This window comes from Ipomoea nil, unplaced genomic scaffold (assembly GCF_001879475.1).
Source record: "Ipomoea nil cultivar Tokyo-kokei standard unplaced genomic scaffold, Asagao_1.1 scaffold0465, whole genome shotgun sequence".
Classification (NCBI taxonomy): domain Eukaryota; kingdom Viridiplantae; phylum Streptophyta; class Magnoliopsida; order Solanales; family Convolvulaceae; genus Ipomoea; species Ipomoea nil.
Genome location: NW_017616893.1, coordinates 2,032,604 through 2,175,281, shown reverse-complemented (window position 1 = coordinate 2,175,281; position 142,678 = coordinate 2,032,604). Strand labels below are relative to the sequence as shown.

The window sequence follows — 142,678 nt, the reverse complement described above, 5'->3', positions numbered from 1 at the left end:
ATCAGTAGGTGGAGGCTCCATCTGTTCAGTATTTTGTTCTGGTGAATCAGAACCAAGCTGTGGGAGTTCTATATGAATATCTGGTGACAAGTCATGAGGAATTTGTGGAGGTGCATCATAGGCTGTGTCACCAGGACTAGTATTAACATCATGAATTCCTCTACTTGGGGAAGTGTCTGTAGGAATGACTTGTGTTGAATCCAAGGCAGTAGCATCAACTTCAACTGAGATGGGAATAAGAGGTAGAGTGGGATTGAATAATTCTGATGTAGTATTCTGTAGATTCCCTTGTTTAAAGGGATAGGTCTGCTCATAGAACCTAATATCCCTAGAGATAAAGGTAACTTTGTTAGCAATATCATACAGTAAATAACCCTTTACATTGGCAGCAAATCCCAGGAAAACACATTTCTTAGCTCTTGATTCCATTTTGTTTCTGCCTTGTGCAATTGTGGCAGCAAAGCATAAACAACCAAAAGGTCTGAGCTGACCATAGTCTATGTCTGTGCCAAATAAAACTTGGTAGGGAGTGGATCCATCTAGAACATCAGTAGGTAGCCTGTTGATCAGGTAAGAAGAGTGTAAAACACAATGACCCCAGAATTTGTCAGGCAGTCCAGATTGGAATTTTAGAGCCCTTGCCATGTTCAAAATATGCTGATGTTTCCTCTCTGCCACCCCATTCTGTTGGGTGTGTATGCACAAGATTTCTGATGTAGAATTCCCTTCTCACCAAAAAAATCATTCATCATAAATTCACCACCATTATCTGTTCTAACAACCTTGATCTTGGCTAGGAACTGAGTGCAAACCATATTATAAAAATTCTGGAAAATAGGTTTCACTTCTGATTTGTGCCTCATTAGATGTAACCAGGTAAACCTGCTATGATCATCTACCATAATCAAGAAGTAATGTTCCCCTTTGAGGGATGCAACAGTAAAGGGGCCCCAAACATCCATATGCAATAAATCAAAACATGCCTTAGCTCTATTAACACTGACATGAAATGTGGATTTCTTGTGTCTTGCAAAGTGACAAACATCACAAACAAAATTATGACATTTCAGAGAAGAGGCAAGTTTTATTCCTTTCAACATTTGTATCTTATTAATAGGAAAATGGCCTAATCTGTCATGCCACAGCTGTAAAGAGAAACTGTTACATGATCTAGAAACTTCATCTGAACTACCACTCTTCTTCTTGACAGGGGGGTTGTTTATCAGATATAGCCCATTTCTTTCTTTAGCAAAACCATCCAATATCCCAAGAGGTCCCTGAAGTTTACAAGAGTCAAGCTTTCATAATGATTTCATAACCTGACTGCCTTATCAATTTTGTTGCAGATATAATGTTGAAATTGAAGGATGGTATGTACAAAACATTTTGCAACAATATGTTCATGTCTAGCCTGACTTGTCCTATGTGTGAGACACTCATCATTTCCCCATTAGGCAACTTAACAGAAACTTCATGAATGACATGGCATGTCTCAAAAAAATCCAAAGAACATGTAATGTGATATGTGGCACCAGAATCAAGAATCCATACACTTGATGAAAATAAGGCATTGTTAATATGGAGATTAGAGATGAACCTGCCTTCAGTAGAGTTTTTGAAATCTGGCTTAAGACCATTTTTACTGACAGTCACAGCTGCACTAGTTGATGCTTGATTCCCTTGGTTCTGATTCTGTAATAGAGACAACAATTTTTGAAATTGTTCGGATGTGAGACCTGCATCACCAACCTGATTCACAAGGGAATTAGGAGCTTGTTGTGAGTCCTGAGTTTGTCTAGTTTTAGACTTATATCATGGGATCCAGCCAGGGGGAAAACCATGTTTCTTGTAGCATTTGTCAATGGTGTGACCAAGTCTCCCACAGAAAGTACACTTAGGCACACTCTTTCCTGATCCATTCCCATTTCCACTACCATTATTGTATTTTTTCTTACTGTTTAGGGCTGAGACTGCCACTAGAGGCTATTCTTCTTCATACTGATCTTGACTGTTTTGCAGAACATTTGCTTGAACTGTATCATTGTTCCTTTGATTGAAAGAGTTTTTAATTTTCCTTTCCATTTTTAAAGCCATACTCAACATTTTCTCAATGGCAGGAATAGGTTCCATAACAAGAATTGCAGATTTAATACTCTCATACTCTTCACTTAGGCCTTCCAAAAACCTAATGATTTGATCCTCATCTTTTTCCTTTTGGATTTTGCTTACTAGGGAGCAGGTACACTTAGGAACACATTCACAAGCAGGAATTGGTCTCATAGCATTCATTTGCATCCATAAACCATTGCTTTTAGTAAAATACTCGTTGATTGAGAGATTACCTTGTGAGCATCGATAGATCTCATTTTGCAGTTCAGCAATCCTGTGTGAATCTATCTGAGAATATCTCTTCTTCAGAGTGTTCCACACATCTGATGCAGTTTCAAGGTACAAGACTCCTTCTGCAATCGTGGAGCTAAGAGACTTGAGGATCCACGAGCAAACAATGTTGTTGCACCTCCTCCAAACAGAGAATCTCCGATCAGTTTCCTCAGGCCTAGTGATGGATCCATCAACAAATCCATATTTGTTCTTCACCTCGAGAGCAATTTTCATTGATCGACTCCATGACGCATAGTTTACTTCGGACAGAGGCGGAAAGACAAGAATCAAATTAGGATTCTCCGTGATATGGAGATACCAAGGATCGTCGAATTCCTGTGCATGATCGACGTTCATCGGAATCTGACTCGAAGAAGCTTCGGCTCCGGCTTGTTCTGTCGAGCCTCCGTCGTTGTTGTTCTGATTTTCTAACATCACCACCGCTATGTAGCTGCGGTGCTCTGATACCATGATGAATTATCTCAGGTCATGTATGAGAATCAACCATATTGTTGAGCAAAGTATACTAGAGTCTAAGCAGAGAAGAAAGGGAATTGATTAACATTGAAAAAGGAAGCTCAACATGAGCTTATATACAGAGATAAGAAAGAAGCAGTTATAACTGCCAAAAGCGTCTACTAAAGACGTCTACCAAACGCACGTCTACCAAACGCGTCTATCAAAGGTGTCTACCAAAGACGTCTACCAAAGGCGTCTACCAAAGACGTCTACCAAACACGTCTTCTTGTCTCCATTCTGTTGCTGCGCTGCACCATTGCACTATGTACTTCATCATTCTCCTGAACACAAATTTATTATTATTGTTATGATTAGAACACATTTTGCATCTCAAAAAAAAAAAAAAAAATTCAGAGCTAACGTGTAAAAATAACTGTGGACAGAACTTACGTCATATCAGAATGTAATGTCACCCAGAATACAAATTATGGGAGCGGAGGGATTTGTAACAAAACAAATTCCATTAGTTTTAATTTATACATCACATAATTATGCATGAGCAAAATAATTTAATGCCACCTAGAAACCCTTGCTAAGCCATAACATAGAACACAAATTATGGGATTTGTAAGAAAACAAACTCAGTTTTAATTATATATATATATATATATATATATATATATATATATATATATATATATATATATATATATTCATATGGGCAATGAGAACTGATCTAATCTCATAAACATAAACACATATGATAAGCTTAGAACACAAAATTATGGGATTTGAAACCAAATTAGGGCAGTTTGATATATCATAACAGTGAAGAATGTTAAGAAAAATTAAAGAATTTAATGACATACTTGTAAGAAAATGAGCCAGTTATTAGCTCCCTCCCCTTGGCCTTGTTCAAAATAATATGCCGACGGAGTACCATCTAGGCATATTACATACAAAACAGAAGAATATTAATTCACAAATTAATTAAAGACCATATAACCTAGCTAGCTAGCTACCTGCTCCTTTCTCGGTGGCATTTTGAACCCATGAGATAGGAACATTATTAGTTTGAGCCTGAAGAGGAGTGAGGATGAGGCCAAGCAGTAAAATTGTTGCAGCTATTGTTGCCATCTGATCTGATGGATCTATACATTACATTAGAGAAAAGTTGAGATATCGAAATCTAAGTTTGATGAAGATAAAATGGAATACTTTAATTTGCAATATATCTATGGATCTAACCGAAAAAATGTTATTATTAAACTCTTAACTCTAATGTTTCAATTATATTGCTCTAATAAGGACATATGTGGCTGACATATTCCATATGTGGTTTTGTTCTAGTTTAGCTCTTGTAAAATAGATGTATGTGGTAGACTAGTTGTTATAATTAACTCCTTGCTACCTTTTCACCACTCTATATTATTTATAGCTCCTTGAGTTTGTATCAATAAATCATTTGGTTCATCAACTCTACATGGTATCAAGAGCCTAAATCTCCTACTACGAAAGAATTTTTTTTTTCTTCACCATGATATATGGATATTCATCATCTATCCATAGTGGACATCAAAATAATTATCTACATCTTTTTTTTCAACCATTTGAAATCTCATCTTTAAGAATATCTTCAAGTTATAGGGTTATATTCCTTGCAAACCCGAATAAACATACAATATTGACTAACAAGAATATGTTTATAACTCATATTTATAATCATGTGATTATTTCTTTTCTTTTTTTTTTTTCACTTTTGCGTTTGTGAGCTTTATATATATATATATATATATATATATATATATATATATATAAATTCAAATGATTTTAATAAAAGTTTTTATTATCACAAAAAGAAAAAGAAAAAAGTAAATTTATATTTCTTTTTAAAAAGTATAAGGAGAAAAAAATAGGGATGTGATAGGTGCATGCATGTTGCTCCACCATATAAATATTGCTTAGTTTTTGTACTCTTTTCACTTCCCTAGAGGTGGCTTAATTGGGATTATTTGAACCAACACTCAAAATTTAAATTGAATTTTAAATTTCAGGTAAATTTTTTTGATTTTTTTAATTTTAATTTATCTGAATATAAATTTGATTTAAATATTTGGTGTTAAAATTCCATACATGTCCAACCTGAAATCTAAACTAGCCCCAAATTATATATATATATATATATATTGACTATAAAATATATTTCATAATTAATATTGCATTAATTTTTAAAACCCTCTTAGTTAATTATTAGTATTTTGTTTATTTTTAGTTCAATAGCATACTGGGGAAAAAATAAAATTAGTAAAAAAAATAAAATAAAAATGATAAAAATAAAATTTTGAGTATACTTAACTAATCCAAAATAATTTCACCCGAACCTAATATATCTGAAATAAATTTAGTGGGATATCGGGTGTCAAAACATCAATCAAAATTTGTAAATAATATCAAAAATAAAATTTGAGTATTACCCAAATCCAATAAATGTAAGCCCCTGCACCTATCCCTCCATTACCCCTCCATTGTTTGAAAGAGAGAGAGGCGTTTTTCATTAAGTTCCAAGGCAACTAGGCAAGTACTGCTTTAATTTTAAAAATTTGTGGCAAATTGAAGCCTGAAGAACCCTCAATAAATTGTAAATTGTGAATTTCCTCTAAATTTTATTTTGCCCTTAATAAATTACACAATTCGTTCCATAAACAATGAATTAAACAGCTGCAAAAAAGTAGTGTTCCATAAACGATGAATTAATTCTTCACAATTTTTTATTTCAACCTGACAAATCAATGAATCGTTGAATCAAAAAATTACTTAACTTTGTACCCGGGCTTAGTGTAATGGTTTATCACGTAACTTATGTCATTACTCAAGACAGAAACATGAATGAAAAAAACACTTAGGATGATGGAAGGTGTGAATTAGATCTCTTATGTTCAAAATTAGGGTATGATCGATGGGTTGATTGTGCGACTCGCGATTTAACTATGCAGAGACTTTAGGGATTGGGTCCTCTAAGTAATGAAGACTTGCATTAAAACTATTAACGACTTCTTTATCCTACAAATTGAATGCTTCAATGCATTATTTAGATGTGCAATCTAAAGAAGAATGAATGTGACATCAAGTGCATTAAAGCCTATCAAATACTATTTCCATTATTTCTATGTTGAACACAAACTCTTCTATCTACCACTCTATAGCTTCCAGATAATTATGTATAAGGACATTAATTTTTTCAATTTTATTATTTTCCTTTTTTTTTGGAAAGAGATATGATTTTCAATGGATATTAACAGCTATTTGTAGTTTAAAAAATCATCAAATAATTTTAAATTTACGATAGAGATATAAAATAAAAGTAAAATATAATAATAATAATAATAATAATAATAATAATAATAATAATAATAATAATATCATTTTATTTTCAAATACATTAAAGGAGCATTTGGTTCAAGGTATATTATATTTTTTAGTACTACTGACTCTGGTTCAATGTATATATAAAATAATTAATATGAGTATGGTTATTTTATATAATTTTTTTAAAAGTTACGTGATGTGATAACTCTTGATTATTACAGATAAAAATTACTTACTCGGTGTGCACGCTTGATTAATGACTATGAATTTTTTCTCATCACAAAAATAAAATAAAATGTTCGATCTGTAAGTATCTAACGATCATGGGATTCACATCATTGATGTTCATCAACTTAAAGTAAATTAGTTTTAGACCATATGAACTGGTTGGTTTATTTATTGAAAATTTGTTACAAATGAGACACTTTCCCTCAAATTGCTTAGATAGACTTGTTCTATATTTAACATCTTTGATTTTTTTTTTAATTTTTAATAATCGAATTTAATTGTCAAGTAGTTTGTAGCTCAATGACACATTCGTGTGACTTTCCTAAATAGGAAGTCATAGATTCGAACTCCAATGAGAACATTGACTTTTTGTGCTTTAAATCCTTTAATCTAGAGTTAGTAGTACTAAAAAAAAAAAAAAAAAAAAATTACTCTTAATCTTGGACCTTAATCCATGTGGAGTGTTTATGCATTTATCTGTAGTATTTACCCACCCCTTTGAATATAGCATTGTTGGTCTCCTGCATTAAATCATTTCCCATAATCGATTATATTGTGTATATATATTTAATGTGTTAATTTACCAGACTATATCATGAATCTCATGATGAGTATTTACAAGTTCATTCATGCTTTTCAACTTAATTAACTTTTTTATTTTTTAATAACTAGTCGATTGAATATGGATAAAAAAGTAACATTTCAAATTATGAACTATAATGAATGATTTATCTGTTAAATTTTATTGTAATAAATTTAAAAAAAAAAAAAGTTATTTAACTTGTCTAGTATTTTACAATAGACCACAAAACAAAGTAATTAATATTGAATATGGATGAAAAGCACTCAACATAAAAGAAAGAGAGAAATGACTAAGATTAATTGTTGAAAGCTACTAGAATAATTAGTTTTACATCATATGAGTTGTTTGGTATATTTATTGAAAATTTATTATAAATGGGATGTTTTTTCTCAAATTATACTTTTATTGGAAGCAAAGGGAATGCGTGTCTGAACTTGATGTATGTCAGTCTAATATGAAAAGCAAAGGGAATGGGAATGATAGCTTCCAGTTCCAGATAATGATTATTTATAAGAGCATTAATGTGACCTCAACTCCCCTCATCTCATCTCAGCTCTCTCAATATTTTTCAAGACTTGTATATCGTATATAATATTAACCAAATTTTCATCCTAATACAAACTCAAAGTCTTAGAGCATCCTTATCAGTGGAGATATTAGAGGGGAGAATGTAAGAGTGATTAGGAAAGAGAATGTGGGAGGGGAGGGAAAAAAAAAAAAAAAAAAAAAAAAACCAAAATTGACTTTTTAAAATGAAAAAAAAAATTAAAAAAAATATGTCAGGCGCGCCTGACGCGCAGCCGGGCGACTGCACGCGCACAGCAAGTAGTATTTCTTTTATTTTTTTCTTGGTTTTCTCATTCTCCCCATTCCTTGCAAATGAATTCTTTTTTAATTATTCCCTCCCCACATTAGCTTTGCTCTTTGTTTGGGAAGAATGCATTCTGAAAAAGCTCCAAAAAAGATATTATAGTGGATGCTCTTATCTATTTACTTTAGAATTGCACTGAATGCCAGAGGTGCTAGTACTGATTAACACCTTAAGATTTCTTTAAAATGATAATACTACCAATTATATATTGATCTTGCTAAATTTATTACTCCCTCCGTCCCATTTTATATGTTTGGTTCGGTTAACGAGTTTAGACTGAAGTTATTTTTAATTCAATTTTTCATAATATTAGATTTAGTAATAATATACAAAATTTATATATATAGAAACTACACTAAAAGTACTATTAAACACAAAAAAATAAATTTAAAAATAATAAAGAAAATAAATAAAGAACAATGAGTTAGTTTGACCAATAAATAGTAAGTAAGACAGATAAAATGGGACTGATGGAATATAAAGGAAAATCACATAACATTTGCCCAAATTAAATGATTGATAAAGATCATGCCTTCGAGTTGGATTGGAACTTATAATTCATTGATTGCCATAGGTTTACCAATTTGTTATGGTTTTGAAACAGATCAAAGTACATGCATATATCATATCTCTCAATCTTTCTAAATCTATACTACACACTACACATGTTTCTCTTTACACCTTACAGAGCAATCTTTCTTTTTTCCTCTCTTCCAATTAATACATACATACGTTATGGATTATTTTATTTCTATTTTATTTTTATTTTTATTTCTATTAATGCCTTCACAGTTAGTCTTTCTAAATTTCATTTTATATGAAATTTGATGTTTCCAATTAGCATTTCTGTGGTTTCATGGTTAGGACGGAGTACCCACATCTTCTAATCTTCAACAATATAATTTTGGTGGCATATATACAATCATGAAATATAATATGGTTGGAAGAATGAAATATAATATGGGCAAGCAGAATTATGTAAAAAGGAAACTAAATATGAGAGTATGGAGAGGGATAAAACGGGGGAGGGGGTGCATGACATTATGCAAAAATATGATAGGATGGAGAGTGAGATAAAAAATAGCATTAATGCTTCGATTATTTATTTAGATATATATGCAATTTATACAAGATTGACTATACTGTGTCATTAAGTGCGTTAAAATTTAATATACCACAAAACTATGTAATTAATATTCAATATGAATGGAAGAAACTCAACATAAAAGAAAGAAAGAAAAAAATGACTAGGATTTACCAATTTATGATTTTGAAATAGAGCACATGCCATATCTTTCAATAATCTTTCTAAAACTATGCTACACACCACACATGTTTTCCTTTACCTTCTTTTTTCCTTGCCTTCCAATTAATTCATACACTCAAACATACTTTATGATTTATTTTATTTTCTAGTAATGTCTTCACTGTTAATGCTTTCGAAATTTCAAATAAAAAATATTATTATTAAACTCTTAACTCTAATGTTTCGATCAATTATATTGCTCTTCATTATGATATGGATATTCATCACCCGGATATATCAAAGTAATTATCTACATCTTTTTTTCGACCATTTGAATATGCTTAGAATTCATATTTATAATCGTTTGATTATTTTTTTTTAATTTTTTTTTCACTTTTGCATTTGTGATCTTTATATATAATATCAGGGCCGTCCCTGGGCATGACTGCCCAGGGCATTTGCACAGGGCCCCCAAAATTTGGGGGCCCCAATTAGAGAACATATATATACATATACTATACAGTAGGCAGCGCATTGCCTGCTGTATAATATGTGTATATATTAATTTTATTTTCTTTTTTAACAATTGGCCCCCAAATTTGGGGGCCAATTGTTAATATATATATATATATATATATATATATATATATATATATAATATATTATATGAGTTATATATATTGGTCATGTTTGGTAAGATAGTTAGCTTATCTATTAATTTTGACTTATTTGATTATTTTTAACTATTTGACATAGTTAAAAAATTAATAAGTGTTTAGTTAATCAGTTGTTTGTAACTCTAAAAAGCTAAAATTCAAAAAGATGCTCAAAATAATTTTTTCAATTAGCTTTTCGAGAAAATGAATTATACCAAACAGTTATCAACTAATAGCTAATTTACCAAACATTTTTTTTACAATCAACTAATGTTATCAATTAGTCATACCTTTTAACCCAATCAGCTATCATCTAACATCTAGTTACCAAATAGGGCCACAATTTTTTTTACAATTGGGCCCCAAATTTGGGGGCATAATTGTAAAAAAAAAAAATTATATACTTATATACATATATTTTATGAGGATTGTCAACCCGGTTACCATTCCAAATGGATGTTCATAGGTTTGAACCCCGGTGGTGGGGGCTTAGATTATTTGATTTTCTAGAAGTGGTCTGAGTGAAGGTCGTCAGCCTGTAGTATACTGTATACAAGTTCTGAATTTCGAAGACTGAAGTTCTTCATTAGGTAGTTTAATCAGAGTCTGGAGGGGTGGTTCAAGGTGTACAAAAAAAAAAAAGACTCTTGGATGTAAATTGTAGAGCATTTTATACTTGTAGTGGTAGTCACAGTCTTAACATGACTTTGTGTGCATGATATTGCAAATAGTTGTGGTAAAACAAGGGATTCCTTTAGAGTTGTGCAACGTATTTATACAATTGAACAACTATTATTTATATATATGAAATACTTGAAAAGGAGCCCAAATTACGATGTCGTACAGGACCTCCATTTTTATTGGAACGACCCTATATATATATATATATATATATATATATATATATATATATATATATATATATATATATATAAGTGCATGGGCTATCTGCTAGGCCGGGTTCAACTTTTAGCTAAGCTTTCATTCGGTGGTACACCTATATACTAGGCAAATTATGCTCTGGACCCGTGTCCACAATGAATTGTGGACACGGGCCCAAAACGACGTCGTTTTTCAAAAAAAACGCGTCATTTAGTTAAAAATAATAATAATAATAAAAATAAAAAATCGCGCAAATTTTGCCGTTAACGGCGTTATTTTTTTTTTTTGGATTATGAATGTACAGTTATGCCGTTATGAATGTACAGTTATGCAATTATGAAATTATGAACACAGAGCTCTAACATTATGAACTTACAATTATGAACATATATAGTGATAAAATTATGATCATGGAGCTTTAAAATTGTGAATATAGAGCTTCGAAGATTATGAATGTACAGTTATGGAGTTATGAATGTACAGTTATAGAGTTATGAATCTACAGATATGGAGTTATGAATCTACAGTTATGAGATTATGAATCTACAGTATGGAATTATGAATGTACAGTTATTGATCGAATTATGAACAAAGAGCTCTAACATTATGAACTTACAATTATGAACATATAGTGATAAAATTATGAACATAGAGCTCTAAAATTGTGAACATAAAGCTTCGAAAATTATGAATGTACAATTATGGAGTTATGAATGTACAGTTATGGAGTTATGTTATGGAGTTATGAATGTACAGTTATAGAGTTATGAATGTACAGTTATAGAGTTATGAATGTACAGTTATGGAGTTATGAATGTACAGTTATTAACATATAGTAATAAAATTATGAACATATACTCCTAAAACGAAGTAGTCTGAAATTTAAAAAAAAAAAAAAAAAAAAAAAAAAAAAAAAAAGACTTGTTACCCGTGTCCAGCAAGCATGCTGGACACGGGTACAACGCATAACGATTGTATATACTATACCTTGTTTTGTCTTATTAGGAGAGAGGAGATATATATATAGGTTGCTAATATAATGCAATATTCCACATTTAATTATATATGTTTAGCAACTCCGCTGCTTCATCACTTAAAGTGATCCAGAGACATAAATGCACCACCTCCATCTCTTCATATTAACTATAGTATAGCTATAAACTCTGTTTCACTACCAAATATCTCATTACTAATTCTCAAATCAATAACTCACACACATACACACACACACATAAAATTCAAAAGATCTTAATAAAAGTTTTTAATTATATATTTTTATACATTAATTTTATTTTCACAAAAAGAAAAAGGTACATTTATAAAACTAAAAAGATCTTAATAAAAGTTTTTAATTATATATTTTTATACATTAATTTTATTTCACAAAAGGAAAAAGAAAAAAATAAATTTATATTTAAAAAAATATATAAGGAGAAAAAAATTAGGGATTTGATGGGTGCATGTTGCTCCATGATATAAATATTGCTTAGTTTTAGTCCTCTTTTCACTTACCTAGAGGTGGGTGTAATTGGAATTATTTGAACTAACACCTAAAATTTGAATTGAATTTTAAATTTCACAAAAGGAAAAAGAAAAAAATAAATTTATATTTAAAAAAATATATAAGGAGAAAAAAATTAGGGATTTGATGGGTGCATGTTGCTCCATGATATAAATATTGCTTAGTTTTAGTCCTCTTTTCACTTACCTAGAGGTGGGTGTAATTGGAATTATTTGAACTAACACCTAAAATTTGAATTGAATTTTAAATTTCAGGTAAACCCAAGTGATATTTTTAATTATAATTTATCTGAATATAAATTCAATTTGAATATTGAATATTGAATGTTAAAATTTCATACATACCCGACTTGAAATCCAAACTAACCCCAAATTTTATTATAAATATAAATATAAAAATATATATTGTTAAATATATTTCATAATTATAATTGTATTAATTTTTAAAACTCTATTAGTTACTCCGTAATTATTACGGAGTAGTATTTTGTTTATTTTTAGTTTCATAGCATTCTGGGAACAAAAAATAAAAACACCAATAATAAAATTATTAAAAAACAAAAAAAAATTAATAAAAATAAATTTTTAGGTATACCTAACTAACTCGAAATAATTTCACTCGAATCAAATATATCCAAATTAAATTTAAATGGGATATTGGATACTGTTAAAAAGATCACCCAAAATTTTCAAATATCAAAAATAAAATTCAAGTATTACCCAAATCCAACCTGTGTCAACCCCTGCAGCTATCCCTCCATTACCCCTCCATTAATTGTTTGAATGGGTGAGAGAGGTGGTTTTCATTAAGTTACAAGGCAAGTATTGCTTTTAAGAATTTGTGGCAAAATAAATTATTGATTTAGTCCTTTTTTCACTTTTTTTTTTAATACTATTCTATTATAATGTAGTATATCTATTCATAACTACTTTCTCAATCTACTAAAGCACAAAGAGTCAATATCGCCTCCACTGAAGCTCGAACCCACAACCTCTCATATGAAAAACAACTTAGTGCCACTAGATCACAAGGTCATTAACCCTCCATTTTTAAATTTATTTTGGCAATACCAATATAAGGATTTTGTTTTTCTTTTTTGGCTCAGCTTTTTGGTCCATACTCTAATTAATAGAAAGGGTTTCTCCTTTTTGTAAAGGTGAAAACAAAGAGTTATTTTTCTTCCAAAAATACAATTTGAAGTGGTAATAGTTGATGTGAAGTTCAATATATTAGATAATATAGTTGTACAAATGAAGGTAACTTAAAGTGCATTAATTAAACCCTACACAAAAAAAAAAAAAAAAAAAAAAAAAAAAAAAAAAAAAGTGCATTAATTAAAATATCTCAATTATATTACTCTTCCATAGGTCATCATTAACAGAATCCGGCCTCTTAGCACATCTGCCTAGGTCAATTCTAAGATCTAAATTTGTATAATACTATTAGCGGGTAACTAGATCAACTTGGAAAGGAAGACAAATCAGTATGCAAGAAATGCTTTAGTTGAACCTAACATCACTACTTTTTACAATTATGGTAAGTTATAATAAACATTTACAAAAATAAAAGAAGAAATTAATGCACAAATACTTATAGAAATAATCAAAATATTAGTAAGAGTGAATCAAAGATATTTCACATAAGCTACCAAGACTCCTAAAGACATACCAATGAGATTAAAATGATTGCAATAACTTCTGAGAAATAAGAATAGTTGGCAGGCAAACCAGTGAAACCACTAACAATGGCTAGAGATTAAGTGTTGAGAAACATATCAATAAGAAAAGTTACTTACAGATTTTCATAGATTAACTAATAAAGGGAGAAGGGAGAAGAAGGGAGGAGGGAAGAAGAAGGAATAGCTGAAATGATGATTGCCCTCATAATTAAATAATTACAAATAGTATATTTTTTCGGTCAAATTTCACCAGCGATTTAGCTGGGAGGACCAAATGTGTTAACAATTGCATAGTTACGAGACTAAATTGTTAGTTTTTAAAGTCAAGTACTAAAATTAACACACCCGATATAGTTATAGGACCAAAAGTGTAATTTATTAATTATAATATCAATTGTTGTGCATCGATAACTTCTGATTTGATTATTCGTTTTGCCAGGCCATGATTCATATATATGGATAGTTATGCTGCATGGTGCATACGGATGCCAAAACGACGTCGCTTTATTAAAAAACGCGCGTCTCCCTTTTAAAAAAAATTCAGGTTCGATTCCCAGCAACAATATTATATTGTTCAGAATTTTAGTTCATAGATTATGGAATTATAGTTCATTGATTATGGAATTATAGTTCATCGATTATGGAATTGTAGTTCATCGATTCTGAAATTTTAGTTTATAGATTATGGAATTTTAGTTCATTCATTCTGGAATTTTTAGTTCATAGATTAAATTATGGAATTATAGTTCATCGATTATGGAATTATAGTTCATCGATTATGGGATTATAGTTCATCGATTATGGAATTTTAGTTCATATGTTGTTGCTGGGAATCGAACCTGATTTTTTTTTGGGAGAAGTGTCAAATAGACCCATGTACTATTGTCAAGTGCTCAATTCCCACCATGAACTAAATTAAACGCTAATTAACCACACTTACCTACTAAATTTGTTCAATTAGTTTTTTTTTGCAGGTAATTGACTTGTTTTTGCAGGTTACCAATTTAGTTATTAAAAAAATAATTGAAAAAATAATTAAAAAAAAATACAGCCACAGCTGTCTTTGAAATGACAGCCACCGGCTGTCCGGCGAGGACAGCCGGTGGCTATATTCTTTTTTATTTTTATTTTTTTATTTTATTTTATTTATTTATTTTAATAATTAAATAGGTAGCCTGTTATTAACCTGTAAAAAAAGCTAATTGAACAAATTTAACTCGTAGATGGACCTATTTGACACTTAATTTAGTTCGTGGTGGAAATTGAGCACTTCGCAGTAGTAGATGGGCTTATTTGACACTTGTGTCTTTTTTTTTTAAGGGGAGACGCGCGTTTTATTAAAACGACATCGTTTTTGCATCCTTATACACCATGCATGGTGCATACGGATGCACAGCATAATTTGCCCATATATATTACTTTGATCATGGGTGCACCTTGCAAGGTGGACTTGGGTCCATGGCATAGGCCCAATGTAATGGGCCAAAGTCCTATCTATTTGCCTGGCGAATCGGGGGAGTGGGCGCGGCCCTGTGCACATGCCTTTTTTTATTTTACTCTCTTTTTACATTTCAAAAGATAAGATTAAGATGTGCAATAAATGTTGATTTATTTCTAATTCTTAATTGTATTTCTTTTATTTGTGACTTTGTGAAATTTTTTTGTTTTTTTGGGGTACATTTTTCATATTAATTGTGAGATTTATAATATTGATTGTGTTGTGATTTATATTAAAATTTAAAATTTATTCGTAATTGAATACTTTACTATTTATATTCATATAACTAGTAAATTACTTGTGCAATGCACGGCTAAACTTCTTTATTATTTGTGAGTTCTATATAATGCGTTATGAGTGGTAGTAATTATTTAAATTGATTAATTCATTGCTTTGTGATTCAGTTATGAAAAAATAATTTTTTTTTTTTATGAATTATCTAGTCTATAGTCTAGAAGTTTCTATTATGCAATATTGTATTGAAATTAATTTTAAAAAATTGAATGTGAATACAGTAATTAAAAGTAAAAGTAGGAGGTTGTTTAGGTGAAGAACGGGTTACCTAAGAGAGAACTAAGAACCACTCACAGTTGTTCACGTGTCCAGATTTAACGGATCAAGATCAGAAACACTGATTTAAAAAAAAAATGCGGTGACATTTTTATAAATAATTGAATATTGAAGTACAAGCAAATTGTGTTAAATGTGTAAGTAACAATTTCATATAGTGCACCTAAGTGCAAGTAAAATGTATTAAAAGTATAACAAATAATATACACTAAACATCAATGTTAAGTGCACCTAACGTTATCATTAGTTGTACCAAACGTTTCATTGAGTGCACCAATGTGAAAGACATTATCATTATGTGTCAATGTTAACAAGGTAAATTACTTGCAATATTTAGTGAAAATGATTGCATTTGTAAGCGATTTTACTTGTATTTCTTACTTGCAAACTTGCACTAGTTATTTGCCCTTTTAACACATTATTTTACTTGCACCAAAGTTTGAATTATTTACAAAAATGCCACCACGTCGTTTTTTTAAATTACATCTGATTCGTTAAATTCGGATACGTGGACGGCTGCGATTGGTTCTTAGTTCTTTCCTAGACACCCGTTCTCACCTGAGCGCACCCCAGTAAAAATGTTTATAAATATCGTATTCATAAAGATGATGAGTAATTTATAATGTGTTTTCTTTCTAATTATTTTATCCAATTAATTATTTTTTATTTTTTATAATAAATATTTTTTGTTACGTTTTGAAATGTTTTAAATTTTTATTTTTTTTTCTGACTCCACCCTGAGGGGTGTGGGGGCGCAAATTATGCTGTGGACTCGAGTCCAAAACGACGTTGTTTTCAGGGAAAACGCGGCATTTCAGTTTAAAAAAAAAAAAAATTAATTTTGTCTCGCCGTTAACGGCGTTATTCGTTTGTGGCATTATGAATGTACAGTTATGGAATTATGAATGTACAGTTATGGAATTATGAACGTAAGTTATGGAATTATGAACACAGAGCCCTGACATTATGAACTTACAATTATGAACATATAGTGATAAAATTATGAACATAGAGCTCTAAAATTGTGAACATAGAGCTTCGAAAATTATGAATGTACAGTTATGAAATTATGAATGTACAGTTAGGGAATTATGAATGTATAACTATAGAATTATGAATGTACAGTTATGGAAGTATGAATGTATAGTTATGGAATTATGAACACAGAGCTCTGACATTATGAACTTACCATTATGAACATATAGTGATAAAATTATGAATATATTCCTATAACGAAGCGGTATGAAATTTTTTTAAAAAAAAAACATGAAAGATAACGATGCCACTAATAGCACCGTTACTCGTGTCCACAATGCATGCTGGACACGGGTTCATAGCATAACGATTGGTGTGGGGGAGGGGGTTGTTTCAAATCAAGTTGCGTTTAGCATAAGCACACTTTTAGAAATCCATTACCCACTCCCAACCTTTCCTGGACACATTTTTAGAAATCATGCTCAACTTGTATGTTTTTATTTATGATACTTTAACATGCAAATATATTTTTTAAATTTTTTTATTGAATTATTGGTGAAAAAATTCAAGCATTGATGTCTTTTGACAATAATGTTTAAATCTTTAAATTTTTAGGATTTAACAGTAAACATTTATTATGTTTTGTGATAATTATATCCGATTCTATTAAATTACCAAATTTGGAGGATTTGAATATAATTGTTATACATAATTTTATAGGAGATTAATTGTCACAAAACTCAACAATTTGGTATTAAATTGTCAAAGTTAAAAAGTTTGAATATAATTGTCACAGTATAAAAATTTGAGATTTTTTTTTTTTGACCAATAAGCTAATTAAGTCTCTCTAAAAAAATATTATAAGTAAAAATTCGGTATACCTAAATATCAACTAAAAATGACTGGATAGGGTATCATAGAGATGGTGTTGATATGTTTCATCTTAGGGATGAAGTACAAATAAGCCACTGTACTATTTGGGAAAAAGCAATTAAGTCATCGAACTCAAATAACCCCCCAAATAAGCCATTGAACCCGGAAAAAAAGAGCAATTATCATTTTTAACATGTTAACTCCAGGTTTTTGCTGATTGGATTGCCAAATGTTTATTTTATTTACCGTTTTTTTTAATTATTATAATCCACCTACATAGTAAAATATTTTAAAGTAATTATAATCAAAGTAGTTTTGTTTTGTCTAGATCTAATTTATTTATTTATTATTATTTTTTAAACAAAAGATCCAGTGAAAAAATAATAATAATAAATAAATCAAATCTCGACAAGACAAAACTATTTTGATTATAATTACTTTAAAATATAATACTATCCAAGTGGATAATATTATTAAAAATAATAATAATAAACGTAAATAAAATAAACATTTGGCAATCCAATTAGCAAAAACCTGGAGTTAACCTGTAAAAAATGTTAATTGCTCTTTTTTTTTTTCAGGGTTCAATGGCTTATTTGCTCTTTTTTTCCGGGTTCAATAGCTTATTTGAGGGTTATTTGAGTTCGATGGCTTAATTGCTGTTTTTCAAATAGTTTAGTGGTTTATTTGTACTTTATCCCTTCATCTTAATTAGTGGTCTAGGGTTTGGACCTTAGCTTGAGAGTGCATGTAACTATCAATAATCGAGGTCTTATAGTAAGTTCAAATTTCAAATTCATTCTTACCCGCACCAATATCATTCATCTTGAATAAAATGTTAATACTTAAAGGCCATGTTTGGTTCGCTGAAAAATGTTTTTCGTGAATTTGAGAAAATTGGTTTCTCCTTTATTTGGTTCATGGAAAACATTTTCCTCAAGAATGAGGAAAACATTTTCCATGGCCCCCTTAGTATTTTGTTTTTCATGGAAAACAAGTAGGATAATTATGCCATCACCAACTTTTATTAATTACCATGCATTATTATTGTTGTTGTTATTGTGTAGGGGTATAATTCTCATTATACTCCTTTACAATTTCAAACTCAACCAAACAATGAAATCAATATTTTCAGTAATTTATTTTCTAATCCCAACCAAACATATAATTAATCTTCCCTGTAATTTCTTTTCTATGAAATTTCAATTCAATTTCCCCTCAAATATTTTACATAAAGGGAAGGGTATAAAATTTGATTTACGAGAAAGCTCGCATCCGCAATCCAAAGGTGTACTTTGGGTGAATGCCACCTTATGACCATAGTCAATAAAAGATCATAAAGAGGTCATCCAACATAGGTTGTCCATAACTAATCGTTCAAATTAAAATGGCGACCAATAAATAAAACAACTCCCACAGCACGATGAATCAAATTTAGAACCTTGTGAAATACGAAACTGACTATCCCACCAACTCGATCATTTTGGGTTGTCTCAAAAAAGAACATAAACTTGACCATCAAAGAAACGGGAACAAACTCACAGCAAAAACTGACTAATAATAAAATTTTAACATTATATTTCACTTTGAATAATATATTGTAATCTAAAGAATTTGAAAGAGGCAAAAAGAGTGAAAACGTATGTGGGCAGATTGGATGGGAATGAATTGCCTATCCATACCTAATATTTCATAGATAGATATATGCATATATAAATGAAAAGGTATACCAGCTTGCTGTCTCTATATAATAATATAATAAATAATAAATTTGATAAAGGAAAAAAGGAGGATAAGGTGATGATGCATTCTTTAACTTTAGGCAACATTTGTTGGCTTCTTCTACGGATTTCGATTCCTAAATATGTCTATTTCTATCTACTTTATACCAAGTACTGTACTCAATCAAGACACAAAAGTGCATCTTCAATGGATTAAGTCCTTTTCCTGTAAACATTTAAAAAAAAAAAAGATTTTTAATCCTTTTATTATATTTAATTGGAATAAGGTTCAAATTGGCCACTGAACGTAACCTGAAAATGCAATTAGGCCACTGAACGAACAAAAAGTGCAATTAGGCCACTGAACACTCCAAAAACGTGCAATTAGGCCACTGAACTCTTCAAACGTATGCAATTTCACCGGATAACATGTTACCTGCTTACGTGGCAGCTGAGTTGGCATTTTTAATAATTTTTAAATAATTTTTAATAATTAATTTTAATAATAAATTTTATAAAAAAATTGAAAAAAAAATAAAAAATAAAATAAAGTCATTTAAAAAAAAAATTTAATAAAAATTTATTATTAAAATTTATTAAAAATGATTTAGAATTTATTAAAAATTCCAACTCAGCTGCCACGTAAGCAGATAACCTGCTAAAATTGAGGGTAACCTGCTATCAGGTAAAATTGCACATTTTTGGAGTGTTCAGTGGCCTAATTGCACTTTGTTTTCGTTCAGTGGCCTAATTGCATTTTTAGGTTACGTTCAGTGGCCAATTTGAACCTTATTCCTATTTAATTTACTAGACAAATAAATTAAATTCTTTTGTTATATATTCATTAAAAAATGTGATATTGCTACATTTAGGTTTGGTTCATTAGTTTACATATCAGGAATGAGAATAAAATCATAGTTAATTGGTATTTCTTATGTAATAAAGTAATAAACGAGACAATTAAAATGTGATGGATGAATTATTTAAGAGTTAATATCATCTGGGGTCCTCCAAGTATAATGGTATTGTCACGTTTAGTTTTAAACTTTTAAATTGACCATCCGTGATCCAAGTTAACCACCAATGGTCTTTAAACTATCAAATTCTAACCACCCATTGTCCTCGAAAGTTGAAGAACCATGTGTGGTAAATTTAGACTAGAGATGTAGCAATTTGAAAGTCGAAGGACTATAAGTTATCATTTTAATAATTTAAGACTAAACGTAGCAAAATCACTATCCTCGTAAGATTCTATATGAGATTAACTCAATTAAGTAATTAATTAATGATCAAAGGCAATATTACATCTTAGTAAAATCCGTAGATCCGCAACGCTTATATGGATATTCTTTTTTGTTATTCCATTCCTTTCACATTCTTCTATTTTCTTTTTAATTAAAAACACATTCTTTAATGGAAAAAAAAAAATTTGCATCACTGTTATCTAAATTCCTGAAAGTGACTATTTTTTTTTAATACTACTAACTCTATTACACTGTAGTATCTGTTCATAACCACTTTTTCAACCAAATGAAGTACAAAGAGTCAATATTACCTCCACTGGAACTCAAACCACAACTTCTCATATAAGAGAGCAATTTGGTACCATTGGATCACAAGGTCTTTGACCTGAAAGGGACTATTGATTCATTATAATAGAAGGAACTATTTTTAAATTTGTCAAGTAAAATGGGAAAATTATATTTATTTATCGGTATTTTTCAATATAAAATGGGGTATCAATGTATCATCTTCCATTTCTTGTTGTATCCACCTCTTAGATAAAAATAAAATTCATTTCTTTTTCCTAAATTGAGTGTTTTTTAATAGAAATTTATTTTAGAAAAATAATATATTTTTCTTTCTTAGATTTATCTCTGTCAATAAAACTTTACTTATGAATTGACTAATCCACCCTGACTCAAAAGATGAATGGAACATGATTTGTATGATGTCATACACTTTAAAACAAGAAACAACTCAATTTAGATACATTTAACAAATTTACCTAAGAAATTTTTCTTCTAAAAACGTTGTACGATACTTTATGTGTATAGAAAAATCACACTTTTAATCAGTCAATCATTCTTGCATTAGAATCCAGTCTATCTCCTTAATTCAAATGTTAAGCAATTTGTAAATTTAATCCTTCGACTAACTAAGAATAAATTGGAAGTTATAAATACACTCATAAAACTTTATATACATGCAAATGAAACTTAATGTTCTACTTAGTTGAGGGACTAAATTTAGAAATTATAATGAATTCAATTTATTGTAAACAAAAGTTTTACAAACAAAATTATTGAAAGAGAAAACTGCAATTTTAATATCTTAATTATATACAACTAATTATTTTAGTTTGTTTTCCCTTCAAAAAAAAAAATATATTTTAGTTCATGTCTTCAATTTAAAGTTGCAAAATACACTCTTAAATTTACAAAAAAAGTTATAATTTTAGTCCTAGAAGTAAATTGTTTGTCAACTTCCATTAGTGTTTGAATTATTTATGTTTTTTTTTTTAAAAAAGTTGATTGGGGAGGTTTAAAATAATTTCTCTCCAAAAGGTTAAATCTCCAGTATTAAGAGTTCCACACACCTGGCCCGACAGAGCATTTGGGAGGATGTAAACAACGGTGATTCAATGACTCAAAAAACAGGGTCAAATGCCCATACGCACAGGGGATCTACCCGCTTTGGGTATAATCCCCACACTGCCACTATCGAAGTTCTAACATTGGTCTCTTCTCCCATATACTGTTTACTGAACCAGTAAACTAAGCTCGTGCGGACATATTTAAATAATTTCATATGCGTCTTCTTTATTTCATTTCGTTGCAACCCTATTGTCATTTACTCATTTATATATATGAGAGAAGCACTAAACCACCCAATTTGAGCATATAATTAAAGAAACCTAAACCACCCAATTTGAGTATATAATTAAAGAAACCTAATACATAACCACATTGCTGAAATTATATTAAGAGTTCTTAATGTAAGCAAATAAATTCACACTTAATACATATATTCCGTATTCATATAGGACACACAATTTACTTTATTGTGTGGTAAGTAATCTTGAGTGAATTCCATTTTGGTCCTACTGTTATAGGGATTTTTTCAATTTTAGTCCACCATAATTATTTTTGCCATATTGCGTCTACTATTATTAAAAGTGTTCTAATTTTAGTCCATTTTTAGATTTTTCGTGGACTAAAATTGGAACACTTTTAATAATAGTGGACACAATGTGGCAAAAATAATTATGGTGGACTAAAATTGGAATGACCCCTATAACACTAGGATCAAAAATGAAATTCACTCGTAATAATATGTTATTTTCACCTTGTGTGTTCTAAAACATATCTACGTAAGTTTGAGTGTGTGACTAAAATGTGAGCGTAAAAATTGAGAGCCTATATAGTATTTTCTTTGAGTAAATGCCAACTGGGTCCTTCGAATTTAGTGGCACAGCCACATTTATTACTAAACATTCCATTTAACCACATGTGGTCCTTCAATTTTCAAGTTAATCACCTATGGTCATTCAACTTTCAAATTTTAAGCAGTTGTGGCCCTTTCGTTAATTTAAGTAAGACAAAGTTTAGGATCATGACTAGTTAAAATTTGACAGTTGAAAGATCATGAGTAGTTAACTTGAAAATTGAAGGACTACATGTGATTTAATTGAAAGTTTATGATTAAATATGACGATATCGCTATACTATACTTGTAGGATCTTATATCACATTAATTTTATTTTCCTTGATCCTATTAAAGCACAACTTTAATTTTATGTTACATTGTTACAATGCAAATTAATGTCCACAATGCCAAGGAACTCTACTTCAACGGTAAGGAATTAAGGATGGATTAGTTCTAATATCAATGCAAGGAATTAATTCCTATATACGAAGATGCCATGGAATTTCACAAATCCAAGTAAAATGTATTGCGAATTATTAACTCTCGGTATTTGAGTCTACTTATGATTCTTAATCTTAGTCTCCCTAAGTCTCCTAATCCTAGTCTCCCTAAGTCTCTTCTTGTATATATACATAGGTCTTATACTCTTGTCATTCAATACTGTTAATACAATTTATTATAGTTCTCATCTGGTATCAGCTAGTTATGGTTTCTATCCAATGGCCGACGGATCTGTCAATTCCTCTGAACGGACCGTTTCTGATGCCCTCTCTCATCGGTTACTTCAACCGTAACCACCCTCTCCACGGCTCATCACTTCATCAGCGTTAAATTGACTCATCGGAACTTCTTATTTTGGAGGGCTCAAGTTGTTCCTTTTCTCAACAGACATGATCTAATGGGTTTCATCGACGGAACCAATCTTTGCCCGCCGGCCATGATCTCGTCCGGCGAAGAGGAAGCGCTGCCTCTGCCGAATCCTGCTTATCATCCATGGGTTCGTCAGGATCAGGCACTTCTCTCTATGCTCATGTCATCGTTGTCTGATGAAGTTATGTCCTTGGCTATCGGGTATCACACCAGCCGTGCAGTGTGGACTGCCGTTACCTTCGCACTTGCCTTTTCGTCTCGGTCTCGCTCGTTGAACCTTCTCGGGCAACTTCAGACGTTGCAACAAGGTGATGCTTCTGTCACTGATTATCGGTCTGGCACAGGTTCTCATTGAGGATCTAACTCTCGCCGGCCGTCACCTTCCGCTTGAAGAACAAAACCTTTACGTATTTTGGGGTTCGCAGCCTGAATTTCGGGGTCTTGTATCTTCTCTCAATGTCCGAGGAACACCGGTGACCCTTCATGAACTCTCGGACCTCCTCAGTGCCTAGGAGTTCGTCGTCGGCAGTGGCGGACCGTCGCCGACAGCTTTTTTCGTCCAGAAATTCGGGCAGTCTCGTGGCGGTAGTGGCGGTCGACGGCCGTCACGGGAATGGCGGTGGTCATGGTCGTGGTGGTAGGAATGGCAATCACCAACTGAAGTGTCAACTTTGTGGAAACTTCAGGCACACGGCACATACGTGTTACAAACGGTATGAAAAGGATCCACAAGCTAATATGGTTTATCAGGGAGCTCCTTCAGATTCTTCACCAGACTCTCATACTTGGTTCCCAGACAGGGTGGAACGAATCATGCGACTCCGGATATAGCGACACTCTCTATCTCGGACGAATATAATGGTAATATCACACTCCGTGTCGGTGATGGTACATGACATCAACACCAAGGAGATTCTTCTTCGGGGCAATAGTTTTGGTGGGTTATACCCACTACCAGTTCCTAGTTCGTCACCTTCCGCGTTTCTTTCAGCTTGTGCGTCTCCCAATCCTAGCTAGGGCCGTGGCTAGTTGTTGAAATTCCAGCCCCATGTCTTGGTTGTTCTGTTCCTGCATATTTTCGCCCAAGCCATCAAGGGTGGAAAAACGCGATTGATCCCCAAGACCTTCGAACGCCGGGGCATTATTGGTTGCTACTTGGCTTCCTGCTCCCGCCCCACGAACACCTGGTTGAACGTTGTTCTTGGTTCGACCTCTTCTTTCTTTCCGAGTAACGAGCATCCAAGCCCTAAACCTCTCCTGCGACCTTTGCTTCTCCACCGGTGAGATTGCTGCCGCAGAGGTTTCTTCGTTCTGCCCATAAGTGGCCACTCCTTCAACTCCTTCCTTGCCACATTGCTCTTGATGGTGGCCATATATGCCACACTTGAAGCAAATCAGATTTATCCCTTCATACTCAATGGGCCAATCCATGAAATGCAGGACAAATTTAGACAATAATGGTTTAGTGATATCAATTTCAACACAGACTCTCGCGAACTTTCCTATGGATGCCAAACTGGTCGTTGTATCGATCTTTACCGGCCGACCTATTGTTTTCCCTATCTTCTTGAGGAATTCCTCGTCGAAATACTCTATTGGTAGCTCCAGAAACCGAACCCATACTAGCAGCTTCTTGGTCTTGTTCTTGGAAGGGATGAAATTGGGCTCCCATTCTTTAACCACCAGATAGTGTCCTAAGATCATCCAAGGTCCCCCAAACTTGGCCAATTCGTAGCCCGCTAGCGACTCAAACTTCGCTATGTAGTAATCGTGGGCTAGGGCGATTAATTCGAAGGTAGACTCCGACTTCCACATGCGCTGAAGCCTTTGCAGGAGATATGAATAGCCGGCTGTCCTTCTAAGTACCCTAATAATGAGGGATCGACGTCATGGGCGTCTCAACCTTTCCTTATCCTCTTTAGTAACCTGTATCACCGGAAATATAGACGATGTTCTTTCTTCCTCCATTGCGTCATCATCAGAGACCACTTCTTTGTCCGGAAGACCTCCTACTTCTCTGCGTGTCCAAGCTTGATTTGGGGTCGCGTATGGGGTTCTCCATTGTTGCAAATCTGGGGTGGAGGCCCTTGCTGCAACTGGCGTTTCTTGAGAATTCTCCCCTGCATGCATCGGCATGGATGATTCGATTGCTTCGCGACCTCGTTTCGCTTTCTTGGTGCTTCTTTCCAACAAATCCTGGTCCTCTGGAGACCGATGGGTCGCCGTCGGTGAGGACACGACCGAGAGTGATTTCGCTTCCGTCTCCATAAGTTGAGCAGGTCATTGAAATCTTTGACATTATTACTCAAAGATTCGACCCCGTCTCACGGGTCTGACAAAAGGTTTTGCCTATATTTTAACCAAATTAGCTCAATCTAGTTTAAATAATAACCAAGCAAATGGCAAGCCAACTCGCCATTGACTCCACTAGGAGGGGGAGAGAGAAAACTGGGCTTAAAATGAAATTCAGAAAATGTCTTTGTGGTAAAAATCTCATAACACAATTTATGCAAAAATAAATCATTTTTTCTTTGACCATAATAAGTATTTTTTGTCTACTCCATTTTTTCTTGACACCCTAACACGAAAAATTCAAAAAATGACTTTTGCTAGGGAAGACACATTTTGCATAAAACCGAAGTATCTTTCACTCAAAATGGGTCTATCTATGGGGTAAAAATATGGATATAAGCACACTTATCACAAATCTTAATATTTATCTCTTTATGTGCCAATATGTGAATAGTTTTGTTTGTATTTGATTAGCAAGTATGGAGTAGATCTCATTTTTTAACTAGTGATAGGATCAATGAGGAGACAAGCATTAAGGGCAACAACAATAGTGGTTTCCGAAGTTGTAATTCTGATGTGGGGTAGAGAGTGAGATGATAGAGTGTGTTTTGAGTTCTGGTTTGATAAGCGATTTGCGTATGGTGCTGCTTACACTATTGTTAGGGAAGCCGTTTCTATGAGAGGTTGCGTGGAGTGATTTGATAATTCTTCTCCTTTTCTTGTGGATTGTCTTTCTACCGATTTAATGAATTAATTTTTTCTCTTCAAAAAAAGAAACTTTATATAAGTTAGGTAAGTGACTTAATATACATTACATTTTATTTTAAAAATATTATTAAAAAGATTAAGAAGAAAAAAACAACTTTAATTATTCCGGATTTATAAAATTAATTTCCGTTTCATTAACTAATAATTAATAATCATTTACACTCCAAAAATTCATCGTTCAGACAGCCCTGAACTTCCATTTTTCATTGCTCCCTTAAAAATCTCTCTCTCTCTGATTGGAATTCTGCAACTTCTCTCATTCTCTTTCACTCTCACAAATTAGGGTTTCCATTTGAGCTTTATTCTTTTCCGTACAGAGCTCAAATCCGAAGCGAGCTTGCTGCTTTCTCGCGATGCGACAAGGAAGAAGCTGAGGTCAGTTTCTGCTAACATTTCCGTACTGTGTGAAATTAAAAAAAATTGAAATCTGTGCTTTAGCTGTTAACTGTATTTTGCTTGCTAGATCTGTGGTAAAGGAACTGTTTATTTGATGTACTGAGATTGAGGTTATTTTCTTTGGTGAAGAGTAACAGATCAGCAGGATCGGCTAGTAATTGTTTTCTCCGGGATACCGGGTAGTCGACCTAGCAAAATGGAGGAAGAAATTATATATGTTTAGTTATGGGTTTTATAAAATTCCAGGGAAGGTGTATCTTTCTTCACTGCATCAAGTTCTGCTTAACTTTGAGTTATTGGAATTTGTTTGGTTTCTGGTAGTGAGAGATGATTAGATGATGGTTGTAGTTGTTGAAATGGTAAAGGCAGGAATGGGGCTGAAATTGATCGGTGTCTGTTTTGGGGGGTGGGGTGGTGGGTTTATATTTGATATCCGTATTGAGAGATCCAATTCAGTAGTGGCAGTTGACAATTGATATTACAGAGCAAGTTTCTTTAAGTAATGATATTGGATTATTTTGAATCCCAGAGGGAGATGGGATTTGAAGTTTGAACCCAAGACAAATACCTTTGAAACTGGCTTGGTTACCCACATAACTGAGCGCCAAATGCCGTTATGGCTATGAGTTGGCTTCCAAAGGGTCACCTTTTGGTTGCCACATTATCTGTATTCCTTTTTTAAGGCCAAACATTAGGAATGTGAAGGGAGGTTTGATCTTTACATTAATATGGCCAAATCTATTACCTTAGTTACCTGGAAATTGGTTAATTCCTGATATTTTCCTTAATCAACTGAAAATATAGGTGGGCTGTTACAGTTGTTTAAAATGTATGATGCTCTGGTTCTATAATTCCTGATATGCTCTGGTTCTCAAGACCTTTGCTGTAAATCCATCACATACTCTACACAATGCCAGAGATCCCATTTTTTAACTCTTAGTTGATAAACAAGCTAAGGTGATATTCTATGCAAATATTTTGTTTGGCAATTGATTGTAACATTTTTGGACTTGTTTGTTTGTTTTGGTTTTTTCAGATTTCATTAATATTTTTTGTGTGGCATTTATGTTTGTATGTTGAGTGAATATGTTTTAACAATTGTTTGATTTTTTATTTTTATATCCCCAGAAAATATGCCTTCATGGTGGCCAAAGTCATTAAAGGATGCAAAGAAGAAAGAAAATAAAGAAAGTTTCATTGGTACATTGCATAGAAAATTAAAAAACCCATCTGATAGTAAGTCTGCTATTAAGCCTGGGGGATCTCGAAGGCATGGTAATGACTCAGTTTCAGAGAAGGGTTCTCTATCCCGAGCTGAATCAAGATCATCATCACCTTCCAAACATGTATCAAGGTGTCAAAGCTTTGGAGAAAGGCCTTTGGCCCAACCACTCCCACTTCCAGACCTGCACTCAGCAAGGGTAGTCCGAACAGACTCTGGAATCATTTCAACAAAGCTAAGAGAAGGGAAGGGTTCTAAGCCATACCTCTATTTGCCTATACCTAGGCCTCGATGTATCATGCCCAGGTTGGATCCCACAGATGTTGATGGAGAATTAGTAGTAGCATCAATTTCAAGTGAATGCTCTGTAGAGAGTGATGATCTGACTGACTCACGTCAACGTAGTCCTCTGGCATCTGATTATGAAATTGGAGGCAAAAATGCGTTGCGCAGCCCATCCAGGTGAGCAAATGCAGAAAACCGTTGGAAGGAACTATTGTGTTCTTTCTTTCTTCTCCTTCTTTTAAAGGTTTTTCCTTTTGTGTGTGTTTGGGAGAGGATGGGGGTAGGGATGTGGAATGGGGATGAAACTAAAACAATTATTTTCTGTTCATTCATTTGTTTTCAATCTGGCTGTGAATCAATCATTTACTGTGATTGGTGTTCTGCTATGGAGTACTATCTTACTTTCATCTTTTATTTCTGCCTGTTTGCCCAAGTGGCCAAAAATTCCTCTTTGATTGACATGATACTTATTTTTCCTGCAATAAAGTGTGATTCCTAAGGACCAGTCTCCTGTTGGACAAATAAGCAGAAGAGAGGCAACAGGATTGATTAATCTTTCCTCCAGCAGATGTATCAACTCTTCATCTCCTAAAAGGGGACCTCTAAATAGCCTTGTGCCCAATCTACAGGTCCCTTGTCATGGTGCTTTTCGCAGTGCTCCAGATAGCTCAGTGTCAAGTCCCTCTAGAAGTCCAATGAGTGGTATTGGAAATGAGCAAGTTCCTGGTTCAATGTTATGGGCAGGAAGACCTTCTCCTGATATTCCTCTTCTTGGATCAGGCCAATGTTCAAGCCCTGGCTCAGGTCAAAATTCTGGGCATAATTCAATGGGAGGTGATATGCTAGGACAATTATTTTTGCAACCTAGTAGAGGAAGCCCTGAGTATTCTCCAAACCCTAGTCCCAGAATGAGAAGTCCTGGACCTAGCTCCAGAGTTCAAAGTGGTGCAGTCACACCAATCCATCCCAGGGCTGGAGGTGGAGACTCTGAATCCCAGACTTGCTGGCCTGATGATGGGAAACAACAAAGTCATCCCTTGCCCCTTCCTCCTGTTAGAATGTCAAATTCATTACCATTTTCCCATTCAAATTCAACTGCTGCATCTCCCTCAGTGGCCAGAAGTCCAGGGAAAGCAGAGAATCTGACAAGTCCTGGCTCACGCTGGAAAAAGGGAAAGTTACTTGGTAGAGGCACGTTTGGACATGTATATGTTGGTTTTAACAGGTATATGTGACCTACAATCTGTGCTTGCTTTTTGCTCTTCATTGTTTCTTAAGATGGACATACCTATTCATCTGTTAGGGGAATTCGGTATTCTAACTCACATAGAGAGCTTGTATATATGTAAATAGATTTTGTTTAATGTCTGTCCACAATTAAGGTACTTGATCAAATAGGAGTTGTCCTTTATATAACATGGATATAAGAGGTGAATGCTTAGAATTTCAGATTCCATTTACTAAACATTTATAATTCCAGCCTCTTATATTTTCCCCTTCGCTTGACTCCGTGTGTTGGTTCAGTGATAGTGGTGAAATGTGTGCAATGAAGGAAGTTACGTTATTTTCTGATGATGCAAAATCGAAGGAAAGTGCTAAGCAGTTAGCCCAAGTAAGTTTATCATCCAACAATTTATGCAGTTGGATTCTAATGTGTAACAAGTTCTTACCACTGATAATTCTTACAGGAGATTGCATTATTGAGCAGGTTAAGGCATCCAAACATTGTTCAATATTATGGGTCTGAAATGGTTAGTGTTGTACCTGCAAATTTCATAATTAATCCCTTCTGAGTCGTATGTAAATTCAAAGAGTTCTAGTTATGGAGATGAAATACAGAATGCCATTATATCACAGAGTTGTTGAAATAATCTAAGACAGTGGTTCTATTACAGAGTATTTTTATACAGGTTTAAACATGCTAGTTGTATTGATGATGATACTTGTGGAAATGATGCTTTGTTTGTTCATTTACTGAAAAGTTTTCATGGATCAGGGTGGTGATATGTTGTATATATACTTGGAATATGTATCTGGTGGTTCTATCTATAAGCTTTTACAAGAATATGGGGCATTTGGAGAAACAGCTATCCGTAGTTACACTCAACAAATACTATCTGGGCTTGCGTATTTACATGCTAAACAGACTGTGCACAGGTAGTCCTTATATGTGCGGTTGGATCAATCTACTGAAATATCACTTTCTTAGAAGCATTTGAACAAACACTGATTAGTGCTCATACCCATTTAAAAATGTTTGGCAGGGATATCAAAGGAGCAAATATTCTTGTGGATCCAAATGGACGCATTAAGTTGGCAGACTTTGGCATGGCAAAGCATGTAAGTAAAGTAGTAGATGAATACACTCTGCTAGCTTAGATGATTTAATAAATTAGAATACTTCAATTTATGGGCTTGAATCAGGAATATCAATTAGGTAAAGCTGGTCTTTGCATTATGCAATTGCCTTTCCTAATTTCAACACTAAATTAAAGTATTAAACCTTAACCTCAAGCTAGTTTTGTTGGTTACATGGACTTATTCTTCGACTCAGTTCTATATAAAAATTAAGTCGATGTTAACCCCCTTCCACTAGCTTCTCTGTTTTTTCACATGTACCCATGTTTTGGTCCACATTTCTCTTGCTATATCCTAATAGCCTGATACTACCATGCTTCCTCTTAATTTGACCTACTTTGAACATGTGCAAATGTTATGGTCTAAGTCATGGGCAGAATAAGCAATAGGAAGAAGTGGAAGAAGTGTTTTGCCACATTTCAAGGTTGGGTTTGCTTGAGATCCCAAAACTCCCTTAGTCCCCTTTTGGATTCTGCTCCCCATTAATCCAATTATTTCACCCTTTTTATAATAGGGAAAATACAAGACTCCAATAACTAATAATCACTTTAAGACTAGATAACAAATTAAGACAAAGTCTTCTAATCGAATCAAATAACTGGAACACCTAAAAGACTACGACAACCAACTATTAAGTAATTCTAATTTAACTAAACCATTTATTAAATAATTGATAAAAATATTGTTGCGTTCCTGCATCATATCCATGTCCCCAGTCCGCATCAGTACACCATCTCTTAGATTGCCTTCAGTTGGTTGACTTCTACCTTTACCGACTTTAATTTATGATTTATTTCTTTAAGAAGAATAGAACCAAGGTAACAAAAGTGTGTGCATTCTGGCATTGTGAGTTAACATTTGTTGCATGAAAACTGATATGTGCCTTCAGCCTTGCTAAGAATCTGTCATATCTTTTGGTCATGAATACTGATTGCTAGTTTCATATCGCAAATTTGATTGTAAAACCTTTTGTTTTTTCCCCTAAATTCTGAATGTGCAGATTACAGGGCAGTCCTGTCCATTATCATTCAAGGGTAGTCCTTATTGGATGGCACCAGAGGTCAGGAACTTGAGTATATTGCTGTTAAAAATTTGTTTGTGCTTTCAATCATTGATGCTGAAAGTTTTCATTGTCATTGCTCAGGTCATTAAGAATTCAAACGGACGCAACCTTGCTGTTGATATATGGAGTCTTGGATGTACAGTCTTAGAAATGGCTACATCAAAACCGCCTTGGAGCCAGTATGAAGGGGTTAGTAATTCTGCATTTGAAGTGGTCAATATTAAATGTTTCTTCGCTTGTCTTCTATAGCAAAGTTTTATATCAAAGATTGACTATACTTTGAGGTATGTGTTAAAGCTACATGTTTGATATTTTGGATTTCCTTAACCTGTGTTATGTTCTGGCTTAAAGGTTGCTGCCATGTTCAAGATTGGGAATAGTAAAGAACTACCTATTATTCCGGAGCACCTGTCTGATGAGGGGAAGGATTTTATCAGGCAATGTTTGCAGCGTGAACCACGGTCTCGTCCTACTGCTGCTCAGCTATTGGATCATCCTTTTGTAAAAAATGCTGTGCCTCCAGAAAAACCTGTTATTTCTTCAACGCAATCTGATCCAACTGGTGCTGGCATGGATGGCATGAAATCTCTGGTAATGTATCTTAATAATTTTCCTCTTGTTCTCCATTTCTGAAATTGTAAACATTAAATGCCTTTTATGACCTGTATTGTGGAATCTCATTCATACCAAATGATTTGGTATGCCTGCTAATCTATGTGTCCTTTGCTTACTTTGAATTTTCAATGGTTGTCATTCATGAATTATATCTCAGGGCATTGGGCATGCGAGGAATACACCTTGCTTTGAACCAGAAAGACTCGCAATCCATTCATCCAGATTTTCAAAGTCTAGTATCTATGGCAGGTACCTTTCATGTTTTCATACACGTGTGCTGGTGGCAAGGAACTTTAGAACTTTGTATAGCAGTGACCTTAGCTTGTTATCTGACTCTCTTATTTTGTTGTCCAGCGAAATCCATGTTCCAAGGAACATATCATGCCCTGTCTCTCCGATTGGGAGCCCTCTTTTACATCCAAGGTCACCTCAACACCTAAATGGAAGGATGTCCCCATCACCAATATCAAGTCCTCTTGCTGCATCAGGCTCATCCACACCACTCTCCGGAGGGAATGGTGCAATCCCATTTCATCACTTCAATCAATCAATTTACTTACAAGAGGGCATTGCCAATCTCTCACAGGGTCTGTATATTAATGCCCCCTCCTATTGGGAACCCGATGCTTCCCGGGGGATGCAATCCGGAGCTCATGCTTTGTGGGATGTGCAACCCACTGAAAACGATGCTCTTGCAAAGCAGTTTGGAAGGCCCACCAGCGGAGAGTTTAACAATGGTCAGTCAGTCTTGGCCAATCGAGTCGCTCAGCAACTCCTAAGGGATCATGTCAAGTTGATCCCCCCACTAGATCTAAATCCTTGCCATCCCTTGGCTGGCCGAACCGGTGGAACATGACGCCAGTTTTATTCAAACACAGCATTAGGGAAACATGCCAATCTCACTGTTGAAGGGGTAAACTTCACAAGTTAATGATAGTGAGTGAAGGAAGCTGGTTTTGTGTTAAGGGGGTCAATCAATGGGAGTACTGTTCAATAACTGACCTGTTTGAGGATTTCTTTTTCTTTTCTTATCACTTTCATTGGGTAATGGTATACCTTACGAGATAGCCGGCTGCAATGAAAATGAACTGCCATTGATGTGCCACCCTTTCAAAGACGAGCTTGCTTCCTGCCACCTTCTCTGATTGAGCATATCTGGATTCTGCACATGAGCAGCTAGCTTGTATAAAGCTAAAGCTGGTGTAAAAGATTGAATTTGATACTTAACTGACCCAAGGCAGGCATTTATGAAGGATTCACTTGTTTGGTAAGGCAGCTAGCTTCAAGGATTCAATGTATAGCTGATTCATCAGTGACAGTTGTTGCATCAAACTTGTATATTTATGATGGGGCAAAGGTAGAGAAGAGTTAGCCTGAGTTTTGAGTAGTAGGTGTAGGACTTTTGTTTTGCTCTCATCCATCTTTTTTTTTTTTTTTTTTTTTTTTTTTTTTTTTTTTTTTTGGCTCCATGGGGATATATTCAGTATTCAGTTGAGGGGCTGTACAGAAAATATTCAGGATTATGCTGATCAAGCAATCAAGATTATAGTTATTGTCTATTGACTTTTTAAAAAAAATTTATTTTTGGGTGATGAGGACAATTCATAGCCACTATTTGATAGTGTGCAATGGGTAATTCTCAGGCAAAAGACCACAACGAGATAAATTAGCTTAAGTTATTCATAATTGACATTGTTTGCTTAATTGACATTTCAAAGTGTGCTATTTTGTTTTGTTTTTGGTTGTAAAGAACATTGTTGAATGAAATTTTGCATGAAAGTGAAGTAAATCAGTGATGGTAGCTATTAGGATCAAACGTTTATCACTATACCAAAAATTATAGTTAGTAACAAATGCACAACTTTATTTTTTTATGTAACCACAATTCAACAGACACATGCTAGACTTGACCGCCCTTCAAAGGGCTCCGCTCAACAGTAGCGTAGGGGGGTGTAGGTGGCAATCCCCCCTCCTTGACCACTAATCAAATCGCCATTAGCTAAGAACTTGAAAGGTTACAAAACATGTTTAATGCTATTTGGCATTTGTCACAAACTAAATAATAACACATGCCCATCCATGCAGAACAATAAAATAAAATTTCACTTCACCAAATCCATGCTGAAATCCCAGAGTCTCTTGGCCAAATCTTTATCCATAGCCTGGGGGGTCGGCGTGGCAATATTATTGTCACTGAAATATTCCCCACTTACCCCTTTGACTTGTGGGTGCAATGCTACATAGCAGGTTGTAGATGCTCCCTTCAAGACAACACGAAAAAAAAAAACCCAGACATTTATTGTTGCAATTTCTACATTTGTTTGATCTGCCTATACTAGATGTATCCAAACACAAATGCGTGGTTTAGAATGAAAAAGAACTTACCTGTTGAACATTCTTTAGCACAAATTTGCCTACCGTACTAACAAAACCTGCATCATGTGGAAGGAGACACATTAGATGAATGTCTTTTTTGAACTTTGCACTATCTTCTGTGGTCGGGATGAGGGGGGCTCTATAGACCGCAGTACCGCACAAGTATTCAAATGAAACTAGTGAAAGGCACTATAGATCGTAGCGAAAATGCAACTTTATTTCCTTATATACCGCCACATTTTCGAGAAGCAGGTGCTGGACTTGGCCCTTCACCTGTCTCCGCCCAACAATCCCCTAGCCACCAATTTGCTGGACTTGGCCCTTCACCGGCCTCTGCCCAACAAGTAGAAATATAAAAGCACAAGATTGAACTTTTGAACTACCTTCAACAATGCCCATATGACGGAAAAGATTGGTTGTGATTGTACCAGGATGAAGTGCATTTACAGTTATGTTTGCCCCATCTTGCTGTTGAAAGAAACAAAAAATATATATATTTATAAAATTCAGAGTCCAGCCAAGTTGGCTAAGCTAAAGTCAAAATCACAAGTTGACAGTAATTTCTAAAATTCAGAAATTTCAAATACTAAGGTTAAGAAGGAAAAAACAAAAACGCAAGCCAAAAGGGAAGATTCAGTGCTTCATTTCCACTCGCTATATCCCCGGAGTAGTTTATGCAATCTAATCAGAGATTGCTAATTAAATATTGGAATGGAATGGGATTATATAATAGTTTCTTTATGGTTAATATTCAGAATTTGATAGTTTCTGCAATGTTAGATGCACATGAAAGCTGAGGTTCGGTTTAGATGCAACAGGATACTCTAAATGTTTCTTAGACGGTTAAAAAAAAAAACCTTTTGAGATTTTGAATCTTAATACCTTTAAGCGTTTTGTTAGCTCCTTTGCATGCAGTATGTTAGCAAGCTTTGATTGACCATAAGCCCCTAAGCTGCTGTAACTGTATATAGGGATCACAAATATATAAAGAAAATAAATTTCTCGACCTCTCCAAGTAATACAATATTGCAACATAAAGCAACAAAGTCAGAATTGAAGCATGTGTTCCATCTCAACAAAAAGCCTAAGCTAATAGTCGTGTGCGGGCTAGTTACAGGTTCCAAGCAACACGTGGACCATATTCCTTTGATATGAGGTTGACTCTGATACCAAATTAAAGCATGTGCTCCATCTCAACTAAAAGCTTAAGTTTTTTTTTGAGAACTTAAGTTGATAGTTGGATTGCACATTTATGTTTATATATTATATATATGCTCAACAGTCAGCACTCAACAATGTTATAAGCAAATCAAAATGCAAGCAACGGTCTATTACTACTACTTCCAAAAACGCTTGATCTAAACGGAACAAAAAATGAATTTTAAGTTACCTTTCACTATCATTAATCTTATCAAAGCGAATTCCCTCTTTATAAGCAAATCGATGAGCTTCTGATGATACATTCACAATCCTTCCCTCTTTTTTCGATTTACGGGCTGTTTCTTTCATAGTGTCTAACAAGAGATTTGTCAAAAGAAAATGACCTGCAAAATGAAGAGAAAATTGATCACAGCGACTGTTATGCAGGCCCCAATGTTCATCCTTCATCTATGTTCATACCTAAATGATTTGTGGCAAACTGCAGTTCTATCTTGTCTTTAGTGAGCATGTATGGAGTAGCCATCACTCCTGCATTATTTCTTACAACGAATAGGATAAAGTTAGTCCAAAATTCTAAACAACGTTTCGGAAAACACATTATTGAATCAACATAATTGGTAAACAACATAGTTCTCCCATCATCTTTACTTACATTAAAAGGTTCAATGAACGACCCGATGATTTAAATTCGGACGCAAATTTCTTGACGGATGCAAGTGAGCTGAGATCTAACTCCAGAGTATCGATTTTGGCTGGAGGGACTTCCTTAACAATAGCCTCTTTCGCATCTTTCCCAGCACCCATATTCCTAACAGCCATCACAACGTGCACCCCACGCAGTGCAAGAACACGGGCGGTTTCATATCCAATCCCACTTGATGCTCCTGCATTTGTATTGACTATGAGCAAACTCATCCTAGAACCATTCTTCGCAAAGTTTAACCCCAACATTTCAAATTTCAAAAGCAGCTCCTATGGTAAATCTTATTCAATCAGAGTACTAATTTCATACATCAAAAACTAGAGAGAGAGAGAGAGAGAGAGAGAGAGAGAGAGGTGACCAGTAACAATAGCAGTGAGAGCAGAGGCGTCGATCCCTGCGGTGACCTCCTCAGCAGTGGAAGCGTAGGAGAATCCAGATGGGCCGTTTCTTCTGAAGAACCACATTCTTATCTTATTATGTAAAATGTAATGCTAGAGCTTGTTCATATGTAAATTAGAATGTGTTTTGTATCCTAAATCCCAATCCTATCAAAAAGCTGATGTGATGGAACGTGTTTACTTCTTGTTCATATATTCCTTCACTCTATTTTCACACGCAACTCTATACATCAATTTCAATTAATTTTGTTCAATCCCATTTCTTTAAACAAAAATAGATACTGAGGATTATTTAGCGAAAATGTTTAAATACACCTTTAAACTAAGTGAAAATGTAATTAAGTCATGAACTTTTAAAAATGTGCTTGAACTAGTCAAAATTAGCAAAACAAATCGTATTTACCGATAAAGTATTCGATGCTGACCACTATTAACAACCGTTGAACATTGAAATTAAAAAAAAAAAAAACAAAATTCATCAGCGACAGAGAAGGTGACTGGCACCTTCTCCAACTGGACCCCGGTCGGTACCGTGGGAGGGTACTATGATATCACTACACTAAAAGATAAACTTTGTAAGCTGAATGGTTGTGCCATTCAAAATTTTTATCAAATTAAATTTTGCTATACTGAAAAATTTAAACTTAAAGTACTTTTTACCTGTTTTACTGAGGAACTTCAAACTTTTACCGTGTGACCAACTAAGCTACTTATGCGAACAGATAGGATAGAGACAATGCGCATTCGGGGATTTTTAAACCACGGTCAGTACCGTGGGAGGCAACTACGATACCACTACACTAAATGCGCCTCTTTTTTTGAAAGATAAACTTTGTAAGCTGAATGGTTGTGCCATTCAAAATTTTTATCAAATTAAATTTGCTATCCTGAAAAACTTAAACTTAAAATTAAAGTACTTTTTAAGGAACTTCAAACTTGATATCAAACAATCGAAATATTTTTTATCAAAAAAAATTTAAATTTAATTTAATCTAACCAAACTTACCACGTTGATGATAACTTACAAATCTCTTCCTAAGCTACTCATGCAAACAGATAAGATAGAGATAATGCACATTTGGGGAATTAAACCCCGATCAGTATCGTGGGAGTGTACTATGATACCACTACACTAAATGCGCTTCATTTCTTGAAAGATAAACTTTGTAAGCTGAGTGGTTGTGTTATTCAAAATTTTTATCAAATTAAATTTGCTAAACTGAAAAACTTAAACTTAAGGTTAAAGTACTTCATACTGTTTTACTGTGGAACTTCAAACTTCATATCAAACAACCGAAATATTTTTTTTATCAAAAAAAATTAAATTTGAGTTAATCAAACAAAACTTACCACGTTGATGATAACTTACAAATCTCCTCTCTTTCTATTAGGAAATCAAATTTTTTTTTAAAATATATCTTGAAAAGATATCTCTTTATTGAGGAAATCAATCTTACCATGTGACCAACTTAAAGTACTTTTTAAGGAACTTTAAACTTGATATCAAACAATCGTAATATTTTTTTGTGAAAAAAATTTTAATATAATTTTTTATCAAAAAAATTTAAATTTGAGTTAATCTAACCAAACTTACCACGTTGATAATAACTTACAAATCTCTTCCTAACCTACTGATGCGAACAGATAAGATAAAGACAATGCGCATTCGGGGAATTAAATCCCGGTCAGTACCGTGGGAGGGGTACTATGATACCACTACACTAAATGCGCTTCTTTTCTTGAAAGATAAACTTTGTAAGCTGAATGGTTGTGCCATTCCCAATTTTTATCAAATTAAATTTGCTATACTGAAAAACTTAAACTTAAGGTTAAAGTACTTTTTAAGGAACTTCAAACTTGATATCAAACAATCAAAATATTTTTTTATCAAAAAATTTAAATATATTTTTTTTATCAAAAAAAATTTAAATTTGAGTTAATCTAACCACGTCGATGATGATGAGGATATGATATTTCTGAATAATCAACAATGAGTTTGTACAAGAGTATATCTAGTAGTGAATAGTGAACCTATTACAAGACGAATACTAATAATAATAGATAATGAATACTAATGATAATAGAGTCCTAATACTCCCCCTCAAGCATAAGGTGGACTAGCAACAACATTGAGCTTGCCACACAGAGTAGAGAAACGCGGACTAGGGAGAGCTTTAGTGAACACATCAGCCAGCTGATCCTTTGTGGAAATGAAGCTAACCTGCAACTCCTTCTTCGCCACTTTGTCACGAACAAAGTGGTAATCAATTTCCACATGCTTCGTACGAGCATGGAACACCGGGTTGGAACAGAGATAAGTCACACCCAGATTATCACACCAGAGAGTGGGAGGAGCAGCCAACGACATCCCAAGCTCGTGCAACAGAGAAACCAACCAAGTGACCTCCGCAGACACATCAGCCAGTGCCTTGTATTCAGCCTCTGTAGACGAACGAGCAACCGTACGTTGCTTCTGACAAGACCAGGAAATCAGATTGCCACCAAGAAAAACCGCAAAACCACTAGTAGACTTCCTGTCAGCTGGATCACCAGCCCAGTCCGAATCCGAAAAGGCATGAACCGCAACAGAGGAAGATGGACGAATAAAAAGACCAAAGTGCAGAGTTCCTTTAACGTACCGTAGAACACGCTTGAGCATAACGCAATGCTCAGTAGTCGGAGAGTGCATATGCTGACAGACCCGATTCACGGTAAAAGAGAGATCCGGGCGAGTGACAGTAAGATACTGTAGAGCCCCAGCAAGACTGCGATACTGCGTGGGATCCGCATAGGGAACCACAGAATCAGAAGCGGGTCGGGACACAGGAACCAGAGTAGCCAACGGTTTACAGTCCACCATACCTGCATGGCTCAAAATATCCCGCATGTATCGCTGTTGAGAAAGGAACAAACCACCATCCTGGGAGACCGTCTCAATGCCAAGAAAGAAAGACGGAGCACCCATGTCACGAATCTTAAACTCCGAGTCTAAGTCAGTAAGAAGCCGAGTAACACGCGAAGCATCAGACCCCATAACAAGGATATCATCAACATATACAAGCACATATAAAGAGACAGAGTCACGAGTATAGATGAATAAAGAAACATCAGTCTTGGAAGGTGAAAAACCAACCGACACCAAGAAGGCATGCAACCTATTGAACCACTCTCGAGGAGCCTGCTTAAGACCATAGAGTGACCTCTGTAACAAACAAACATCATCCGACCGTGACTGGTCTTCATAACCGGGCGGCTGTCGCATGTAAACTGTCTCTGCAAGATTACCATTGAGGAAGGCGTTGTGAACATCCAACTGCCAAATGACCCAACCGCGAGAGACGGCTAAGGAGAGAATAAGCCGCACGGTGGTGGGTTTGACGACAGGACTGAAAGTCTCAAAACAATCCTGCCCCGTGACTTGATTGAAACCCTTAGCGACCAGCCGAGCCTTGTGCCGCTCAATCGTGCCACCGGCCTTGCGCTTCGTTTTGAACACCCATTTGCACCCCACAACATTCATGCCAGGTGTACGACTAACCAGACGCCAAGTGTGATTCTGGAGCAAGGCATAAAACTCAAGATCCATGGCCTCACGCCACTCCGGATACCGAACTGCCTGAGAATAACAAGTCGGCTCAGGGACAGACATAAGAGCCACATGCTGCATCGGTCCCCGAGAATGGGTTGCCATAACATGAGACCGAGGCTGAACGGGCTTCGCCGTACGGCGGCCTCGTTTGGGCGCAGGAGGAACACCCGAGACCGCCCCAATCGGAGCCACGGCAGTCACGGTTCGTGAATCGGAACCAGCGACAGCAGCCCCGGAATCCGCATCTAACTCCGGATGGGGATCCGGTCCAGTGGGACAAACACCAGAGCCAACACCAACCCGAACGGTACCAACACCCCACGGCTCAACCGGGCGAGAGCTAGAGACCTGAGAAGGCACAGAAGAAGCAAACGGATATACGGTCTCATCAAACCGCACATGACGGCAAATGAATACCTTGTTAGTAGCAGGATAAAAACAACGATAGCCACGAAACGAAGACGGATAACCAAGAAACACACACGGGGATGACCGATACTGCAGCTTGTTACGATTGTATGGGCGCAACAGAGGATAACAGAGACAGCCAAACACACGCAAGAAGGAATAAGAAGGACTAGAATGATGCAAATGATAATGAGGACTGACATTGTCTCGAACTCGAGTTGGCATTTTATTGATGAGATAGACCGCAGTATCAAAGGCATAATCCCAATATCGCTGTGGAACCGAAGCCTGAGCCAAGAGAGCCAGACGCGTTTCCACAATGTGACGATGCCGACGCTCAACTCTACCATTCTGCTCATGGGTATAGGAACAAGATTGCCTATGATTGATACCCAAAGAGACAAAAGTACGGTGCAACCGTTTATACTCTCCCCCTAAATCAGATTGTATAGAGACAATCTTACGACCATATGAACGCTCAACTAGTGACCGAAACTGATCGAAGATAGCATACACATCAGTTTTTAAACGCATAGGATAAAACCATACATAGCGTGTGTAGTCATCAACAAACAAAACAAAGTAACGAAAACCATTGACAGAAAGAAAAGACACTGGGCCCCAAATATCAGTATAAACAAGCTCTAAAACATGCGACGTAGTAGTATTGACACGAGGCAAGGGAAACCGAGATGATTTCCCAAGCATACAAGCACGACACGACACCGAACTATTACTAAAACTAGAATCAATAGAACACGAATTCAAAATCTGCCGCAAGACACGAGGATGAGGGTGACCCAACCGACCATGCCAAACTTCAGAGGGGACACGAGAGGCCACTAACGCAGCGGGACTTGAACGAGAAACAAGCCAAGAATAGAGACCCCCCGAAGCCTGCCCTCTATATAGAACTTCCCTGGGTGAACGATCCTTCACAAAAAACAATCAGGGTGAAATTCAAAAAAGACATTATTATCACGGGCAAACCGTTGTACAGATAATAAAGACGCAGAAAGCCCAGGAACATAAAGAACGTCAGACAACCGAAACAGTGTTTAGAAGAGGCTACCGAAGAAGAACCAGTACCAACAATAGGTAAACACTTACCGTCACCAACACGAAGATGATCCGGACCGTTATAGGAGACTGCCGAGGACATCAAAGACGGATCCGGGGTGGCATGTTTTGACGCACCAGTGTCGGGAAACCATTGCTGAGTGCTAACCGAAGCCGTATCGTCCACGGGATACGCAACATGCGCTCTCGGCCCCGGAGCTCCATCGTACCGGCGATAGCACGAAGTGGCCGAATGGCCTTCGCCGGAGCAGATCTGACACTGGACATCCCCGACACCACCTCGACCACGGCCACGCCCTTTGCCACGACCACTGTAACACCGCTTTGTCTTTTGGTGTGTTAATTGCATCGTTCCATTTTTGTGTATGAAACTCAAGTTTAAGTTTCTTGGTGAGGTTGAGTTTGAGTTTCAGGAAGGCGAAAAGGTAAATTTGACTAACTTATTAAGAGATGAACAATTACAAAGTATTTATATGCTTGGGACTAAGATGTGTTATTATGATAGGTGTTACTGAAAGTCTCACCTACGAAGGGAGTAATGAGATTCGGAAAGAAGGGGAAGCTAAGTCCTAGATTTATTGGACCATATGAAATTTTGGAAAAGGATTGGGAAGGTAGCTTATCGATTGGCTTTACCAACGGAGTTGGATAAAGTAACGACCTTATTGCTAATGAGTGGTTATTATTAGTATTCTTGGAAACACGACTTATCTAAGCCATTATAAACGTATTTTTCGACTAGGTACACGATGTATTTCACGTATCGCAATTGAAGAAGTACAGGCATGATAACTCTCATGTAATTCGTCCAGAGGTAAGGAATTAAAAGGTTGTCTTGAGACCCTTGAATGGGTGATGGTGATACTAATAACACCATTGTTATGATTATAAGGTTGTGGAGATGGACGAGTCGCTAACTTACGAGGAAAAACCAGTAAAGATTCTTGATACCAAAACAAGGGAAACCCGAGGGAAAGTTGTGAAACTTGTAAAGGTCTTGTGGTCTAACCACTTGACAGAAGAAGCCACTTGGGAAGTAGAGGATGATATGAGAAATCGTTACCCGACGTTGTTCAATCAAGGTACTCGTCTAAGACGCAGAAAGCCCAGGAACATAAAGAACGTCAGACAACCGAAACAGTGTTTAGAAGAGGCTACCGAAGAAGAACCAGTACCAACAATAGGTAAACACTTACCGTCACCAACACGAAGATGATCCGGACCGTTATAGGAGACTGCCGAGGACATCAAAGACGGATCTGGGGTGGCATGTTTTGACGCACCAGTGTCGGGAAACCATTGCTGAGTGCTAACCGAAGCCGTATCGTCCACGGGATACGCAACATGCGGTCTCGGCCCCGGAGCTTCGTACCGGCGATAGCACGAAGTGGCCGAATGGCCCTCGCCGGAGCAGATCTGACACTGGACAGCCCCGGCACCACCTCGACCACGGCCACGCCCTTTGCCACGACCACGGTCGCGGTTGCCACCTCCACGCTGCTGCCCGCCCGAACGGCCTCCACCGCACTGAGCCGCCATGGCGACCGGAGCAGCAGCAACATCACCAGCATCATCGGAACATATAAAAGCCTGCGAAACAAGAAAATCGGATAGCTCGGGCAGAGACACCGTAGCACCCCTTGTTAGCGACGCCACCAAAGGACGATATTCGGACCGCAAGCCCCGGAATATATACATATTCTGATCCTCTATTCTAATTTGAATGGTTTTGCCATTCACAATTTTTATCATATTAAATTTGCAATATTGAAATACTTAAACTTAAGGTTAAAGTACTTTTTAAGGAACTTCAATCTTGATATCAAACAATCGAAATATTTTTTTATCAAAAAAATCTAAATTTGAGTTAATCTAACCAAACTTACCACGTTGATGTTAACTTTAAATCTCTTCCTAAGCTATTGATGCGAACAGATAAGATAGGGACAATGCACATTCGAGGAATTGAACCCCAATCAGTACCGTAGGAAGGTACTATGATACCACTACACTAAATGCGCTTCTTTTCTTGAAAGATAAACTTTGTAAGCTAAATGGTTGTGCCAATCACAATATTTTTGAAATTAAATTTTGCTATACTGAAAAACTTAGACTTAAGGGTGTGTTTGGAAACCTGGAAAATGAGTTCTGGAAATCATTTTCCAAGTTTCCAGTGTTTGGATGTGCCTGGAAAATCAAGTCAACGGAAATCATTTTCCGTTGACTTTGGAAAATAGGCTTGTTTTGGAGGAAAATGACTTCCCCTTTTTTTGGGGGGAAGTCATTTTCCAACTTTTACACCAACATCACACCACCACCAACATCATCAACACCATACCACCATCACCACCACTATTGCCGCCGCCGCCACCACCACTATACCCCCGCCACCATCACACCACCACCACAACCACCACCAACACCGCAACCACTACCACCACCACCACCACCACCATACCGCCGCCACCATCGCCGCCACCACCACCACCACATACCACCGCCACCACACCACCACCACACCACCACCTTCACACCACCGCCGCCACCGCCGCCACCGCCACCACCACCACCACCACCGCAACCACCGTCGCCGCCACCACTACCACCATACCACCACCGCCGCCATCACCACCATACCACCGCAACCACCGCCACTATACCACCGCAACCACCGTCGCCGCCACCACCACCACCACCACCATACGTCCATACCACTACAACCATATATTATTAGTTTTTTTTTTTTTTTTTTGAAAAACTTAGCTATTTTTTATTATATTTAAAATTAATATTATATTATTATATATTATTATACATGTTGTAATATTCTAAATAAAATAATTAAAATGTTTAATTATACAATTCTACTCATTTTCCAGAAAATGAACCAAACACAGAAAAACAGTTTTCTATAATGCAACCAAACACTGGAAAGGAAAATGTTTTTCGGAAAATGACTCATTTTCCAGAAAACGTTTTCCAAAAGTCATTTTCCTGCTTTTCAAACGGACCCTAAGTTTAAAGTAATTTTTAAAGTTTTACTGAGGAACTTCAAACAAGATATCAAACAACTAAAAAATATATATTTTTTTTTATCAATTTTACACCGTGACCAACTAAGCTACTCATGCAAACAGATATGATAAAGACAACGCGCATTCGGGGAATTGAACCTCGATCTGTACCGTGGGAGGGTACTATGATACCACTACACTAAATGCACTTCTTTTTTTGAAAGATAAACTTTGTAAGCTGAATGATTGTGTAGTTCACAATATTTATCAAATAAAATTAGCTATATTGAAAAACTTAAACTTAAGGATAAACAACTTTTTAAGGAACTTCAAACTTGATATCAAACAATCGAAATATTCTTTTATCAAAAAATTTAAATTTGAGTTAATCTAACCATGCGAACATATAAGATAAAGACAATGCACATTCGGGGATTTGAACCCCGATCAATACTGTAGGAGGGTACTATGATACCACTACACTAAATGCGCTTCTTTTCTTAAAAGATAAACTTTGTAATCTGAATGGTTTTGTCATTCACAGTTTTTATCAAATTAAATTTGCTATACTGAAAAACTTAAACTTAAGGTTAAAGTACTTTTTACTGTTTTACTGAGGAATTTCAAACTTGATGTCAAACAACTGAAATATTTTTTTTTATAAAAAAAAATTAAATTTGAGTTAATCTAACAAAACTTACCACATTGATGATAACTTAGAAATCTCTTTCTATTATGAAATCAAATTATTTTTAAAATATATCTTGAAAAGATCTCTCTCTATTGAGGAAATCAATCTTACTTTGTGACCAACTAAGCTACTCATGCGAACAGATATGATAGAGAGAATGCGCATTCAGGGATTTAAACCCCGGCCAGTACCATAGGAGGGTACTATGATACTACTACACTAAATGCGCTTCTTTTCTTGAAAGATAAACTTTGTAAGCTTAATGGTTGTGCCAATCACAATATTTTAGAAATTAAATTTTGCTATACTGAAAAACTTAGACTTAAGTTTAAAGTACTTTTTATAGTTTTACTGAGGAACTTCAAACAAGATATCAAACAACCAATTTTTTTTATTTATTTATTTATTTTTTTTTATCAATTTTACCCCGTGACCAACTAAGCTACTCATGCGAACAGATAAGATAGAGACAATGCACATTCGGTGAAATGAACCCCGGTCAGTACCGTGGGAGGGTACTATAATACCACTACACTAAATACGCTTCTTTTCTTGAAAGATAAACTTTGTAATCTGAATGGTTTTGCCATTCACAATTTTTATCAAATTAAATTTGCTATATTGAAAAACTTAAACTTCGGGTTGCTACATTAAGACCATAGAGCGACCTCTGTAATAAGCACACATCATCCGGCCGTGACGGGTCCTCATAGCCAGGCGGCTGTCGCATGTAGACTGTCTCGGCAAGAGTACCATTAAGAAAGGCGTTGTGAACATCCAACTGCCGAATTACCCAACCGCGAGAGACGGCCAAGGAGAGGAGAAGCCGCACGGTTGTGGGTTTTACAACGGGACTGAAAGTCTTAAAAAAATCCTGTCCTGCGACTTGATTGAACCCCTTAGCCACCAACCGAGCCTTGTGCCGCTCAATTGTGCCATCAGCCTTGCGCTTAGTCCTGAACACCCATTTGCACCCCACAACATTCATGCCAGGCGTGCGACTAACCAGACGCCAAGTGTGATTCTGAAGCAAGGTATTAAACTCAAGATCCATGGCCTCACGCCATTCCGGATACCGAACTGCCTGAGAATAACAAGTCGGCTCAGAGACAGTCATTAGTGCCACATGTTGCGCCGGTCCCAAAGAACGAGTTGCCATAACATGAGACCGAGGCGGAACCGGTTTCACCGTGCGGCGACCTCGCTTGGACGCCTTAGGGGCACCCGGGACTGCCACATCCGGAGCCACGGCAGTCTCGGTGCGGGAATCAGAAGCAGCACCAGCAGCCCCGGAATCCGTGTCCATGTCCGGACGAGGATCCGGCCCAGCAGGGCAAACACCGGAGCTCGCGCCAACCTGAACGGCGCCAACACCCCACGGCTCAACCGGGCGAGAGCGAGAGACCTGAGAAGGTACAGAAGAAGCAAACGGAAAAACGGTTTCATCAAACCGCACATGGCGGCAAATGAATACCTTGTTAGTAGCAAGATCAAAACAACGATAGCCACGAAACGAAGGCGGATAACCAAGAAACACACACGGAGAAGACCGATACTGTAACTTGTTACGATTATACGGGTGCAACAGAGGATAACAGAGACAGCCAAACACGCACAAGAAAGAATACGAAGGACTAGAGCGATGCAAACGATAATGAGGACTATCATTATCCAAAACGCGAGTTGGCATCTTATTAATGAGATAGACCGCAGTCTCAAAGGCATAATCCCAATATCGTTGTGGAACCGAAGCCTGGGCCAAGAGGGCCAAACCCGTTTCCACAACGTGACGATGCCGACGCTCAACTCTACCATTCTGCTCATGGGTATAGGCACAAGATTGCCTATGATTAATACCCAAAGAGACAAAAGTACGGTGCAACCGTTTATACTCTCCCCCTAAATCGGATTGAATAGAGACAATCTTACGACCATATGAACGCTCAACTAGTGACCGAAACTGCTCGAAGATAGCATACACATCAGTTTTCAAACGCATAGGATAAAACCATACATAGCGTGTGTAGTCATCAACAAACAAAACAAAATAACGAAAGCCATTGACAGAAAGAAAAGGCGCTGGGCCCCAAATATCAGTATATATAAGCTCTAAAACATGCGACGTAGTAGTATTGACACGAGGCATGGGAAACATACAAGCACGACACAACTCCGAACTATCACTAAAACTAGACTGAATAGAACACGAATTTAATATCTGCCGCAAGACACGCGGATGAGGGTGACCCAACCGACCATGCCACACCTCAGAGGAGACACGAGAGGCCACAAACGCAGCGGGACTTGAACGAGAGACAGGCCAAGAATAGAGACCTCCCGAAGCCGGTCCTCTATACAAAACTTCCCTGGTTGAACGATCATTCACAAAGAAACAATCAGGGTGAAACTCAAAAAAGACATTATTATCACGAGCAAACCGTTGCACAGACAACAAAGATGCAGAAAGCCCAGGAACATAAAGAACATCAGACAACCGAAACAGTGTTTTAGAAGCGGCTACCGAAGATGAACCAGTACTAACAATAGGTAAACACTTACCGTCACCAACCCGAAGATGATCCGGACCATTATAGGAGACCGCCGAGGACATTAAAGATGGATCCGGAGTGGCACGACCTTATCTTGACGAAGCCATGCACTCCGAGCGGCGGACGACAAGGCCGACGAGGTCACGGCGGCAGCATCCCCCTCGGCAGGCGGTACAGTAAGGGCAGTAAACGGAGGGCACACGGACGTTCCATCGACAAAACCCAACAACCCTTGGCCATCCAGGAACGAAAGAAGCTGAGTACGCCAGAATAAAAAATTGCGGGATGTCAACTTGATGGAAACGAAGTGATGAGCCGAAGAAAACGACACCCCGGACTGCAGGGGTGCCACAAGCGCGGCCTCAAAAACAGTCCGTTCAGAACTTCCAACAGAACCGCCATCAGAACCGAGGTGCGCCATAGAGAGAGAAAAAAAAACCTGCTGATACCAGTTGAGGATATAATATTTCTGAATGATCAAATAATAAGTCTGTACAGGAATATATATAGTAGCGAATAGTAAACCTAATACAAGACGAATACTAGTAACAATAGATAACAAATACTAATGATAATAGAGTCCTAATATAAACAAACTTACCACGTTGATGATAACTTAGAAATCTGTTTCTATTATGAAATCAAATTATTTTTAAAATATATCTTGAAAAGATCTCTCTCTATTGAGGAAATCAATTTTACCCTGTGACCAACTAAGCTACTCATGCGAACAGAAATGATAGAGAGAATGCGCATTCGGGGATTTAAACCCCGGTCAGTACCATAGGAGGGTACTATGATACTACTACACTAAATGCGCTTCTTTTGTTGAAAGATAAACTTTGTAAGCTGAATGGTTGTGCCAATCACAATATTTTTGATATTAAATTTTGCTATACTGAAAAACTTAGACTTAAGTTTAATGTACTTTTTAAAGTTTTACTGAGGAACTTTAAACAAGATATCATACAACCCTTTTTTTTTTATTATCAATTTTAATGTATTTTTTTTTATACATTTTACCCCGTGACCAACTAAGCTACTCATGCGAATAGATAAGATGAATGGTTGTGTCATTCACAATTTTTATCAAATTAAATTAGCTATATTGAAAAACTTAAACTTAAGGTTAAAGTACTTTTTAAGGAACTTCAAACTTGATATCAAACAATCGAAATATTTTTTTATCAAAAAATTTAAGTTTGAGTTAATCTAATCAAGTTGATGATAACTAACAAATCTCTTCCTAAGCTACTCAGGCGGACAGATAAGATAGAGACAATGCGCATTCGGGGAATTAAATCCCGGTCAGTACCGTGGGAGGGTACTATGATACCACTACACTAAATGCTCTTCATTTCTTGAAAGATAAATTTTGTAAGCTGAATGGTTGTGTCATTCACAATTTTTATCAAATTAAATTAGCTATATTGAAAAACTTAAACTTAAGGTTAAAGTACTTTTTAAGGAACTTCAAACTTGATATCAAACAATCAAAATATTTTTTTATCAAAAAATTTAAGTTTGAGTTAATCTAACCAAACTTACCATGTTGATTATAACTAACAAATCTCTTCCTAAGCTACTCATGCGAACAGATAAGATTGAGACAATGCGCATTCGAGGAATTGAACCCCGGTCAGTACCGTGGGAGGGTACTATGACATCACTACACTAAATGCACTTCTTTTCTTGAAAGATAAACTTTGTAATCTGAATGGTTTTGTCATTCACAGTTTTTATCAAATTAAATTTGCTATACTGAAAAACTTAAACTTAAGGTTAAAGTACTTTTTACTGTTTTACTGAGGAACTTCAAACTTGATGTCAAACAACTGAAATATTTTTTTTATCAAAAAAATTTAAATTTGAGTTAATCTAAACAAACTTACCACGTTGATGATAACTTAGAAATCTGTTTCTATTATGAAATCAAATTATTTTTAAAATATATCTTGAAAAGATCTCTCTCTATTGAGCAAATCAATCTTACCCTGTGACCAACTAAGCTACTCATGCGAACAGATATGATAGAGAGAATGCGCATTCGGGGATTTAAACCCCGGTCAGTACCATAGGAGGGTACTATGATACTACTACACTAAATGCGCTTCTTTTGTTGAAAGATAAACTTTGTAAGCTGAATGGTTGTGCCAATCACAATATTTTTGATATTAAATTTTGCTATACTGAAAAACTTAGACTTAAGTTTAATGTACTTTTTAAAGTTTTACTGAGGAACTTCAAACAAGATATCAAACAACCCCCTTTTTTTTTATTATCAATTTTAATGTACTTTTTTTTTTTTTTTTTTTTTTTTTTTTTTTTTTTTTTCTTTTTTATACATTTTACCCCGTGACCAACTAAGCTACTCATGCGAATAGATAATCTGAATGGTTGTGTCATTCACAATTTTTATCAAATTAAATTAGCTATATTGAAAAACTTAAACTTAAGGTTAAAGTACTTTTTAAGGAACTTCAAACTTGATATCAAACAATCGAAATATTTTTTTATCAAAAAATTTAAGTTTGAGTTAATCTAACCAAGTTGATGATAACTAACAAATCTCTTCCTAAGCTACTCATGCGGACAGAAAAGATAGAGACAATACGCATTCGAGGAATTGAACCCCAATCAGTACCGTGGGAGGGTATTATGATACCACTACACTAAATGCAATTCTTTTCTTGAAAGATAAATTTTGTAAGCTGAATGGTTGTGTCATTCACAATTTTTATCAAATTAAATTAGCTATATTGAAAAACTTAAACTTAAAGGTTAAAGTACTTTTTAAGGAACTTCAAACTTGATATCAAACAATCGAAATATTTTTTTATCAAAAAATTTAAGTTTGAGTTAATCTAACCAAACTTTAAAAGTAGATGATAACTAACAAATCTCTTCCAAAGCTACTCATGCGAACAGATAAGATAGATACAATGTGCATTCGGGGAATTTTACCCCGGTCAGTACCGTGGGAGGGTACTATGATACCACTACACTAAATGCGCTTCTTTTCTTGAAAGATAAACTTTGTAAGCTGAATGGTTGTGTCATTCACAATTCTTATCAAATTAAATTTGCTATATTGAAAAACTTAAACCTAAGGTTAAAGTACTTTTTAAGGAACTTCAAACTTGAAATCAAACATTCGAAATATTTTTTTATCAAAATAATTTAAATTTGAGTTAATCTAACTAAATCTCTTGCTAAGCTACTCATGCGAACAGATAATATAGAGACAATGCGCATTCGGGGAATTTAACCCCGATCAGTACCGTGGGAGGGTACTATGATACCACTACACTAAATGCGCTTCTTTACTTAAAAGATAAACTTTCAAATTTGAATGGTTTTGCCATTCACAATTTTTATCATATTAAATTTGCAATAATGAAAAACTTAAACTTAAAAATTTGAATTTGAGTTAATCTAAACAAACTTACCACGTTGATGTTAACTTACGAATCTCTTCTTAAGCTACTCATGCAAACAGATAAGATAGAGACAATGCACATTCGAGGAATTGAACACCGATCAGTACCGTGGGAGGGTACTATGATACCACTACACAAAATGCGCTTCTTTACTTAAAAGATAAACTTTCTAATTTGAATGGTTTTCCCATTCACAATTTTTATCATATTAAATTTGCAATATTGAAAAACTTAAACTTAAGGTTAAAGTACTTTTTATGGAACCTCAAACTTGATATCAAACAATCGAAATATTTTTTTATCAAAAAAATTTAAATTTGAGTTACTCTAACTCATTTACTTACCACGTTGATGTTAACTTACAAATCTCTTCCTAAGCTACTCATGCGAACAGATAAGATAGAGACAATGCACATTCGTGGAATTGAACCCTGATCAGTACCGTGGGATGGTACTATGATACCACTACACTAAATGCGCTTCTTTTCTTTAAAGATAAAATTTGTAAGCTGAATGGTTGTGCCAATCACAATATTTTTGAAATTAAATTTTGGTATACTGAAAAACTTAGACTTAAGTTTAAAGTAATTTTAAAAGTTTTAATGAGGAACTTCAAACAAGATATCAAACAACCAAAATATTTTTTTTTTAATCTATTTTACCCCATGACCAACTAAGCTACTAATACGAACAGATAAGATAGAGACAATGCGCATTCGGGGAATTGAACTTCGGTCAGTACCGTGGGAGGGTACTATGATACCACTACACTAAATGCGCTTCTTTACTTAAAAGATAAACTTTGTAACCTGAATGGTTTTGCCATTCACAATTTTTATCAAATTATATTTGCTATATTGAAAAACTTAAACTTAAGGTTAAAGTACTTTTTTAAGGAACTTCAAACTTGATATCAAACAATCGAAATATTTTTTTATCAAAAAAATTTAAATTTGAGTTAATATAACCAAACGTACCAAGTTGATGATAACTAACAAATCTTTTTCTAAGCTACTCGTGCGAACAGATAAGATAGAGACAATGCGCATTCGGGGAATTAAACCCCGGTCAGTACCGTGGGAGGGTACTATGATACCACTACACTAAATGCACTTCTTTACTTGAAAGATAAACTTTGTAATCTGAATGGTTTTGTCATTTACAGTTTTTATCAAATTAAATTTGCTATACTGAAAAATTTAAACTTAAGGTTAAAGTACTTTTTACTGAGGAACTTCAAACTTGATGTCAAACAACTGAAATATTTTTTTTTATCAAAAAAAATTAAATTTGAGTTAATCTAAACAAACTTACCACGTTGATGATAACTTAGAAATCTCTTTCTATTCTGAAATCAAATTATTTTTAAAATATATCTTGAAAAGATCTCTCTCTATTGAGGAAATCAATCTTACCCTGTGACCGACTAAGCTACTCATGCGAACCGATATGATAGAGAGAATGCGCATTCGGAGATTTAAACCCCGGTCAGTACCATAGGAGGGTACTATGATACTACTACACTAAATGCGGTTCTTTTCTTGAAAGATAAACTTTGTAAGCTGAATGGTTGTGCAAATCACAATATTTTTGATATTAAATTTTGCTATACTGAAAAACTTAGACTTAAGGTTAAAGTACTTTTTAAAGTTTTACTGAGGAACTCCAAACAAGATATCAAACAATTTTTTTTTCTTTTTTATCAATTTTACCCCGTGACCAACTAAGCTACTCATGCAAACAGATAAGATAGAGACAATGCGCATTCGAGGAATTGAACCCCGGTCAGTACCGTGGTAGGGTACTATGATACCACTACACTAAATGCGCTTATTTACTTTAAAGATAAACTTTCTAATTTGAATGGTTTTGCCATTCACAATTTTTATCATATTAAATTTGCAATATTGAAGAACTTAAAACTTAAGGTTAAAGTACTTTTTAAGGAACCTCAAACTTGATATCAAACAATCGAAATATTTTTTTATCAAAAAAATTCATGCGAACAGATAAGATAGAGACAATGCACATTTGAGGAATTGAACCCCGATCAATACCGTGGGAAGGTACTATGATACCACTACACTAAATGAACTTCATTTCTTGAAAGATAAACTTTGTAAGCTGAATGGTTGTGCCAATCACAATATTTTTGAAATTAAATTTTGCTATACTGAAAAACTTAGACTTAAGTTTAAAGTAATTTTTAAAGTTTTACTGAGGAACTTCAAACAAGATATCAAACAACCAAAATATTTTTTTTTTTATCTATTTTACCCCATGACCAACTAAGCCACTAATGCGAACAGATAAGATAGAGACAATGCGCATTCGAGGAATTGAACCCCAATCAGTACCATGGGAGGGTACTATGATACCACTACACTAAATGCGCTTCTTTTCTTGAAAGATAAACTTTGTAATTTGAATGGTTTTGCCATTCACAATTTTTATCAAATTAAATTTGCTATATTGAAAAACTTAAACTTAAGGTTAAAGTACTTTTTTAAGAAACTTCAAACTTGATATCCAACAATCGAAATATTTTTTTATCAAAAAAATTTAAATTTGAGCTAATCTAACCAAACGTACCAAGTTGATGATAACTAACAAATCTCTTCCTAAGCTACTCATGCGAACAGATATTATAGTGACAATGCGCATTCAGGGAATTAAACCCCGGTCAGTACCGTGGGATGGTACTATTATACCACTACACTAAATGCGCTTCTTTACTTAAAAGATAAACTTTCTAATCTGAATGGTTTTGCCATTCACAAATTTTATCAAATTAAATTTCCAATATTGAAAAACTTAAACTTAAGGTTAAAGTACTTTTTAAGGAACATCAAACTTGATATCAAACAATCGAAATATTTTTTTATCAAAAAATTTAGGTTTGAGTTAATCTAACCAAACTTACCAAGTTGATTATAACTAACAAATCTCTTCCTAAGCTACTCCTGCAAATAGATAAGATTGAGACAATGCGCATTCGAGGAATTGAACCCCGGTCAGTACCGTGGGAGGGTACTATGACATCACTACACTAAATGCACTTCTTTTCTTGAAAGATAAACTTTGTAATCTGAATGGTTTTGTCATTCACAGATTTTATCAAATTAAATTTGCTATACTGAAAAACTTAAACTTAAGGTTAAAGTACTTTTTACTGAGGAACTTCAAACTTGATGTTAAACAACTGAAATATTTTTTGAAATCATATTATTTTTAAAATATCTCTCTCTATTGAGGAAATCAATCTTATCCTGTGACCAACTAAGCTATTCATGCGAACAGATATAATAGAGACAATGCGCATTCGGAGAATTGAACCCCGGTCAGTATCGTGGGAGGGTACTATGATACCACTACACTAAATGCGCTTCTTTTCATGAAAGATAAACTTTGTAGTCTGAATGGTTTTGCCATTCACAATTTTTATCAAATTAAATTTGCTATATTGAAAAACTTAAACTTAAGGTTAAACTACTTTTTAAGGAACTTCAAACTTGATATCAAACAATCGAAATATTTTTTTATACTAAAAATTTAAATTTGAGTTAATCTAACCAAACGTACCAAGTTGATGATAACTAAAAAATCTCTTGCTAAGCTACTCATGCAAACAGATAAGATAGAGACAATGCATATTCGGGGAATTGAACCCCGGTCTGAACCGTGGGAGGGTACTATGATACCACAACACTAAATGCACTTCTTTTCTTGAAAGATAAACTTTGTAATCTGAATGGTTGTGTCAATCACAATTTTTATCAAATTAAATTAGCTATATTGAAAAACTAAAACTTAAGGTTAAAGTACTTTTTAAGGAACTTCGAACTTGATATCAAACAATCGAAATATTTTTTTATCAAAAAATTTAAGTTTGAGTTAATCTAACCAAACTTACCAAGTTGATGACAAATCTCTTCCTAAGCTACTCTTGCGAATAGATAAGATAGAGACAATGCGTATTCGGGGAATTGAACCCCGGTCAGTACCGTGGGAGGGTACTATGATACAATTACACTAAATGCGCTTCTTTTCTTGAAAGATAAACTTTGTAATCTGAATGGTTTTGTCATTCACAGTTTTTATCAAATTGAATTTGCTATACTGAAAAACTTAAACTTATGATTAAAGTAATTTAGACTGTTTTACTGAGGAACTTCAAACTAGATGTCAAACAACTGAAATATTTTTTTTATCAAAAAAAATTAAATTTGAGTTAATCTAACCAAACTTACCACGTTGATGATAACTTAGAAATCTCTTTTTATTATGAAATCAAATTATTTTTAAAATATATCTTGAAAAGATCTCTCTCTATTTAGGAAATCAATCTTACCCTGTGACCGACTAAGCTACTCATGCGAACAGATATGATAGAGAGAATGCGCATTCGGGGATTTAAACCCCGGTCAGTACCATAGGAGGGTACTATGATACTACTACACTAAATGCGGTTCTTTTCTAGAAAGATAAACTTTGTAAGCTGAATGGTTGTGCCAATCACAATATTCACAATATTTTGGATATTAAATTTTGCTATACTGAAAAACTTAAACTTAAGTTTAAAGTACTTATTAAAGTTTTACTGAGGAACTTCAAACAAGATATCAAACAATTGTTTTTATTTTTTTTTATCAATTTTACCCCGTGACCAACTAAGCTACTCATGCGAACAGATAAGATAGAGACAATGCGCATTCGGGGAATTGAACCCCGGTCAGTACCGTGGGAGGGTACTATGATACAACTACACTAAATGCGCTTCTTTACTTAAAAGATAAACTTTGTAATCTGAATGGTTTTGCCATTCACAATTTTTATCAAATTATATTTGCTATATTGAAAAACTTAAACTTAAGGTTAAAGTACTTTTTTAAGGAACTTCAAACTTGATATCAAACAATCGAAATATTTTTTTATCAAAAAAATTTAAATTTGAGTTAATATAACCAAACGTACCAAGTTGATGATAACTAACAAATCTTTTCCTAAGCTACTCGTGCGAACAGATAAGATAGAGACAATGCGCATTCGGGGAATTGAACCCCGATCAGTACCGTGGGAGGGTACTATGATACCACTACACTAAATGCGCTTCTTTTCTTGAAAGATAAACTTTTTAAGCTGAAATGTTGTGCCAATCACAATATTTTTGAAATTAAATTTTGCTATACTGAAAAACTTAGACTTAAGTTTTAAAGTAATTTTTAAAGTTTTACTGAGGAACTTCAAACAAGATATCAAACAACCAAAATATATATATATTTTTTTATCTATTTTACCCCATGACCAACTAAGCTACTAATGCAAACAGATAAGATAGAGACAATGCGCATTCGGGGAATTGAACCCCGATCAGTACCGTGGGAGGGTACTATGATACCACTACACTAAATGCGCTTCTTTTCTTGAAAGATAAACTTTGTAATCTGAATGGTTTTGCCATTCACAATTTTTATCAAATTAAATTTGCTATATTGAAAAACTTAAATGTAAGGTTAAAGTACTTTTTTAAGGAACTTCAAACTTGATTTCAAACAATCGAAATATTTTTTTTATCAAAAAAATTTAAATTTGAGTTAATATAACCAAACGTACCAAGTTGATGATAACTAACAAATCTCTTCCTAAGCTACTCATGCGAACAAATAAGATAGAGACAATGCGCATTCGGGGAATTGAACCCCGGTCAGTACCGTGGGAGGGTACTATGATACCACTACACTAAATGTGCTTCTTTTCTTGAAAGATAAACTTTGTAATCTGAATGGTTTTGTCATTTATAGTTTTTATCAAATTAAATTTGCTATACAGAAAAATTTAAACTTAAGGTTAAAGTACTTTTTACTGTTTTACTGAGGAACTTCAAACTTGATGTCAAACAACTGAAATATTTTTTTTATCAAAAAAAATTATATTTGAGTTAATCTAAACAAACTTACCACGTTGATGATAACTTAGAAATCTCTTTCTATTCTGAAATCAAATTATTTTTTGTTATAAATAGTAATGATTGTGGACATTATTGTGTAACGGTTTCCTTTATGTCTCCATTATTGTATTCCGTTACACTTGTTATTATATATATGTCATTCTAATGTAATGATCATAGGTGTGGTATAAAGGAATAAGAAACCCTCTATTTTGTCTCTACTCTTCTTCTTGTTCTTACTGTTCTTCACGAGCTAAAGGCCTGCAAACAAACTTGCAATACAACACGTTATCAGCACGCTCAATCCAGGTGAACGGTAACTTTTATGAGTTTTTTATGCCTTATTATTTTCCGGATGCCTCAAAATCATATGTGTTTATGCTTTATGCATTTTTGAATTTATGAAAACTTGATCATATGATTATATATTTTTGATAATATACTTCTGCATCCGTAAGTATATACTTACTGTGAATATGTATATCATGAATGAATAAGTTTACTCTGCAAATACATATATTTCGTAGCAATGAACCAAAAATATTGATGTTGATGAATATTTGATGAGGAACCAAAATTTTTTGGCCTATGCTTATATGTGACTTCATATCAAATATGCGTACAATTTTTCTTGCAATATCTAAAATTCTAGTTGCTAGATGTACTAAGTCTGGAATTTTGCATATGATATATATTTTTTTTTCCGGAAAAATTGTATTGCTTTCAATATATACACTATTTTTTACATACTGGCATGAAAAATATGATTGATTAATTATTTTTGGTATGATAATTCGTTTAGTACAATGAGAAATTGTTTAGAATGTGTTTTTTTCATACCTTTCTTCCCCCTCCATCGCCGTCGCGCCTGTCATCTGAGCCACGTCGGAGGTGTTGCAGCGGCGGCATGGGGCGGCTATTTTTTTGCGGCGGCTGTCCAGCAGTCCAGCCCCTGTTTTTAGAAGTGATCGGAGAGGGACAAAAATAGATCCTATTTTTTTTTTCGGCCGATCGTCCCCCATTTTTTTCTGATCTGCACCATCATCGCATGGTGGGCTGTGAGGATGGCCCTATGGGTGGCCGCGGTAGAGGCGAGCGGCGGCTATTACGAAGATCGTGGCCGCGTTACTGACGACCGGTGGTGGTCTGCGGCAAGGGCGGCGATCAATAATGGCGGTTGGCGGAGGTCTCTTCGTTTTATCGAAACCGTTTGCGTAAATACAAGCCCCATAATGCCAGAAGCGTTATTAATTTCGCGTTGTTTACGGATGATTTTTGCTTTTATTCCTAAAAAAAAAAACAAAACAACGCCAGAAGCGTTAATTCCTACTTAGGATTTGGATTGGACCACCTTTAAAATAAATGGACCATCTTTATTTTTGAACCCTTCTTACATAAAAATCCTAAGTCCCATATTTTTTTTATAAAATATGTTTTTTCCTTGGTCCTCATTAAAACTATTTTCGGTAGAAAATAGTTGCTCTTGAAAAAAGAGAATTCACTGAGCTCGCACTCAATGGAAGAAATTTCTTTATTTGGGTGTTTGATGTCGGAATATATCTTGCATCTATAAAACTGCCAAACACCATCAAAGAGGCATCTACGAGTATTGAGGCCCAGAAGGCAATACCACTCATTTTTCTTCGTCACCACCTTAACCATGACCTCATACAATGAATATTCAATCTCTATTCCATGCCTTCGAGCATGCTTCTGCTTGAACGATTCTTTCATATCTGAATGCAAATATACCATATAGTGGATCGTTCTTAAGCATTATCTTGATACCCATTTTTTCTCTCAATTATATTGTGGGCTGTTTTTGGAATAATAAAATATTCCTAATAATTCTTGTAGCTTATGCCATATGCTTTTGCATCTCGTCGATGCGCATGCATAGAATTAGAGAGCTTAATTAAAATACATAATATTGTGACACTTTCTTGATGTGACCACCAAATACATTGTATGGTCGGTGCACTTGTTGTCAAGTGTCAAATTTTTGTTGTGTCACAAATTGCTATCTCATGCCTTACAGGGATGTGAGTCATCACAAAAGAGCATTTACTGATTTGCTCTTGATGGTAGCAATTGTTTGCTATACGCCATATATTTTAAGATTTATTATAAATCTTACTAGAAGCTTTGCCCGGATGGCAAATCAAAGCCACTGTTTATTATGGGACAATCCCTGAAGGATCATTTTAATCAACAAGTGGTCATAGTCTGAATTCTAAATATAGTTTTGCCTAGAAGGTAAATCAAGAGCACTATTTTTATTTGTCACCCGTTATCTTGCCCCAACCCTCGATTATAGATATTTGATCTAAAAGGATTTATAGACCCTAAGTCAATCCCTGAAGGATATTTGGTGTATGCGGGTCTTATTGTCAATGGTCGTATTGTACTCCAGTAGTAGTACATGACAAAATTATGCTAAGTGTTTGGTCATTGGACTATTTTTTAATAAGGTCTGGAAGACCCTGAATGTGGATTGATCTTTAAGGTGACTAATGACTCATGAATGAAGTTTGCAACTTCTATTTATAATGCTATGCTACTCTCCAAAAGTCAATATTGACTCACATCATGTTGGTTTGCCTGAAGCAAACAAGTTGTGATTTTTTTTTACACATAGTAATCACTGCCTGAAAATTCTGACCGGCGCAGTTTGAAAATTAAATTCGTGAAAAATACTTGTTGAACTCCTTTTGGCATGAAATTTTTTCTGGAGAACCTAGACTCGTGATATTTGATGTCTGTAAAAATATTTTGTTAAAAATATGCTTTGGTTATTCCAGAAAAATTTGTAAAGTTTTGGCAGTGTGTTGCCAATTATTTTTCTGCCTGGAGCAATGTTGTGAAAAATTTCAGAAAAAATACTTTCACACCTTGGATTGACATGAAAATTTTTATGTACGTTCTAGACTTACTGAACTACATATCTGCCAAATTTTGTGTCAAAATGTGTTACCTTTTTCCCCAGAAAATTCTGCAATCCAGGTCAAAATTCTGAAAATTTTCTGCCGTTTTCAGCTTGTATATCTTGCTATTTTGTGATGTTTTCATGCTGAGATATGAAACTATGAAATAAAATGAGAGTTTGCTTGGAAAAGTGCTGTTTTTGACGCCCCGAAATAGGAATGAATGGGCCCGGCAGCGAACATGTGCTCATTATTATTCGGCGAACGGTACTTCTCTCATTTTTCTAATTTATGAATTAATAAACAATATCTCTTGTCATGTCATGCCTTGTGTGTACCAAACATGATATTCTTTATTTAATGGATATGCATGACTCAATTGAGTGTTTGGTGTCCAAGACATAAGGGACAATTATATCACATGTTGCATGTGCTTCTCTTTAATTGACAACATTTAGCATATAATCTCTTGATTATGTTCACATAAGAGATTTTGTTATTTATCTTGTTGGCAATTTATGATTTGCTATAGGCCATAGCTATTGAGATTTATCACCCAACTTATAAGTGGGAAAATAGCATGAATTCTCAATATGGTTAGGTTGCACCTGTCGTTGCTAAACCTTAGCTTGCATGTGATAATAGTTAAAGGCTATGACATGTTTACAGTGCTAGTTTCTGCTATAGAAACTTTTTGACATGAGATTTGGGCATATGATATTTAAATTTATAGCCCTCATTATTTTGTATATTTATTTGCCCTGAAGGTAGATTAAGGATTTTAATTCTCTAAGTCATCCTTTTAGGATGAATCTTGACAATGAATTCTTGACCAAAAATGGTCAACCTATCCCATCAATCCCCGAAGGATTGTTTGACGTTACTATGAGTCAAATTCTTTTTATCCAAGTCTAACTCAATGCATATCACAAATCAATCCCTCAAGGATTGCTATACCCCCTTTTTCACCTAGTACGTGATTTCAGAAGTAACATTTTCCTATCTGCGTTATTTTATTTGCGCAGTCTATTTTATATCACCACCACAACTTACCTCTAAAAGGGCTATCAAAGAAACCTCCGTCTATTGATTAAATACAGAAAGCCCATGATAGGGGATCAATACATATAATTGGGTACGTTGACTGCATTCCTAATGAAGATTGTTTCTCGGCATTAGGGGGAGATAATATACTACTCCGTAGCTTTTTGGAATGCCAAGAAATTTCATAAGGATAAAAACATCTTCATTATTTAAATCCATGTACTAGTTAGATTGAACTGGAAGTTCAAAAGATAATCTATTTGCGATTTTAGCAAATAATCTGCCGAATACATCTATTGATCATAATGATCATAAAAGAAGTGACTGGGTCCTATATCCTTGGACCAAACATATCTATTGATACTCCTTGACACCAGAAGTGTAGGAGACCTATCGGTGAAAGAGATATGAATCATAATACTAGATCTAGTAAAGAAATATTGTCACTCTTGAAATAGTTTGAATAATTATGTCCTGCAGACGTTCGTCCAGATGACGAAAAACCCTGGTAAGACTTATAGGTGCACCAAACAAACGTAATACTAGGGATGCGGAACGACCAGATCAAAATATCTTTGGGAAATGTTTAGAATCTGGTTGTTTTAGAAATTGCCATTACTTTTACAAATATGGGAGTTTTACAAAAAAGTTATAGTTGTCGACAACACAATTGCTATTACAAATTGCTCGTTATATAATCTGGATCCAGAGTTAAGCACCAGAAGTGCCATGACTATTTAATATATAAAGGAGCAATTAAGGCATAGCTCGACTCGCTAAAATGAATAAATTTTCTTTATAACAATACACCATTTGAGTGTTAACCCTGAAGGTTACAAATGGGTGTGTGCATGAAAGAGAAATAAGAATAATGAGGTGATAAAGCGAGTTTGTAGCCTATGGGTTCACGCAGAGACCCTTAATTGATTTTAATCAAATATAATCTCCCACGGTAAATGGCATTAAGTTCCGCTACATAATACAATTGGCAGAATAATAAATTTAGATATGCAGTTAAATTTATCTTGAGAAATCCCTGATGGATTCATAATTCTCATTTTTAAGTATTATTATGTGTCATTATCTACTCTTTAAAGGGTTGCGAATGGAGTTAATATCCTCATTGAAGGAATAATATGTACCATTGTGTGCTCGATAAAGGGTTGATATTGAACTTATTTATTATTTATTATCTCAGTCAAGATTGATGGTGTAAACATCAATGAAAGATATAAAGAGCTTGATGATGTCAGTTCATGTTTAAAGACTGAGACTTTTGAAACAAAAAGCTTGTGAAAGCTATAAGTATTATCTCGACTTGAAGATCGAGTTTTTCTTTACAGTTTTTTTTATACACCAGTCAGCCTACATCTAAAAATGCTTTTTCATATGTCTATATGCATATAAGTGTCATGTTTTATCAAACTAAAGGTTGCCTAATAATCTCTTGAAGTAGATAAGGAACCTTTTGACTCGAAGTCCCTTACTTCATTATCATTGGAGCACCATTATAGAACCAGAAGTTCCATAACCGCAACATATTTGCGATAAAATTGCTAGCAAAATCTAGTGTTCCCCCTACAAATGAAGTACTTGAATAATGATTAACATATCCTCCAGTATCTTCGAGATACAAAGACATGACATTTATGTAAGAAACCATGATACGGTTTTAATAGGCTACTTGGGTACTGGCTGTTTTGTTTGATCCCTGCAATGCCAAGTCCAAACTGGTTATACAATGAATTTCCTTAAATGTTCAAAATGAGGACAATAACACTTGTGTTGCACAAATGTTATATTAGCTCTAGAAGAGCCATAAGATTATTGTACACTACTCTAAGTGACAATCCAGAAGATTTGTCCAATCCATCTCTTCAAAATTTGAAATATATGTAGAACTTGAAGATTGTTATCTTCAGGGGGAGACTGGAAGTACATTTACTCGAATCAATCCGGAAGATTGAACATTGAACGTAAAATCCTGAAGATTAAGTCATAAAAGACTAACAATTGCGCAGTATTTGCAACACATAAATACATAAATATCATGTACTCTTTTCCTCACTAGTTTTCTCCCATTGGGTTTTCTAGTGTGGTTTTTAACGAGGCATGAGTATGATATAGTAATGACAATGAGGAAAAGTTGCAAAATAATTGCTTAAATGGACAAACCCCAAAATCCTGAAGATTATGCGGTTTGCGCCCTGAAGGCTTATGGTTGTACTCTTTTTCCCTTAACTAAGTTTTTCCCACAGGGTTTTTTTAAGTTAAGGTTTTTAATGAGGCGACCAAATACAATATATGTTTTTATATATATCATGTACTCTTTTCTTCAACTAGGTTTTTCCCACGTGGTTTTCCGAGTGAAGTTTTTAATGAGGCATGAATATATTTTCTATTGTACTCTTTTCTTGTCTAGGTTTTTCCCACAGGGTTTTCCTAGAAAGTTTTTAACGATGCTAGATCATCGACAAATAATGTCCAAGGGGGGAGTGTTATAAATAGTAATGATTGTGGACATTATTGTGTAACGGTTTCCTTTATGTCTCTATTATTGTATTCCGTTACACTTGTTATTATATATATGTCATTCTAATGTAATGATCATAGGTGTGGTATAAAGGAATAAGAAACCCTCTATTTTGTCTCTACTCTTCTTCTTGTTCTTACTGTTCTTCACGACCTAAAGGCCTGCAAACAAACTTGCAATACAACATTTTTAAAATATATCTTGAAAAGATCTCTCTCTATTGAGGAAATCAATCTTACCCTGTGACCGACTAAGCTACTCATGCGAACAGATATGATAGAGAGAATGCGCATTCGGGGATTTAAACCCCGGTCAGTACCATAGGAGGGTACTATGATACAACTACACTAAATGCGCTTCTTTTCTTGAAAGATAAACTTTGTAGTCTGAATGGTTTTGCCATTCACAATTTTTATCAAATTAAATTTGCTATATTGAAAAACTTAAACTTAAGGTTAAAGTACTTTTTAAGGAACTTCAAACTTGATATCAAACAAACGAAATATTTTTTTATCATAAAAATTTAAATTTGAGTTAATCTAACCAAACGTACCAAGTTGATGATAACTAAAAGATCTGTAGCTAAGCTACTAATGTGAACAGATAAGATAGAGATAATGCGTATTCGGGGAATTGAACCCCGGTCAGGATCGTGGGAGGGTACTATGATACCACTACACTAAATGCACTTCTTTTCTTGAAAGATAAACTTTGTAATCTGAATGGTTGTGTCATTCACAATTTTTATCAAATTAAATTAGCAATATTGAAAAACTAAAACTTAAGGTTAAAGTACTTTTTAAAGAACTTCAAACTTGATATCAAACAATTGAAATATTTTTTTATCAAAAAATTTAAGTTTGCGTTAATCTAACCAAACTTACCAAGTTGATGACAAATCTCTTCCTAAGCTACTCTTGCGAATATATAAGATAGAGACAATGCGTATTCGGGGATTGAACCCCGGTCAGTACCGTGGGAGGGTACTATGATACAATTACACTAAATGCGCTTCTTTTCTTGAAAGATAAACTTTGTAATCTGAATGGTTTTCTCATTCACAATTTTTATCAAATTAAATTTGCTATACTGAAAAACTTAAACTTAAGGTTAAAGTACTTTTTACTGTTTTACTGAGGAACTTCAAACTTGATGTCAAACAACTGAAATATTTTTTTTATCAAAAAAAATTAAATTTGAGTTAATCTAACCAAACTTACCACGTTGATGATAACTTAGAAATCTCTTTATATTATGAAATCAAATTATTTTAAAAATATATCTTGAAAAGATCTCTCTCTATTGAGGAAATCAATCTTACCCTGTGACCGACTATGCTACTCATGCGAACAGATATGATAGAGAGAATGCGCATTCGGGGATTTAAACCCCGGTCAGTACCATAGGAGGGTACTATGATACTACTACACTAAATGCGGTTCTTTTCTTGAAAGATAAACTTTGTAAGCTGAATGGTTGTGCCAATCACAATATTTTTGATATGAAATTTTGCTATACTGAAAAACTTAGACTTAAGTTTAAAGTACTTTTTAAAGTTTTACTGAGGAACTTAAAACAATATATCAAACAATTTTTTTTCTTTTATCAATTTTACCCCATGACCAACTAAGCTACTCATGCGAACAGATAAGATAGAGACAATGCGCATTCGGGGAATTGAACCCCGGTCAATACCGTGGGAGGGTACTATGATACAACTACACTAAATGCGCTTCTTTAATTAAAAGATAAACTTTCTAATTTGAATGGTTTTGCCATTCACAATTTTTATCATATTAAATTTGCAATATTGAAAAACTGAAACTCAAGGTTAAAGTACTTTTTAAGGAACCTCAAACTTGATATCAAACAATCGAAATATTTTTTTACCAAAAAAATTTAAATTTGAGTTAATCTAACCAAACTTACCACGTTGATGTTAACTTACAAATCTCTTCCTAAGCTACTCATGCGAACAGATAAGATAGAGACAATGCACATTCGAGGAATTGAACCCCGATCAGTACCGTGGGAGGGTACTATGATACCACTAAACTAAATGCGCTTCTTTTCTTGAAAGATAAACTTTGTAAGCTGAATGGTTGTGCCAATCACAATATTTTTTAATTTAAATTTTGCTATACTGAAAAACTTAGACTTAAGTTTAAAGTAATTTTTAAAGTTTTACTGAGGAAATTCAAACAAGATATCAAACAACCAAATTTGTTTTTTTTTTTATCTATTTTACCCCATGACCAACTAAGCTACTAATGCAAACAGATAAGATAGAGACAATGCGCATTCGGGAAATTGATCCCCGGTCAGTACTGTGGGAGGGTACTATGATACCACTACACTAAATGCGCTTCTTTTCTTGAAAGATAAACTTTGTAATCTGAACTGTTTTGCCATTCACAATTTTTAACAAATTAAATTTGCTATATTGAAAAACTTAAACTTAAGGTTAAAGTACTTTTTTAAGGAACTTCAAACTTGATATCAAACAATCGAAATATTTTTTTATCAAAAAAATTTAAATTTGAGTTAATATAACCAAACGTACCAAGTTGATGATAACTAACAAATCTCTTCCTTAGCTACTCATGCGAACATATATGATAGAGATAATGCGCATTCGGGGAATTAAACCTCGGTCAGTACCGTGGGAGGGTACCATGATACCACTACACTAAATGCACTTCTTTTCTTGAAAGATAAACTTTGTAAGCAGAATGGTTGTGTCATTCACAATTTTTATCAAATTAAATTAGCTATATTGAAAAACTTAAACTTAAGGTTAAAGTACTTTTTAAGGAACTTCAAACTTGATATCAAACAATCGAAATATTTTTTTATCAAAAAATTTAAGTTTGAGTTAATCTAATCAAGTTGATGATAACTAACAAATCTCTTCCTAAGCTACTCAGGCGGACAGATAAGATAGAGACAATGCGCATTCGGGGAATTAAATCCCGGTCAGTACCGTGGGAGGGTACTATGATACCACTACACTAAATGCGCTTCTTTTCTTGAAAGATAAACTTTGTAGTCTGAATGGTTTTGCCATTCACAATTTTTATCAAATTAAATTTGCTATATTGAAAAACTTAAACTTAAGGTTAAAGTACTTTTTAAGGAACTCCAAACTTGATATCAAACAATCGAAATATTTTTTTATCATAAAAATTTAAATTTGAGTTAATCTAACCAAACGTACCAAGTTGATGATAACTAAAAGATCTATTGCTAAGCTACTAATGCGAACAGATAAGATAGAGACAATGCGTATTCGGGGAATTGAACCCCGGTCAGGACCGTGGGAGGGTACTATGATACCACAACACTAAATGCACTTCTTTTCTTGAAAGATAAACTTTGTAATCGGAATGGTTGTGTCATTCACAATTTTTATCAAATTAAATTAGCTATATTGAAAAACTAAAACTTAAGGTTAAAGTACTTTTTAAGGAACTTCAAACTTGATATCAAACAATCGAAATATTTTTTTATCAAAAAATTTAAGATTGAGTTAATCTAACCAAACTTACCAAGTTGATGACAAATCTCTTCCTAAGCTACTCTTGCGAATAGATAAGATAGAGACAATGCGTATTCGGGGAATTGAACCCCGGTCAGTACCGTGGGAGGGTACTATGATACAATTACACTAAATGCGCTTCTTTTCTTGAAAGATAAACTTTGTAATCTGAATGTTTTTGTCATTCACAGTTTTTATCAAATTAAATTTGCTATACTGAAAAACTTAAACTTAAGGTTAAAGTATTTTTTACTGTTTTACTGAGGAACTTCAAACTTGATGTCAAACAACTGAAATATTTTTTTTATCAAAAAAAATAAATTTGAGTTAATCTAACCAAACTTACCACGTTGATGATAACTTAGAAATCTCTTTCTATTATGAAATCAAATTATTTTTAAAATATATCTTGAAAAGATCTCTCTCTATTGAGGAAATCAATCTTACCCTGTGACCGACTAAGCTACTTATGCGAACAGATATGATAGAGAGAATGTGCATTTGGGGATTTAAACCCCGGTCAGTACCATAGGAGGGTACTATGATACTACTACACTAAATGCGGTTCTTTTCTTGAAAGATAAACTTTGTAAGATGAATGGTTGTGCCAATCACAATATTTTTGATATTAAATTTTGCTATACTGAAAAACTTAGACTTAAGTTTAAAGTACTTTTTAAAGTTTTACTGAGGAACTTCAAACAAGATATCAAACAATTTTTTTTTTTTTTTTTTATCAATTTTACCCCGTGACCAACTAAGCTACTCATGCGAACAGATAAGATAGAGACAATGCGCATTCGGGGAATTGAACCCCGGTCAGTACCGTGGGAGGGTATTATGATACAACTACACTAAATGCGCTTCTTTACTTAAAAGATAAACTTTATAATTTGAATGGTTTTGCCATTCACAATTTTTATCATATTAAATTTGCAATATTGAAAAACTTAAACTTAAGGTTTGTTAGGAATATATTGTAAATTTTGATGAGCCGAATGTATTTTTGAAAAATCAAGTAGTCCCCATTTTTATTCTATTTGAGTCAGTTTGAGTCTACGGAGTATGGTGCACCCATATCATGCAACCCATGTACAAGTCTGGAAAATCACAAGTTGATTTTAGATGTTAAGCGGGATTATAGCTTAACATTATTATGATGCAGATAAATCACTAAGAACCATGCTAGAGGAGTTGGAAGGATTGCGTGTGAGCTATGCCAAATGATCCTAAGTTCGAATCTCAAGTGAAGCATTTTTAAGCTTGGGAAACTAGCTTGGACCGTATGGGAGACTAGCTCTGACCGTATGGGAGACTAGCTTGGACCGTATAACCGTATGGGAGACTAGCTTGGACAGTATGGGAGACTAGCTCAAGCTCAAGCTCAAGGTCAAGTATATTGGACCGTATACCGTATGGGAGACTAACTCAAAGTATACTAAAATCGTATGAAGAGACTAGCCTGAGTGTATTGGAGACTAGCTTGGAAAGGAGACTAGCTAAGAATATGGAGACAAAATGCTTAAGTTTCACAAAAGCCATGCACCATATGGAAAAACACACCAAGTATGGTGAACCAAGCTAGAAATTCGAAACAGAGCATCTCACCATGAACAACAGTGAAGTTTTTACAGAGGTTCCAGTATATTATTTTACAAAAGATCATGAAGGAGAAAATATATGATATATTTTCATCTGAACATCAAGTTTTTACGGAGGAACCGGAGATGCTCAAAGAAGGCTGATTCGCGGAGAAATTATTTTATACTCAAGCAAGAATCAGCAGATAAATTATTTGATCAACTTGACATGTCAGAGTATTTATGAAGGACCAGAAATGTCAAAAATTGCCGCGCCGAATTTATTCAAATTCTGGAGGCTACAAAATTCAAGAAACGGCAACGGGCAAATTATTCAAATCATCTGACAAAAGGAGAAATGACATCTACCTAATATTTCAGATCAAGTTGACAATATTATCTGATCAACTACAATTCAAAATGGACGATCGAGATCGAAAGTTGATCAACGGGCAAATAACTTTCACTAGCTATAAATTGTCCAAGCAGACTTGAAGACAAAAGGGGGTTTGAACATGGCTGAAAATTGAGATATACAAGCAAGAGAAGCAAGCAATATTTATATCAGCCAAGAAGCAATATATTGAGCTATACACGATAGAATTCAAGTCTGAGTGAGAGAAAATTTTTTATCTCTTTGTAGATTTCTCTACTGAGTGTAGAAAGAGGGCGGAGTAACTAGAGAGAGTGAAAAACCCTAGTTGAGTGTAGCTTTGTGCGTAGCACTCGTGGTGAAGGGCAGAGTAACAAGAGGAGCTTGTGAAAACCCTTGGAGGACGTAGCTTTGTGCGTAGTTCTCGTGGTGTAGGAGTACAGCTTGGTGCGAAGTACTCGGGAAGGCGGAGTAACAAGAGGAGCTTGCGAAAAACCTTGGAGGAGTGTAGCTTTGTGCGAAGCACTCGGAGAAGTGTCGGTGGACACTTATTCACTATTGTATCTGGGTGATCGAAGAATAGTGAATTTCCTCCTTTGAAGTGAAAGGAAAAGAGTGGACTAGGAGGATTACACCACCTCTGAACCACTATAAATCTCTTTCTCTATTTACTTACTGCTCATATATTTTGTGCATGCTTTTTCTAACTGCGAACTAACCCGATTACGATTTATCGCTTATCTTTATCTGTCTGGGTTTGATAGTTCCCACGTTTGCATGCAAGCCAAACTTTACGTACATCATCCTTGAACCATATCAAGTGTTTCTAACGTGTTGCATGTTTAGAATCTCTCTTTGAGCACCACACTAATTAAGCATAACACTTTACCGCTACTTATTCCGCTGCACACTCTAAGTTGCTTATCTTGTTAATGCTTGTTACTTAGAGTTGAATTTACCAAAGTGTTATTTGCCTTGTGTGTTTTCGAAGAAAGTTTAGAAAAGTTAGAGAAGTCTATTCACCCCCCCTCTAGACTTCTCGCCACCCTTTCGGGACCAACAAGTGGTATCAGAGCGGTTGTCTATTTGAGTCAATTTTGACTGCTAGATAGATCTCAAAATCTTCAAGATGAAGAGAGATATGGCTCTTGCTCAAAATTTGCTTTTCTCACTTGATAAATTTGATGATTGGAAAATACGTATGCAGGTGCACTTATCTGCTTTAAATGACGAAATGTGGGAAGTCATCGCAAAAGGTCCTATCCAAATTATGGAAGTTAACACTGCCGCCGCACTAACTCCAAATGCTCCACGATATATTCCAAAGCCAAAAATGGAGTGGACAAAGGAAGATAGAGGGCGAAATAATTTGGACAACATTGCCAAAGATATTTTGTTCAAAGCGGTCGATGACACCATATTCCCAAAGATTCGAAAGTGCACCACAGCAAAAGAAATATGGGATACTCTCATTAGTATCGGTGAAGGCGATGAACAAAAAAAAGACAACAAACTAACCATTGCCATGAAGAGGTTCGAAGATTTCAAAATGCTACCAAACGAAAGCATCACCGACATGGAAGCTCGATTGATCAAAATTCTTGGAGAGATCACGGATCTGGGAAAGACCATTACCCAGAAAGAAATATCGCTCAAAGTGTTACGCGGACTACCTACAAATTGGGATATGAAGGTGACCGCAATGCGCGATCATAGAGATCTAAGGACATTATCTACGGATAAACTCTTTAGTGATCTTAAGGCGTATGAGTTCGAAATGAAGACACGAGTCGAGGAAGAACGTGATGAACGAACATCCGCATTGATGGCCGAACAACCCTCAACATCAAGGTCAGTAGCAAATAATGATTTTTTATCTGACGAACAATTTTCTCTATTTGTTAGGAAATTCAAGAAGTTCATGCGAAAGAACAAAGGATCACCACAAGGAAATTTCTTTCGAGAAAATAGAAGATCAAGAAGGGAATCGGTCGAAGATAACACAAACGTGTGTTATAATTGTAGAAAGCCTGGACATTTTATGGCCGAATGTCCACACCCCAAGGCGGACAAAAATTCGAATACTTCTCCACAAGTGGAATACAAATCCAAAGAGAAGAAATTCAAAAAGGGCAAACGGAAGGCACTAATAAGCGATCCGTTAGAAGCAAGTGAATCCGAAGAATCATCTAGTGACGAGAGTGATTCATCACAAGAAGATACGGCGCTACTATGCCTAGTGGGCAAGACATCCGAACATGAAGAATGTTATATGGCGCGTGAAATCGACGAAGAGGTATCTTCTAGCTCTTTTAGTTCTTTTAGTTCAGTTGACACTTCTTTCCAGACTCAAGAATCATTTCAAAGTCTTATGGAAGATTGTCAAAAAGTCATGGCCACTCATACTCAAATCAAAGAGGGCAATAATACGTTAATTCTTGAAAAAGAAGAAACGTCACAAAAATTGCTAAATGCTCTAAATGAAATGAGTAACTTGAAAGCCGAAAATGTTCGACTTCAAGAAGAGTGCAAAGCTAGAGAGGTTCGAGAACATAACCTTCGGGAAGTAATCGCATCATTTACAAATTCATCCAAATAATGGATAAAATGGTAAACATGCAGAAACCCGCTGGAGATAAAGCTGGACTAGGCTACGATCCATCATGTTCTCAAACCCCTGTGAAACTGACTAATTCTACTACTACTTTAATTAATAAAGTTCCAGTGGTAAAATTTGTGAAAAGTCAGTATAGCACAATGAGACAAGGAATTGGTAATCAAATTAATGCCAAGAAAAATGTTGCAAAGCCGAATAAAAAATTCAATATCTCGGATAGGCAACAAATTTTTAAAAGGCAAAAATTTGTATCTCCAAAGAGAGCCAACGAGTCTAGTGCAACAGAACCTCATAGGAATATGGGAAGAATTCCGAGAATTGGGGCTGGGAGATTATATCCCTCAGAACAAGATTGGTCGCTTGATGACAAACCATGGACCAAGTCCAGATTTGCTCTTTTTCATAGGATCAAGCAACTATCTGCTTCCCAACCCGCACCGAATCATTATTCGAAAGTACGCTATGATTATAATGTTTTTAATGGTTACAAATCACCTACTCTTGGATCAGTGGGATCTAGGTGGATTTGGATGCCAAAAATTACTAACACAAAAGGACCCAATCAAGCATGGGTACCTAAAAATAATTAATCTTTCTTGCAGGAAATTTGGTATTTCGATAGCGGTTGCTCTCGACATATGACCGGCAATAAAGCTAGTCTAGTTGAGTTCAAAAGTATCGAAGGACCAAAGTAGTTTTCGGTGGAAACGATCGATATGGAATGACAAAAGGAACCGGCGCAGTTGTGAAAAATGGTCTACGAATTGATGACGTATCTTATGTCGAAGGATTAAAATTTAACTTGTTTAGTACAAGTCAATTTTGTGACAAAGGATATCTCGTAGAATTTTACAAAGGCAAATGTCAAGTCAAGGACGAATCTATGAATGAAGTCGTACTAGCCGGATCAAGAAAGAAAAACATGTATGTTGTAGATTGGAGTACAACGAAGAAATCCGTATGCTTGATGGCAAATAATTCGAATGAAGTTTGTTGGGAATGGCACAGAAAGCTAAATCATTTGAATTTCAAAACCATCAACAAGCTTGCAAGAAATAATATAGTCGAAGGACTACCCAACATTGTGTTCAAGAAAAATCAAATTTGTGATGCATGCCAGAAAGGAAAACAAATCAAAGCATCATTCAAAGTCAAAGCTCAAGAGTCAACATCAAGACCCTTAAGTCTACTGCACATGGATTTATTTGGTCCAGTAGACCCAATAAGTATAAGTGGTAAGAAATATACTTTGGTTGTTGTTGATGATTTTTCTAGGTACACATGGACAATATTCATCAAGAAAAAGGATGAAGTCTTATCAAAGTTGCCAGAGCTATTGAAGCTACTACAAGTCGAAAAAAACATGAAGATTGCAACAATACGAACCGATCGAGGAACAGAGTTCGTGAACAGAGTGATTCAATCTTATTGCAATTCACAAGGAATTTTACATCAATTATCTGCCGCACGAACGCCGCAACAAAATGGTGTAGCTGAAAGAAGAAATCGAACACTCAAGGAAGCCGCACGAGTCATGATAACGGCCGCCGGTCTACCAAAGAGATTTTGGGCAGAAGCGATTAACACGGCGTGCTATACTCAAAATCGCAGTCTAATCCACAAGTCTTATAACAAAACACCTTATGAATTATGGAAAGGGAGAAAACCCAATCTCACCTATTTTCATACATTTGGTTGTAAATGTTTTGTACTTGTTAATGGAAAGTCTCAATTAAAGACTTTTGACGAGCGAGCGGACGAAGGAATATTCTTGGGATATTCATCTACCAGCAAGGCATATAGAATATTCAACAAATCAACAATGGTGGTAGAAGAATCAATTCACGTTGTGTTCGATGAAAATCACGACAATAATGGCAAAAATGATGAAGGTAATCGTGATTTAATTAAATCTAATGATTTGTTCGAAGACAATGTGTTGCAGGAAGTAGAAGAATCAAGTGATATGGGTGATCACCAAATTGAGGCAATATCAAATGTGATACCCGAAATATCACGCACAACTGAAATTGCACAAGAAGAAATTCCAGTAGTTGAACCCGAAGATGCAACCGTCAATAATACACAACAAGTGGAATCACATCAAGAAGGAAACTCTGAGAATCCAACAAATTTCCAACCAAATCGAAAATGGCTAAGAAGTCACACACATGACTTAGTCATTGGAGATCCAAATGACGGAGTGAAAACGCGATCATCTACTAGGAATCAACAACAAGATGCAATGTTCTCATGCTTTCTATCTCAACTGGAACCAAAAGAAATTGATGAAGCTTTAGCCGATCCAAGTTGGACAGATGCCATGCAAGAGGAATTAGATCAATTCAAGCGCAACGACGTATGGAGACTTGTTCCAAGACCAACGCACCAAAATGTAATTGGCACTAAATGGGTCTTTAGGAACAAAGCAAACGAAGCAAACGAAGACGGCGTCATTGTTAGGAATAAAGCAAGATTAGTTGCGAAGGGGTATTCACAAGAAGAAGGCATTGATTTTGATGAGACATTCGCCCCCGTCGCACGACTCGAAGCAATCCGGATATTCCTAGCATATGCAGCGCACAAGAATTTCGTGGTATATCAAATGGACGTAAAGAGTGCTTTTCTAAATGGCTTACTTGAAGAAGAAGTTTACGTCGAACAACCACCCGGTTTTGAGGTAAAAGACGTTGGTGATCAAGTCTACAAATTAAAGAAGGCATTGTATGGGTTAAAACAAGCTCCGCGAGCTTGGTACGACACCTTGTCAATGTTCTTAATTAGTTGTGGATTCACCAAAGGTTTAGTCGATAAAACCCTCTTTAGAATTCAAGAAAATAATCACATTTTATTAGTACAAATTTATGTTGATGATATTATCTTTGGAAGTACTGATAAATCTTTATGTGAGAAATTTTCTAAGCTCATGCAGAACAGGTTCGAGATGAGTATGATGGGAGAATTAAATTACTTTTTGGGACTGCAAGTCAAGCAACTTTAAGAAGGAACTTTCATAAATCAAGCCAAGTACACAAGAGATCTTATCAAGAAATTTGGCATAGATGGAAAATCCTCAGTCAAAATTCCCATGAGTACATCTCAAAAATTGGATAAAGATGATGAAGGAAAAGACGTCGATCAAACGATGTATCGAGGGATGATTGGATCGTTACTATACTTAACCGCAAACAGACCGGACATATCCTACTCGGTTGGCGTATGTGCAAGATTCCAATCAAAGCCCAAAGAAAGTCATCTGATTGCAACCAAGAAGATAATTCGATATCTCAAAGGAACAATCAATGTGGGATTATGGTATCCCAAAGAAGGAGATTTTACACTAACTGGTTATTCAGATGCAGATTTTGCAGGTTGTAAAATAGACCGAAAAAGTACCTCAGGGACATGCCAGTTCTTAGGGGGAAGATTGGTCTCTTGGTTCAGCAAAAAGCAAAACTCCATAGCTACGAGCACTGCCGAAGCCGAATATATTGCAGCTGGGAGTTGTTGTGCACAAATCTTGTGGATAAAGCAACAATTATTGGACTATGGGATTAAGTGCGAAAATGTTAGCATTTTATGCGATAATACAAGTGCAATCGCCATAACCCAAAATTCGGTGCTTCATTCGCGAACCAAGCATATTGACGTTCGACACCATTTTATCCGAGACCACGTCGAAAAGAAAGATTTGAAAATCGATCATGTTCCCACGGAGAATCAAATTGCCGACATTCTCACAAAGCCATTGTGTGAATCTCGTTTTGCAACTCTAAGGCATGAAATGGGAATGATCGAAATGAGCTAAGCATTTTCTAAACTCTTAATTGTTGTTAATTTTTGATACGTACTGTGTGTATTGCATGTAATCTATGTGACCTATGTGTTTTAATTTGAATTGGTATGTACGTATGATATATGTTTAATTGTGTACATGTTTTAGTAAAATCTGTATGTACCTAAATGTGTTATAATTTTATCTTACGAAAACTGTGTACCTAAATTTGCAATTTATTTATGTGATACGTATGTCTATTTGTCACGCTTTAGCATAATTGATTTGTGTAATTTGTTTGCTAAATGTGTTTAAATAGATGAGAATGCAATTTAGGGGGAACAATTTTTTTAATTGGGTTAATTCTGATGAAATTGCATGTATTTAGGGGGAATATGTCTATTTGGGTTTGCATGATAAAGGAAGATGTTTTTCTGATGAATGCTTGCAAATTTCGAAAATCAAAAGTCAAACAAGTTAGGCCCAATTTTAGAAAGTCAAAAGATTTAATTGTTTTGGGAACTTGAAATTTCTTTTCAGATATTAGGTATCAGTCTGATCAATTTATTTTTATCAGGTTTCTTTTCAGAAAATCAGCCTTATTGAAATATGATATTGATATAATAATATTTATCTGGAGTGTATTTATTGGTCTAACAGATTATTTTCGAGAATTTTTGTTATCTGATTTGCTCCAGGTTGGCGGTTATTTGAAGCACAATTTTTGGCGCCATGTACTCACAAATGGAGTATAAAAATCTGAGCTGGCAAATTTAAATCATGTGGAATGTCGAATTTATCCTCAAGGAGATCAATACTCTCTCTCTACCCACTAGAGGGCAAAGGAGTAATTTCGCACCCCTTCTCCCTCAATCCTAACGGGTAGAAAGAGGAATTAAAGAAGAACACAAAATCTTCTTCTTCTTTCTCTCTCGCCGGCCGGAAATATAGCACAAGAAGAATCCAAAAATCTCTCAATGTTCTAACACCCACTCCAATTTCTCTACACAAAAATCTTCTACACACAAAAACCCATCACCCAAACCCAAAATCCTACCCAAATAACCTCACAATCCAAAAACCCATCCCTTCTTTCCTACTTTCGGACCTCACTGCCGAAACACTCAATCTTGCACCAAAAATTTCTAAATTCTTTTTCTACTCAAATGGAGATTAATCAAGTGGAGATGGAGTCATTCACAACCGGAGGAACAAGAAAATCTAGCCGTGTACTAAGCGGGATGATTCTAGATGTCATCGACTTCAACAAGCAAGTGGAGGACAAATCTATTGGGGTAAAAATTATCAACTCTCTAGAATCTTGTGGGTTGTTAAATTTTTGCACTTTTAGATATGTTGGTTTCTATAAAGATGAGGTGACCGAATTATACATGAATGCTAGAATAGAAAATGGCTCAATTATTTCTATGATCAAAGGTGTTGATGTAGAAATTAATCTCGATGATTTTCGGAGGATGTTTAATCTTGTTGAATCGAATTTGAGGGTAGAAAATCATGTGCATGATGTCAATGCCATTTGGGCCGAGGTACGCGATGCAAACGCACCGCTATCTCCGAAGGTTAATGGTAACAAAAGAGACTTGAAGAAGGATTATGGATTGTTGTTGGATATTGTTCATAAATGTGTAGAATCCTGGTATCATTGCCGTGACAAGTTGTCAAAGGAGAAATTGTTGATTATGGATATTATATTGAACAATGTTTGTGTGGATTGGGGTGTGTTTATGTTTGGAAGATTGTGTGAGTCTATAAGGAAGGCGAAACCTTTGGTGGATGGATGGTTTCAACAGGAGATCGGTTACGGGTTTGCCGTTGGTGAGATTTTGAGAACCAAAAAGGTCACCCTTACCAAAGCCAAGCATATTACAAACCATAGCTACCTCTTTCGGCCACCCAACTCCAATGAACCTAAAAATCCCTCCTTACCCTCAAGCCTACCAAAACCCACCCGAAAAAGAAAATTGCCCAACCCCTTCCAAAACCTTAAACAATATATCCGAGAACCAAGTCATGAAGGCTCAAACACCCATGCCATTCGATCAAATGAAGAACAAAATAGCCACCCAATCTCAAGACCCTTAACCACTCAAAATCCAAACCCAATTATCCTCGAGAGCCACGGGTTTGTTGAGGAAAATAGAATTGAGGTGAATGTTGTTGAGAATGATCAAATTGAAGTTGGAAGTGATGATGAGATATCCACAATTGGGGCGGATAGTGCACTTTTGGAGGAATTTAAAAGAGCACTAGAATGGAGAGCATGGAGATTAGGGGATCACAACTTGCTAGCCGAATCAATAGGGCCGAATACCATGGAAAGGGAAGAAATGGTGTTGAATTGGTTAGGCACACGTGATCTTGCTAAAGCTACCCGACTTTCGGTGATTAAGTCTCACTTTTTGACTAAGCTTGCTAGGAAGAAGAGAACCGAAAAGGGAGTGATGGTTGAAGCCACAACTGAAGAGCCTTTAGGAGAGTTTGATTCAAATGATATTCGCCATGCCACCGCTATGTCTTTAGAGGATACCCGAAGAGGACCCGGAGAGGGATCTTTGGCGAGAAATGATGGTGTAGAGATCGTGGCATTTGATCTATATCCTGCGAATTTCGGAGATGAAAATTTGAATGAACATTTGAGCTTTGAGTCTTACTTTCCACATCCCGTAACAGAGGTTACGGAGTCTATTCGTGAAGAAGGAAATGCACCAAGTCAAGGGGTTTCTTTGAATTTAGATGAAGCACGGAATTTGCCTACATTGCCAATTACTTGTGAAGTCTACGATCAAGATCATCCAAGGATCCGAAATACATTGATGATTTGCTACAACACCGAAGAAGCCGAAGCAAATCTTGCCGATACAATGATCACCACACCAAGAGATGATTTTGCACACCCTTTGCCAATTCCAACTGCACCCGTGCAACATGAACCCTTGTTCAATGCACAAGCCTTGAGAGAAGAAATTGTTGGAGATGTTAAGGCAATTGTACAAGACTCTACGGGTGGATTGAGAACAAAGATGGAGGCAATGGACACAAAACTTGATGATTATCACAAGGAGATGGTGGATCGTGCTCAACAATTGTTTAATAGGCAAGGCCTATTAAAAACCGAAATTGACACGGCCAAAGATGAATTGAAGAAAGATGTGATGAAGTTGTTCAATGAAATGGGAAAGCATGGGTCCGATACTACGTCGAGGCTCAAACTTTTGGAACAACAAGTGCAAGGTTTACTAACTCAATCGCGTATTCACATGGATCTTCTAGAGGGAGTGCGTGACAAGCAAGATTCTTCCACCAAGAGCTTTCAACGATTCATAGATGCTGCCGAAAAGGGGGAAGGATTGGCACGTCATTTTGTGCCACAAGCTTATGCGTACACACAACCAAGAGCTCCATGAGGACCAATAGTTCAACTAATTCGACCAACACCACCAAGAGCTCCAAGCCGTGTAAGTATGATTGATTACCTTAGAGGAACTTGTCCTAGCTCGAGTTCTACTTCTCATGATGTGTTGCCACCAAGGCCGATTGCTCCAATGCCACAAATGCCGAAGCCAATTGCAACAAGGATACAAAAATTGCAAGAGCTTCAAACGGAGTTCGGACACCGAAGTGACCAAATGAGTGATGGCCGAACACTTGACGAATGCATCTTTTGGCATGAAGCCGGAGTGTTGAAAGGAGATAATATAAGAGAAGCTTATGGCAACTACATCACCGGGCAAGTGACCGCACCCTATCAACACAAAGAGCTAGAAAAGGATTTCAAGAAGTTGAGAGACTTCATCAATGCCAAGTTGAAAGGGAGGTAACAAGTTTGATTGACAAATCAATTTTTTGGTGTATAATTTATTTTAGCTAGCACATTTGTTTTGACATCCTATATATGCTAAGCTAAAATGGGTTGAAATTGCATGATGACAATATTTTCGTACCATACGAAGTAAGTCCTAGTTAATTTATTTATTTTGTGTTTTTATGTCACAAGATTTTAAACTGGACTTAGTAATTGCATGTGATGCGTATAATTGAGAAAATAAAATTGAAAGGGGGAAGAAAAATTAAAAGATAAAAATCAATACGCAACCCCGCGTTATAGTCTCAATATACGTTTAGGACCGTCCAAAATTAAAATCTCTAGGTCTTAAATTTGTTAAACCCGTCAATTGGCTAGTCGAAATAAAATCGAATAAAAGAAATTATTTTTCAAAATTGACAAAGCCAAAATGACTTGGGTATAAGTTTCGGCATCATCAAAAAGGGGGAAATTGTTAGGAATATATTGTAAATTTTGATGAGCCGAATGTATTTTTGAAAAATCAAGTAGTCCCCATTTTTATTCTATTTGAGTCAGTTTGAGTCTACGGAGTATGGTGCACCCATATCATGCAACCCATGTACAAGTCTGGAAAATCACAAGTTGATTTTAGATGTTAAGCGGGATTATAGCTTAACATAATTATGATGCGGATAAATCACCAAGAACCATGCTAGAGGAGTTGGAAGAAACGTGTGTGAGCTATGCCAAATGATCCTAAGTTCAAATCTTAAGTGAAGCATTTTTAAGCTTGGGAAACTAGCTTGGACCGTATGGGAGACTAGCTCTGACCGTATGGGAGACTAGCTCTGATCGTATGGGAGACTAGCTTGGACCGTATAACCGTATGGGAGACTAGCTTGGACCGTATAACCGTATGGGAGACTAGCTTGGACAGCTACAATGGAGACTAGCTAAGAATATGGAGACAAAATGCTTAAGTTTCACAAAAGCCATGCACCATATGGAAAAACACACCAAGTATGGTGAACCAAGCTAGAAATTCGAAACAGAGCATCTCACCATGAACAACAGTGAAGTTTTTACAGAGGTTCCAGTATATTATTTTACAAAAGATCATGAAGGAGAAAATATCTGATATATTTTCATCTGAACATCAAGTTTTTACGGAGGAACCGGAGACGCTCAAAGAAGGCTGATTCGCGGAGAAATTATTTTATACTCAAGCAAGAATCAGCAGATAAATTATTTGATCAACTTGACATGTCAGAGTATTTATGAAGGACCAGAAATGTCAAAAATTGCCGCGCCGAATTTATTCAAATTCTGGAGGCTACAAAATTCAAGAAACGGCAACGGGCAAATTATTCAAATCATCTGACAAAAGGAGAAATGACATCTACCTAATATTTCAGATCAAGTTGACAATATTATCTGATCAACTACAATTCAAAATGGACGATCGAGATCGAAAGTTGATCAACGGGCAAATAGCTTTCACTAGCTATAAATTGTCCAAGCAGACTTGAAGACAAAAGGGGGCTTGAACATGGCTGAAAATTGAGATATACAAGCAAGAGAAGCAAGCAATATTTATATCAGCCAAGAAGCAATATATTGAGCTATACACGATAGAATTCAAGTCTGAGTGAGAGAAAATTTTTTATCTCTTTGTAGATTTCTCTACTGAGTGTAGAAAGAGGGCGGAGTAACTAGAGAGAGTGAAAAACCCTGGTTGAGTGTAGCTTTGTGCGTAGCACTCGTGGTGAAGGGCAGAGTAACAAGAGGAGCTTGTGAAAACCCTTGGAGGACGTAGCTTTGTGCGTAGTTCTTGTGGTGTAGGAGTACAGCTTGGTGCGAAGTACTCGGGAATGCGGAGTAACAAGAGGAGCTTGCGAAAAACCTTGGAGGAGTGTAGCTTTGTTCGAAGCACTCGGAGAAGTGTCGGTGGACACTTATTCACTATTGTATCTGGGTGATCGAAGAATAGTGAATTTCCTCCTTGAAGTGAAAGGAGAAGAGTGGACTAGGAGGATTACACCACCTCTGAACCACTATAAATCTCTTTCTCTATTTACTTACTGCTCATATATTTTGTGCATGCTTTTTCTAACTGCGAACTAACCCGATTACGATTTATCGCTTATCTTTATCTGTCTGGATTTGATAGTTCCCACGTTTGCATGCAAGCCAAACTTTACGTACATCATCCTTGAACCATATCAAGTGTTTCTAACGTGTTGCATGTTTAGAATCTCTCTTTGAGCACCACACTAATTAAGCATAACACTTTACCGCTACTTATTCCGCTGCACACTCTAAGTTGCTTATCTTGTTAATGCTTGTTACTTAGAGTTGAATTTACCAAAGTGTTATTTGCCTTGTGTGTTTTCGAAGAAAGTTTAGAAAAGTTAGAGAAGTCTATTCACCCCCCCTCTAGACATCTCGCCACCCTTTCGGGACCAACAAGGTTAAAGTACTTTTTAAGGAACCAGAAACTTGATATCAAACAATCGAAATATTTTTTTATCAAAAAAATTTAAATTTGAGTTAATCTAACCAAACTTACCACGTTGATGTTACCTTACAAATCTCTTCCTAAGCTACTCATGCGAACAGATAAGATAGAGACAGTACACATTCGAGGAATTGAACCCCGATCAGTACCGTGGGAAGGTACTATGATACCACTACACTAAATGCGCTTCTTTTCTTGAAAGATAAACTTTGTAAGCTGAATGGTTGTGCCTATCACAATATTTTTGAAATTAAATTTTGCTATACTGAAAAACTTTGACTTAAGTTTAAAGTAATTTTTATAGTTTTACTGAGGAACTTCAAACAAGATATCAAACAACCAAAATATATATATTTTTTTTATCTATTTTGCCCCATGACCAACTAAGCTACTACTGCAAACAGATAAGATAGAGAGAATGCGCATGACTAACTAAGCTACTCATGTGAACAGATAAAATAGAGACAATGCGCATTCGGGGAATTGAACCCTGGTCAGTACCGTGGGAGGGTATTATGATACCACTACACTAAATGCACTTCTTTACTTAAAAGATAAACTTTCTAATTTGAATGGTTTTGCCATTTACAATTTTTATCATATTAAATTTGCAATATTGAAAAACTTAAACTTAAGGTTAAAGTACTTTCTACTGTGTTACTGAGGAACTTCAAACTTGATGTCAAACAACTGAAATATTATTTTTATCAAAAAAAAAATTAATTTGAGTTAATCTAAACAAACTTACCACGTTGATGATAACTAAGAAATCTCTTTCTATTATGAAATCAAATTATTTTTAAAATATATCTTGAAAAGATCTCTCTCTATTGAGGAAATCAATCTTACCCTGTGACCAACTAAGCTACTCATGCGGACAGATATGATAGACAGAATGCATTCGGGGATTTCTAAGCTACTCATGCGGACAGATATGATAGAGAGAATGCATTCGGGGATTTAAACCCCGGTCAGTACCATAGGAGGGTACTATTACGCTTCTTTTCTTGAAAGATAAACTTTGTAAGCTGAATAACTCAGACTTAAGTTTAAAGTACTTTTTAAAGTTTTACTGAGGAACTTTAAACAAGATAACAAACAACCATTTTTTTTTTATCAATTCTACCCCATGACCAACTAAGGTACTAATGAGAACAGATAAGATAGAGACAATGCGCATCCTCGGTCAGTACCGTGGGAGGGTACCATGATACCACTACACTAAATGCGCTTCTTTTCTTGAAAGATAAACTTTGGAATCTGAATGGTTTTGCCATTCACAATTTTTATCAAATTAAATTTGCTATATTGAAAAACTTAAACTTAAGGTTAAAGTACTTTTTTAAGGAACTTCAAACTTGATATCTAACAATCGAAATATTTTTTTATCAAAAAAATTTAAATTTGAGTTAATCTAACCAAACGTACCAAGTTGATGATAAATAACAAATCTCTTCCTAAGCTACTCATGCGAACAGATAAGATAGAGACAATGCGCATTTGGGGAATTGAACCCCGGTCAGTACCGTAGGAGGGTACTATGATACCACTACAATAAACGCGCTTTTTTTCTTGAAAGATAAACTTTGTAATCTGAATGGTTTTGTCATTCACAGTTTTTATCAAATTAAATTTGCTATAATGAAAAACTTAAACTTAAGGTAAAAGTACTTTTTACTGTGTTACTGAGGAACTTCAAACTTGATGTCAAACAACTGAAATATTTTTTTTATCAAAAAAAATTAAATTTGAGTTAATCTAAACAAACTCACCACGTTGATGATAACTAAGAAATCTCTTTCTATTATGAAATCAAATTATTTTTAAAATATATCTTGAAAAGATCTCTCTCTATTGAGGAAATCAATCTTACCCTGTGACCAACTAAGCTGCGGACAGATATGATAGAGAGAATGCATTCGGGGATTTAAACCCCGGTCAGTACCATTGGAGGGTACTATTACGCTTCTTTTCTTGAAAGATAAACTTTGTAAGCTGAATAACTCAGACTTAAGTTTAAAGTACTTTTTAAAGTTTTACTGAGGAACTTCAAACAAGATAACAAACAACCACCAACTAAGCTGCGGACAGATATGATAGAGAGAATGCATTCGGGGATTTAAACCCCGGTCAGTACCATAGGAGGGTACTATTACGCTTCTTTTCTTGAAAGATAAACTTTGTAAGCTGACTTAAGTTTAAAGTACTTTTTAAAGTTTTACTGAGGAACTTCAAACAAGATAACAAACAACCATTTTTTTTTTTATCAATTCCACCCCATGACCAACTAAGGTACTAATGAGAACAGATAAGATAGAGACAATGCGCATTCGGGGAATCGAACCTCGATCAGTACCGTGGGAGGGTACCATGATACCACTACACTAAATGCGCTTCTTTTCTTGAAAGATAAACTTTGGAATCTGAATGGTTTTGCCATTCACAATTTTTATCAAATTAAATTTGCTATATTGAAAAACTTAAACTTAAGGTTAAAGTACTTTTTTAAGGAACTTCAAACTTGATATCTAACAATCGAAATATTTTTTTATCAAAAAAATTTAAATTTGAGTTAATCTAACCAAACGTACCAAGTTGATGATAAATAACAAATCTCTTCCTAAGCTACTCATGCGAACAGATAAGATAGAGACAATGCGCATTTGGGGAATTGAACCCCGGTCAGTACCGTAGGAGGGTACTATGATACCACTACAATAAACGCGCTTTTTTTCTTGAAAGATAAACTTTGTAATCTGAATGGTTTTGTCATTCACAGTTTTTATCAAATTAAATTTGCTATAATGAAAAACTTAAACTTAAGGTAAAAGTACTTTTTACTGTGTTACTGAGGAACTTCAAACTTGATGTCAAACAACTGAAATATTTTTTTTATCAAAAAAAATTAAATTTGAGTTAATCTAAACAAACTCACCACGTTGATGATAACTAAGAAATCTCTTTCTATTATGAAATCAAATTATTTTTAAAATATATCTTGAAAAGATCTCTCTCTATTGAGGAAATCAATCTTACCCTGTGACCAACTAAGCTGCGGACAGATATGATAGAGAGAATGCATTCGGGGATTTAAACCCCGGTCAGTACCATTGGAGGGTACTATTACGCTTCTTTTCTTGAAAGATAAACTTTGTAAGCTGAATAACTCAGACTTAAGTTTAAAGTACTTTTTAAAGTTTTACTGAGGAACTTCAAACAAGATAACAAACAACCATTTTTTTTTTTTTATCAATTCTACCCCAGACTTAAGTTTAAAGTACTTTTTAAAGTTTTACTGAGGAACTTCAAACAAGATAACAAACAACCTTTTTTTTTTTTTATCAATTCTACCCCATGACCAACTAAGGTACTAATGAGAACAGATAAGATAGAGACAATGCGCATTCGGGGAATCGAACATCGGTCAGTACCGTGGGAGGGTACCATGATACCACTACACTAAATGCGCTTCTTTTCTTGAAAGATAAACTTTGGAATCTGAATGGTTTTGCCATTCACAATTTTTATCAAATTAAATTTGCTATATTGAAAAACTTAAACTTAAGGTTAAAGTACTTTTTTAAGGAACTTCAAACTTGATATCTAACAATCGAAATATTTTTTTATCAAAAAAATTTAAATTTGAGTTAATCTATCCAAACGTACCAAGTTGATGATAAATAACAAATCTCTTCCTAAGCTACTCATGCGAACAGATAAGATAGAGACAATGCGCATTTGGGGAATTGAACCCCGGTCAGTACCGTAGGAGGGTACTATGATACCACTACAATAAATGCGCTTTTTTTCTTGAAAGATAAACTTTGTAATCTGAATGGTTTTGTCATTCACAGTTTTTATCAAATTAAATTTGCTATAATGAAAAACTTAAACTTAAGGTAAAAGTACTTTTTACTGTTGTACTGAGAAACTTCAAACTAGATGTCAAACAACTGAAATATTTTTTTTATCAAAAAAAATTAAATTTGAGTTAATCTAAACAAACTTACCACGTTGATGATAACTAAGAAATCTCTTTCTATTATGAAATCAAATTATTTTTAAAATATATCTTGAAAAGATCTCTCTCTATTGAGGAAATCAATCTTACCCTGTGACCAACTAAGCTACTCATGCGGACAGATATGATAGAGAGAATGCATTCGAGGATTTAAACCCCGGTCAGTACCATAGGAGGGTACTATGATACTACTACACTAAATGCGCTTCTTTTCTTGAAATATAAACTTTGTAAGCTGAATGGTTGCTATACTAAAAAACTTCGACTTAAGTTTAAAGAACTTTTTACAGTTTTCATGAGGAACTTCAAACAAGATATCAAACAACCAAATTACTTTTTTTCGCAATTTTATCCCATGACCAACTAAGCTACTCATGCGAACAGATATGATAAAGACAATGTGCATTCGGGGAATTGAACCCCTGTCAGTACCGTGGGAGGGTACTATGATACCACTACACTAAATGCACTTCTTTTCTTGAAAGATAAACTTTGTAAGCTGAATGGTTGTGCCATTCAAAATTTTTATCAAATTAAATTTGCTATATTGAAAAACTTAAACATAAGGTTAAAGTACTTTTTAAGGAACTTCAAACTTGATATCAAACAATCGAAATATTTTTTTTATCAAAAATATTTAAATTTGAGTTAATCTAACAAAACTTACCACGTTGATTATAACTTACAAATCTCTTCCTAAGCTACTCATGCGAACCGATAAAATGGAGACAATGCGTATTCGGGGAATTGAACCCCGGTCAGTACCGTGGGAGGGTACTATGATAAAATTACACTAAATGCGCTTCTTTTCTTGAAAGATAAACTTTGTAATCTGAATGGTTTTGTCATTCACAGTTTTTATCAAATTAAATTTGCTATACTGAAAAACTTAAACTTAAGGTTAAAGTACTTTTTACTGTTTTACTGAGGAACTTCAAACTTGATGTCAAAGAACTGAAATATTTTTTTTATCAAAAAAAATTATATTTGAGTTAATCTAACCAAACTTACCACGTTGATGATAACTTAGAAATCTCTTTCTATTATGAAATCAAATTATTTTTAAAATATATCTTGAAAAGATCTCTCTCTATTGAGGAAATCAATCTTACCCTGTGACCGGCTAAGCTACTCATGCGAACAGATATGATAGAGAGAATGCGCATTCGGGGATTTAAACCCTGGTCAGTACCATGGGAGGGTACTATGATAGTACTACACTAAATGCGCTTCTTTTCTTGAAAGATAAATTTGTAAGCTGAATGGTTGTGCCAATCACAATATTTTTGAAATTAAATTTTCCTATACAGAAAAAATTAGACTTAAGTTTAAAGTACTTTTTACAATTTTACTGAGGAATTTCAAACAAGGTATCAAACAACCAAATTATTTTTTTTAACAATTTTATCCCGTGACCAACTAAGCTAATCAAGCGAACAGATATGATAAAGATAATGCGCATTCAGGGAATTGAATCCCAGTCAGTACCGTGGGAGGGTACTATGATACCACTACATTAAATGCACTTCTTTTCTTGAAAGATAAACTTTGTAAGCTGAATGGTTGTGCCATTCACAATTTTTATCAAATTAAATTTGCTATATTGAAAAACTTAAACTTAAGGTTAAAGTACTTTTTAATGAACTTCAAACTTGATATCAAACAATCGAAATATTTTTTTTATCAAAAAAAATTAAATTTGAGTTAATCTAACAAAACTTACCACGTTGATGATAACTTACAAATCTCTTCCTAAGCTACTCATGCGAACCGTTAAGATAGAGACAATGCGTATTCGTGGAATTGAACCCCGGTCAGTACCGTGGGAGGGTACTATGATACAATTACACTAAATGCGCTACTTTTCTTGAAAGATAAACTTTGTAATCTGAATGGTTTTGTCATTCACAGTTTTTATTAAATTAAATTTGCTATACTGAAAAACTTAAACTTAAGGTTAAAGTACTTTTTACTGTTTTACTGAGTAACTTCAAACTTGATGTCAAACAACGGAAATATTTTTTTTATCAAATAAAATTAAATTTGAGTTAATCTAAACAAACTTATCACGTTGATGATAACTTAGAAATCTCAACTAAGCTTCTCATGCGAACAGATATAATAAAAATAATGCGCAATCGAGGAATTGAACCCCGGTCAGTACCGTGGGAGGGTACTATGATACCACTACACTAAATGCACTTCTTTTCTTGAAAGATAAACTTTGTAAGCTGAATGGTTTTGCCATTCACAATTTTTATCAAATTAAATTTGATATATTGAAAAACTTAAACTTAAGGTTAAAGTACTTTTTAAGAACTTCAAACTTGATATCAAACAATCGAAATATTTTTTTATCAAAAAATTTAAGTTTGAGTTAATCTAACCAAACTTACCAAGTTGATGATAACTAACAAATCTCTTCCTAAGCTACTCATGCAAACCGATAAGATAGAGACAATGCGCATTCGAGGAATTGAACCCCGGTCAGTACCGTGGGAGGGTACCATGATACCACTACACTAAATGCGCTTCTTTTCTTGAAAGATAAACTTTGGAATCTGAATGGTTTTGCCATTCACAATTTTTATCAAATTAAATTTGCTATATTGAAAAACTTAAACTTAAGGTTAAAGTACTTTTTTAAGGAACTTCAAACTTGATATCTAACAATCGAAATATTTTTTTATCAAAAAAATTTAAATTTGAGTTAATCTAACCAAACGTACCAAGTTGATGATAAATAACAAATCTCTTCCTAAGCTACTCATGCGAACAGATAAGATAGAGACAATGCGCATTTGGGGAATTGAACCCCGGTCAGTACCGTAGGAGGGTACTATGATACCACTACAATAAACGCGCTTTTTTTCTTGAAAGATAAACTTTGTAATCTGAATGGTTTTGTCATTCACAGTTTTTATCAAATTAAATTTGCTATAATGAAAAACTTAAACTTAAGGTAAAAGTACTTTTTACTGTGTTACTGAGGAACTTCAAACTTGATGTCAAACAACTGAAATATTTTTTTTATCAAAAAAAATTAAATTTGAGTTAATCTAAACAAACTCACCACGTTGATGATAACTAAGAAATCTCTTTCTATTATGAAATCAAATTATTTTTAAAATATATCTTGAAAAGATCTCTCTCTATTGAGGAAATCAATCTTACCCTGTGACCAACTAAGCTGCGGACAGATATGATAGAGAGAATGCATTCGGGGATTTAAACCCCGGTCAGTACCATTGGAGGGTACTATTACGCTTCTTTTCTTGAAAGATAAACTTTGTAAGCTGAATAACTCAGACTTAAGTTTAAAGTACTTTTTAAAGTTTTACTGAGGAACTTCAAACAAGATAACAAACAACCATTTTTTTTTTTTTTATCAATTCTACCCCAGACTTAAGTTTAAAGTACTTTTTAAAGTTTTACTGAGGAACTTCAAACAAGATAACAAACAACCATTTTTTTTTTTTATCAATTCTACCCCATGACCAACTAAGGTACTAATGAGAACAGATAAGATAGAGACAATGCGCATTCGGGGAATCGAACCTCGGTCAGTACCGTGGGAGGGTACCATGATACCACTACACTAAATGCGCTTCTTTTCTTGAAAGATAAACTTTGGAATCTGAATGGTTTTGCCATTCACAATTTTTATCAAATTAAATTTGCTATATTGAAAAACTTAAACTTAAGGTTAAAGTACTTTTTTAAGGAACTTCAAACTTGATATCTAACAATCGAAATATTTTTTTATCAAAAAAATTTAAATTTGAGTTAATCTATCCAAACGTACCAAGTTGATGATAAATAACAAATCTCTTCCTAAGCTACTCATGCGAACAGATAAGATAGAGACAATGCGCATTTGGGGAATTGAACCCCGGTCAGTACCGTAGGAGGGTACTATGATACCACTACAATAAATGCGCTTTTTTTCTTGAAAGATAAACTTTGTAATCTGAATGGTTTTGTCATTCACAGTTTTTATCAAATTAAATTTGCTATAATGAAAAACTTAAACTTAAGGTAAAAGTACTTTTTACTGTTGTACTGAGAAACTTCAAACTAGATGTCAAACAACTGAAATATTTTTTTTATCAAAAAAAATTAAATTTGAGTTAATCTAAACAAACTTACCACGTTGATGATAACTAAGAAATCTCTTTCTATTATGAAATCAAATTATTTTTAAAATATATCTTGAAAAGATCTCTCTCTATTGAGGAAATCAATCTTACCCTGTGACCAACTAAGCTACTCATGCGGACAGATATGATAGAGAGAATGCATTCGAGGATTTAAACCCCGGTCAGTACCATAGGAGGGTACTATGATACTACTACACTAAATGCGCTTCTTTTCTTGAAATATAAACTTTGTAAGCTGAATGGTTGCTATACTAAAAAACTTCGACTTAAGTTTAAAGAACTTTTTACAGTTTTCATGAGGAACTTCAAACAAGATATCAAACAACCAAATTACTTTTTTTCGCAATTTTATCCCATAACCAACTAAGCTACTCATGCGAACAGATATGATAAAGACAATGTGCATTCGGGGAATTGAACCCCTGTCAGTACCGTAGGAGGGTACTATGATACCACTACACTAAATGCACTTCTTTTCTTGAAAGATAAACTTTGTAAGCTGAATGGTTGTGCCATTCAAAATTTTTATCAAATTAAATTTGCTATATTGAAAAACTTAAACATAAGGTTAAAGTACTTTTTAAGGAACTTCAAACTTGATATCAAACAATCGAAATATTTTTTTTATCAAAAATATTTAAATTTGAGTTAATCTAACAAAACTTACCACGTTGATTATAACTTACAAATCTCTTCCTAAGCTACTCATGCGAACCGATAAAATGGAGACAATGCGTATTCGGGGAATTGAACCCCGGTCAGTACCGTGGGAGGGTACTATGATACAATTACACTAAATGCGCTTCTTTTCTTGAAAGATAAACTTTGTAATCTGAATGGTTTTGTCATTCACAGTTTTTATCAAATTAAATTTGCTATACTGAAAAACTTAAACTTAAGGTTAAAGTACTTTTTACTGTTTTACTGAGGAACTTCAAACTTGATGTCAAAGAACTGAAATATTTTTTTTATCAAAAAAAATTATATTTGAGTTAATCTAACCAAACTTACCACGTTGATGATAACTTAGAAATCTCTTTCTATTATGAAATCAAATTATTTTTAAAATATATCTTGAAAAGATCTCTCTCTATTGAGGAAATCAATCTTACCCTGTGACCGGCTAAGCTACTCATGCGAACAGATATGATAGAGAGAATGCGCATTCGGGGATTTAAACCCTGGTCAGTACCATGGGAGGGTACTATGATAGTACTACACTAAATGCGCTTCTTTTCTTGAAAGATAAATTTGTAAGCTGAATGGTTGTGCCAATCACAATATTTTTGAAATTAAATTTTCCTATACAGAAAAAATTAGACTTAAGTTTAAAGTACTTTTTACAATTTTACTGAGGAATTTCAAACAAGGTATCAAACAACCAAATTATTTTTTTTAACAATTTTATCCCGTGACCAACTAAGCTAATCAAGCGAACAGATATGATAAAGATAATGCGCATTCAGGGAATTGAATCCCAGTCAGTACCGTGGGAGGGTACTATGATACCACTACATTAAATGCACTTCTTTTCTTGAAAGATAAACTTTGTAAGCTGAATGGTTGTGCCATTCACAATTTTTATCAAATTAAATTTGCTATATTGAAAAACTTAAATTTAAGGTTAAAGTACTTTTTAATGAACTTCAAACTTGATATCAAACAATCGAAATATTTTTTTTATCAAAAAAAATTAAATTTGAGTTAATCTAACAAAACTTACCACGTTGATGATAACTTACAAATCTCTTCCTAAGCTACTCATGCGAACCGTTAAGATAGAGACAATGCGTATTCGTGGAATTGAACCCCGGTCAGTACCGTGGGAGGGTACTATGATACAATTACACTAAATGCGCTACTTTTCTTGAAAGATAAACTTTGTAATCTGAATGGTTTTGTCATTCACAGTTTTTATCAAATTAAATTTGCTATACTGAAAAACTTAAACTTAAGGTTAAAGTACTTTTTACTGTTTTACTGAGTAACTTCAAACTTGATGTCAAACAACGGAAATATTTTTTTTATCAAATAAAATTAAATTTGAGTTAATCTAAACAAACTTATCACGTTGATGATAACTTAGAAATCTCAACTAAGCTTCTCATGCGAACAGATATAATAAAAATAATGCGCAATCGAGGAATTGAACCCCGGTCAGTACCGTGGGAGGGTACTATGATACCACTACACTAAATGCACTTCTTTTCTTGAAAGATAAACTTTGTAAGCTGAATGGTTTTGCCATTCACAATTTTTATCAAATTAAATTTGATATATTGAAAAACTTAAACTTAAGGTTAAAGTACTTTTTAAGAACTTCAAACTTGATATCAAACAATCGAAATATTTTTTTATCAAAAAATTTAAGTTTGAGTTAATCTAACCAAACTTACCAAGTTGATGATAACTAACAAATCTCTTCCTAAGCTACTCATGCAAACCGATAAGATAGAGACAATGCGCATTCGAGGAATTGAACCCCGGTCAGTACCGTGGGAGGGTACCATGATACCACTACACTAAATGCGCTTCTTTTCTTGAAAGATAAACTTTGGAATCTGAATGGTTTTGCCATTCACAATTTTTATCAAATTAAATTTGCTATATTGAAAAACTTAAACTTAAGGTTAAAGTACTTTTTTAAGGAACTTCAAACTTGATATCTAACAATCGAAATATTTTTTTATCAAAAAAATTTAAATTTGAGTTAATCTAACCAAACGTACCAAGTTGATGATAAATAACAAATCTCTTCCTAAGCTACTCATGCGAACAGATAAGATAGAGACAATGCGCATTTGGGGAATTGAACCCCGGTCAGTACCGTAGGAGGGTACTATGATACCACTACAATAAACGCGCTTTTTTTCTTGAAAGATAAACTTTGTAATCTGAATGGTTTTGTCATTCACAGTTTTTATCAAATTAAATTTGCTATAATGAAAAACTTAAACTTAAGGTAAAAGTACTTTTTACTGTGTTACTGAGGAACTTCAAACTTGATGTCAAACAACTGAAATATTTTTTTTATCAAAAAAAATTAAATTTGAGTTAATCTAAACAAACTCACCACGTTGATGATAACTAAGAAATCTCTTTCTATTATGAAATCAAATTATTTTTAAAATATATCTTGAAAAGATCTCTCTCTATTGAGGAAATCAATCTTACCCTGTGACCAACTAAGCTGCGGACAGATATGATAGAGAGAATGCATTCGGGGATTTAAACCCCGGTCAGTACCATAGGAGGGTACTATTACGCTTCTTTTCTTGAAAGATAAACTTTGTAAGCTGAATAACTCAGACTTAAGTTTAAAGTACTTTTTAAAGTTTTACTGAGGAACTTCAAACAAGATAACAAACAACCACCAACTAAGCTGCGGACAGATATGATAGAGAGAATGCATTCGGGGATTTAAACCCCGGTCAGTACCATAGGAGGGTACTATTACGCTTCTTTTCTTGAAAGATAAACTTTGTAAGCTGAATAACTCAGACTTAAGTTTAAAGTACTTTTTAAAGTTTTACTGAGGAACTTCAAACAAGATAACAAACAACCATTTTTTTTTTTATCAATTCCACCCCATGACCAACTAAGGTACTAATGAGAACAGATAAGATAGAGACAATGCGCATTCGAGGAATCGAACCTCGGTCAGTACCGTGGGAGGGTACCATGATACCACTACACTAAATGCGCTTCTTTTCTTGAAAGATAAACTTTGGAATCTGAATGGTTTTGCCATTCACAATTTTTATCAAATTAAATTTGCTATATTGAAAAACTTAAACTTAAGGTTAAAGTACTTTTTTAAGGAACTTCAAACTTGATATCTAACAATCGAAATATTTTTTTATCAAAAAAATTTAAATTTGAGTTAATCTAACCAAACGTACCAAGTTGATGATAAATAACAAATCTCTTCCTAAGCTACTCATGCGAACAGATAAGATAGAGACAATGCGCATTTGGGGAATTGAACCCCGGTCAGTACCGTAGGAGGGTACTATGATACCACTACAATAAACGCGCTTTTTTTCTTGAAAGATAAACTTTGTAATCTGAATGGTTTTGTCATTCACAGTTTTTATCAAATTAAATTTGCTATAATGAAAAACTTAAACTTAAGGTAAAAGTACTTTTTACTGTGTTACTGAGGAACTTCAAACTTGATGTCAAACAACTGAAATATTTTTTTTATCAAAAAAAATTAAATTTGAGTTAATCTAAACAAACTTACCACGTTGATGATAACTAAGAAATCTCTTTCTATTATGAAATCAAATTATTTTTAAAATATATCTTGAAAAGATCTCTCTCTATTGAGGAAATCAATCTTACCCTGTGACCAACTAAGCTACTCATGCGGACAGATATGATAGAGAGAATGCATTCGAGGATTTAAACCCCGGTCAGTACCATAGGAGGGTACTATGATACTACTACACTAAATGCGCTTCTTTTCTTGAAATATAAACTTTGTAAGCTGAATGGTTGCTATACTAAAAAACTTCGACTTAAGTTTAAAGAACTTTTTACAGTTTTCATGAGGAACTTCAAACAAGATATCAAACAACCAAATTACTTTTTTTTGCAATTTTATCCCATGACCAACTAAGCTACTCATGCGAACAGATATGATAAAGACAATGTGCATTCGGGGAATTGAACCCCTGTCAGTACCGTGGGAGGGTACTATGATACCACTACACTAAATGCACTTCTTTTCTTGAAAGATAAACTTTGTAAGCTGAATGGTTGTGCCATTCACAATTTTTATCAAATTAAATTTGCTATATTGAAAAACTTAAACATAAGGTTAAAGTACTTTTTAAGGAACTTCAAACTTGATATCAAACAATCGAAATATTTTTTTTATCAAAAATATTTAAATTTGAGTTAATCTAACAAAACTTACCACGTTGATTATAACTTACAAATCTCTTCCTAAGCTACTCATGCGAACCGATAAAATGGAGACAATGCGTATTCGGGGAATTGAACCCCGGTCAGTACCGTGGGAGGGTACTATGATACAATTACACTAAATGCGCTTCTTTTCTTGAAAGATAAACTTTGTAATCTGAATGGTTTTGTCATTCACTGTTTTTATCAAATTAAATTTGCTATACTGAAAAACTTAAACTTAAGGTTAAAGTACTTTTTACTGTTTTACTGAGGAACTTCAAACTTGATGTCAAAGAACTGAAATATTTTTTTTATCAAAAAAAATTATATTTGAGTTAATCTAACCAAACTTACCACGTTGATGATAACTTAGAAATCTCTTTCTATTATGAAATCAAATTATTTTTAAAATATATCTTGAAAAGATCTCTCTCTATTGAGGAAATCAATCTTACCCTGTGACCGGCTAAGCTACTCATGCGAACAGATATGATAGAGAGAATGCGCATTCGGGGATTTAAACCCTGGTCAGTACCATGGGAGGGTACTATGATAGTACTACACTAAATGCGCTTCTTTTCTTGAAAGATAAATTTGTAAGCTGAATGGTTGTGCCAATCACAATATTTTTGAAATTAAATTTTCCTATACAGAAAAAATTAGACTTAAGTTTAAAGTACTTTTTACAATTTTACTGAGGAATTTCAAACAAGGTATCAAACAACCAAATTATTTTTTTTAACAATTTTATCCCGTGACCAACTAAGCTACTCAAGCGAACAGATATGATAAAGATAATGCGCATTCAGGGAATTGAATCCCGGTCAGTACCGTGGAAGGGTACTATGATACCACTACATTAAATGCACTTCTTTTCTTGAAAGATAAACTTTGTAAGCTGAATGGTTGTGCCATTCACAATTTTTATCAAATTAAATTTGCTATATTGAAAAACTTAAACTTAAGGTTAAAGTACTTTTTAATGAACTTCAAACTTGATATCAAACAATCGAAATATTTTTTTTATCAAAAAAAATTAAATTTGAGTTAATCTAACAAAACTTACCACGTTGATGATAACTTACAAATCTCTTCCTAAGCTACTCATGCGAACCGTTAAGATAGAGACAATGCGTATTCGTGGAATTGAACCCCGGTCAGTACCGTGGGAGGGTACTATGATACAATTACACTAAATGCGCTACTTTTCTTGAAAGATAAACTTTGTAATCTGAATGGTTTTGTCATTCACAGTTTTTATCAAATTAAATTTGCTATACTGAAAAACTTAAACTTAAGGTTAAAGTACTTTTTACTGTTTTACTGAGTAACTTCAAACTTGATGTCAAACAACTGAAATATTTTTTTTATCAAATAAAATTAAATTTGAGTTAATCTAAACAAACTTATCACGTTGATGATAACTTAGAAATCTCAACTAAGCTTCTCATGCGAACAGATATAATAAAAATAATGCGCAATCGGGGAATTGAACCCCGGTCAGTATCGTGGGAGGGTACTATGATACCACTACACTAAATGCACTTCTTTTATTGAAAGATAAACTTTGTAAGCTGAATGGTTTTGCCATTCACAATTTTTATCAAATTAAATTTGCTATATTGAAAAACTTAAACTTAAGGTTAAAGTACTTTTTAAGAACTTCAAACTTGATATCAAACAATCGAAATATTTTTTTATCAAAAAATTTAAGTTTGAGTTAATCTAACCAAACTTACCAAGTTGATGATAACTAACAAATCTCTTCCTAAGCTACTCATGCAAACCGATAAGATAGAGACAATGCGCATTCGAAGAATTGAACCCCGGTCAGTACCATGGGAGGGTACTATGATACCACTACACTAAATGCGCTTCTTTTCTTAAAAGATAAACTTTGTAATCTGAATGGTTGTGTCATTCACAGTTTTTATCAAATTAAATTTTCTATACTGAAAAACTTATACTTAAGGTTAAAGTACTTTTTACTGTTTTACTGAGAAACTTCAAACTTGATGTCAAACAACTGAAATGTTTTTTTTTATCAAAAAAAAATTAAATTTGAGTTAATCTAACCAAACTTACCACGTTGATGATAACTTAGAAATCTCTTTCTATTATGAAATCAAATTATTTTTAAAATATATCTTGAAAAGATCTCTCTCTTATTGAGGAAATCAATATTACCCTGTGACCGACTAAGCTACTGATGCGAACAGATATGATAGACAGATTGCGCATTCGGGGATTTAAACCCCGGTCAGTACCTTGGGAGGGTACTATGATACAACTACACTAAATTCGCTTCTTTTCTTGAAAGATAAATTTTGTAAGCTGAATGGTTGTGCCAATCACAATATTTTTGAAATTAAATTTTGCAATACTGAAAAACTTAGACTTAAGATTAAAGTACTTTTTACAATTTTACTGAGGAATTTCAAACAAGGTATCAAACAACCAAATTATTTTTTTTAACAATTTTATCCCGTGACCAACTAAGCTACTCAAGCGAACAGATACGATAAAGACAATGCGCATTCAGGGAATTGAACCCCGGTCAGTACCGTGGGAGGGTACTATGATACCACTACATTAAATGCACTTCTTTTTTTGAAAGATAAACTTTGTAAGCTGAATGGTTGTGCCATTCACAATTTTTATCAAATTAAATTTGCTATATTGAAAAACTTAAACTTAAGGTTAAAGTACTTTTGAATGAACTTCAATCTTGATATCAAACAATCGAAATATTTTTTTTATCAAAAAAAATTAAATTTGAGTTAATCTAACAAAACTTACCACGTTGATGATAACTTACAAATCTCTTCCTAAGCTACTCATGCGAACCGTTAAGATAGAGACAATGCGTATTCGTGGAATTGAACCCCGGTCAGTACCGTGGGAGGGTACTATGATACAATTACACTAAATGCGCTTCTTTTCTTGAAAGATAAACTTTGTAATCTGAATGATTTTGTCATTCACAGTTTTTATCGAATTAAATTTGCTATACTGAAAAACTTAAACTTAAGGTTAAAGTACTTTTTACTGTTTTACTGAGTAACTTCAAACTTGATGTCAAACAACTGAAATATTTTTTTTATCAAATAAAATTAAATTTGAGTTAATCTAAACAAACTTACCACGTTGATGATAACTTAGAAATCTCTTTCTATTATGAAATCATATTATTTTTAAAATATATTTTGAAAAGATCTCTCTCTCTATTGAGGAAATCAATCTTACCCTGTGACCAACTAAGCTTCTCATGCGAACAGATATAATAAAAACAATGCACATTCGGGGAATTGATCCCCGGTCAGTACCGTGGGAGGGTACTATGATACCACTACACTAAATGCACTTCTTTTCTTGAAAGATAAACTTTTTAAGCTGAATGGTTTTGCAATTCACAATTATTATCAAATTAAATTTGCTATATTGAAAAACTTAAACTTAAGGTTAAAGTACTTTTTAAGAACTTCAAACTTGATATCAAACAATCGAAATATTTTTTTATCAAAAAATTTAAGTTTGAGTTAATCTAACCAAACTTACCAAGTTGATGATAACTAACAAATCTCTTCCTAAGGTACTCATGCAAACCGATAAGATAGAGACAATGCGCATTCGAGGAATTGAACCCCGGTCAGTACCGTGAGAGGGTACTATGATACCACTACACTAAATGCGCTTCTTTTCTTAAAAGATAAACTTTGTAATCTGAATGGTTGTGTCATTCACAGTTTTTATCAAATAAAATTTGCTATACTGAAAAACTTAAACTTAAGGTTAAAGTACTTTTTACTGTTTTACTGAGAAACTTCAAACTTGATGTCAAACAACTGAAATATTTTTTTTATCAAAAAAAATTAAATTTGAGTTAATCTAACCAAACTTACCACGTTGATGATAACTTAGAAATCTCTTTCTATTATGAAATCAAATTATTTTTAAAATATATCTTGAAAAGATCTCTCTCTTATTGAGGAAATCAATCTTACCCTGTGACCGACTAAGCTACTGATGCGTACAGATATGATAGACAGATTGCGCATTCGGGGATTTAAACCCCGGTCAGTACCTTGGGAGGGTACTATGATACAACTACACTAAATTCGCTTCTTTTCTTGAAAGATAAATTTTGTAAGCTGAATGGTTGTGCCAATCACAATATTTTTGAAATTAAATTTTGCAATACTGAAAAACTTAGACTTAAGATTAAAGTACTTTTTACAATTTTACTGAGGAATTTCAAACAAGGTATCAAACAACCAAATTATTTTTTTTAACAATTTTATCCCGTGACCAACTAAGCTACTCAAGCGAACAGATACGATAAAGACAATGCGCATTCAGGGAATTGAACCCCGGTCAGTACCGTGGGAGGGTACTATGATACCACTACATTAAATGCACTTCTTTTCTTGAAAGATAAACTTTGTAAGCTGAATGGTTGTGCCATTCACAATTTTTATCAAATTAAATTTGCTATATTGAAAAACTTAAACTTAAGGTTAAAGTACTTTTGAATGAACTTCAATCTTGATATCAAACAATCGAAATATTTTTTTTATCAAAAAAAATTAAATTTGAGTTAATCTAACAAAACTTACCACGTTGATGATAACTTACAAATCTCTTCCTAAGCTACTCATGCGAACCGTTAAGATAGAGACAATGCGTATTCGTGGAATTGAACCCCGGTCAGTACCGTGGGAGGGTACTATGATACAATTACACTAAATGCGCTTCTTTTCTTGAAAGATAAACTTTGTAATCTGAATGATTTTGTCATTCACAGTTTTTATCGAATTAAATTTGCTATACTGAAAAACTTAAACTTAAGGTTAAAGTACTTTTTACTGTTTTACTGAGTAACTTCAAACTTGATGTCAAACAACTGAAATATTTTTTTTATCAAATAAAATTAAATTTGAGTTAATCTAAACAAACTTACCACGTTGATGATAACTTAGAAATCTCTTTCTATTATGAAATCATATTATTTTTAAAATATATTTTGAAAAGATCTCTCTCTCTATTGAGGAAATCAATCTTACCCTGTGACCAACTAAGCTTCTCATGCGAACAGATATAATAAAAACAATGCACATTCGGGGAATTGATCCCCGGTCAGTACCGTGGGAGGGTACTATGATACCACTACACTAAATGCACTTCTTTTCTTGAAAGATAAACTTTTTAATCTGAATGGTTTTGCCATTCACAATTATTATCAAATTAAATTTGCTATATTGAAAAACTTAAACTTAAGGTTAAAGTACTTTTTAAGAACTTCAAACTTGATATCAAACAATCGAAATATTTTTTTATCAATAAATTTAAGTTTGAGTTAATCTAACCAAACTTACCAAGTTGATGATAACTAACAAATCTCTTCCTAAGGTACTCATGCAAACCGATAAGATAGAGACAATGCGCATTCGAGGAATTGAACCCCGGTCAGTACCGTGAGAGGGTACTATGATACCACTACACTAAATGCGCTTCTTTTCTTAAAAGATAAACTTTGTAATCTGAATGGTTGTGTCATTCACAGTTTTTATCAAATAAAATTTGCTATACTGAAAAACTTAAACTTAAGGTTAAAGTACTTTTTACTGTTTTACTGAGAAACTTCAAACTTGATGTCAAACAACTGAAATATTTTTTTTATCAAAAAAAATTAAATTTGAGTTAATCTAACCAAACTTACCACGTTGATGATAACTTAGAAATCTCTTTCTATTATGAAATCAAATTATTTTTAAAATATATCTTGAAAAGATCTCTCTCTTATTGAGGAAATCAATCTTACCCTGTGACCGACTAAGCTACTGATGCGTACAGATATGATAGACAGATTGCGCATTCGGGGATTTAAACCCCGGTCAGTACCTTGGGAGGGTACTATGATACAACTACACTAAATTCGCTTCTTTTCTTGAAAGATAAATTTTGTAAGCTGAATGGTTGTGCCAATCACAATATTTTTGAAATTAAATTTTGCAATACTGAAAAACTTAGACTTAAGATTAAAGTACTTTTTACAATTTTACTGAGGAATTTCAAACAAGGTATCAAACAACCAAATTATTTTTTTTAACAATTTTATCCCGTGACCAACTAAGCTACTCAAGCGAACAGATACGATAAAGACAATGCGCATTCAGGGAATTGAACCCCGGTCAGTACCGTGGGAGGGTACTATGATACCACTACATTAAATGCACTTCTTTTCTTGAAAGATAAACTTTGTAAGCTGAATGGTTGTGCCATTCACAATTTTTATCAAATTAAATTTGCTATATTGAAAAACTTAAACTTAAGGTTAAAGTACTTTTGAATGAACTTCAATCTTGATATCAAACAATCGAAATATTTTTTTTATCAAAAAAAATTAAATTTGAGTTAATCTAACAAAACTTACCACGTTGATGATAACTTACAAATCTCTTCCTAAGCTACTCATGCGAACCGTTAAGATAGAGACAATGCGTATTCGTGGAATTGAACCCCGGTCAGTACCGTGGGAGGGTACTATGATACAATTACACTAAATGCGCTTCTTTTCTTGAAAGATAAACTTTGTAATCTGAATGATTTTGTCATTCACAGTTTTTATCGAATTAAATTTGCTATACTGAAAAACTTAAACTTAAGGTTAAAGTACTTTTTACTGTTTTACTGAGTAACTTCAAACTTGATGTCAAACAACTGAAATATTTTTTTTATCAAATAAAATTAAATTTGAGTTAATCTAAACAAACTTACCACGTTGATGATAACTTAGAAATCTCTTTCTATTATGAAATCATATTATTTTTAAAATATATTTTGAAAAGATCTCTCTCTCTATTGAGGAAATCAATCTTACCCTGTGACCAACTAAGCTTCTCATGCGAACAGATATAATAAAAACAATGCACATTCGGGGAATTGATCCCCGGTCAGTACCGTGGGAGGGTACTATGATACCACTACACTAAATGCACTTCTTTTCTTGAAAGATAAACTTTTTAAGCTGAATGGTTTTGCCATTCACAATTATTATCAAATTAAATTTGCTATATTGAAAAACTTAAACTTAAGGTTAAAGTACTTTTTAAGAACTTCAAACTTGATATCAAACAATCGAAATATTTTTTTATCAATAAATTTAAGTTTGAGTTAATCTAACCAAACTTACCAAGTTGATGATAACTAACAAATCTCTTCCTAAGGTACTCATGCAAACCGATAAGATAGAGACAATGCGCATTCGAGGAATTGAACCCCGGTCAGTACCGTGAGAGGGTACTATGATACCACTACACTAAATGCGCTTCTTTTCTTAAAAGATAAACTTTGTAATCTGAATGGTTGTGTCATTCACAGTTTTTATCAAATAAAATTTGCTATACTGAAAAACTTAAACTTAAGGTTAAAGTACTTTTTACTGTTTTACTGAGAAACTTCAAACTTGATGTCAAACAACTGAAATATTTTTTTTATCAAAAAAAATTAAATTTGAGTTAATCTAACCAAACTTACCACGTTGATGATAACTTAGAAATCTCTTTCTATTATGAAATCAAATTATTTTTAAAATATATCTTGAAAAGATCTCTCTCTTATTGAGGAAATCAATCTTACCCTGTGACCGACTAAGCTACTGATGCGTACAGATATGATAGACAGATTGCGCATTCGGGGATTTAAACCCCGGTCAGTACCTTGGGAGGGTACTATGATACAACTACACTAAATTCGCTTCTTTTCTTGAAAGATAAATTTTGTAAGCTGAATGGTTGTGCCAATCACAATATTTTTGAAATTAAATTTTGCAATACTGAAAAACTTAGACTTAAGATTAAAGTACTTTTTACAATTTTACTGAGGAATTTCAAACAAGGTATCAAACAACCAAATTATTTTTTTTAACAATTTTATCCCGTGACCAACTAAGCTACTCAAGCGAACAGATACGATAAAGACAATGCGCATTCAGGGAATTGAACCCCGGTCAGTACCGTGGAAGGGTACTATGATACCACTACATTAAATGCACTTCTTTTCTTGAAAGATAAACTTTGTAAGCTGAATGGTTGTGCCATTCACAATTTTTATCAAATTAAATTTGCTATATTGAAAAACTTAAACTTAATATCAAACTTGATATCAAACAATCGAAATATTTTTTTTATCAAAAAAAATTAAATTTGAGTTAATCTAACAAAACTTACCACGTTGATGATAACTTACAAATCTCTTCCTAAGCTACTCATGCGAACCGTTAAGATAGAGACAATGCGTATTCGTGGAATTGAACCCCGGTCAGTACCGTGGGAGGGTACTATGATACAATTACACTAAATGCGCTTCTTTTCTTGAAAGATAAACTTTGTAATCTGAATGGTTTTGTCATTCACAGTTTTTATCGAATTAAATTTGCTATACTGAAAAACTTGAACTTAAGGTTAAAGTACTTTTTATTGTTTTACTGAGTAACTTCAAACTTGATGTCAAACAACTGAAATATTTTTTTTATCAAATAAAATTAAATTTGAGTTAATCTAAACAAACTTACCACGTTATCATATTATTTTTAAAATATATTTTGAAAAGATCTCTCTCTCTATTGAGGAAATCAATCTTACCCTGTGACCAACTAAGCTTCTCATGCGAACAGATATAATAAAAACAATGCGCATTCGGGGAATTGAACCCCGGTCAGTACCGTGGGAGGGTACTATGATACCACTACACTAAATGCACTTCTTCTCTTGAAAGATAAACTTTGTAATCTGAATGGTTTTGCCATTCACAATTTTTATCAAATTAAATTTGCTATATTGAAAAACTTAAACTTAAGGTTAAAGTACTTTTTAAGAACTTCAAACTTGATATCAAACAATCGAAATATTTTTTTATCAAAAAGTTTAAGTTTGAGTTAATCTAACCAAACTTACCAAGTTGATGATAACTAACAAATCTCTTCCTAAGCTACTCATGCAAACCGATAAGATAGAGACAATGCGCACTCGAGGAATTAAACCCCGATCAGTATCGTGGGAGGGTACTATGATACCACTACACTAAATGCACTTCTTTTCTTAAAAGATAAACTTTGTAATCTGAATGGTTGTGTCATTCACAGTTTTTATCAAATTAAATTTGCTATACTGAAAAACTTAAACTTAAGGTTAAAGTACTTTTTACTGTTTTACTGAGAAACTTCAAACTTGATGTCAAACAACTGAAATATTTTTTTTATCAAAAAAAATTAAATTTGAGTTAATCTAACCAAACTTACCACGTTGATGATAACTTAGAAATCTCTTTCTATTATGAAATCAAATTATTTTTAAAATATATCTTGAAAAGATCTCTCTCTATTGAGGAAATCAATCTTACCCTGTGACCGACTAAGCTACTGATGCGAACAGATATGATAGACAGATTGCGCATTCGGGGATTTAAACCCCGGTCAGTACCTTGGGAGGGTACTATGATACAACTACACTAAATTCGCTTCTTTTCTTGAAAGATAAATTTTGTAAGCGGAATGGTTGTGCCAATCAAAATATTTTTGAAATTAAATTTTGTAATACTGAAAAACTTAGACTTAAGATTAAAGTACTATAACCAATCACAATATTTTTGAAATTAAATTTTGCTATACTGAAAAACATAGACTTAAGTTTAAAGTACTTTTTACAGTTTTCCTGAGGAACTTCAAACAATTATTTTTTTATCAATTTTATCCCGTGACCAACTAAGCTACTCCTGCGAACAGATATGATAAAGACAATGCGCATTCGGGGAATTGCGCCCTGGTCAATACCGTGGGAGGATACTATGATACCACTACACTAAATGCGCTTCTTTTCACGAAAGATAAACTTTGTAAGCTGAATGGTTTTGTCATTCACAGTAGGGGTGTTCAATCGGTTAACCGTTTTGTTAACCGAACCGTTTTAATCAAACCGAATTAACCGAAGTTTTTTTTTCCTTTAACCGTTAATCGAACCGAAGTTTTCTCTACCGAATTCACCGAACCGAAATTTTTTTCGATTAATCGGTCGGTTAACCGATTAACCGAACTTTTTAAAGCTAAAATTTAAATTTTTAAAAAATAACAACTAAAATAATAAATCCAATTAAAATAAAATACATATCATAATAAATTCATAACAAAATATACAAAACATTAATTATAAACTCCACACATCCACAATTTCAAATTAGTATTTATATTTATCTTATTATTTATATATATATATATATTAAAAACTTCGGTTAACCGACCTTTCGAACCGAATAAACCGTTAACCGAAGTTTTAAAATTCCTTTAACCATTTACCGAACCGAAAAAGTTCGGTTCGAAAACGGTTAACCGAATTTTGTCGGTTCGGTCGGTTAACCGAAAATTATCCGAAGTTTGCACACCCCTAATTCACAGTGTTTATCAAATTAAATTTGCTCTACTGAAAAACTAAAACTTAAGGTTAAAGTACTTTTTACTGTTTTATTAAGAAACTTCAAACTTGATGTCAAACAACTGAAATATTTTTTTCATCAAAAAAAATTAAATTTGAGTTAATCTAACCAAACTTACCACGTTGATGATAACTTAGAAATCTCTTTCTAAGCTCCTCATGCGAACAGATAAGATAGAGATAATGCGCATTCGGGGAATTGAACCCCAGTCAGTACCGTGGGAGGGTACTACATTAAATGCGCTTCTCTTCTTGAAAGATAAACTTTGTAAGCTGAATGGTTGTGCCATTCACAATTTTTATCAAATTAAATTTGCTATATTGAAAAACTTAAACTTAATGTTAAAGTACTTTTTAAGGAACTTCAAACTTGATATCAAACAATCGAAATATTTTTTTTATCAAAAAAAATTAAATTTGAGTTAATCTAACAAAACTTACCACGTTGATGATAACTTACAAATCTCTTCCTAAGCTACTCATGCGAACCGTTAAGATAGAGACAATGCGTATTCGTGGAATTGAACCCCGGTCAGTACAGTGGGAGGGTACTATGATACAATTACACTAAATGCGCTTCTTTTCTTGAAAGATAAACTTTGTAATCTGAATGGTTTTGTCATTCACAGTTTTTATCAAATTAAATTTGCTATACTGAAAAACTTAAACTTAAGGTTAAAGTACTTTTTACTGTTTTACTGAGTAACTTCAAACTTGATGTCTAACAACTGAAATATTTTTTTTATCAAATAAAATTAAATTTGAGTTAATCTAAACAAACTTACCACGTTGATGATAACTTAGAAATCTCTTTCTATTATGAAATCATATTATTTTTAAAATATATTTTGAAAAGATCTCTCTCTCTATTGAGGAAATCAATCTTACCCTGTGACCAACTAAGCTTCTCATGCGAATAGATATAATAAAAACAATGCACATTCGGGGAATTGAACCCGGTCAGTACTGTGGGAGGGTACTATGATACCACTGCACTAAATGCACTTCTTTTCTTGAAAGATAAACTTTGTAAGCTGAATGGTTTTGCCATTCACAATTTTTATCAAATTAAATTTGCTATATTGAAAAATTTAAACTTAAGGTTAAAGTACTTTTTAAGAACTTCAAACTTGATATCATACAATCGAAATATTTTTTTATCAAAAAATTTAAGTTTGAGTTAATCTAACCAAACTTACCAAATTGATGATAACTAACAAATCTCTTCCTAAGCTACTCATGCAAACCGATAAAATAGAGACAATGTGCATTCAAGGAATTGAACCCCAGTCAGTATCGTGGGAGGGTACTATGATACCACTACACTAAATGCGCTTCTTTTCTTAAAAGATAAACTTTGTAATTTGAATGGTTGTGTCATTCACAGTTTTTATCAAATTAAATTTGCTATACTGAAAAACTTAAACTTAAGGTTAAAGTACTTTTTACTGTTTTACTGAGAAACTTCAAACTTGATGTCAAACAACTGAAATATTTTTTTTATCAAAAAAAATTAAATTTGAGTTAATCTAACCAAACTTACCACGTTGATGATAACATAGAAATCTCTTTCTATTATGAAATCAAATTATTTTTAAAATATATCTTGAAAAGATCTCTCTCTATTGAGGAAATCAATCTTACCCTGTGACCGACTAAGCTATTCATGCGAACAGATATGATAGACAGATTGCGCATTCGGGGATTTAAACCCCGGTCAGTACCTTGGGAGGGTACTATGATACAACTACACTAAATTCGCTTCTTTTCTTGAAAGATAAATTTTCTAAGCTGAATGGTTGTGCCAATCACAATATTTTTGAAATTAAATTTTGCAATACTGAAAAACTTAGACTTAAGATTAAAGTACTATAACCAATCACAATATTTTTGAAATTAAATTTTGCTATACTGAAAAACTTAGACTCAAGTTTAAAGTACTTTTTACAGTTTTCCTGAGGAACTTCAAACAATTATTTTTTTATCAATTTTATCCCGTGACCAACTAAGCTACTCCTGCGAACAGATATGATAAAGACAATGCGCATTCGGGGAATTGCGCCCCGGTCAATACCGTGGGAGGATACTATGATACCACTACACTAAATGTGCTTCTTTTCACGAAAGATAAACTTTGTAAGCTGAATGGTTTTGTCATTCACAGTAGGGGTGTTCAATCGGTTAACCGTTTTGTTAACCGAACCGTTTTAACCAAACCGAATTAACCGAAGTTTTTTTTTCCTTTAACCGTTAATCGAACCGAAGTTTTCTCTACCGAATTCACCGAACCGAAATTTTTTTCGATTAATCGGTCGGTTAACCGATTAACCGAACTTTTTAAAGCTAAAATTTAAAATTTTAAAAAATAACAACTAAAATAATAAATCCAATTAAAATAAAATACATATCATAATAAATTCATAACAAAATATACAAAACATTAATTATAAACTCCACACATCCACAATTTCAAATTAGTATTTATATTTATCTTATTATTTATATATATATATATATTAAAAACTTCGGTTAACCGACCTTTCGAACCGAATTAACCATTAACCGAAGTTTTAAAATTCCTTTAACCATTTACCGAACCGAAAAAGTTCGGTTCGAAAATGGTTAACCGAATTTTGTCGGTTCGGTCGGTTAACCGAAAATTATCCGAAGTTTGCACACCCCTAATTCACAGTGTTTATCAAATTAAATTTGCTCTACTGAAAAACTAAAACTTAAGGTTAAAGTGCTTTTTACTGTTTTATTGAGAAACTTCAAACTTGATGTCAAACAACTGAAATATTTTTTTCATCAAAAAAAAATTAAATTTGAGTTAATCTAACCAAACTTACCACGTTGATGATAACTTAGAAATCTCTTTCTATTATGAAATCAAATTATTTTTAAAATATATCTTGAAAAGATCTCTCTCTATTGAGGAAATCAATCTTACCCTGTGACCGACTAAGCTACTCATGCGAACAGATATGATAGACAGATTGCGCATTCGGGGATTTAAACCCCGGTCAGTACCTTGGGAGGGTACTATGATACTACTACACTAAATTCGCTTCTTTTCTTGAAAGATAAATTTGTAAGCTGAATGGTTGTGCCAATCACAATATTTTTGAAATTAAATTTTGCAATACTGAAAAACTTAGACTTAAGATTAAAGTACTATAACCAATCACAATATTTTTGAAATTAAATTTTGCTATACTGAAAAACTTAGACTTAAGTTTAAAGAACTTTTAACAGTTTTCCTGAGGAACTTCAAACAATTATTTTTTTATCAATTTTATCCCGTGACCAACTAAGCTACTCCTGCGAACAGATATGATTAAGACAATGCGCATTCGGGGAATTGCGCCCCGGTCAATACCGTTGGAGGATACTATGATACCACTACACTAAATGTGCTTCTTTTCACGAAAGATAAACTTTGTAAGCTGAATGGTTTTGTCATTCACAGTATGGGTGTTCAATCGGTTAACCGTTTTGTTAACCGAACCGTTTTAACCAAACCGAATTAACCGAAGTTTTTTTTCCTTTAACCGTTAACCGAACCGAAGTTTTCTCTACCGAATTCACCGAACCGAAATTTTTTTCGATTAATCGGTCGGTTAACCGATTAACCGAACTTTTTAAAGCTAAAATTTAAAATTTTAAAAAATAACAACTAAAATAATAAATCCAATTAAAATAAAATACATATCATAATAAATTCATAACAAAATATACAAAACATTAATTATAAACTCCACACATCCATAATTTCAAATTAGTATTTATATTTATCTTATTATTTATGTATATATATTAAAAACTTCGGTTAACCGACCTTTCGAACCGAATTAACCGTTAACCGAAGTTTTAAAATTCCATTAACCATTTACCGAACCGAAAAAGTTCGGTTCGAAAACTGTTAACCGAATTTTGTCGGTTCGGTCGGTTAACCGAAAATTATCCGAAGTTTGCACACCCCTAATTCACAGTGTTTATCAAATTAAATTTGCTCTACTGAAAAACTAAAACTTAAGGTTAAAGTACTTTTTACTGTTTTACTGAGAAACTTCAAACTTGATGTCAAACAACTGAAATATTTTTTTCATCAAAAAAAAATAAATTTGAGTTAATCTAACCAAACTTACCACGTTGATGATAACTTAGAAATCTCTTTCTAAGCTCCTCATGCGAACAGATAAGATAGAGACAATGCGCATTCGGGGAATTGAACCCCGGTCAGTACCGTGGGAGGGTACTACACTAAATGCGCTTCTCTTCTTGAAAGATAAACTTTGTAAGCTGAATGGTTGTGCCATTCACAATTTTTATCAAATTAAATTTGCTATATTGAAAAACTTAAACTTAAGGTTAAAGTACTTTTTAAGGAACTTCAAACTTGATATCAAACAATCGAAATATTTTTTTATCAAAAAAAATTAAATTTGAGTTAATCTAACCAAACTTAGCACGTTGATGATAACTTACAAATCTCTTCCTAAGAGACTCATCCGAACAGATAAGATAGAGACAATGCGCATTCAGGGAATTGAACCCCGGTATAAGATAGAGACAATGGCAATTAAGGGAATTGAACCCCGGTCAGTACCGTGGAAGATTACTATGAAACCACTACACTAAATGTGCTTCTTTCCTTGAAAGATAAACTTTGTAATCTGAATGGTTATGTCATTCACAGTTTTTATCAAATTAAATTTGCTATATTGAAAAACTTAAACTTAAGATTAAAGTACTTTTTATTGTTTTACTGAGGAACTTCAAACATGATGTCAAACAACTGAAATATTTTTTTTATCAAAAAAAATTAAATTTGAGTTAATCTAACCAAACTTACCACGTTGATGATAACTTAGAAATCTCTTTCTATTATGAAATCAAATTATTTTTAATATATATCTTGAAAAGATCTCTCTCTATTGAGGAAATCAACCTTACCCTATGACCGACTAAGCTACTCATGCGAACAGATATGATAGAGAGAATGCGCATTCGGGGATTTAAACCCCGATCAATACTTTGGGAGGGTACTATGATACTACTACACTAAATGCGCTTGTTTTCTTGAATGATAAACTTTGTAAGCTGAATGGTTGTGCCAATCACAATATTTTTGAAATAAAATTTTGCTATACTGAAAAACTTAGACTTAAGTTTAAAGTACTTTTTACAGTTTTCCTGAGGAACTTCAAACAAGATATCAAACAACCAAATTATTTTTTTTATCAATTTTATACAGTGACCAACTAAGCTACTCATGCGAACAGATATGATAAAGACAATGCGCATTCGGGGAATTGAACCCCGGTCAGTACCGTGGGAGGGTACTATGATATCACTACACTAAATGCACTTCTTTTCTTGAAAGATAAACTTTGTAAACTGAATGGTTTTGTCATTCACAGTAGGGGTGTTCAATCGGTTAACCGTTCGGTTAACCGAACCATTTTAACCAAACCAAATTAACCGAAATTTTTTTTCCTTTAACCGTTAACCGAACCGAAGTTTTCTCTACCGAATTCACCGAACCAAAATTTTTTTCGATTAGTCGGTCGGTTAACCGATTAACCGAACTTTTTAAAGCTAAAATTTAAAATTTTAAAAATAACACCTAAAATAATAAATCCAATTAAAATAAAATACATATCATAATAAATTCATAACAAAATATACAAAACATTAATTATAAACTCCACACATCCATAATTTCAAATTAGTATTTCTATTTATTTTATATATATATATATATATATATATATATATATATATATATATATATATTAAAAACTTCGGTTAACCGTTCTGTTAATTCGGTTAACCGACCTTTCGAACTGAATTAACCGTTAACCGAAGTTTTAAAATTCCTTTAACCATTAACCGAACCGAAAAAGTTTGGTTCGAAAACGGTTAACCGAATTTTGTCGGTTCTGTCGGTTAACCAAAAATTATCCGAAGTTTGCACACCCCTAATTCACAGTTTTTATCAAATTAAATTTGCTATACTGAAAAACTTAAACTTAAGGTTAAAGTACTTTTTACTGTTTTACTGAGGACCTTCAAACTTGATGTCAAACAACTGAAATATTTTTTTTATCAAAAAAAATTAAATTTGAGTTAATCTAACCAAACTTACCACGCTGATGATAACTTAGAAATCTCTTTCTATTATGAAATCAAATTATTTTAAAAATATATCTTGAAAAGATCTCTCTCTATTGAGGAAATCAATCTTACCCTGTGACCACCTAAGCTACTCTTGCGAACAGATATGATAGAGACAATGCGCATTCGGGGATTTAAACCTCGGTCAGTACCATGGGAGGGTACTATGATACTACTACACTAAATTCGCTTCTTTTCTTGAAAGATAAACTTTGTAAGCTGAATGGTTGTGCCAATCACAAAAAGTACTTTTTAAAGTTTTACTAGGAACTTCAAACAAGATATCAAACAACCAAAATATTTTTTTTTATCAATTTTACCCCGTGAACAACTAAGCTACTCATGTGAACAGATATGATAAAGACAATGCGCATTCGGGGAATTGAACCCCGGTAAGTACCATGGGATGGTACTATGATACCACTACACTAAATGCGCTTTTCTTGAAAGCTAAACTTTGTAAGCTGAATAGTTTTGTCATTCACAGTGTTTATCAAATTAAATTTGCTATACTGAAAAACTTAAACTTAAGGTTAAAGTACTTTTTAAGGAACTTCAAACTTGATATCAAACAATCGAAATATTTTTTTATCAAAAAAAATTTAAATTTGAGTTAATCTAACCAAACTTACCACGTCGATGATAACTTACAAATCTCTTCCTAAGCTACTCATGCGAACGGATAAGATTGAGACAATGCGCATTTGGGGAATTGAAACCCGGTCAGTACCGTAGGAGGGTACTATGATACCACTACACTAAATGCGCCTATTTTCTTGAAAGATAAGCATTGTAATCTGAATGGTTTTGTCATTCACAGTTTTTATCAAATTAAATTTGCTATACTGAAAAACTTAAACTTAAGGTTAAAGTACTTTTTACTGTTTTACTGAGGACCTTCAAACTTGATGTCAAACAACTGAAATATTTTTTTTATCAAAAAAAATTAAATTTGAGTTAATCTAACCAAACTTACCACGCTGATGATAACTTAGAAATCTATTTCTATTATGAAATCAAATTATTTTAAAAATATATCTTGAAAAGATCTCTCTCTATTGAGGAAATCAATCTTACCCTGTGACCACCTAAGCTACTCTTGCGAACAGATATGATAGAGACAATGCGCATTCGGGGATTTAAACCTCGGTCAGTACCATGGGAGGGTACTATGATACTACTACACTAAATTCGCTTCTTTTCTTGAAAGATAAACTTTGTAAGCTGAATGGTTGTGCCAATCACAAAAAGTACTTTTTAAAGTTTTACTAGGAACTTCAAACAAGATATCAAACAACCAAAATATTTTTTTTTATCAATTTTACCCCGTGAACAACTAAGCTACTCATGTGAACAGATATGATAAAGACAATGCGCATTCGGGGAATTGAACCCCAGTAAGTACCATGGGATGGTACTATGATACCACTACACTAAATGCGCTTCTTTTCTTGAAAGCTAAACTTTGTAAGCTGAATAGTTTTGTCATTCACAGTGTTTATCAAATTAAATTTGCTATACTGAAAAACTTAAACTTAAGGTTAAAGTACTTTTTAAGGAACTTCAAACTTGATATCAAACAATCGAAATATTTTTTTATCAAAAAAAATTTAAATTTGAGTTAATCTAACCAAACTTACCACGTTGATGATAACTTACAAATCTCTTCCTAAGCTACTCATGCGAACGGATAAGATTGAGACAATGCGCATTTGGGGAATTGAAACCCGGTCAGTACCGTAGGAGGGTACTATGATACCACTACACTAAATGCGCCTATTTTCTTGAAAGATAAGCATTGTAATCTGAATGGTTTTGTCATTCACAGTTTTTATCAAATTAAATTTGCTATACTGAAAAACTTAAACTTAAGGTTAAAGTACTTTTTACAGTTTTACTGAGGACCTTCAAACTTGATGTCAAACAACTGAAATATTTTTTTTATCAAAAAAAATTAAATTTGAGTTAATCTAACCAAACTTACCACGCTGATGATAACTTAGAAATCTATTTCTATTATGAAATCAAATTATTTTAAAAATATATCTTGAAAAGATCTCTCTCTATTGAGGAAATCAATCTTACCCTGTGACCACCTAAGCTACTCTTGCGAACAGATATGATAGAGACAATGCGCATTCGGGGATTTAAACCTCGGTCAGTACCATGGGAGGGTACTATGATACTACTACACTAAATTCGCTTCTTTTCTTGAAAGATAAACTTTGTAAGCTGAATGGTTGTGCCAATCACAAAAAGTACTTTTTAAAGTTTTACTAGGAACTTCAAACAAGATATCAAACAACCAAAATATTTTTTTTTATCAATTTTACCCCGTGAACAACTAAGCTACTCATGCGAACAAATATGATAAAGACAATGCGCATTCGGGGAATTGAACCCCAGTAAGTACCATGGGATGGTACTATGATACCACTACACTAAATGCGCTTCTTTTCTTGAAAGCTAAACTTTGTAAGCTGAATAGTTTTGTCATTCACAGTGTTTATCAAATTAAATTTGCTATACTGAAAAACTTAAACTTAAGGTTAAAGTACTTTTTAAGGAACTTCAAACTTGATATCAAACAATCGAAATATTTTTTTATCAAAAAAAAAATTAAATTTGAGTTAATCTAACCAAACTTACCACGTTGATGATAACTTACAAATCTCTTCCTAAGCTACTCGTGCGAACGGATTAGATTGAGACAATGCGCTTTCGGGGAATTGAACCCCGGTCAGTACCGTGAGAGGGTACTATGATACCACTACACTAAATGCGCCTATTTTCTTGAAAGATAAGCATTGTAATCTGAATGGTTTTGTCATTCACAGTTTTTATCAAATTAAATTTGCTATACTGAAAAACTAAAACTTAAGGTTAAAGTACTTTTTACTGTTTTACTGAGAAACTTCAAACTTGATGTCAAACAACTGAAATATTTTTTTCATCAAAAAAAATTAAATTTGAGTTAATCTAACCAAACTTACCACGTTGATGATAACTTAGAAATCTCTTTCTAAGCTCCTCATGCGAACAGATAAGATAGAGACAATGCGCATTCGGGGAATTGAACCCCGGTCAGTACCGTGGGAGGGTACTACACTAAATACGCTTCTCTTCTTGAAAGATAAACTTTGTAAGCTGAATGGTTGTGCCATTCACAATTTTTATCAAATTAAATTTGCTATATTGAAAAACTTAAACTTAAGGTTAAAGTACTTTTTAAGGAACTTCAAACTTGATATCAAACAATCGAAATATTTTTTTTATCAAAAAAAATTAAATTTGAGTTAATCTAACAAAACTTACCACGTTGATGATAACTTACAAATCTCTTCCTAAGCTACTCATGCGAACCGTTAAGATAGAGACAATGCGTATTCGTGGAATTGAACCCCGGTCAGTACCGTGGGAGGGTACTATGATACCACTACACTAAATGCGCCTATTTTCTTGAAAGATAAGCATTTTAATCTGAATGGTTTTGTCATTCACAGTTTTTATCAAATTAAATTTGTTATACTGAAAAACTTAAACTTAAGGTTAAAGTACTTTTTACTGTTTTACTGAGGAACTTCAAACTTGATGTCAAACAACTGAAATATTTTTTTTATCAAAAAAAATTAAATTTGAGTTAATCTAACCAAACTTACCACGTTGATGATAACTTAGAAATCTCTTTCTATTATGAAATCAAATTGTTTTTAAAATATATCTTGAAAAGATCTCTCGCTATTGAGGAAATCAATCTTACCCTGTGAGCAACTAAGCTACTCATGCGAATAGATATGATAGAGAGAATGCGCATTCGGGGATTTAAACCCCGGTCAGTATCATGGGAGGGTACTATGATACTACTACACTAAATTCGCTTCTTTTCTTGAAAGATAAACTTTGTAAGCTAAATGGTTGTGCCAATCACAAAAAGTACTGTTTAAAGTTTTACTGAGGAACTTCAAACAAGATACCAAACAACCAAAATATTTTTTTTTTATCAATTTTACCCTGTGACCAACTAAGCTATTCATGCGAACAGATATGATAAAAACAATGCGCATTCGGGGAATTGAACCTCGGTCAGTATCGTGAGAGGGTACTATGATACCACTACACTAAATGCACTTCTTTTCTTGAAAGATAAACTTTGTAAGCTGAATAGTTGTGGCATTCACAATTTTTATCAAATTAAATTTGCTATATTGAAAAACTTAAACTTACAGCACGTTTGGTTCACGGAATGAATTTTGAGGTAATAGGAATGCTATTCCATAAGGAATGGAATAGGTAAGGAATAGATTAGAAATTGTATTCTATTGTTTGGTTCGCGAAAGGAATAGACTTTAGGAATTATATTACAGTGTTTGGTTGATTTAAGGAATAGAAATGAAATATGTTTTAAAAGACATAAATATCCTTATAAAAATATGTGATGGTGGCGGTGGTGGTGGTGGTGGTGGCGATGGTGGTGGCGGTGGCGGTGGCGGTGGTAGTGGTGGGGGCGACGGTGGTGGTGGTGACGGTGACGGTTGTGGCGGTGGTGCTGCTGGGTGGTGGTTCTTGTGGCAGTGGCGGTGGTGGCGGCGGCGATGGTGGTGGCGGTGGTGGTGATGGTGGTGGTGGCGGTCGTGGTGCTGGGGTGGTAGTGGTGGTTGTGGCGGTGGCAGTGGTGGGGGCGGCGACGATTGTGGCGATAGTGGTGGTGGTGGCGGCGGTGGCGATGGTGGTGGTGGTGGTGGTGGCGGCGGCGGCGGTGATGGTGGTGGTGGCGACGACGGTGGTGAAATATGATAAATTTATATATATGATAAAAAATTAGGTTAAAGAAAGGGGTAAAAAAGAAAATAGATTCTAAAATCTATTCCTGAGCGTTCAGTAATAGGCTAATACCGGGGGGGCCTAGTAATAGCTATTGCCTTATTTGAGGTAATAGGCTATTACCAGGAATATTATTCCTGGTAATAGAAATGGTTACCAAACAAAGAAATAGGCCTATTACTGGGAATGCTATGCCATTCCCGGCCTATTCCGTGAACCAAACAGGCCATTAAGGTTAAAGTACTTTTTAAGGAACTTCAAACTTGATATCAAACAATGGAAATATTTTTTTATCAAAAAAATTTAAATTTGAGTTAATCTAACCAAACTTACCACATTGATGATAAGTTACAAATCTCTTCCTAAGCTACTCATGCAAACAGATAAGATAGAGACAATGTGATACGGAACATGAATTGAGGAAATAGTAGAGAAATGGTCACATGCATGAAGTCTAAGATACAAAGAGTTTGGTGGCCACTTTTTACGGAAAATCTGAATTAGCTTTAAATGTTATTATTCTCATTATGTTTATTTTGTAGTTCCCATGAATGCTTTTATTATTTGCAACTCTTCAGTTTTCTTAATTGTCTATTTAAACAGACTTTTGTATTAAGATGTTTAAGTTGAATATAATTGAAAGTCTTTGAGTTTGAGTTCTAGTGTTTGTGTTCTTCCTGTTCTCCTTGTCCTGCATCAGTTGGTATTCAGAGCCTCAAGTTCCTAGGCGACAACCGAGATAGCGGCATAGCCCTCTCCACTTGTCACGACCCAAGATGGCACAAGGCGATATCAACAACAAGGGTAACAACCCATCCTTCGGCGGTGACCGTGGAATGGATTGCCTTCGGGCTGCTTTTCAAGTATATAGTGACAATGTTAATCTCGAGTTTCAAGAAATTCGTAACATTCTTGCAAAAATAAATATTCAATTAGAAGGTAAAGGTGCAACTCCGGGCATTATCAATTACTGGAATCCGCCGGCAAAGCACGTGAGTAGAAACAGACATCGACAACATCTCCATTACCATCCAAATCTTGAGCTACACACTTTTAATGGCAATGTGGACACAAAAGCCTTTTTGGACTGGTGCTTTGATGTGGAACACTATTTAGACATGCTGGAAATCCCCCATGACAAGCAAGCCAAATATGTTGCGTGTAAACTGAGAGGGGGAGCCTCTGCTTGGTGGGATATGTTGCAAAATAATAGGAGATACCAAGGGAAATCTCCAGTAAGATCATGGATGAAAATGAGAAAATTTTTGATGAGTAGATTTCTACCACCTGATTATCAGCATTTGTTTAATCAATATCAGAATTGCTTCCAAGGATTCCAGAGTGTCATTGAATACACTGAAAAGTTCTTTTGGCTAGGGGCATGTTGCAATCTCTTTGAAACTTCGGAACAACAAGTTGCTCGTTATATAAATGGTTTGAGATGTGCCATACAGGAAAAGATGAGCCAAAATCATGCTTGGTCCGTAGATGAGGCTTACAATATGGCTTTGCAAGCTGAAGCTATTGTTTCACAGTCCAACCAACAAAAGCCGCCAACAATTGTACACCCATGGTCTTCAAATTATGAGACACTACTGCACACTATTTACAACAATATAATTCTTGCAATTTCCAGTCTGTAGCCACAAATAATGCAGACCCATCTAGAATAACCCCTTCAACAAAGTCGAGCGACGAGGCCACCACACTGATAATTGGAAATTGTTTCAACTGTGGGGAGCTAGATAATCATTGCTCAGACGAGTGTAGAGTTCGAATGTCTTCTAATCTCACAAAAGAATATGTTGAGGATGATGGAGAAGGGGATGTGGGGAATTCAACGTTAAAGTTGCAGCAGAAGTAGGAGATCCTTTGAATTCTTGTATGCAGCGCCTTTTATATGCAGAAGAGAAGAGTCCCAACCAACACAACATCTTTAGTCCCAACCAACACAACATCTTTAGGGCCTACGGCAGCATGTTCGGTAAAGTGTGTAAGCTTACCATTGATGATGGAAACTGCCATAACATCAATTCCAACGTCCTTGATCGACACCTTGGCTGGGAAATTGAAACTCAACAAAATATGTACACAATGGAGGTTGATAAAAGTTATGAAGACATTGTAAGGTGGGAGGTCATTGGTGCTGCTGTGTACGCAAGACAACCCATGTCTGCTAATGGTTACTGGCATCAAGAGAATTCTAGAGATTTGAAGATTGAAGCTTCAGAAAATGTCATGATACAAAGGGAAATCAAAGACAAGATAATATCTACTGGCGGTAAACATAGGACCCGGGCATTTCATGGCAAACAAGTTTTCAATTAGCAGGGAGGTTATGCTCTTTTGACATATATCACTCCAATGAGGTAAACATAGGACTCGGGCATTTCATGGCAAACAAGTTTTCAATTAGCAGGGAGGTTATGCTCTTTTGACATATATCACTCCAATGAGGTAACACTGTATTTTGAGACATAGAGTTTGGCCAACAGACTTTTGGATTGAGATGTTTAAGTTGAATATAATTGAAAGTCTTTGAGTTTGAGTTCTAGTGTTTGGGTTATGCTCTTTTGACATATATCACTCCAATGAGGTAACACTTTTGGATTGAGATGTTTAAGTTGAATATAATTGAAAGTCTTTGAGTTTGAGTTCTAGTGTTTGGGTTCTTCTTGTCCTGCATCACAATGCGCATTCGGGGAATTGAACCCCGGTTAGTACCGTGAGAGGGTACTATGATACCACTACACTAAATGCGTTTCTTTTCTTGAAAGATAAACTTTGTAATCTGAATGGTTTTGTCATTCACAGTGTTTATCAAATTAAATTTGCTATACTGAAAAACTCAAACTTAAGGTTAAAGTACTTTTTACTGTTTTACTGAGGAACTTCAAACTTGATGTCAAACAACTGAAATATTTTTTTTATCAAAAAAAAAAATTTTGAGTTAATCTAACCAAACTTACCACGTTGATGATAACTTAGAAATCTCTTTCTATTATGAAATCAAATTATTTTTAAAATATATCTTGAAAAGATCTCTCTCTATTGAGGAAATCAATCTTACCCTGTGACCAACTCATGCGAACAGATATGATAGAGAGAATGCGCATTCGGGGATTTAAACCCCGGTCAGTACCATGGGAGGGTACTATGATACTACTACACTAAATGCGCTTTTTTTCTTGAAAGATAAACTTTGTAAGCTGAATGGTTGTGCCAATCACAATACTTTTGAAATTAAATTTTGCTATACTGAAAATCTTAGACTTAAGTTTAAAGTACTTTTTACAGTTTTAATGAGGAACTTCAAACAAGATATCAAACAACCAAATTGTTTTTTTATTAAAAATATTTAAATTTGAGTTAAACTAACCAAACTTACCACCTTGATAATAACTTACGAATTTTTTTCTATTTGGAAAACCAAATTATTTTTAAAATATATCTTGAAACTTGTTCCCAAAAAGGTTGTATTCTCTGATCTCTTTCTATTGAGGAGATCAATTTACCCTTATCAAACTTGATATCAAACAACCAAAATGTTTTTTTATTAAAAAAAATTAAATTTGAGTTAAACTATCCAAACTTACCACCTTGATAATAACTTACAAATTTTTTTCTATTAGGAAATCAAATAATTTTTAAAATATATCTTGAAACTTGTTCCCAAAATGGTTGGATTTGAATCCCCAACAAACTTATGATAATAATTTACAAAATCTCTTTCTGATGAAATCTATTTACCCTCCTCAAACTTGATATCAAATAACCAAAATATTTTTTTATTAAAAAAATTTAAATTTGAGTTAAACTATCCAAACTTACCACCTTGATAATAACTTACAAATGTCTTTCTATTAGGAAATCAAATTATTTTTAAAATATATCTTGAAACTTGTGTTCCCGAAAAGGTTGGATGTGAATCCCCATTGAGGTAATCAATTCACCACTATGTATGCGAATAGATAAGATAGAGACAATACGCATTCAGGGAATTGAACCTTGGTCAGTATCGTGGGAGGGTATTATGATATCACTACACCAAATGTACTTCTTTTCTTGAAAGATAAACTTTGTAATCCGAATGGTTGTGCCATTCACAATTTTTATCAAATTAAATTTTGCTATACCGAAAAACTTAAACTTAAGGTTAAAGTACTTTTAACAGTTTTATGACTAGGACAGACGAGAAATCAGTCGCTCGTGCAAACCAACTAAATGATTAACACTACTATAATTAACATATAATCTGTCTGTTTAAAAAAAAAAAAAAAAAAAAAAAAAAAAAAAAAAAAAAACACATATAATCCAATCATTATTGTGTGGACTATACTATCAAATAATGTATATTCAATACACAAGTAATGTACTTTTAGTATATTAAAAATTTAAAATTATATATTGTATTCAAGGAAAGTACAATATTTTAGTACTGAAAGTACATTATTTTGTATAACGTACATTCAATACACAAATTATGTACTTTTAATATATTAAAAATATATTTTTTTTGTTATGGTCCACACAACACTTTGTGCACCATGGTCCACACAATAATTTGCCCATATAATCCGTCTCGACTTTATTTACACACATTAACTTCAATAGAATCGCCGTTCCACTCATCCTCACACTCCGACTTAACAAAATTGTGGAGGAGTGAATCATAATGACTCAATTGATAAATATGGGGCTAAATTTGTACTCACTATATAAAAGGAGCTTCATTTTGAAAAGATAACTCAACTCATGAACAAGCCTGACAAAATTTCAATTTCTACGTCCATAATCACCGTGTATTTCATCGATAAGATTTTTATTGTGAATGTAATTGTATTATGGGTAGTTTTACAATGGTGGCGATAAAAATACATATCCAGCCAAATATATATAAAAAAAATCTTATTATTATTATTATTATTATTATTATTATTATTATTAACTAGTATTTTCACCCGTGCGATGCACGGAATGGAATTGTTGTAATATATTAAGAATATTTAAATCGATAAAGATATCAAGAAGCTAACTGCCGGATTAAAAGAGAGGAGAAAAGATGGAGAAAGAAGAGGAAAGTGTTTCATTGTTTCATTGAAGAAAATGTATCTCATCACCTGTGTACTGATTTCATATAGCTATATATATCACATAGGATATTTACATAGCCTTCCAAGAGCTAACTTCTAACTTCTAAACTATCCTAACAAAGACAGTTACAAAGTTAGTTAGATGGTGTGATGTCAGCTATGGATGGTGTTGATACCCCCCCCCCCCCCCCGCAAGCTGGAGTGTATATGCAATGTAACCCCAGCTTGGAGATGAATTTGCAGAACATATCAATGCTAAGGGGCTTAGTAAACACATCAACTAGCTGGTTGTTGGTGGTGACATGCAACAGTTTCAGCACCTGTTTTTGTAGCTTCTCTCTCACAATGTGGCAGTCTATCTCAATGTGTTTTGTCCTCTCATGGAAGACTGGATTCTCAGCTATGGCAATGGCAGATTTGCTGTCACAGTAGAGGAGGGCTGGTGAATCAGTGTAGGCTTCCAAGTCTTGTAGAAGATAGACCAACCACTGTATTTCACAAGCTGCTGCTGCAAGGGCCCTATATTCAGCTTCAGATAAACTCCTTGATATGGTGTGTTGCTTCTTTGACTTCCAAGATATCAAAGTGGAGTCCAAGAATATGCAAAAACCAGTCACAGATCTTCTAGTGTCAGGGCAGGCAGCCCAATCAGAGTCACTGAAACCCTCGATCTGCAGAGATGATGATGCTGAAAAGAAGAGTCCCTGGCCAGGAGTTGCTTTGATATACCTTAGGATTCTGTGTGCTGCTTGTAGGTGTTCATCAGTGGGGCAATCTAGAAATTGGGATAGTTGTTGTGTGGCATAGCTTATGTCAGGCCTTGTGATTGTAAGGTATAACAACTTCCCTACAAGCCTTCTGTATTGAGTGATGTCCTCAAGAGTGTTACCAGTGATTTTACTCAGTATGGTTGTTGTTACCATGGGAGTTTTGGCTGGTTTGCAATGTATGAATCCAGCTTCTTCAAGTAGTTCTAAAATGTACTTCCTTTGGTTCACAGTAATTCCTTCATTGCTTCTGGCCACCTCTAATCCCAAAAAGAATTTCAAAGAACCTAGATCCTTGATGTGAAAGGCAACATCTAGGTGTCTTTTAATTCGTTGCATTTGATCCAAGTTTGGACTTGCAATGACCACATCATCAACATATACCAATAGGGCCATGAAGTCATCACCTTTGCCTCTAGTGAACGAGGAGGGATCAGAAATGGCTTGCTTGAATCCCAGGCTTAGAAGTTCCTGAGTAAGCTTTATGTTCCACTGCCTGCTGGCTTGCTTCAATCCATAGAGAGACTTGACTAATTTGCATACTTGGCCAGGTTTAGGAGATGTAAATCCAGGAGGTAAGGTCATATAGACTTCCTCCTTTAGGTCCCCATGTAGGAAAGCATTATTAACATCTAATTGATGAAGAAACCATCCTTTAATTGCAGCTACAGCAAGTAAAACCCTGATTGTTGTTATCTTTGCCACAGGACTGAATGTGTCCAGGTAATCCAGTCCAGGTGTCTGAGTGTATCCCTTAGCCACAAGTCTAGCCTTGTGTCTTTCAATAGTCCCATCAGCTTTTAGCTTAGTCTTGAACACCCATTTGCATCCTATAGGAACCTTGGAATGAGGAAGATCAGTGAGTACCCAAGTATTGTTGGACTGCAAAGCACTGATCTCTGATTCCATTGCCTTTTTCCAGCATTCACTTTTGATTGCTTCATTGTAAGTTCTTGGTTCTTTTGCATTCAGAGCATTTATAGCAAATGCCCTGTAAGTTGAGGATAGCCTGTCATAAGACAAAAACTTAGATATGTCATGTGGAGATGTTCTCCTGACAACACTCTGGCAGGCATAATCACCAAGGTAGGCAGGCTTAGTTCTGACTCTTGTTGATCTTCTTGGCTCAGGATCTGTTGATTCTGTGTTGCCAAGACTATTGTCCTGGACTGGAGCATCAGAGTGATTCTCAGGTGGGCCAGGTGAATCAGCTGTGATTTTAGTAGCAGGCAGGATAATATCCTCATCATATCTCAATTGGGACATATCTTCTGTGGGTAGAACCAAGTTGGAAGGTTTTTTGGTTTGTGAGTCCTGGAAAGGGAAGATGCTCTCATAGAATAAGACATCTCTTGACAGAAGAAACTCTTTAGTGTCCAAGTCCATCAATTTGTATCCCTTTACCCCATTAGCAAATCCCAGGAAGACACATCTCCTGGCTCTTGGTGAAAACTTATCTCTTTGGCAGCTAGGAATTGTGGCAAAAGCTAAGCATCCAAACACTTTAAGGTGCTGGTATTGTGGGACCTTATTAAAGAGGATTTGGTATGGGACTTGATTACCTAAAACTGTTGATGGGAGCCTGTTTATTAAGTACACTGCATGTAGGATGTAATCACCCCAAAATTCCTCAGGTAGACTAGCTTGAAATCTTATTGCTCTTGCCATAGACAGAATGTGTCCATGTTTTCTCTCCACAATACTATTCTGCTGAGGGGTATACACACATGATGTTTGATGAATAATACCTCTTTTCTGGTAATACTCTTCCATAAGAAATTCCTTCCCATTATCAGACCTGATGCATTTAATGCTTTTCCCAAACTGTGTGTTGATTAGTTCATAGAAGTTGTGCATAATGTGCTTTACTTCAGTCTTGTTCCTCATGAGATAGACCTAAGTGGCCCTGCTATGATCATCCACCAGGGTTAAGAAGTATTTATGACCATAAACAGTTGCAACATGAAAAGGACCCCATATATCAACATGAACAAGGTCAAAACAGTGAGTAGAAGTAGATGAGTTAGACTGGAAAGGAAACCTTTTTTGCTTAGCCATATGACAACATTCACAAGCTGTGGGCTTGTCATTACAAATTTTATTGTCTAAAGCATGTAGAACTTTTATCTTTCCTTCTGAGGCATGCCCTAGTCTAGCATGCCAAAAACTACAAGTATTTACAATAGGAAAACCAACAGACTTGCAGTGAGCAGAAATGGGAAAAGTAAGGTGATAGAGTCCCTCCTTTAGCCTAGCCACACCAATCATCTTCCCATAGTGTTGATCCTGTATAATGCATTGGTCAGTATGGAAGACTGTGCTGTAATTAGAGCCTTTTAGAAGCTGTCCCAAAGAGATGAGATTATAGTGGAACAAAGGAACACATAGAACATTCTGCAAAATCAAATCAGCAGACAAGTGAACTGTCCCAATGTGTGACACCTCTGCATGGTGTCCATTTGGCAAGTCAACATTAACTCCTTGCACCTTTTTGGATGTGTGAAGTAGGAGTGTACTGCACACAATATGATGTGTGGCACCACTGTCAATAATCCATTCAGATTCAGTGTTAGTACTTGTACCTTCAAACTGACTGTTGGGAATGAAGTTTGCAGCTATGGTGTTGATTTGTGGATTGAGATCAAGTGGGGTATTAGCCCTGGCCTTCTCTTGCTGCATAAATTCAAAGAACCTTCTGCAGTCCTCTTGAGTAAAGGAATGACTGGTCTCTAAGCTACCAGAACTAGCAGATTCTTGCACAGGTCCCTGCACCTGATTGACAGAACTCATGCCCTTGTTTCTTGGCTTCCAACCAGGGGGATAGCCATTCTTCTTGTAACATTTCTCAATGGTGTGTCCTGTGTACCCACAGAAACTACACACAGGTTTTTGCTTCTGATTTGGAAAGGCTCTTCTACTGTTATTTGCCCTTGTGAAAAAAGCATTCATTCTTGTGATGTTATCCCCTAATCCACTGGCCTCTATGTTTACTTGTCTCTCTTGTTGTGAAACCATAGAAAAGGCCTCACCAACATCAGGCAGTGGTTTCATTAGCATAATCTGGTGTCTAGTGTTGGTATAGCTATCATTCAGGCCAATAAAAAAGGCAGATAGCATATCATTTTCTAAATGTGTCTTTACTTTCTCAGCCATGTTGTTCCCACAAGCACAACTAGGAGTGCATTCACAACTAGGGATGGGTCTTAGAACAAGGAGTTCATCCCACAACAACTTCAATTGTGTAAAGTACTCATTTATGTTAGAGTTACCTTGCCTTGTTTGATAAATCTGGGACTGGATCTCAGCAACCCTGAAGACATCCTGATGGCTAAACCTCTTCTTCAGGTCCTTCCATACTCCTTCAGCTGTATTGATCCAAAGGACACTGCTGGCTATGGTAGGAGACAGAGCCCTCAGAATCCAAGACAGGAGCATGGTGTTGCATCGTTCCCAGTAGTAATATCTTGGATCAAGCTTGTTTGGAGCCGCCACAAGCCCATTAACAAAGCTCATCTTGTTCTTGGACCTCAGTGCCATTTCCATGGCTCTTGCCCAACTATGATAGTTGCTTCTTCCTTCTAGTTGAACTGTCACCAACTGCAGAGTAGGGCTCTCATTGGCGTGGAGATGAAGAGGGTTTGTTTGATCATTGGGATCGAAATTCGCAGCTGAACCAGAAGCAGGAATTTGAGTAGGGTTTGCATTTTGGTTTGATGTAGAAGCTTGACCGGCTGGATTTGGAGCTCCTTGCTGAACCATATTAGCAGATGGTGGGCGCCAAGCCATTGCAGCTCTGATACCATATCAAGAAGCTAACTGCCGGATTGAAAGAGAGGAGAAAAGATGGAGAAAGAAGAGGAAAGTGTTTCACTGTTTCATTGAAGAAAATGTATCTCATCACCTGTGTACTGATTTCATATAGCTATATATATCACATAGGATATTTACATAGCCTTCCAAGAGCTAACTTCTAACTTCTAAACTATCCTAACAAAGATAGTTACAAAGTTAGTTAGATGGTGTGATGTTAGCTATGGATGGTGTTGACTATGGATGGTGTTGATAAAAGAGTTAATTTCACCAAAGGTCGCTTATCTTTCTTGATAATTTCAAATTTAATCCTAGACTATAGTTATTAATTATTATGATTTATTCTATGTTATAATTCTTACGTTAATATTCTTACTATTATTATTAACACTTAATTACTTTTAAATATTGTTTTTACCGCTTATATTATTATTATTATTATTATTATTATTATTATTATTATTATTATTATTATTTTCTTTTCAATTTTTGTTAGTATATAATGGCCGTGAGGCACACAATAATAATATAACCATAATTAAATATTCTTGTATTGTATTTCGTGAGTCACAATAATAATATAACAAGAATTAAATATTCTTCAATTCTAATATTCTTCTAGGATTTCTATTACCATCATTAATTATTCCCTAATTTACCATAATTAAATAATTTGACCAATTATAAAGAGAGATTATCAAATAATGAACGGGACAAATTTTTAATTAAAAAATTTAAAAATTCATTAATAAAACATAAGGTTCTCATAGTTTTTTCTTAGAAACTATTTAATAAAGCATTTTTTTTAGAAATTGGTGGGCCAAACCGCCTACGGCTGTTTGCGGTGGATAGATCTAAAAAAAATACGCGATTTCAAAAAAAACATTTGTCCAAAACGGACAACCGAGTCAAAAGTAATGCCTTGCCGAACTTTTGACACATCACAACTTTAACCCAGAATTATTGTACGAATGGAAAAGTAGAAATCAATATATTTTATTGGGAATGGAGATTTTTTAGGAATTGAGCGGGAAGTTAAAATTTCAGGATTTTGTTATTATATATAGTATAGATGTACAAAGGGAATTGTGTTACACTATTTTAAAATTTTAGAATAGAATTTTTACCCAGAATTATTGTACGAATGGGAAAGTAGAAATCAATATATTTTATTGGGAAGAGAGATTTTTTAGGAATTGAGCGGGAAGTTAAAATTTTAGGATTTTGTTATTATATATAGTATAGATAGATGTACAAAGGGAATTGTGTTTCACTATTTTAAAATTTTAGAATAGAATTTTTACCCAGAATTATTGTACGAATGAGAAAGTAGAAATCAATATATTTTATTGGGAAGAGAGATTTTTTAGGAATTGAGCTGGAAGTTAAAATTTCAAGATTTTGTTATTATATATAGTAAGTATAGATGTGCAAAGAGAATTGTATTACACTATTTTAAAATTTTAGAATAGAATTTTTACCCAGAATTATTGTACGAATGGAAAGTAGAAATCAATATATTTTATTGGGAAGAGAGATTTTTTAGGAATTGAGCGGGAAGTTAAAATTTCAGGATTCTGTTATTATCTACTATACTAATAAGAGCCCAAGAGAGTTAGGCCTATAATGGGTAGAAAAAATGGCGGTCGCAGATTTTAATCAAATGAATGGCTCAGATTGATTAAAAGATTGATCAGATTTAAATTTTACACTAAAATTTCCTAAAATACCCACACACCGTTACTAATTCCGTTAAAATTTTAAGAATTGCCGTTAGTTCACCGTTAACTTACTCATTGATTTCAATAAAAAAATGTCTTAGGTTCGAACCACATCCCAATCAAAGTTGGCATAATTAGTACTCTATTTTACTCTTATTAAATTATATAAATAATAATTTAGTAGTTACAACAAAAAATAATACATATGCATTTCTTTAATTTAGAATTATGTGTCTACAATGCCTTTATTCAAAAAAAAAATTTATTCATTATCAATAAATTAAATAAGAGAAATAATTTTATTAGTTATATTGTCTTTATTTTTCTTCAATATAAAAATTATTTATATTCAAATTTATTAATTGATTATATTCGCTACATTGTCCTTACAATTTCTTTATTCAGTGAAAAAAAATTATTAATTATCAATAAATTAATTAAAAGAAATATTTTCATTAGTTATATTGTCTTAATTTTTCTCAAATGTAAAAATTTTTACATTCAAATTCATCAATTGATTATATTCACTACATTATCTATTATCTTTTTTTTTGCACTATTTTTCTAATTAAATATCAAAGTTATAATACAAAATAATGCTATATATTTATTTACCAAGTATTTTATTAATACCATGAAAAAATTAAAAAAATATAATTAATAAAGCCAACCATATTAACTACTTGAAAGATTTTGTGACAAAGAGAGTATTCAAATCACATAACAAATTGAAGTGAGAACTACCTCGCAACGTCCTTGTTTGACAATCAGCAGTTAACGGTTAGCGTTAGCGGATTTGATCAGCGAATTTATTTAATTATTAACATTGGGTAGAAAAAATGACCGGCCAAATTATTAAATCAAATGAATGGTTCATATTGTTCGGGTTTTAATTTTTTTCTTTTAAGATTTTCTAATTTATCATTAATTATATGATTATCCATTTAACTTTTCCGTTAATTCACCGTTAGTATAATTCTAATATTAAAGTCTAATATAGAATTATAACTACACCATTAATCTAATTCTAATATTAAAGTATTAATAGAACTTAACCACAAATCCTAATGTCGGAATCTCCTCAAACAATATTAGTATATATTTAATATTTTATGCCCTAATTTTTATTTGTTCTCCCTTATGTCCCGTATTTGGTTTCAACTATACCTATACAATTATTTTATTGACAATTATAATCAATCTTGACTATATTATCTTGCATCTGTAAACTTAGAATTACCTATTTAACTCGCACGAGCTTAGCTCAATGGTTTAGTGGGTAGTATTTGGGAGAAGAGACCAAGGTTTGAACCTCAGCGGCGGCAGTGCGGGAATTATGTCCAAAGTGGGCAGATTCCTTGTGCGTATCAGCATTTGGCCCTGTCTGCTGAACCATTGAGTCACCGTGATTTACAACTTCCCACAATGCTCTGTCGGGTCGGATTGTGGGGGGCCCTTGGGGTTGGGGACTCAACCTTTGGGAGAATAATTACCTATTTAAATACGCAAATTCAACCTTCAATCATCTATGCATGCACAATTTCAATATAATCCTGCCTTAATATACTTTAAAGTACTTATTTAACAAAAAAACATTGAGCATTATCCTAATCGCGCAATGCGCGTAAAAAACTAGTATATAGTATAGATGTGCAAAGAGAATTGTATTACACTATTTTAAAATTTTAGAATAGAATTTTTACCCGGAATTATTGTACGAATGGAAAGTAGAAATCAATATATTTTATTGAGAAGAGAGATTTTTTAGAAATTGAGCGGGAAGTTAAAATTTTAGGATTTTGTTATTATATATAGTAAGTATAGATGTACAAAGGGAATTGTGTTACACTATTTTAAAATTTTAGAATAGAATTTTTACCCAGAATTATTGTACGAATGAGAAAGTAGAAATCAATATATTTTATTGGGAAGAGAGATTTTTTAGGAATTGGGCGGGAAGTTAAAATTTCAGGATTTTGTTATTATATATATTATAGAATTATAGAATATAGAATTATAGATTTCAGCGGAGATCTCTTGTTTTTTGTGGCAATTCCAAATTCAGTCTCAGACTATCGTTTTTGTTATTTAACATTCTTGACTATCATATTTTATACCATTTTGGTCCTTCCGATGACTTTTCCGGTGAAGCCTATTTTAAGTAAGGGTATTTCGTCTCTTCAATTTTTTAAAATTATTTTTTCAATGAGTTAATTCCAACAAAGGTCCATTGTCTTGGGTTACATTTTCAAATTTAATTCTAGAAAATCGTTTTTGTCATTTAACCTCCAAACTATTATATTTTTGACAGTTTTTGTCTTTCTGATGATTTTTTTTCGGTGAAGTCCTATTTTAGGAAAGAGTATTTTTTTGATGACAAAAAAGAGGCTTTTTTTTTTTTTTTTTTTTTTTTGCTTTACAACTATAGTAAATGATTCACAAAATTGTTGTTGTTTTTTTAAATGACAATATACCTTTGCTGAAATTTACTCTTACTATTATTATAAATTGTAATATTGTTTTATTTTTTAAAAAAATTTATTATTTTAATACATGATATGTGTATTGCACGAGTAAAATACAAGTTATAAATAAAAATGAATGATATTTTTTAAAATTTATTTAAAAAAAAGTTTTTTTTTTTAAAAAAAAAATTATAATAAATAAATACGGTGTCTTTTGGATATCCTATGTAGACAATATTGTGAAGGAGATGGACATGGATGTGGGTCATAACCTGCTCCACGTGCCAATTGAAATCACGTGCCGGTCCAACAGCGCTGCAGAAATGCAGAAAACGGATTACAGTAACACCTGAAAACAGAGCTTCATTTTCACTATCTCCTCCGCCCTTTCTTTCCACACTTTACTACACAATATTCAATATTCAATTTTTTTTGCTTCAGGTATGCAATTATTTTCATTTTCTCATCTTAATAATGCATTTACTCTTCCCAATTCTAATTTATTACAATTTTTTCTACAGTCAAAGATGGGATTTTTTTTTTCTGATTTACCTGGCATTTTTGGTGTAATTAGTTTGCTTAGTTACTTATTACTGTTTCTACAGCTAAATATTGGATTTTTCTCACATTTCTGTGTAATTAGTTTATTTAATTGACTGGACATGTTTCTTCAGTTAAAATTTGGGGATTTATTGGATTTGGATGGCATTTTTGGCCTAATTAGTTCGTTCAATCTAATAAAACTGCTTCTTTAGTTCAATATTGGGTTCTAGTAGAATTTGAATGGATTTTTGTTTGGCGTAATTAGTTTGTTAAAACCAAATCATGTAGTGTAATTAAAGCATGGCGGATGGTCAGACACTTTTTCTCCTTGTAGATAATTGGATCTTTTTATTTGATTTAATTATTGATACAAATGAAAAAGTTTCTTTGAACTCACATTGAAAATCGACAAGAAAACTAAAATTGCGAAAATTGATTTAGAAGATGATCCTGTTCTTGCCTTACTGAAGTCTGAAATGACTGCATCATAGAGAGCTTATTTCGAAATTGAAACAAGAATATAGTTCACAGAGGGCTCTATGCCTGGAAAGGAAATACTCGTTTAGAAAAGAATTTATCATTTTATTTTTTATGATAGGCACAAATTCTTTATTTCATGTTGCATTAAATATATTCCTATTTTGTTTTATTTTGTTTTGGTGGAGATACCTTCTCCCAAAAGGTTGAATCCCCAACCCTAAGGACCCCCACGCCCCGGCCCGACAGATCATGTGAGAGTAGGTAAATCACGGTAACTTAGTGGCTCAGCGGACATGGCCAAATGCCGGTGTGTACAAGGGATCTGCCCATTTTGGGTATAATCCCCACACTGCCGCTGCTGAGTTTCGAACCTTGGTCTCTTCTCCCAAATATTGCCTACTAAACCACTGAGATAAGTCCGTGCGGGCATGGGGGAGATACCTACGTGGCTACATGTGCACAAAGATGTATATACAATATAGTACAGACTACAGAGAATAGGAGCCCCCATTTTTACTTATAGCTTGTGTTTTAGCTGAAATAGTCAAAAATGTTGTGTAAGTTTTTTTATTTCCTTTGAAGCTTAAAGTTCAAGGGTTACACAAGTATGAAATGGAGATGTTTTATCCAAACCAACCGTTGAGATGTTTTGGCTCTAAACCATTTGGCTTATCAGGAAGAACATTAATATCTGTGGCTTTTAATTAATTGATACTTTAGTTGTTCAGCACTTAACTTGATTCATGTTTGCATTATTTATTTTATTTTATTTTATTTTATTTTATTTGTTGAGGTAGGATGTTTTCTTCATTGAAGAGAATGTCTAAAACTGACTTCCTTCTCATTTCGTTTGTTGAAAACATGTATATAGATGTGCTATTGGAATTGGAAGTGTTCACCTGGTGAAGAGTTTTTGCTTTCTCCTTGAGGTTTACTTTTTTTAAAAGTAAAGTTTCAGTTGCTTAAGTTCAGAGCCACATCTGTAGATCACTTTTACGAAGACCAATCAAATCATTCTCGTCTGGCCTAATGTCAGAAGGCCTTATGGCAGTTGTTAAACCCGAGGTATTTATGATGGTCTTTTCCCCCAAAGATAATTTCGTCTTGAATTGAAAAAAGAGTGATTTACTGAGAGATGTGATTATGTCCAAATTGTTCCATAATGCATTTTCACATTCAAGGAATGAGACATAAAATCACATTTTCCAAATAAGACATTATGTAGCATGTCTGAAACGCAACACAACATGAAGTTGCAGTTTGATAACCCGACATCATGCCACATATGCTGGCTTTGAGATGGATAATCTGGCTTGAGTTGGTCATGGAGCCCACCTTCTGATTTCAAGTATTTGTAATCTGTGACCTTACAAATTAACAACAATGTGAAATGTGAAGCTCAAGGAATTAGTATTATTTTTTAGCATTAAGCTCAAGTTCAAACAATTGTTCAATTTCTAAAAGGAGAATCACCTATTAGCAGTTAATTAATTGATTGGTGCTTTTGGTCCATTCTCAAGGGGAAAAATGCATTATTTAAGTTAGTTGAGTTTGATTTTATAGAACTTGTTTTAAAATTTAGGAATAAGGGTCAAATAGGCCATCGAACTGCACTCAATAATGCAATTAGGCCACCGAACTTCAAAAAGCTACAATTGGGTCCCTGAACTAACAAATTCTATTCAATTAGTCTAATTTGTAGGTTTCCAAGTTGTTAGCAGGTTACCTCTTTTCAAAAAAAAAATTAATTATTATTTAAAATAATTATTTAATATTAATAATTAAAATTAAAAAAAAAAAAAAAAAAAAAAAAAAACAGAGATTGACACGCCGGAGACGAAGAAGGTTTCTTCGTCTCCGGCCATGGAGACGGAGAAATCTTCTTCGTCTCTGGCTGGAGACGAAGATATTCTTCGTCTCCAGCCAGAGACGAAGAATATCTTCGTCTCCATGGCCGGAGACGAAGAATGTCTTCGTCTCCATGGCCGGAGACGAAGAGACTCTTCGTCTCCGGCCATGGAGACGAAGAGTTTCTTCGTCTCCGGCAATGGAGACGGAGTTAACTTCTTCGTCTCTGGCCGGAGACGAAGGAACCTTCTTCGTCTCCGGCCAGAGACGAAGAAATTAACTCCGTCTCCATGGCCGGAGACGAAGAAGGTTTCTTCGTCTCCGGCAGACGGTATCTTTTTTTTTTTTTTTTTTTTTTTTTTTTTTTTAATTTTAAATAAGTATTTTAAATAATAATTTTTTAAAAATATTATAAATTAGGGGTGACCTGCTAATAACCTCCAAAACCTACAAATTGGACTAATTGAATAGAATTAGTTAGTTCAGGGAGCTAATTGTTGCTTTTTAAAGTTCGATGGCCTAATTGCATTATTAGGTGCAGTTCGATGGCCTATTTGACCCTTATTCCTAAAATTTAATTCAATCCACCCAACACAAAATGCAATGCACTGAATGGAGACTGAACAAAAGAGTTGAAAGTTAGCAGTTTGTGCAAGTTACTCAAAAAAGATTAGTGGAAGAAAGTGTTATTATTTTGTCAAATTGATCTGATATCAAGATGTTCTTGAGCTTTATTTCAGGTTTAAGCATGTAAAAAGAAGCGTGGTATGTTTAGCTTAGTTTCATAAGGATTAGAACATGTGTTTCTATTCAAAGCCCACCCCTTGCGGCATAATTTGATTGCAACATAAAGACTTTGTGATGCATTTCATACCCACAACATGACATCTCATTATCAAACTGCAATTTTAGGCATTTTTTAGGAATGGGAAATCATATTTATTCTAAAAATGCTATGTTTAGTCTGGTTCCAAGGACATTAAAACACTTCTCTTTTTTTTTTAAAAATTTGGGAGGGAGGGGGAGTTGGAGTTGGAGATTGAAGATATGGTATTTATAGATTTTCCACTTAATTTGTATGGTTGAACTATTAACCACAGTGATGGTTGAATGAGAATCAAATTTATGGTTCCCTGTTTATGGAATGAAATTCTTGAGTTTTGTTGAAAAACAAAGGGTTATGTCTGTCTATATGGTTTTGTCTGTTTATGAATAGGGGCTTAAATTAATGTCTGTATATATATGTACTATGTTTCTTCATTAGAAATATGTTTCTTCATTAGAAACATAGAATTATAGTAATGTATTGTAATCTTTCAGTATTATATACATTTTCTCATTTCTTGGTTCTTCATCTCTACTTACGCCTAACTGGTGGGTGGTTGTTATTCTCCACCCGCTAGGCCTTTGGATCTTTCAAATTCAACAAGTTTCAGTTCTTTAGTGTATTGCTATTTTTGTGTCTGTTCTCCTTCAAGTATATGCCACGTTTCCTTTGCTTAATTTAATATTTCTTTATTTGACAAGATGATGTCATACATATGGCTTCAAACTGCTGATGGTTCAATTCAACAAGTAGAGGAAGAGGTTGCTATGTTTTGTCCTATGATATGTAGAGAAGTTCTCCAGACTGGCATGGGTTCCTCAAAAAATTATGCAATATCACTTCCTCAACGAGTAAATCCTTCTATTTTGGGCTTAATACTGGACTACTGTCGGTTCCATCAAGTACCAGGTCATTCAAATAAGGTCTGTTCTTGGCATCCTCGGTATATGAAACCCCCACTTCCTACGCAATAGAAAGAGTGAAAGAAAAAAGACGTGATCATGATGATAGCATATTCAAAGCGTTAGTTATCTGCTGTAACTATGCATCATGTCGTTTTTGTGTTGTACGTGTAAGAGGCTATTGGAGGTGTGGAGTTTTAACTTGATCGATGTATGTGACTGTGTGTGTACTTAGGAACGCAAGGCTTTTGACGAGAAGTTTGTCCGGTTGGATACCAAAAAACTATGCGAATTAACATCTGCTGCTGACAGCCTCCAATTGAGGCCTTTGGTTGATCTTACCAGTCGTGCACTTGCTCGAATGATCGAAGGAAAAACTCCAGAAGAAATTCGTGAAATATTCCATTTACCTGACGATCTAACAGAGGTATGATTCATTACAACTCTATATTTATAGACCCCTCCACCATATTTTGGGTATTCATTATACTTTTGTGATTTTTGGCAGGAGGAGAAGTTGGAGCCCTTAAGAAATGAGACTGATGATCTACGTATTCGACTGTTGAATCGACTTTATGCAAGAAAAAGGAAACAATTAAAAGAAAAACAGAAGTCAAAGGTGTTTGAACATGGAGTTCTTGAGCCTATTCAGTTGCGCTATTATTTTTTCCTATCATAATAAAAGTGTTTCTCTATTCACATACCTTGAATATTGATATTCTTTTTTTAAAGTGATACTTTAGTATTAAAGGTTGCCCATATTTTCAGAATGTTGAGGTAGAAGAAGAGCAGGTGGTGGATGAACGGTCGGTTGATGATCTTTTGTCATTCATAAATGGTGGAGATGGAGATGGAGGTAACCTTAAGAAACACATATTCACATAGTTTTCATACTGGAATTTCTTGATTTGTCAGAGCTTTTGTGCACCAAACAGGCCTGATACCATGTTATAATCTAAGATTGGCAAGGTCACTCAATTAGGGTATAATGTACATGGGCCAAATCACACTAAAAGATTGAATCCAATCAATTAGCTAGTCTAACCAATGGTCTTATAAAACCCATATGTTATCTCTTATATTTTCAATGTGGACTCTTTTAACAGATTCAAAATAATGATGTCCTTTTTTTTCCCGCCATATTCAGATGTACGTACTTCTAAGAATAAAAAGAAAAATCGCCGGAGAAAAGATCAAGCTACAAGTTCTTCAAACAATGAGCCTGGTGGCAATAAGGTTGACCCAAAACAATTTTTTTATTTTATTTTTATTTTATGTGTGCGCGCGCGTACTGTTATCTTCTGCTTTTGTTCTGCCTGGTGATATATCACAGGTCTCTTGATACTTCAGGATAATTGTCTCCCTCCCAACCAGTTGAATAGAGACATTGATCGCAGGCCTCCTTCAAGAAGAACTTCTAATCCACATGACTCCGGGACGGTTATATTTACACCTAAGCTTGAACTTGATGATGGTGACATCGATGATGAATTTGACCCTGCAAGGGAGGAGGAAATCGATAGGTATGATGGTTTTGTTTACATTTATTTGTTTTTCATCTTGGCATTTTAGGTGTTGAGTACATCTCATCTGTTAACTTATGATTTGTAAGGCTATCTTTACCCTTTCAATTCCCTTCTGCCATATTATAACATTTGCAATTCAACACTTTTCTCTGCATCCTTGAAATTCCAAATCATCTTCAAGTATAATAATAATAATATCATAACATTGAAACTTATTATAAAAGGGAAAAAGTCAAAAAATCCATGCTAAAAGCTACCAAAGAGCTGCAAATCAGACTTGCAAGCCTTTCAAGTTTTGAAAGGCTTGCATTAGATGGAAAGGAAAAAAAATTTTAAAAAAAGTGTGAGCCACGATAGATTGCAATCAAGGATGGGGAGAGTAGGAAATTGTGTGTAGTTGAGCCAATTGGGTCAGACCTATTGTATAGGGATAGATGTTTGGTTGTATCACCATCACGATCACTATTTGTAAAAGAACAGTTTCACTCCTGTAGACAACAGATTAGCTGGCTTTCACAATCTCCACCTTGGCGAATATGCCCTTTAGGAGAAAAGACAATTCAACAAATCTCCACCTTGACGGATTTATCTCACAATCTCAACACTAACCTATTGATGTAAACTTGAGTTCTAAATTTGATTGTTGTTGGATGGTACAGGGAGGTTGAGGATTTTGCTCGAAGGCTGAACTCTAATTGGCCAGAGAGAAAGCAGGAGCTTCTATGCTTGGGTCAAGAGAGGAAATTTTTACCAATATCGTCTATGAATGGAAGCAGTTCTCTAAAAAGATGTTCAAATTAGGTGCTCTCTCGGCTTCTCCAAGGCAAAGTAGCAAAGGTTTTTGTCGAGAAGAAGCAAGCAAACAAGCAGACAATGGTGGTGGAAGATCGAAATGTTCTAAGATAAGCTGGGTTGAAGACCGGAGAATCGATATGATGCATGCCAAGGTGGATAATGCATTACTATTGTGTATATGAAGGTGAGCAATTCTGCCACTGCCATGTTGTGATACTCTTTGCCCAGTTTATGAATTCTGAAAATGGAGTTCTAAACCTGGGACTGGTTGGTGGGTACAAATAACTTAACTTTCCAAAGAAAAAGGAATTGTTTGTGGCAATGCAATGGTCAACTAATTACATTATTTCCCTCCTGCAGTTTAGACTTTCAAGCACACCCACCCTTTTCAACGTTTTACCAAAAGTGTTTATACTCTGATGTTGTTTACCATTACCTTTATTAGTGTACGTTTTCATTTATATTTTCAGTGTTGTATTAATTTATTTAGAGCGAGCTTATTCGAAATGAGTGATTTAATTGTTATTTCTTAAATAGTTAAATGGCTTATTTATATTTTTGTTTCTTTTTAATTTACATTTCATATTGTTCTTGCTTCTTGCTTCTTTTAAGTTATTGAGTTCATATTATATCCCATAATAGCAGACTTAATATATACTCGATCTTTAGATAATAGTTCACAAGAAGATAGTCACAAAAAATGCTACGGAATAATAGATAATAGATATACTTAATAGTAGGGGTAGGGGTAGGGTTTCAGTGAAAAATTGATGAAAATTTCATTTTGTGCTTAAAAAAATAATATTTGTGGACCAATTATGTAAATTTTAAAAATTATGAGCCATTCTTCGTATATAGAATATCTGACACGAGTTAATAACGCATCAACTCAACTGAAGCTCAAATTCACAACCTCTCCATATGAAAGAGCAATTTGGCACCAAGACCCCTGATCTTTTCTTTTCTTAAAAATGGAAAATGAGTTTCTTTTTTCTACCCTGTATAACTGTATTTAACTATCTTTCACAGAACACACACAAAAAACAGAACAAAATAACATTGGTTAGGATAAAACAAATGAGTGACAACTAGTAATAATAATATAATTAGTCCTTAATTATTATGCTTGTGGTTGGAATAGTAAATCTTGAAGGCCTTAGGGAGGTAAACCGGCACCAAGAACCCAAACAAGTTAAAGCACCAAAACGCCATATTGGCAACCGCCAGACCTCTCCCAACGTACAACCTCCGCCCACTACTCTCCTTGGATATCTCACTTCTCAGCCACTCAGCCAGGGTGAAAATCCTCTTGGCGTTGTAGAAAACCGGCACGAAAACCCGGACCGGCAATGAGAACCGCTCTGTGGACGCCACCCCTTCCATGAACACCTGGCTGCCCAATAGAAACAAGTGCGGAACTGCTGCCTTAATGCCCTCCTTGTCCCCTTCAACAATACCTGCAAACATTAAATAGTTATTAGCTGATTGGGTTAATGAATTTAACAAGTTGATAATATTAACTGATTGCAGAAAAGTGTTCTGTAAATTAACTGAGAAAAATAAGCTGTTACAAAAAATTAATTAATCAAATACTCATATTGTTTATTTAATCAAGTCAAACAGATCAAATAAGTTAAAATTGACTGATAGACGGATTATTGGGTTTTAACAATAACTCCATCTAGTAAGTAAAAAGGCAGGCGTACCTTCAAAAATATAGGCTACGGGGAGAAGCAAGCCGATGACCGCCGAAGTCAACATATAGAGGCGGAGGGTCCGGTTATTTTGGCCAAACACGGAACCAGTCCACGGCGGAGTGGTCTGCGGAAACGCCGCCTTGGAGATGAAATACAAGTAGATGATTGAGAACACCACAAACCCCAAATCTTCCATGCTCACCATGCCGCTGGCCGACAGCACCATCATCACCGCCAACACGTTCAGCTGCCGTAAGCTCAAAAATCCCCGCCGCGCCGGCTTCCCTGCTACTTCCGTCACCGCCGCCGTCTGCTCCTCCTTCTCCTTCTGGAGATGTATGTCACTGCATGGCCCGATTCCACCCGACATGTTAGTTTGCTATCCCTTTTTTCGTTTTCTTCGAGAAAATTGGAAGCTAAGCTTTGATTATTTGGGAGAGGGAGATCAAGAAAATAGAGAAGATAGATTGAGCAATTTCCAAATGTATTAATAATAGTATTTTTTTTTTTGTTTTTGTTTTTCTAATAATAGTAATTAATAATTATAGTTTTAGACGTGAGTTGTGGAGATGGAGATTAGTGGAAGGAGAGGTGTACAAATGGCATATTTATGGACATAGCTGTCAACTCAATATATATCTATCTATATATATATATATATATATATATATATATATATATATGATGTTAGGTGCACATCCACTAAATACACATGGTCAAACAACTTTTATTTTCATTTCATTTGCATGTCGGTTCATTTCAACTTAAATTAATATGAAATATAAGTATTAAGCTATTCATGTAACTTGAGTTTATGACCTATTTATTAAGTTTATAATAATATCTGTGCTATATTTGTCGTATAATTATAAATTATGTAACAAGATTTTCTTTTGATATTAGACGTGACTTAGGTAAGTTATAAACTAAAGATGTATATCACTTGTCTTTAACTGTAATTAAGAACAAAGAACAATATAATTATCATGAAAGATTTGATCGAGTGAGTGGAGTATAATTCTCGTACTTATTATATGATTACGCGTTTGATTGTTACCGTTATATTTTTGCCAAAAAAAATTAAAAAAATTGTTATGTTATTAAATTCATCAACATCAAGTTCACAATAGTGATTCAATTTTTTTTAGATATTGTGAAAAATCTGCAATCACTGTCATCATGACATTGGAATGAGGTTTAACTAGTAAGGAATGTGGAGATCGAGAAGCTTCGTATATTATATAGAGCATATGGTGGAGTTGACTCCAAGTCGTCTCTTTTTTAGTGGAAGAAAGTCTCAAGTTGCGTCTTTGTCTTCTTTTCTCTATTTCTAATTTTCTATCATATCATTTCTTTTCATCCAAGCTAAGCTAAGCATTTGACAGTCAAAATACCACTGTCTGAGTAGTTATGCGGACGTCGTTTTATTAAAAACGCGCGTCTTTCCTTAAAAAAAAGAAAAATCAGGTTTGATTCCCAGCAACAACATTATGTTGTTCATTTATTCTGGAATTTTAGTTCATAGATTATAGAATTTTAGTTCATAGATTATGGAATTTTAGTTCATTGATTCTGGAATTATAGTTCATCGATTCTGAAATTGTAGTTCATCGATTCTGGAATTGTAGTTCATCGATTCTGAAATTTTAGTTCATAGATTCTGGAATTTTAGTTCATTCATTCTGGAATTTTTAGTTCATAGATTAGATTCTGGGAAAATTTTAGTTCATCGATTATGGAATTATAGTTCATCGATTATGGAATTATAGTTCATCAATTCTGAAATTTTAGTTCATCGGTTCTGAAATTTTAGTTCATATGTTGTTGCTGGAAATCGAACCTAATTTTTTTTTTAAGGGGAGATGCGCGCTTTTAATAAAACGACGTCGTTTTTGCATCCGTATGCACCATGCATGGTGCATACGGATGCACAACGTAATTTACCCCACTGTCTCATGTTTCCCGTGGGCCGGGCTTTCTGCAGTTTTGCATTTGCGTAATAATTCTACACTTACCATTATTACATGGACCATGCTCCACACAATTATGTGAACCACAAATAAAAAATATATTTTTAATATACTAAGAGTATATTATTTATGTATGTAATGTACATTTTTTGAAAGTACATTTTTAATATATTAAGAGTACATTATTTTATATAATGTACCTTCAGTACAAAAATAATGTACTTTTAATATATTAAAAATGTACCTGATATTCATGGTCCACACAATAATTTGTCATTCTACACACTCCTTTTTTTTTTTTTTTTTTGGTGAGAAAGGACCCACGAGAGAAACGGGAAAACTGCGGCAAATTATGCTGTGGAACTGTAAGGTGGACACGGTTCTAAAACTGTTCATAATTATGAATATATAATTTAAAAATTATGAACATATAGTTCTATAGTTATGAACATAGAGTTGTAAACATAATTATGAACATATAGTTTTGTAATTATGAATATAGAGATTCAATAATTGTAAATATGAAGTTCAAAAATTATGAATATATAGCTTTATAGTTATGAACATATAGTTCAATAATTATGAACATAGAGTTCTATAATTGTAAATATAGAGTTCAATAATTATGAATATGAAGTTCAAAAATTATAAATATATAAATTTATAATTATGAACATATAATTCAGTAATTATGAACATAAAATCGTGTCCACTTTACAAGGTGGACACGATTCCACAACATAACAATTGGAAAACCGCGTTACCACACTTTGCGAGTAATGGC

At 34.2% G+C, this 142,678-nt stretch overlaps 7 protein-coding genes and 48 non-coding genes across 60 annotated transcripts; 2 read left to right on the top strand and 53 right to left on the bottom strand.

Annotated features, from left to right (window-relative positions):
• Window positions 1–24,796: 24,796 nt before the first annotated feature.
• On the bottom strand, window positions 24,797–25,624 carry LOC109173071. Its single transcript, XM_019322328.1, has one exon. The coding sequence runs from the start codon at window positions 25,622–25,624 to the stop codon at window positions 24,797–24,799; it is 828 nt and encodes a 275-aa protein (XP_019177873.1).
• A 1,407-nt stretch (window positions 25,625–27,031) lies between these two features.
• LOC109173139 (mitogen-activated protein kinase kinase kinase YODA-like) lies at window positions 27,032–34,185 on the top strand. 3 transcript variants are annotated; one of them, XR_002052851.1, is made up of 13 exons: window positions 27,032–27,244; window positions 28,394–28,949; window positions 29,260–29,997; window positions 30,297–30,384; window positions 30,461–30,523; window positions 30,769–30,929; window positions 31,037–31,112; window positions 32,131–32,190; window positions 32,275–32,382; window positions 32,545–32,784; window positions 32,966–33,057; window positions 33,163–33,730; window positions 33,772–34,185. XR_002052851.1 is itself a non-coding variant. In XM_019322405.1 (13 exons), exons 3-13 carry the CDS (start codon window positions 28,399–28,401, stop codon window positions 33,662–33,664), a joined length of 2,679 nt encoding a protein of 892 aa, XP_019177950.1. In that variant the 5' UTR covers window positions 27,036–27,244; window positions 27,395–28,222; window positions 28,394–28,398; the 3' UTR covers window positions 33,665–34,185. The 3 variants fall into 3 exon arrangements, 2 of the variants coding, with proteins under 2 accessions (XP_019177949.1, XP_019177950.1); XM_019322405.1 differs by adding an exon at window positions 27,395–28,222 and having other exon boundaries at window positions 27,036–27,244; window positions 33,163–34,185; XM_019322404.1 differs by having other exon boundaries at window positions 33,163–34,185.
• A 428-nt stretch (window positions 34,186–34,613) lies between these two features.
• Window positions 34,614–37,599, bottom strand: LOC109173140 (short-chain dehydrogenase TIC 32, chloroplastic-like). 2 transcript variants are annotated; one of them, XM_019322407.1, is made up of 9 exons: window positions 37,407–37,599; window positions 36,998–37,229; window positions 36,805–36,884; window positions 36,575–36,728; window positions 36,067–36,145; window positions 35,568–35,652; window positions 35,194–35,240; window positions 34,899–35,069; window positions 34,614–34,862 (listed from the first exon to the last, which is right to left on the bottom strand). In XM_019322407.1, exons 1-8 carry the CDS (start codon window positions 37,510–37,512, stop codon window positions 34,911–34,913), a joined length of 942 nt encoding a protein of 313 aa, XP_019177952.1. In that variant the 5' UTR covers window positions 37,513–37,599; the 3' UTR covers window positions 34,614–34,862; window positions 34,899–34,910. The 2 variants fall into 2 exon arrangements, with proteins under 2 accessions (XP_019177952.1, XP_019177951.1); XM_019322406.1 differs by having other exon boundaries at window positions 34,614–35,069; window positions 37,407–37,598.
• A 5,997-nt stretch (window positions 37,600–43,596) lies between these two features.
• LOC109173069 lies at window positions 43,597–44,221 on the bottom strand. The gene is made up of 2 exons (XM_019322327.1): window positions 43,720–44,221; window positions 43,597–43,613 (listed from the first exon to the last, which is right to left on the bottom strand). The coding sequence occupies exons 1-2, from the start codon at window positions 44,219–44,221 to the stop codon at window positions 43,597–43,599; spliced, it is 519 nt and encodes a 172-aa protein (XP_019177872.1).
• A 1,737-nt stretch (window positions 44,222–45,958) lies between these two features.
• Window positions 45,959–46,029, bottom strand: TRNAR-CCU. Its single transcript has one exon. It is a non-coding gene; the product is annotated as a tRNA-Arg (tRNA).
• Window positions 46,030–52,025: 5,996 nt separating this feature from the next.
• On the bottom strand, window positions 52,026–52,096 carry TRNAG-CCC. Its single transcript has one exon. It is a non-coding gene; the product is annotated as a tRNA-Gly (tRNA).
• An 830-nt stretch (window positions 52,097–52,926) lies between these two features.
• On the bottom strand, window positions 52,927–52,997 carry TRNAG-CCC. Its single transcript has one exon. It is a non-coding gene; the product is annotated as a tRNA-Gly (tRNA).
• A 262-nt stretch (window positions 52,998–53,259) lies between these two features.
• TRNAG-CCC lies at window positions 53,260–53,330 on the bottom strand. The gene has a single exon. It is a non-coding gene; the product is annotated as a tRNA-Gly (tRNA).
• A 646-nt stretch (window positions 53,331–53,976) lies between these two features.
• Window positions 53,977–54,047, bottom strand: TRNAG-ACC. Its single transcript has one exon. It is a non-coding gene; the product is annotated as a tRNA-Gly (tRNA).
• Window positions 54,048–55,532: 1,485 nt separating this feature from the next.
• TRNAG-CCC lies at window positions 55,533–55,603 on the bottom strand. Its single transcript has one exon. It is a non-coding gene; the product is annotated as a tRNA-Gly (tRNA).
• Window positions 55,604–56,923: 1,320 nt separating this feature from the next.
• On the bottom strand, window positions 56,924–56,994 carry TRNAG-CCC. Its single transcript has one exon. It is a non-coding gene; the product is annotated as a tRNA-Gly (tRNA).
• A 262-nt stretch (window positions 56,995–57,256) lies between these two features.
• Window positions 57,257–57,327, bottom strand: TRNAG-CCC. Its single transcript has one exon. It is a non-coding gene; the product is annotated as a tRNA-Gly (tRNA).
• Window positions 57,328–57,561: 234 nt separating this feature from the next.
• On the bottom strand, window positions 57,562–57,632 carry TRNAG-CCC. Its single transcript has one exon. It is a non-coding gene; the product is annotated as a tRNA-Gly (tRNA).
• A 263-nt stretch (window positions 57,633–57,895) lies between these two features.
• TRNAG-CCC lies at window positions 57,896–57,966 on the bottom strand. Its single transcript has one exon. It is a non-coding gene; the product is annotated as a tRNA-Gly (tRNA).
• Window positions 57,967–66,327: 8,361 nt separating this feature from the next.
• Window positions 66,328–66,398, bottom strand: TRNAG-CCC. Its single transcript has one exon. It is a non-coding gene; the product is annotated as a tRNA-Gly (tRNA).
• Window positions 66,399–68,996: 2,598 nt separating this feature from the next.
• On the bottom strand, window positions 68,997–69,067 carry TRNAG-CCC. The gene has a single exon. It is a non-coding gene; the product is annotated as a tRNA-Gly (tRNA).
• A 14,272-nt stretch (window positions 69,068–83,339) lies between these two features.
• Window positions 83,340–83,410, bottom strand: TRNAG-CCC. The gene has a single exon. It is a non-coding gene; the product is annotated as a tRNA-Gly (tRNA).
• A 954-nt stretch (window positions 83,411–84,364) lies between these two features.
• On the bottom strand, window positions 84,365–84,435 carry TRNAR-CCU. Its single transcript has one exon. It is a non-coding gene; the product is annotated as a tRNA-Arg (tRNA).
• Window positions 84,436–85,194: 759 nt separating this feature from the next.
• Window positions 85,195–85,265, bottom strand: TRNAG-CCC. The gene has a single exon. It is a non-coding gene; the product is annotated as a tRNA-Gly (tRNA).
• A 262-nt stretch (window positions 85,266–85,527) lies between these two features.
• Window positions 85,528–85,598, bottom strand: TRNAR-CCU. Its single transcript has one exon. It is a non-coding gene; the product is annotated as a tRNA-Arg (tRNA).
• Window positions 85,599–86,269: 671 nt separating this feature from the next.
• TRNAG-CCC lies at window positions 86,270–86,340 on the bottom strand. The gene has a single exon. It is a non-coding gene; the product is annotated as a tRNA-Gly (tRNA).
• A 262-nt stretch (window positions 86,341–86,602) lies between these two features.
• On the bottom strand, window positions 86,603–86,673 carry TRNAR-CCU. Its single transcript has one exon. It is a non-coding gene; the product is annotated as a tRNA-Arg (tRNA).
• Window positions 86,674–87,291: 618 nt separating this feature from the next.
• TRNAG-CCC lies at window positions 87,292–87,362 on the bottom strand. Its single transcript has one exon. It is a non-coding gene; the product is annotated as a tRNA-Gly (tRNA).
• A 1,991-nt stretch (window positions 87,363–89,353) lies between these two features.
• TRNAG-CCC lies at window positions 89,354–89,424 on the bottom strand. Its single transcript has one exon. It is a non-coding gene; the product is annotated as a tRNA-Gly (tRNA).
• Window positions 89,425–89,686: 262 nt separating this feature from the next.
• TRNAR-CCU lies at window positions 89,687–89,757 on the bottom strand. Its single transcript has one exon. It is a non-coding gene; the product is annotated as a tRNA-Arg (tRNA).
• Window positions 89,758–90,429: 672 nt separating this feature from the next.
• On the bottom strand, window positions 90,430–90,500 carry TRNAG-CCC. The gene has a single exon. It is a non-coding gene; the product is annotated as a tRNA-Gly (tRNA).
• A 262-nt stretch (window positions 90,501–90,762) lies between these two features.
• Window positions 90,763–90,833, bottom strand: TRNAR-CCU. Its single transcript has one exon. It is a non-coding gene; the product is annotated as a tRNA-Arg (tRNA).
• Window positions 90,834–91,451: 618 nt separating this feature from the next.
• Window positions 91,452–91,522, bottom strand: TRNAR-CCU. The gene has a single exon. It is a non-coding gene; the product is annotated as a tRNA-Arg (tRNA).
• Window positions 91,523–93,513: 1,991 nt separating this feature from the next.
• Window positions 93,514–93,584, bottom strand: TRNAG-CCC. Its single transcript has one exon. It is a non-coding gene; the product is annotated as a tRNA-Gly (tRNA).
• A 262-nt stretch (window positions 93,585–93,846) lies between these two features.
• TRNAR-CCU lies at window positions 93,847–93,917 on the bottom strand. Its single transcript has one exon. It is a non-coding gene; the product is annotated as a tRNA-Arg (tRNA).
• Window positions 93,918–94,686: 769 nt separating this feature from the next.
• On the bottom strand, window positions 94,687–94,757 carry TRNAG-CCC. Its single transcript has one exon. It is a non-coding gene; the product is annotated as a tRNA-Gly (tRNA).
• Window positions 94,758–95,019: 262 nt separating this feature from the next.
• On the bottom strand, window positions 95,020–95,090 carry TRNAR-CCU. The gene has a single exon. It is a non-coding gene; the product is annotated as a tRNA-Arg (tRNA).
• Window positions 95,091–95,708: 618 nt separating this feature from the next.
• Window positions 95,709–95,779, bottom strand: TRNAG-CCC. The gene has a single exon. It is a non-coding gene; the product is annotated as a tRNA-Gly (tRNA).
• Window positions 95,780–97,440: 1,661 nt separating this feature from the next.
• TRNAG-CCC lies at window positions 97,441–97,511 on the bottom strand. The gene has a single exon. It is a non-coding gene; the product is annotated as a tRNA-Gly (tRNA).
• Window positions 97,512–97,770: 259 nt separating this feature from the next.
• TRNAG-CCC lies at window positions 97,771–97,841 on the bottom strand. Its single transcript has one exon. It is a non-coding gene; the product is annotated as a tRNA-Gly (tRNA).
• Window positions 97,842–98,497: 656 nt separating this feature from the next.
• On the bottom strand, window positions 98,498–98,568 carry TRNAG-CCC. Its single transcript has one exon. It is a non-coding gene; the product is annotated as a tRNA-Gly (tRNA).
• Window positions 98,569–99,259: 691 nt separating this feature from the next.
• Window positions 99,260–99,330, bottom strand: TRNAG-CCC. Its single transcript has one exon. It is a non-coding gene; the product is annotated as a tRNA-Gly (tRNA).
• A 259-nt stretch (window positions 99,331–99,589) lies between these two features.
• Window positions 99,590–99,660, bottom strand: TRNAE-CUC. The gene has a single exon. It is a non-coding gene; the product is annotated as a tRNA-Glu (tRNA).
• A 654-nt stretch (window positions 99,661–100,314) lies between these two features.
• On the bottom strand, window positions 100,315–100,385 carry TRNAG-CCC. The gene has a single exon. It is a non-coding gene; the product is annotated as a tRNA-Gly (tRNA).
• A 691-nt stretch (window positions 100,386–101,076) lies between these two features.
• Window positions 101,077–101,147, bottom strand: TRNAG-CCC. Its single transcript has one exon. It is a non-coding gene; the product is annotated as a tRNA-Gly (tRNA).
• Window positions 101,148–101,406: 259 nt separating this feature from the next.
• Window positions 101,407–101,477, bottom strand: TRNAE-CUC. Its single transcript has one exon. It is a non-coding gene; the product is annotated as a tRNA-Glu (tRNA).
• Window positions 101,478–102,131: 654 nt separating this feature from the next.
• TRNAG-CCC lies at window positions 102,132–102,202 on the bottom strand. Its single transcript has one exon. It is a non-coding gene; the product is annotated as a tRNA-Gly (tRNA).
• Window positions 102,203–102,893: 691 nt separating this feature from the next.
• TRNAG-CCC lies at window positions 102,894–102,964 on the bottom strand. Its single transcript has one exon. It is a non-coding gene; the product is annotated as a tRNA-Gly (tRNA).
• Window positions 102,965–103,223: 259 nt separating this feature from the next.
• On the bottom strand, window positions 103,224–103,294 carry TRNAE-CUC. Its single transcript has one exon. It is a non-coding gene; the product is annotated as a tRNA-Glu (tRNA).
• A 1,361-nt stretch (window positions 103,295–104,655) lies between these two features.
• TRNAG-CCC lies at window positions 104,656–104,726 on the bottom strand. Its single transcript has one exon. It is a non-coding gene; the product is annotated as a tRNA-Gly (tRNA).
• A 7,024-nt stretch (window positions 104,727–111,750) lies between these two features.
• Window positions 111,751–111,821, bottom strand: TRNAG-CCC. The gene has a single exon. It is a non-coding gene; the product is annotated as a tRNA-Gly (tRNA).
• Window positions 111,822–112,997: 1,176 nt separating this feature from the next.
• Window positions 112,998–113,068, bottom strand: TRNAG-CCC. The gene has a single exon. It is a non-coding gene; the product is annotated as a tRNA-Gly (tRNA).
• A 259-nt stretch (window positions 113,069–113,327) lies between these two features.
• Window positions 113,328–113,398, bottom strand: TRNAR-CCU. Its single transcript has one exon. It is a non-coding gene; the product is annotated as a tRNA-Arg (tRNA).
• A 937-nt stretch (window positions 113,399–114,335) lies between these two features.
• TRNAR-CCU lies at window positions 114,336–114,406 on the bottom strand. Its single transcript has one exon. It is a non-coding gene; the product is annotated as a tRNA-Arg (tRNA).
• A 938-nt stretch (window positions 114,407–115,344) lies between these two features.
• On the bottom strand, window positions 115,345–115,415 carry TRNAE-CUC. The gene has a single exon. It is a non-coding gene; the product is annotated as a tRNA-Glu (tRNA).
• A 595-nt stretch (window positions 115,416–116,010) lies between these two features.
• TRNAG-CCC lies at window positions 116,011–116,081 on the bottom strand. Its single transcript has one exon. It is a non-coding gene; the product is annotated as a tRNA-Gly (tRNA).
• Window positions 116,082–120,142: 4,061 nt separating this feature from the next.
• On the bottom strand, window positions 120,143–120,213 carry TRNAE-CUC. The gene has a single exon. It is a non-coding gene; the product is annotated as a tRNA-Glu (tRNA).
• A 4,994-nt stretch (window positions 120,214–125,207) lies between these two features.
• Window positions 125,208–127,097, bottom strand: LOC109173068. The gene has a single exon (XM_019322326.1). It carries the CDS (start codon window positions 127,095–127,097, stop codon window positions 125,208–125,210), a length of 1,890 nt encoding a protein of 629 aa, XP_019177871.1.
• Window positions 127,098–131,625: 4,528 nt separating this feature from the next.
• On the top strand, window positions 131,626–138,711 carry LOC109173192 (SKP1-like protein 21). 3 transcript variants are annotated; one of them, XM_019322484.1, is made up of 9 exons: window positions 131,626–131,748; window positions 133,202–133,395; window positions 135,706–135,927; window positions 136,142–136,333; window positions 136,415–136,525; window positions 136,675–136,762; window positions 137,054–137,142; window positions 137,257–137,429; window positions 138,092–138,711. In XM_019322484.1, exons 2-9 carry the CDS (start codon window positions 133,360–133,362, stop codon window positions 138,231–138,233), a joined length of 1,053 nt encoding a protein of 350 aa, XP_019178029.1. In that variant the 5' UTR covers window positions 131,626–131,748; window positions 133,202–133,359; the 3' UTR covers window positions 138,234–138,711. The 3 variants fall into 3 exon arrangements, with proteins under 3 accessions (XP_019178029.1, XP_019178028.1, XP_019178027.1); XM_019322483.1 differs by having other exon boundaries at window positions 137,048–137,142; XM_019322482.1 differs by having other exon boundaries at window positions 137,045–137,142.
• Window positions 138,712–139,272: 561 nt separating this feature from the next.
• LOC109173193 lies at window positions 139,273–140,440 on the bottom strand. The gene is made up of 2 exons (XM_019322486.1): window positions 139,934–140,440; window positions 139,273–139,684 (listed from the first exon to the last, which is right to left on the bottom strand). Exons 1-2 carry the CDS (start codon window positions 140,292–140,294, stop codon window positions 139,341–139,343), a joined length of 705 nt encoding a protein of 234 aa, XP_019178031.1. The 5' UTR covers window positions 140,295–140,440; the 3' UTR covers window positions 139,273–139,340.
• Between the last annotated feature and the right edge of the window lie 2,238 nt (window positions 140,441–142,678).

Bases quoted from the DNA above. Each gene is read 5' to 3' on its own strand.
- LOC109173193 (XM_019322486.1), bottom strand. From the start codon at position 140,294: ATGTCGGGTGGAATCGGGCCATGCAGTGACATACATCTCCAGAAGGAG. The intron at 139,685-139,933 runs GTACGCCTGCCT...TAATGTTTGCAG, and splicing joins CGTAGCCTATATTTTTGAAG to GTATTGTTGAAGGGGACAAG.
- LOC109173140 (XM_019322407.1), bottom strand. From the start codon at position 37,512: ATGTGGTTCTTCAGAAGAAACGGCCCATCTGGATTCTCCTACGCTTCC. The intron at 36,885-36,997 runs GTAAGTAAAGAT...ATTCGTTGTAAG, and splicing joins CGTTCATTGAACCTTTTAAT to AAATAATGCAGGAGTGATGG. The intron at 36,146-36,574 runs GTAACTTAAAAT...CCCTATATACAG, and splicing joins AAGATTAATGATAGTGAAAG to TTACAGCAGCTTAGGGGCTT.
- LOC109173192 (XM_019322482.1), top strand. From the start codon at position 133,360: ATGTCAGAAGGCCTTATGGCAGTTGTTAAACCCGAG. The intron at 136,334-136,414 runs GTATGATTCATT...GATTTTTGGCAG, and splicing joins TACCTGACGATCTAACAGAG to GAGGAGAAGTTGGAGCCCTT. The intron at 137,430-138,091 runs GTATGATGGTTT...TGGATGGTACAG, and splicing joins AGGGAGGAGGAAATCGATAG to GGAGGTTGAGGATTTTGCTC.
- LOC109173068 (XM_019322326.1), bottom strand. From the start codon at position 127,097: ATGGCTTGGCGCCCACCATCTGCTAATATGGTTCAGCAAGGAGCTCCA.
- LOC109173071 (XM_019322328.1), bottom strand. From the start codon at position 25,624: ATGTGGAAGTCGGAGTCTACCTTCGAATTAATCGCCCTAGCCCACGAT.
- LOC109173069 (XM_019322327.1), bottom strand. From the start codon at position 44,221: ATGTATATATTCCGGGGCTTGCGGTCCGAATATCGTCCTTTGGTGGCG.
- LOC109173139 (XM_019322404.1), top strand. From the start codon at position 28,399: ATGCCTTCATGGTGGCCAAAGTCATTAAAGGATGCAAAGAAGAAAGAA. The intron at 30,385-30,460 runs GTAAGTTTATCA...TAATTCTTACAG, and splicing joins GTGCTAAGCAGTTAGCCCAA to GAGATTGCATTATTGAGCAG. The intron at 32,383-32,544 runs GTTAGTAATTCT...TCTGGCTTAAAG, and splicing joins CTTGGAGCCAGTATGAAGGG to GTTGCTGCCATGTTCAAGAT.